The following is a 112,300-nucleotide window of genomic DNA, read 5'->3' as shown; positions in this document are numbered from 1 at the left end:
TTCTATGGAATTCTGTTATAGCAAAAGACATTTTAATTTGTTATTTTGTACAAAGAATATCTCTTACAAAGAAATGTGTTAGGTAAAAGATCCTCCAGAAATATTTTCTTCATATCATAAACTGATAGATTGTATTTCGATAAAATCGGGAACAAGAGCTCGGAAACTATAGATGACAAATTGGTACGATGAAAGAAAATATTGAACATGTATTCTTTAATTTGACCTGTATTTGATCATATTAATCTATAAATATACACTCTCCTCTAATTAATCATACCTATAAAGAATGTGCATAAAAGTAATTAACTTTTACATATCCTAAGATATCACAGGCGGAGACGAATCTGACAATCCCATGATAAAACGGAAGAAAAATAGTGTTTGACGTACATAAATCAGTCAACGGGTACAATATCGGGCCCCCTATGTGGCGAGGAAAATGACTAAAACACAAATAAGATATATCGGACTGATATCCAAATAGTTTCCTTGAGTGGCCCTTGTACCCCCAAACCAAAGACACGAGAATCGGGAATTGCAGATTAATTGGACAATGGCTATTTGCTGAGGTTATCGTGCGGAGAATGCTTGACGTTTCGTTTCCATAAAGATATCGTTACATTTCAGTTAGGAGTAATTTACGGGACACACTGCGACAACTCTTATTTTTCAATCGGTTTTGCCGCTAAATGTGGACAACTTTTAACTAATGGTTGACGTGAAAGCTGCTTTTTGTGATTTGGATTATCACAAAAACACATAGTTTTCACTGTGAGCAGTCTCTTAGAAATTGTGTGAAATTTCAATTCATGAAAATATAAATGTAGAAATAATTTTGTTTTTATACGGATAAAGTGTTTATTTTTACTAATGGGTATTCAAATTTGAACTTAAGTGTTGATAAAATTTGTCTTGCGTAAATATCGAAAGAGGCCGGTCTGCAACACGAATTGTACGTAACCTTGGTGTAGTTTTTTGCTCTGAAAAAATAACTTGCACTATTCATTTTTTTTATGTTTAAGGTCCCTTTCAAGTATTTTTCACTCAATGGAGACTCCACACTTGCCGGTGGAGGCGGCAAATTTTAAACCTAAACTCGACATTTAGGGCCATTGATCAGTTAGGGATCTTTTGTATACAAACACCTACGATAACAATCGCATCATCTCGGGTCTTTCCGTCAGAGGTCGGAAAAACAACTTTGAGGTTGCTTTTCTGCTAGTCGGAAAGGCCCGAGAAGTTGCGATTGACTACGATACAAGACCTCGGTTTATACGGTCTCATCCGAAGGACCAACTCCACGTCCGATGGAGGGATTCGAACCCGCGACGTAAGGATCAACTTCTATACTTTAACACTAAGGAATAATTTCTGTAATATAAACATAAGGCAATATAAAATTTGTAAATACGACACGGATATCTTGTAAGGTTAATTTAAATACTTGAAAAGTGGAAAAATTTTAAACAATGCGCTATATGCGCTTTTTTTTTTGTATATCCTCAAGCCTATTGGGTTACTAGTATATTTCCGATCCAGAGACTTTGGGGAGGGGATAAAACAAACGAGTTCGATAAAACTTTTTTTCTCATAACATTTACTAATCGAAATTAATTCTATCACTTTCTCCTAATTACGCTCGCTTATAACCATTTTTGCACCAGTCATTTGACTTAGTTCGCAAAAATTGCTCACGAGGCAATTGGAAGTTGGAAGCACAGACACTCGACGTTACTTATTTTTCTTTTAATAAAAAATAATATCCCCCACCTAATAATAAATTTATTTTATTATAAGGTAGGGGGTATATTTATTTATTAAAAGAAAAATAAGTCATGTCAAGTGCCTGTGGCTGGAAGGTCATTCCTTATTCCCCATTCACATGCACTTGTTTTGGAAATCAACTTAACCCATAGTACTAATAATAACACACCTTGTGTTAAATATTATTATACTAATGGGTTAAATTTTTTTTTCCTAAACAAGTGCCTGTGTCCCCATTGACTGTTCGAACGGCGAACCGCAGGCTGTCTCCCTGTACGTCCCTACTCAAATTACCGTATATGTCCAATTAATTTTTTTAACATTGAATAACGCATTAAAACATGTTAAAGAAAGAAATTAAAGAAATCATTTAAAAAAGAAGAGTGAGGACTCTAAACCAATATAGCTAGCTTGACCAAAATGATAACAATGAATATACATGTATAATACTAGCTACAGAACTGTAGCGTTATGCTTTTATATATTAATCTTTGACCATAACGCTACAGTTCTGCAGCTCGTATAATACAATTAATAAGTAAACTTTATGCCCGGGCCTGACTTACATCCCGAATCCCATAGTTAGACCTATATATTTTATATAGGGAAAATGCATAAATTCTTTGAAACCCTTCTTTTCTGTTTGTGGGCTTTAAACAAAAGGAATTGATGTTACAAGACCGGGAATCTTTTTAGCTTGCCCGGTCAAAATTGGAAAAAGAATAGGCATATATAGATTATTAGTAAAAAATGAATTATTTCTTTGAAAATTTTTTTCTATTCGCGATAAATAAAAAGTGAATAGCGTTCTAGAACGCAGTACCAATTCCAAAATTTAAACATAAGCTGGGTGGGGGTTCTGGTGTTAGGGTGGGGCTTTATTGATTATATAGTGAAAATGCATAAATTCTTTAAAACTTTTCTTTTCTGTACCTGAGTATTTAACCAATGAACTATGTAAATAGTTATGAGGAGGAAGGATGCCTCTTTGAGATTTTTGAATTTCAGGGTCCCTGGGTTAGGTCTTTTTGTGTTAGCCCTACTATGTAATTAGTCAAAATGCATGAATTCTTTGAAAATCTTTTCCTTTGTTGTTTGGTATAATGCCAATGATTTTAGTATATATTTATAATATAACCTCCTTCTAAAAAATGGTTAATTTCCTGGCCCCTTGAAGACTAGAGAGGGGGGTGGAAATAATTTAATGCTTTGAAATCTGCACTTTGGTATTAATCAACAGCATGATAAAATAATTTTTTTTTTAATTTCCAAAATTTTGAGACCTCAGGGTAGGGGTTCCTGTGGGATGTCCCCCAGCCCGATGTTTATTCGTAACACAATATAGCCCTAGGGCTAAAATTCACTAAAAGTGTAAATGCATTTTCTCTTTGTTACTCTGATCTACTTTTGGGTATTAAGTAAACAAAGTAAGCATGCTAAGTGTATAGTTATGATAAGCAATGGTGCCCCACCCAAAAAATTTCATGGCCACACAGTTTAAAACATGTTTCAATTGTTGGGAAGTTGCGATGATACTCAGGTGACCTATAAGGCAGTTCACTTTTTTTTTTTTTTGAAAAAGTGGGTGAAACTTCTAAAATCTGAACGCCAAAAGAATATAATTGTTGTTATAAGAATTAATGTGAAATATTAAAGTCATAGCCCAATCCACTCCAATGTTATGGATAGAGTAAAATTTTTGCAGACAGATTAATCTATATAAAAAAAACTATATCATCCCGAATCTTCGATTAAAAGGACATTAAAATATATATTAGTACATTGTACTTGGAGATAAGTAAAAGCTTGAATAAATATAAACGTTGGTATTCGCAGTGAAATGGATTGCAAAACATGTGTTTTACTGTATTTCTAATTTGTTTTGATTAATGAATGATATAACACTTGTCCATGCACATGATACAAAAAGTATTTCTTTCGTTTTTACATGTAGCCTGAATAACTTACTAGTAATTTTCCTCTTTTCACTATATTTGTGAAGGTTTCAAATTGTATGATAAATAAGGAATTATTTACAAAATACACGTAGTGAAAATACATGAATACACTTGTCCAGAAATTATTCTTTTTCAATTTAATTGTATGCAAAGTTATGAACAATGTCACTTCAATTAAATCTGTGTACATTTTATTTTCTGGATTTTTTTCTTATTTTCTTCTTCTTTTTCAAAACGTTTTTTATTGCTTATTGAAATTAAGAAATCAATACTGTATTTTTTTTATTTTCAAATTTTTGTTGTTTTCTTTTTGTTTATAAAAATATCCTTTAATATTTATTATGAATTAAAACAACCCCTATAACAATAATGCACAAATATGTGTTATTAATAAAATCTCCTATTTTATTCTATTCCATTAACAATTTTACAATAATGCAAGTATATTGAACTTTTCCTTCATTAAGCTTACATCATTCATAAGGAGTCATTTCAGAGAGAGTGAAAGCAGGTCTATTGAATTAAATTCAAATCCATCTTCCAGAAGAATTCTGATACCCTAAGAATTGCGTGGTCGACTTTCCATGAGGTGGCATGCTATTATAAATACGCAGGTCTTTATTTCGACAATCTGTGAAAAATGAAAATTCAGCCCGCTATCAATTTTTTTACACCCTCGTTGCCATATTTGTTGAAATAATTTGACGTTGCACAATGATGGCGCCTTTCTCTCTTGGTTTACTTAAGGATACGAGATAAAGGTCTCGTAGAGCCTTTCTGTTATTGGACTTTTGTTAAATACATGTTCATAAAACTAAATTACGTGTTCTCGAATCCGAGCCAAGCACTTTTTCTACAGTCAAAAGATTCTAGAAGATTTTTTTTTCTTGAAGAAATAGTTCTTACATTATATTTCAGACCCATTTATAAGGTTTGTTTCTTGTGCATTTTACGAGTAGCTGTTTAATATACAAAAGAAAAATAAGGTAGATAACAAAAGGGGTTTAATGTCTTCAAATCACATCAACAATTAAAAAACAAACACATTATTGGTACAAAATTGAATGTACCCCTCATCTGAAATTTTTAAGTCAATAAATAACATAGATGAAAAATTTATTACCACATAAATCCAAAAATCAACAACTGTTTGACATAATATCAGTACATGGCCCTGATACATGTAATTATTTGTTAACAAATATGATGACTGATTATAAAATACAGCTGAATACTGCTATACTAAATGTAAAAAAAATATTTAATTACGTGCATGAAATCAATGTCAAACTTAAAATACTATTGAATTTAGATAAATATAGATAAGAAAATATTTTCACACATAAGTTAGGTAAAGTCTATTTTCTAAATCTTTTTATCTCTCTTTAATTTAAACACGATGTGGAAAAAAATGTAGTCAAAACATCTGTGTGAAATGAACAAAGTAAATGACAACTGTGTGAATATACAAATTCGACTAGCATGTACACGTATTTTGAGCAAATTTGATTGATGCGTTAGAAACAAATTTCGGCAAAATGTGTAATAAACCATTGAAAACTGTCCTCTTTATAAATCTCTTATATCACATATTTTCGTGGGGTCAAATTTTCGTACATTGAGGAAAAAATGGTTTGGTTGAAATTTGATTTCGTGGTTGAAGAAATGTGAAGTAGTTTTGACTCGAATTTGGTCTTTCTCTTCATGCCTAGAAAACAACGAAAATCAAACCCCGTGATAATTAGTGATTTTACAGGCAAATGGTATTCATTATATTAGAATCAAACTGAAAACCATTCAATTCAATTTATGCTACGTAATAAATTGAGAAAATTAAGTTTAATGAAGGACTGGCCATTTGCAATGTCTTCTGTTTTATAATCCAAGTCTCTCACAGCTCTGAGAGCGTTTCGATAATGGTAAAGGCGTTGTTATTTCGTTCTGCTCTCCTGACGTCATAACTTGGTCTCCGTCCTACTTTGTTATTCTTGATCGGCCCGGAGTAGTCTTGTGCCGGAGTGTGCTTACAAAATGCAAAGTACATAATAGCAATACAGATGGACGTTATGAGCAGCGAGCTGCCTCCGACTATAGTTAGAATTATTCCAATTCTCTGTAAGTTTCCGTTCGAGTCGACAGTATTCTTCGACGAATCATCGGTTGTGGTTGACTTTGGTTCAGTGGTGGTTGTTTTTAAAGTGGTTGTCGTCGTTAGTGGCGGTGTTGTAGTGGTAGTTGTAGAAGTGGTAGTGGTTGTCGGAGTAGTGGTGGTGGTAGAAGTGGTAGATGTGGTAGTTGGAGTGGTAGTAGTGGTAGTGGTGGTGGTAGAAGTGGTGGTTGTGGTGGTAGTAATAATTTTCACCTCAATATGAACAACCACCGTGATGTCGTCACCGTGTGTGTTTGTTACCGTTAGAGTCCAGTCTCCTGTATCGCTTTCCACAGAAGCAGGAATTATAAGAGTTCCGTCCGCAAGTACTACATGAGAAGAATTCGTTGAGTTCTTAACAAGTAGTTCTTCCCCGTTTGGTTTGGTCCACATCGGGTATGGGCGCGGATCTCCACCATAAAAGCGACAGTTTACGCGAATGGGATTTGTTTCATTCACGATAACAATTTTCTTGTCACACGTAGCATTGTAAGGGGGGATGCAGGGCATTTCATTGTCTGGAATAATCATCAAGTTCCGGTTTTCGAGCTTCTTTGGTGCATTGCAAATGACTGGTTCTTTTAAATTTGTCCACTTTTTCAGAGCATTCATTTCGCAGTTGCAATGCCATGCATTTCCACCCATATAGAGACTTTTTATATGTGTCATCTGTTGATAAGTAAAAGAAGGAAGGGTAATCATGCGGTTTCCCGCCAAATCTAAGCTCCCTAAAGATGCGAGATTCTTGAAAACATCCGACTCTAGTTCTACAAGTTCGTTACCATGTAAATCCAAATGAACCAGTTTTTGAGAATAATATAGTAAATATGGCTGAATGTCGCTCAATTTCATTTCTCCAAGGAATAGCTCAAGAAGATTTGGAAGAGACTGGAAGGCATTTTCTTGTATGATGCAATTTTCATTTCCTGTTAGTTCAAGTTTTGTTAATTTTGATATTCCTCGAAATGTCGGTGCACTTACTGATTTTAGTTTGTTATGAGATAGATCCAAAGTTCTTAAATTCGTGAGACTTTCAAAAGATCCATCTTCGACTGACTCAATCCCAGAAAACGACAAAAACAGGCGTTGCAATAAGGGGAAGCCCGCCAAGTCATTCTTTGTAATGCGAGTGATAGAATTTGTCTGTGTGGCTGTTCCAGACAAATGCAAGACCTTCACGGTGGTGGGGATTCCCCGGGGGATCGATGATAATCCCCCCGAACATTGTACAACTGTATCCCCAAATGTACACAGACAGGCAGACGGGCACCCTCCAAGAACAGTTTCCAACAGAAGAAAACAGGCACAAATAATCGAGACAATATTCTTCCCCATCACCCGGAATAATGTGTGAAATAGCGACGAATTCAATCCGTGCTTAGTTTTTTCACAGCGTTAAATGTATCGTAAATTAACATCTTATATTTTATTTCGTCAGTTTGTATTCCGGTCTTGATGTGAAATTGGTATTTTGCCTAATCCCTCCCTTTCTGAAACCGGATTGACCAACAGGCACACAGTTTAGTAGAATTTTTAGCTTCTTATCGCCGTGTTTGAGAATTAGATTTATGATATAGGACCTCAACTTTTACTACAGGGGGCGGGGTCTACAGAGCATACGTAAAGCGCATTTGTAGAAATTCCTTGCAAAGCGATGTCGATTGAATTTATTGAAATACTATGATAAAATCTTAGATCTTGTGAAATAAATTTTTTTTTTAAAATTAGAGATTTCTTTTTTCAAGAAAAGTAATGGACATGAATAATTAACTACTATTCTATTCTATAAAGGATGCTCATTCAAATTTTGCGATTAAATACATCAAATCAAAGGTTGGATTGGAAAGGTTCTGTAATTCCAATATATGTTGTCCGACATAAGCATGTAATGATTGAGCAATAGTTCTTTATTCTGGCGGGTGGCTTTGATGGAACCGTTTACGGGTAAGTACAAAAGATGAAGATAAAACTTATCGGCCTTATTATTCCTGTACAGAGCAGGACAGGAATGTCAATCAAAGGTTTAATCAATCATAGCACTCATTTCAATTTGTCGGATTAAACATAAACATACAACGATAACTAGGTGTAGGGAACATGCTAAATAAATAAACAAACACTTTATGGGGATAAGAATGCGCCCTCTGGGATTCCTCCAAGGTATTATGACACTCGTGCCTTGTGTGAAAGATTTCTATGCATCATATTTTTATAACACAAGTCAAAAACAATGCAAAAGACGTCTTCGAAAATTTTAACATATAATTTTTTTTTCTCTCCCCACACCCCCCCCCCCCTCCACTCCCCTTTGTGGAGAAAATGTCATTCTTAACTTCTTTCATTTTGATTTTTTTTTTTTTTGCCCTTTCTTTTCTTATTTTAATTTTTTGGTTTACAAATATGTTCTTAAATCTTTCAACTTCTTTATTCGCTGTGCTATAGATCTTGATAAATCTTGTTTGTAAAATGAAATTTAAGGGATTTCATAAAGAGATAACTAAAAGGCATATGAAAAGTCTTTTAAAAACCATTTGTAAACTACGTCCAATTCATTGACAATATCGCATAAAAAATTTATGACACTTCGATTTGAAATGGAGACAGATTTTATCGGTAATATAGGAGAATTTGGGTCACTTAATATTGAAATATCGTCAGTGGTAATATGCTGTGATAGATTGTAGCTTTTTTCCTCAGACAGTGGTAGAGAAAATAGATAATATCAAATATAAATCAAGGGGGAGAAATAAGACTCTTCGTCAGTTGTAGCCTCCCTTTAATCCCTGGGACGTGGGAAGAGGAATTACGTGTATGGAATATTGATATTTTTTGGAGATTATTTTGATGATGTATAGTACCCATGCTACGATCAGAGTCGTAAATAACAGGACAATTTTTATAAACACACAAGATTAGGTAAATCTGGAGGAACATCACTAAATATAGTATGCCAATCTTCGACTCACTCAAAAGGGTTATCAAATTCAAAAGCACAGAGGCGAATAATGTACATTTTTAAAAAATAAAATATGATATGAATGAAATCGTTATTTAAAATGAATACTGGGGATATAGAGTAGGAATTTGCAAAAAGTAAAAAAAAAATCCTATGTAAAAGCTACTCACTGGTATAATTTTTTTTTCAAATACATGTACATATAGGTCCTTCAATTTGAAGTTTCTCCCCTGGAAAGATAATTGCACAGAATATTATGATTTTATTCTTAAAAAGAGCTCAACTTAGAGGCTCGTGAAAATCCTCTCGTAATTACAGGGCAATTATATAAATACATCAAATTCTTTTTCACGAAAATTTGAAAGCTTTATAAAATCTAGGATCATTTAATAAAGTGTCTTGGTTCTACTTTTAAGATCTTTGAACAAGGAACGATTTTTTTTTATTTGAATAAGTTATATGATGGAAATTTTTTTTTAAAAGAAAAATTGTATTGCATAATGTACCTGTTAATTAAGTGCTAATAAAAAGACTTTATTATGCGTTAAAAATGTTTTGTTTTTTTTAATTTTGCTGGAACGAATGCTATGTTAGTTAAGATTACAAAGAATATATATGTATTTTCCATACTAGTAAAGAACTATATGCGGTATATTGCATATGTTTGCCCCCACAAAAGTCAAATTTTGAAAACTTCCTGAAATGTGCTGAATTCAATAAATTGTACAGAAATATAAGTTAACAGAAAATATTATAGTTCCAGAGCAGTGTATTCACAATTTCTGTTTTTATGACGTCACAAACTAGTCCGATTTTATATCCTTTTTCAGAAAGAGGACAAAATGGACAAAATTTCAACAATTTAAGCTTTAAAATTTATAGAGCGCATGTGTGTTCAGGAACAATATTGACATATTTCATTGATATTATCATTCTACACATTATATCAAAATATTTATCCTGAACACACATGCGCTCGGTGACTTTTATTTAAAATATCGACGAAATATGTACATTTTTCTGCAAAATTCATAAAAAACTGAAATTTACGTCATATTTGTGACGTCATTACGTACAGATGACGTCATTACTTATGAAATTATTCAGTGCTTTGAAGTCAGCATATACTCCCCTGTTTAAGGACTTAATTAAATATTACTCCATCAAAGTTTGATTTTGGGGGGCAAATGTTGGTTAATACCGCATATAGTTCTTTAACAAAACAGCAACAACAACAACACCCAAATAAAATTTTAATGTAGTACCTTTTTGCAAAACATTTATTGATAATTATGCTTATCTTTCAATTTTGTCATTATTTTTCTGGAAAATAGTATTTAAAAAAATCATCGTCATCCAAAATCTTCAAAAGGTGTGACACCTATTAATTTAGTCAGTGTATACTCTGATCGCGCTGTCAAAAAATCTCTTAATACCAAAGTAAATTTCCGGTGTGTTTGGACCTCACAGTTCAACATAAAGAACCCCCCTTTAGCTTCCTGTAGATTATAAACGGGTTTCCCCTTCAAATATTAAGTCGTGTAAAAGTCACGTATAATTGTTTTCTTAAGCTTTTATAAACATAGACAATCTATTGCATAATGGTAATAACTATATTTCCTTCGTTGAATTTGAAATTCTTTTAAAGTCGTCATAGACTGGAAATATTTAGGAATTTGAAGTATATAAGGTGTGTGTTTGGAGGAGTACTGACGGACAAGTATTGGAATGTTAAAAGAAGATCCATTCGCGTTTAATATTCAAAGTATAAGTGATAGTGACGCACATATATCTGGAAAAAGTAGTTCCTTGATTTAGGTTTAATAATTGTGTCCCAATTTATCACCGAATTTCTTTTTTTTTTCTGCGCTTCAATTTTACACTAAATCTTTTCCCCAGTAAATACAGATATTGGATTTTTTTTAAAAATTATTATTAATTTCCCTGTAAAAAATATTATTTAAAGCATTTTTCCAGTACAAACAGAAAATGAATTAAAAAAAAAATTAAGTTCCCCTTTTTGAAGACCTGATGTATTAAGATTTCGTTGGTGTTTTCTGTCTCATATTCTTCGAGGGAAAAAAACGGGGGTCTTTTAATGCCAAAATATGTGAAACTTTCAGATTTGATAAAAAAAACCCTGAAATCTTAAATACTCAAATAAGATATTACCAGAATCTGTTTTACTTTAGATAATAATTATTTGCTAATATTATCATATAATCTTTATTTTCCATTTAATTATCACAGATAAAGTGCTAGCATTATTTAAATTCATTTTGGCAGTGTAAGCATTGCTGAGTTCATTCTTTTTCAAACAGCCAGGTAAAAGTACATATGATTGACTTGTGACACAAAGGTTTTGTTTTTTTTTAATATTTCAAGTGGGGCAAAGTATGTTTAATAGACGTGCACCTTACTTTGGGTGCATATTGGTTATTTCCCATATTTCAAAGGCTACCCGAACCATTACTAGGAAAACGTACTTTTAGACCACGTACGTGGTTATGTAATTTTTTCTTATCATCACTCAAGTAAAATTCCATTTTTAACCTCCGAGACCCCCAATATTACATTTTTTACTCTGGCAGGGGAAAAAAAGTTTATATAAATTTCATGATGGTCCATGTGACCTAGGATTTTTGCTACTTTGGAATGAAATCATTAATTTCGTCTAATCAGGCAGAACTGACTGGTCTTGAGAGGGAGTCTTTCAATTAAGTACTTAACGATGTGATACGGTTCTCCCCGTGACAAGACATATCTAAATACGAGTAAAATGACTATACTACAAGCTTTTAATGAAGAAAAGAAATCACAGATAAAAGATTCCGAAGGAGGGGAAACATTCCCTTTTAGTATTAAATGAATTAAAGGTTATAGCTATTTATTTGAAAATCAGACACATTTTGATAAAAAGTTGATGTGGGACAATAAAATGTTAGATGCAGGGGTCAAAGTCTTTAAATGAAAATGTAATGAGTATTTCTTGAAAACAAGGGGAAAAGCAATAGTAAATTTCGTTCAATTTTTTTTTACGATGTTAGAAATGGAACCACTGTCATTTATAATTTACTGTTGTATTTTGTGGCCTTTAATATATTTAAGGTAGATCGCGGGTTTACTGTCTGCCTGAAAACATAGGCTAAAAATTTGTCAGTTAACTCCTCTCATTTTGAATTTTTATTTCTGAAAATTTTTTGAGATTCGTCTGCGTGGTTAGATCGTAATCGTAATTCAAATGCGCTAATGCTGATGAGAACAATTGACGCTTTTTCAATGAAATATATAGTAAAATGTCCGTTTTCTGCCGGTATACGCATTTCAAAACCACAATTATAACTTTAAAACGAAGCAGACGAATTTTATATTACTCGGTACAATAAATGTGAAGTAAATTTAGAATCGATTTATTAAAAAAAAATAATATGTGTTCTCGCTCAATTTCTTGCAAAAAAACTTTAAAGTTTAACAATTTTTTAATCAGAAGTACTATATTTTCATCACGACGTTATATTACTTAGGTGCGACGTCGTTATTTTCGTATGCCTGCATGACTCGAATAAAATTAAATTGATCAACAATTCACTCAAAATAAAGCATGCAATCGGCCGTGAATTCAATTTCCCGATATTATCATTGCCATAATTTACCAACAGCGTGGCACTATTTCAATGTCATGTGATTTCTAGATTTTTTCAGGCAATACTAGTAAACGTAAGGCTAAGGGTGCAGAAATATTATGACAAATGTACATAGATATAAGATAAAAAAAATCTTACCGGATTTGAGAACATTTTCAAACATATGTACTATTGCATCATTTTTATCTATAAATAAAATTTACCCGGTTTTAAATTTTAAATATTGCAGTTGAATTAAAGTAACTTTATGATCTACATTGTATACATTAGAAACTTCATAGAATGAATTAATTTTGACTATCCCTTAATTAAATTACTTCAGTTTTCCCGTCAAGATATCGTAAAAGGCATTTCTTATCATCACTTTGCCGATATGTAGAATATTATAGAAAGCATACAGTATACTATAGAAAACAGGTATTAATACTAAGAAAACATTACTACTATATGCTCGTGTGGCCTTCAATTAAAACCCCTGATACCTCTTCCTTTTTTATGCTTGTCATGAAGTTTTGGTTGTTGATAGTACCCCGAAATGAAAGTATTAACGAGTATCTGTGCCCCTAATTGAAATTGCTTCCTACGGACCTGCAACTCTTGGACACCCCCCCCCCCAAAAAAAAAAAACCTCCCGCAGAAAACAATAATTGCAGTTGTAATTAAGCCGAATCGCAATTGATTGTCAAGAATAAAAGGGTCTGAGTTATAAATGACAATTTATGGGATGTACATATTTTATTTGGCGATATTTATTTAGTGATGTTACCAAAATCATTATCGTCTCTCCTGCTCATAATTATCTAATTTAACCCCCCCCCCCCCGCCCCAAAAGAAAGGATAAGAGGAACTCGTGCACAAATGATAGTTAATTAAGCATATTGATGTACCATATACTGTCAATTTCTTAAATCTTTGTCGTTTTAGAAATCTTATACCTGTACTTGGCTCATACAAATTTTGGCGCATACAAATACTACTAATCCGGCAATCTAGGCGTACATTATCACGAAGAAAATGGATACCTTGTATAATGAGTTAGAGATGATAAACAAATAAAAATAAAGCAGATTAACGTGTAGACTAAATTAAACAAACGAAACAAAATTCAAAAAAGTGAACAAAAAGAAATTAAACTGCAGGGCAGACACACAGGTGGTAGATGATCCGTTTTGTATTGTATTATCAATTCGGCAATAGCACGACCTTTTAGAAATGTACGTGATATCAGCGTCAAAAACTATAAAATATTAAAGACAAATTTCATCAAAACATTTATTCTCAATTAATATAAAAAAATTAAACACACCAAACAACCTTTAATATATATTTCACCTTTTGCTGCATATAGTACTGCTATTTTTCGCTTGCTAATCTGAACGCGGTAAGCTTTTTTACGTCAAATCCCATTGTGACGTCAGCAAACCCGCGATCTACCTTAAAAATAAAATGTATTGTCGATTAGAAAATACTAATGAAACAGCTATAGGGATATTATTTCATTTAAAATCTTGTATTATGAATTATTCTAAAATAATATTCCTTATTCTTAAGAAATTTATTTTTAAAAATGTAAATGTTTAATATGTCTTCTAGGGGGAGCAGGCCCTCAGAACGAACGTAAGAAGGGAGATAAAATAAGAGACTCTGAGGTCGTGAAAGACGTACATGTACCTCCCTTCTAGGTATTATAATTAAAACTATTTCAGTGTATAGCTATATTGCATACTAATACAATGTTGTAAAATAACACCGAATTTTCTTATTATTATACAGAATTTGTAAGTTTTAAAGTGTGTAATCTTTATGTCTTTGTTTGAATATATTATCATTAGAAGCATTCTGCGAAATGCTACACGTACTAGTATTTACAAAATTATTCTTGTAAAGGAGCTTAGTCAGGGCACATCCCTGGTAGCTTCCAGCTTATTAGTTCGTATAATAATTGTTAATGAGTAAGATCTGGGAAATAAAGATTTGGAAGATGAAAAAAAAGTGCAAAATTTTCTTTCTGAATATAATTTCAATTACTTCTATTGTAAATGAAATGTAAAACACGTGTCCAATGAGGGGGGCATCCAAGGAGAAGAGAAGGGTAACACCAAAAGAGCAGACACATGAGTCCAGAAGGAAGCAGGCTGAATCAGATAGGAAAGCAAAGATCAAATGGCCAACTAGCAGAAATAAGGAAGAATTGGAGAGGTTTGGCAGTGATGTAGATACAATCCTAAACGCATCACTGGCAGGAGGAAAAGACAAAAAGATAGAAGGTATGGCAACAATATCGTACAACGTAGGATTGGACAGATTTGGAAAGGTGGAAAAGCAGCCATCAAGAGGAGTAGTGAATAAGATCAGAAGACAAAGAGACGACCAATCTGAGACGAGAGCTGTGACAGCTGGTAAGACGATTTAGATTATCAAAGGAGGGAAAACGACCTGCTTTGGCTGAATTAAGGACTAACATAAGAGAAAAGTTAAAGATCTTTCTAAGGACAGAGAGAAGCAGGGGGGAAGGAAGGCGTGAGCAAGAGCACAAGTTTACAAGAACTGTCCGAGATTAACCCAACGTTTATAGAAACATCTGAAACAGTTGTTGGAGAAAGGGGCAGTTAGCTGACAGCTGGCATCAAGCTGAGGGATGCTTCATTGCAAAGGAGATAAACTCAAAGTCACTTAACAAGTTTCGTACTATTTTCTTGTTGAACATCGAAGGAAAAGTTTTCCTGGCCATTTTGATCAAGTGGATGACACAACATATATACTGTCTAACAAATACATGCACATAGACATAGCTGTGAAGAAAGGAGGATTGCCAGGAGTCTCGGAGTGTGTGGTGCATACAAATGTTCTGACAGAGATACCGGTAATATGAGAGGCTAAAGAGATTACAGGAGAACTGGCAGTAATATGGTTGGATCTAGCTAATGCTTATGGTTCCATACCTCATAAGTTAGTCCAATTTACCATACAGTGCTACTATATACCAGACAGGATACGGACGCTACTCAAGAGTTACTTTGACAGGCTTCAATTACTGTTAACTACTTAGGACTTCACAGCATCGTGGCAGCGCCTAGAAGTTGGGGTTGTCACAGGCTGCACAGTATCAGTATTTCTATTCTCTGCAGCCATGAGTTTGATAGTGAAGTCGGTGGAGAAAATGAGCAGAGGTTCATGGATGAAGGCAGGTGTGAGACAGCTCCCTGTCAGAGCGTTCATGGACAATATGAAAATAAGCACAAAGACCATAGAGACAAAATGGACCTTGAAGAAGATAGAAGATATCATCAGTTGGACCCGTATGAAGATCAAGCCAACGAAGTCTAGAAGCCTCGTATTGAAAAAAGGGGAAAATCACAGGAGAGAAGTTCAGTGCTGGAGATGAGATTATCCCATCAATCTCAGAAAAACAAATTAAGTGCCTTGGAAAGTTCTTTAATGAATCACTGAGTGATAAGCAGAATGTTAGCGACACCAATAATCAACTTGAGAAATGGATGAACACCATACACAAAAAAGCCTAACTAGGAAAATACAAGGTATGGATATACCAGCACGACGTACTTCCACGAATTCTTTGGCCTCCACTTGTGTATGATGTGCCAGTGACCGCATATGAATTGATGGAGAGACAGGTCAGTCGGTACTTTAGAAGATGGCTCGCTGTTCCCAGAAGCTTGTGAAGCATAGGTTTATACAGCACAGAACAAAACCGCAATTATCACTGACGTCAGTCATTAAGGAATTCAAGGTTACCAAAGTCAGGCAGTATCTGATGTTACGTGACAGTAATGATTCCAAGCCACGGTAGGCAGGAGTGAATACCAAGAATGGTAGAAAATGATCTGCAAAGAAGACAGTGCAAGATGCCCATTCATGAGACAAGCCGACATTGTGGGAAGTGTTGCAGTAGACAGGCAGGGAATAGGACTAATACCGGTACCATCGACAAAATGGGGTACATCGTCGGAAGCAGAGAAAAGGCAACTGATGCAGAAAGAAGTGCGCAAAATGGAAGAGCACACAAGATTGGTGAAGGCAGTTGGTGTTAAGAAGCAGGGAAGCTGGTTAACTTGGCCGACAGAAGAAGTTATCTTGGAACGAGATCTGGATAACAAAGCGCCAGAGACTGCAGTTTCAGCTTAAGTCTGTTTATGACGTGTTGCCAACCCAACCAATCTGACAATTATCAGGCATGAGGGATGATCCAAACTGCAATTTTTGTTATAGTCCAGCCAACCTTGAACATACTAGTATCATGTCTTCGTGTTCAGTAGCTTTAACAGATGGAAGATACACGTGGAGAGTCAGAGACATGACAAAGTTCTATCTCTTATTGCAGACGTGCTGGAAAAAGCAAGGAAGAAGCCTCGGAAGACCAAGGAAAGCTTGAAGTTTGTAAACTTTGTAAAGGCTGGTGAACAGAGTCGTGCTGGGGGAGTGGAAGGAGGTGAACTGTTGGACACCACCAGTGACTAGGAAATGCGAGCAGGTCTCAACAGTCGAATGCAGTTTCCACAGGAAATACCGGTAGTATCTATCAATCAGAGACCAGGTATTGTTATTTGGTCTCCGGCAGTCTGGCTTGTTATTATGCTGGAACTTACGTTGTCTTGGGAGGACAGAATCGAAGAAGCCCATGAACAGAAAATGAATAAGTACAGTGATCTGGTGGCAGATGGTCAACAACGGGCTGGAGAGTGTGGTGTCTCCCAGTGGAAGTTGGATGCCGTGGATTCGCAGGGCAATCTATGTAGATGGCGATGCGAATTGTAGGTGTAACAGGCACTGAGAGACGGCAACTCATTGGACGCCTAGGCAGAGAGGCAGAAGTGGCATCCATGTGAATATGAAGAGAGAAAACAGTGGAAAGTGCAACACTAAGACTCTACATGTATTTGTGTTTGCTTGAGAATGAACTTTTAATGTGTTGCAGCGAAGGCGGAGAGCTGAGTTATTCCGGGATGGGACTTGATCACCCCAGTCGGTGTACCTCTGTAGATTGTAGTGGACTACGCCGAAACAACCATCGAAGGAGGATCCACCTGAGGACGGGGCCATGATACATCAAATATCATCAAGATGTATAGAGGTATAGATGAAAATATAACAAAAATGATGTCCTAATCTTATTCTGTATATTTTAATACATATAGTGGCAGCTCTCTGAATCCGCTAATGCTATGACTAAACTGTTGCTTATTATCACCTCACAACAGAGTTGAATTGGATATACAATTTACATTGTAGAAACACGCTTGTGTGTTGGAGGGGGGGGGGGGGTCCATGCGTGCGTAATGAAAGTGGCGTAATTTGCCTTTGATTTATATGTAGTTATGCTGTTTTGCGAGAAGATGTTCTACTTTGCAGTGCTCTTCTTCATATTATCTCATTATTTAAACTTCAATACACTTTAAGCATTTGTTAAATAGGCTAACGTTATACATATATCTCTATCTTGTATCAGGTCAGGGTGAAATACTTTCGGAAGAAAGGTAACTAAGTATAGAAAACGAACGTGATTTTAAAAACGTTCTATCTATGTTCTAGTACAAAACATTAAAACAAAAATGAATAAAACCATTTTTAAATTAGAATTTTTATGGCTTGCAAAATGTCAAATGCAAATAATTTTACAATTCTTGTGTTGTATGAAAACTTGATTTACATGTACATGCATATTTGATCTGCCAGAGGAATGTAATTTTTCTGCAACAGCTGCGACATTTATTACCGTCTCGTACTAACAACCAAAGAAAGCATTTTATTTTTTTATGTTGGAAATTACAGAATACATTCAATATATTTCATTGGTATGTTTTACAGTGTTCTTCCGTTCAGAATCAAACTTCACAACAAGAAGGCCCACGTCATCATCAAGAGGCTGAACTTGGGAAAGCAAAGGGTGGCTCTAGAAGTTGTTAAATTTACAGAACTTATGTCAACTCAAAACGAAAAAAAATCTGAAAAAATGATGTATGTTTATTTTAATAGTTTATGACGCTGTCTGACCCGCGTAATATACGAGTATTACTTTCTTTGTTATTGTCTTTCCCTCTTTTTTCATCTTGTACGATATTTTGCATTGTATGTATGTATATAGTTTTTGCACCTCTGACCAGTTTCTATGAAATTATTATACAGTTAATAAGCAAGATTCCAGTTCCCCAAGGCCAGGACTATTTCCTGAGGCGCAGCCGAATAGGTTCATCATTTACTAGTATCATGTGGATTGACACAATATATGACATCCATTAGAAATGGTTTTTATCTTTATTTTCATAATTTTTTTCTTATACTGCAGCAGATTGATTAGAAACGGTGAAACAAATCACAGTACGACCTGGTGTTCCTCAGCGATCAAAGGGGGACTTCTGTTCCACGTATAAATTTGAAACAGTGATAAGGAAATGAAGTTATAGTATTATAATTGATAAAATTAGAAGAAAAAAAATATAAAACTCTATATGCCAAAGTTTAAGTGTCTTGCATTTTTTCATTTTAGACAAGCACCAGAAAGGACATTTCCAGAGGGATCAACTAAGACAATATCCCAGTTTTTTAATTTTGATATTGAGTGGTTGCCTGAAATCCACATTGATGGAACCAGTACCGAAGTCATACAAGAAGGATGTGGAGATAACGAACAATATTCAATCTCAAAGTCCATAAAAAAATACAAAATAGGAGCAGAGCAAACACGGGCCTCTGAAACATCAGAGGTGGGAACAGGTGCCACGGAGGAGTGAGCATCTCCTGCTGACCGGTCACACCCGCCGTGTGCTCCATGTCATGATCAGGAAATAACGGGAAAATCCGTCGTCAATTGAGTGTATAAATAATGGACTAACAATTGGTATGAAAAACGTCTGTCAGCATTTGACTCAATGATAAATTATATTTGCTGACAAGGTCATTGTATTAACCATAGAACTTACGATGAAAAGTTAACGATAGAAAAGTTAAAGTCATCACGTTTATCATATAGCTTGGTTGTTAAATTACCCTTAACGCCCTTTTCAAGTAAAATATTCAAGTATGAAACAGATGTGTCAGACTCGGTGGTATCTTTTATCTCAAGCTCACCAGGATATATCGTGTCGATGTAGGAATGGAAATTACTATTGTTAATTGACAATACGTCGTCGATATACTATGATATCAAAAAGCCTGGACTTTAATTAATCGTGGGGAATAGTTGTGTTTAAAGTTGAAAAGTCGTAAGTTTTTAAGTTGTTGATTTTGATAAAATCTTGTGATTTGTCTAAAAGTTATTTCGAATTTTTAAGCATCCACATCTGATTCATGACACTTCTTGAAAATATTGTTGTACAGTACTCTTGAAGTTTTTCCTTCACTACTATCAATCTCTTAGTGAGGAGTAACGAAAGAGGCTTGGTTGAACAATTACTGGAACCCGCAAAGCATCTTTGTTTGTAAGGATTTTTATAAATTTTGGAATCCAGTATATATAGGGTAGTTCAAAGTCATTTTGGCTCTGTGGAATATTAAAAATATTTAAAAATGACATATGGTTTTGAAGAATTTCTTCCTTACAAAGGGAAGTATGAGTATAAGTAGGATTACCATAAGTAGAATTAAATCCAAGTTCTTCTAAAATACAATTTATGGAATGAGCCTTACAAACGAAGACAATATTGTATCTGCTTTGTCGGTGGGGACCAGTACGTACTGATCATATTACTTCTGGATTATTGAACAAGGAAAGATAGATTGTTTTCATATTGCCCCTCAGTCTTTTAATACGCGACTTTAACATGGATCTGATACATTTAATATATTCTGACATATATCAATATTCTTTTTATATATATATATATATATATAATTTTTAACAGAATCCATAATATTTATGAAATTCCGAGGCCAGTTGAAGGATCTGGGTTATGGAAATAGTTCTGAGTAAATTTAATTTCATTCAATGGTTATTTCGGTTTGAACATCTTTGAAAACTATCACAGGTTGTTAGAAAATGCGTGCATTTACGTTTCGACTTATTATTCATCATCATTTATTTCCTTCCGCTTTCACTGAAAGTGGGGGATATTAATTTCTGTCTGTCTGTCTGCCCTCTATGGACCTGCCTGTCCTTCTTAAAGTGCCCCTATTAGATTCGCACATATACTCTTTTTTCCTTAAGCGGGGGACACAGATTCTCTGAATTAGCTTGTTCTCATTAATATGCTTTAGGGAAGTGTTTTTCTATATTTTATTGAGTAATATATGAGAATTAAGCGATCCAATATGTTTTTCTTCTATTTCCTCTTTTTTAGGTAAATGACATTATAAATGTTCTTGGTTTAAAACTTCTGCAAACAAACCTTATCCATCCAATAATTTTAGTCTGTATCGATTTAAAGGAATTCAGAACTCATAGAAATCAAAGAGTTATGACTATTGTATAAAGATTCCCTGTGTTTGTAAAAGCTAATCGGATGGGTGCTCAAGTTTAAGACAAGAGAAGAAAAGTCATTACATGTAAAGAAGTAATTTATGTAAGGATTATCGGATTGTATTAAAACTGCCAGTCCAAGGATCGAATGTATTCGTCTTCCTTTCCTTTTATTGCCATCCTTCACACTGATTGGTTGAATCTTACCATATATACAAATATTTCTTTAAAAAGAAGTAGTGCTAGCCAAGTCTATAAAAATGAAAAAAGGTAACAAGTAATGTTAAGTGGGACAAAGGAACAACGTTAACCTCAAAACGGGATTTGAACACTTAGTTATGGAACGTAAAATTGCAACAGAAACTTTATTTGTATTTTTCCTCTGTTGGGTATGTGTTGAATCTATTTTCCCGCCCCAATGTCAATGTTCCAATATTTCTGCTATATGTCGTCCGGGAGTAAACAGCTTCCCGCCAGGTCTTTCAACAAAAATTATCAATTTACGTCTGAGAGGTACTTTTTACTCTAAGAACAATATACCATCAATTGAACGTGCCTACTTTTCCTCTTTACCGAATTTGAAAAGACTTTATATTGCCTTTAGCAATGTGGAATCATTAGCAGATGGCTCTCTACCGTCATCTTTGATTACATTGGATCTTTCCTTTAACAAACTTGGAGAAATTTCAGAGGACACGTTTAAAGGATTGAAATTTCTTAGAACCTTGCATTTGTCTGGAAATAATGGAACTGAAATTTCTCTCTCTGCTTTCAAGGACTTGTCCAAACTATCAGATCTTATACCTCGCAATAATGGGTTTAACAAAGCTGGATAAACGTTTGCTTAATCGTTTGGTAATGTTGAGGACTTTAGATCTTCACGGAAACAATATCAAACGCCTGGACTGGAGTTTTACGAAGACCAGTAATAACCTAGCATATATAGATATATCTGGAAACTTGTTTACCGAACTATCAAATTCAAGCGTCTTAGCAGTGGACTTTTACGAGAAGCGATGACTTTTACAGTTGACGAATTATTCTCACACTAGGACAGTGTATGGAAGCTCTTTTAAGATAAAAATATTTAGTTCAACCTTTAATTCAACGAAAACAATGGACTATTTTAAAGCACAGAAAAGTTGAAGAAAACGACAATCATCCTACCCTCAAATCCAGGCCTTGACGTATAAGTGCCCCTAACACCATTACTATGACCACTAGAAAAGTTTTTTTTATCCATTATCAATTCTGTACCTCCGTAGATAACACAGGTTTAAATGTCCACGTAAACAGTCAACTTTAAATGTCAGTGCTTCTCGTAAAAGTCCATTACCCCAAATCAAGACTTTGCGTTTAGACGGAAATGAGTGGCACTGCAATTGTGCTTTAGAATGGGTAAAGGTACTTCCAAGTCCGATGCCAGAATCCGTAGTTTGTACCACACCAAAGTCTCTGCAGTATTATTCAATTGTTAATGTTCCTTCTTCACAGTTAACATGTGGACCTTCGTCAGTTGGCTGTACATCGACAACATTTACCGGTAAATATCACACTCAGCTGGAGATTTTTTGCACACTTACAAAACTGGAATATTATAACTACAATGAAACAAACTATGTAGTGTCTGAAACCGGTGTCCTCACAATAAAGTCTCTGGATGTTGTAGATAACGGAGAATGGAAACTTGAAGCCAATAACGTCAGAAAACAGAACGATGTGAGTCTGACGGTGACTGTTACAGACATCCCGACTACCACTACCACCACAACTACCACTATCACCACGCCTACCACTACCACAACTTCCAACCCTACCACCACCAGCAGTACAATGTACCACTACCACCACTCCTACCACCACAACCTCCAATCCTTCCACCCCAACAAACACTCCTACCAGCTCAACCACCACGACAACCCCGCTTCCTTCTAAGACCAGTATCACCATTGACCCAATTGTCAAGACCAGCAAACAAGTGGATATCAAAATCATTATTTACGGATTGGTTGGAGCAAGTGTGGGATGTTCTCTTATTAATCTGATAACCTGTTTCAAAATTTATTTCTGCGAAAGAAAAGAAGAAACATCTTACGAGAAACAAAGCCTTGGTGACATTGTCCAGATACGGATGACCAGATCTAGAAGAATTCACAATATTGACCATAATTAAAATGTAGGTTTGCAACTCACAGAAATTATCCAATACTGACTTTATTTTTATTTCAAACATGCAAAGATGATACATTGTTTATCAAAAATAACTCGACAATAAAACGTTCCATAAAAACATTACAATATTTTTTTAAGGATATGGCTTAGGTCATATGTTTTATACCAGAATTTTATATCGCTTTAATTATGAGAACCTAACTATAAAATTAGACCGACCCAAGATAATATTAGTACGGTATTCTACATTGTCATATTTGATTCACATTATGTCGCTGAATTAGATATATAACTACATGTAAATTTGTACACGATGAGCTCCAACTGGATCAATAAAATAATATAATTACTAGTATTTTTTAAGAAATGCATGTACGTAGAAACAAATTATTCGCATTCAGTTGAAATATGTAATATATCGGTATATTTCTAACCTGAAATCATAAGTATGTAATAATAACCATTAAAAAAAACAATAACTGATATTAATTCCAAATCAGATGACCACAAATCAAAATAAATTAAAAACAAGATGTTTTTGTGAAACACTGATGTGTCAGTATGGCAGCTTATGGCTAGGATTGAATTTTTCTCAAGTACATGTCAAATTCCAAAGGTCAAGGTCAAAAGATCAAAATTGTTGATACCCAAAGCAAGGTCTTGTCACAAGAAATCCACCTGTGAAAAATAAAAGTCCTAGTTTTAAGTGTTCAAATGTTATGGCCCAGATTATTTTTTTAAAGTGGGTCAAACGCTAAGGTCAATGGTAAAAAATATTTATACTCACATTTAATACCCATGTAAAGTATGAAAGCCCTGGCTCCAGTGTTCAAAAAGTTATGACCTAGGTTAGAATGTGATAATTTTTGTAAAATGGGTCAAACTCCAAGGTCAAGAGGTCAAATTTGGTAGTACCCAAAGAAAGGTCTTGTCACAAGGAATACACATGTGAAATATGTGTCCCGCCCACTCAAACTGTATGAGCAAGATAAAAGTTTTTTGGACAAACAGATAGATAGACAGACAGACCAGGCACAAACTATATACCCCCCAAACTTCGTTTACACAGACATAAAAAGAAATAGTACCATACACATTTCATAGCAGATACGATGAATTCTTGAACAAGTTCATCAAATTGCAATGCTTTAATTGTAGGTAAGATTATTGTCTCCATTCCAAATAAGTTGCAAATGCTCAAGGCTTTGGAAAATAGAAAATCAAGAATATAATTAAAGCTTATGAATAACTGATTCTTCTTCATTTACATGTATCTTTCTGAATGTTTCAGCTTACGTAGTAATTGTAAATTAATAGTGATATAGATAGACGAATTAAAATCATAAAAATCTTTTTGCAATTTCCAACCGACAATAACAGAGAAAATGGATTTTAAGAACTGTCTTTTTTTCTGGGTACATAGGATACCAGACAACATTGATCTACATCGTATTTATGAAGAAGTTTTTACATTTCTTTATGAATGGTGTGATAGTACATCATTTGCTCTTACTTCTAACATTTTGGTAAGAAAGTGAATTCAAGTAGTAAAACATAAATTTTTGAAATACATTTTAGTCTGATGAGCCTTAAACATTGTATCTATACATGTACTTCTTCATGGCCAAAAAGAAGTTGTTCTCTTACAGTGCCATTGACAGAGACAATAATGTGTAGCAATGTCACGAAAATTAAGCAGGATGTTGACCTAGTATGTCTTCTTCTTGATATCCCTGTGTTTACGATTTGAATAGATCTTCAAACATGCAAACACAATGTATCCACAACTATGTGACATACCATCAATACTGTAACTATTTTACTCGTGGAAACCACAGAGGAGGTACGACAAAATTGTAAAATATATTTTCTTTGGTTGTAAAAATAATACACGAGTTCTATACATAAATTTAGTTGGATTATCCAAGTTACAAGACTGAATGAAATTGTGAGACATTTCAAGCATAGGGCAAACGTAGAATCTTGATGAGCAGGAATTTATCTTAAGAATTATGGGATTCTCTTGACATTGAAAGAGCAAAGCTGAAGTATATTGCTTTATCTCTCAGTCTTCTTTTATGTGCAACTCTACCAGGTGATTGATTAAATGAACTCATTAAATTTATTTATGTACATTATTCTTTGAAAGAGAGAAAGAGGCAGCGAAGTATATAAAGCATGAGGGTTGAAATTTGGTTGAAAGTAAAACTTAACGTTCAACGAAAATTAAGCGAGAAACTGAAGGAACAGTTATGAATAGTAAAATAGTTTCGATTATTTTTTGTGTAGCTTTTGTAGAATGGGTATGTATAGAATCTATTTGCCCGTCACAATGCCAATGTTCCAATATTTCTGCCATCTGTCGTCCAGTGCTAAGCAGCTTTCCGTCTGGTCTACCATCAGAAATTATCAATTTACATCTGAGTGGTACTTTTGCCTCTAAAAACAATATACCATCAATAGAACGTGCGTACTTTTCGTCTTTACCAAATTTAAAAAGACTTTATATTGCCTTTAGCAATGTGAAATCCATTGCAGATGGCTCTCTACCATCATCTTTGATTACACTGGATCTTTCCTTTAACAAACTTGGAGAAATTTCAGAGGACACGTTTAAAGGATTGAAATTTCTTAGAACCTTGCATTTGTCTGGAAATAATGGAACTGAAATAACTCTCTCTGCTTTCAAGGATTTGACCAAACTTACAGAACTATACCTCGCAGAAATGGGTTTGACAAAGCTGGATAAACGCTTTCTTAATCCTCTGGGTATGTTGAAGACTTTGGACCTTCACGGAAACCATATCAAACGCCTGGACTGGAGTTTTACTAAAACCAGCAATAACCTAGCATACATAGATATATCTGGGAACTTGTTTACCGAGCTATCAAATTCAAGCGTCTTAACATTACCCAATATCAAGACTTTGCGTTTAGACGGAAATGAGTGGCACTGCAATTGTGCTTTAGAATGGGTAAAGATACTTCCTAGTCCGATGCCACAATCCGTAATATGTTCCTCGCCAAATTCTTTGCACTATCAATCAATCATTAATGTTCCTTCTTCACATTTCATATGTGTACCTGCGTCTGCTAACTGTACATCAACAACATTTACCGGTAAATATCACACTCAGCTGGAGATTTCATGTACACTTGGAGGGGATCCATTTCCTAATATTGTCTTTAAAAGACCCGATGGCACAAAACTGGAATATTATAACTACAATGAAGCAAACTATGTAGTGTCTGAAACCGGTGTCCTCACAATAAAGTCTCTGGATGTTGTAGATAACGGAGAATGGAAACTTGAAGCCAATAACGTTAGAAAACAGAACGATGTGAGTCTGACCGTGACTGTAACAGACATCCCGACTACCACTACCACCACAACTACCACAACCACTACCACCACTCCTACCATCACAACCACCACCACTCCTACAACCAGTACCACCATCACCACCACCACTCCTTTATTGACCACCACAACTACTATTACACTTAAAACCACTACTTCAAGCATCAGCACAACCTTGCCTACTTCTATTACAGCCACAACTACCTCACTTGCAGCAAAAAATACAAGGCAACAAAATGTCAACCAGACCAAGCCGGTGGATATGATAAACACTATTTACGGGCTGGTGGGAGCGGTCTTAGGATGTTCTGTTTTTATTCTGACAATCTGTTTCATATTGTACTGTTGCACTAAAAAGAAAGGAGCATGTAACGAGAAACAAACTCTTGTTGAAAATATCAGGTTGTGGATTTCAAGAAGGTTTCAAAGAGTACACAACATCAACCACACCGAAAATTTAAGTTTGTGATCGATTAAACAAATAGCAAGGGAACTAGACAAAGTAGCTTATATACATGTATGTATCTACATAGGAGATTGGCCTGATGACTTTTTTCTTTCAAAACTGCAAAAGTGATTGTTTATCTTGGACAAATTTGGGGGGGAAAATCCAGCATATTTTATTTATTTTTTAATGGTTGTTGTTGACAAAATGTAATGAGAATACTCTCGTATAAGGTCATTGATTAATATTTATTTTTATATGAAGGTAAAATTATTGCATTTTGTTAAGCATTTAAAAAATAATTAATAAAAAAAAATTTCAAAACAAATTATGTACATGTACGTATATCTCCTAAAAATGTCTATTATTTACAATGTTTTACTAAGAAAAAAAGGTGTTGGACCGCTGACTGTAATCACCCCCCCCCCCCCCCCATTTTCGACTTGTTCTCCGGGACCATGCACTCGATTAATTTCAACCAAACTTGTCACAAAGCATCTCTGGGTAAAAGGATCCATGTCTTTGGGACGCCAAATTTACAAAAATGAGCTAAAAATAGTTTTACAGTCGATAAACTAGGTTTATCGTTGTAAACTATAGTTTACGGACTGTAAACTATAGTTAACAACGTTAATCTATACAGTATTTTACATCTATAAACTATAGTTAACAGCCGTAAAATATTGTTTTACAAATGAAAACTATAGTTAAGGAATTGTTAACTATAGTTCACGGTTTGTAAACTATAGCTTACACTCGATAGACCTACAAATATGTAGTTTATCAACTATGAAAGTATGTTTAGCTCATTTTTGTGAATTTGGCGTGCCATACATGTCATAAAAGGACAACGCGCTAATTCAAGGAGAAAAATTAAAAAAGTGAAAAATTGGTAGCATTTCTTTAAATTTCCTCCTCTCAAAAACTACTGGGTCTAAAAAGTTGAAACTTATAGCAAACTTTTTCTACATTTAAGTCTGATCAGATGACCCCTGTAGGAAGGATGGAGTCACATTGAGGGAATAAAAGTTCTACATACAATGTTGGAATAAATAGGAATATAATATTTTTTTTTCTCAAGAACAGCAAAGCCATAATTATTATCCATACTGAAATAAAAGCATCTTCAGGAAGTATAAAGGGTGTTAAGAAAGTTCATTCCACATTTATCTTTTATTTCCGAAAAGAAATACGATAAAAACATATTTAAAATTTGTGAAATGTCATGTTTGTAGAGTCCGTTCTTGCTACTGATATGCTTTTAACTGTCTTTTGTTGAATCAAAAAGGGGAGGACAGGTATTAAAACAGAGGATGTCTGTGCAGAAAAATTCTAGAAAAATACTATACAAAAATTATCAAGTCGGTAAAAAATTTCAAAATGACAAACCTTTCTTCTGAAAAGTAATCGTTCTTATACCTACGCTCATCAGCTAGTTTTATGCAAGATAATAATGAGTGTTTTAAGATAAGCTATGAAGAATCAAAGGTAAATTAGCCTTTATTTTTTACTCAAAATGACCAGCATTTCTATCATTCGGGTGCTTTAAAGATGTTATATATATATATTCATATAGAAGAAAAATCCTATAACTCCTGCTTGAATTGGATTGCTATAAATCTGAAGCACAGCCTTGTGATTTTGTCATACTTGAAAATTAATCTCTTTAGTTCAGCACTCTTTCAAAATTTTTAGGTCACCTGAGTAAACTCAGGTGACCTATTGCTATCTGTTTTTGTCCGTCGTCGTGCGTCGTTCGTCGTGCGTTGTGCGTCGTGCGTTGTGCGTTAACATTTGAACATTTTCAGCTTCTTCTCTGCAACTACTGAACCAATTTCAACCAAATTTGGCACAAAGCATCTATGAGTGAAGGGGAACAAAAATTGTGAATTCCATGATCCCTGCCCCCCGGGGCCTGCGGGGTGGGGCCAAAACCACTAAAATTAATGCAATCTTTAAAAATCTTCTTCTTTACTCCTAGACATCAAGCAGACAAACTGTTTGCATGATTGTAATCAGCATTGAGTCCTCTACCAAAATTGTGAAATTCATGGCCCTGGGGTCAGGGGTTCTAGTGCTAGGGCGGGACTAAATAAGTATATAGTGAAAATGCATTATTTCTTTGAAAATCTTCTTCTCTGCTCCTGGTTATTAAATAAACAAACTACATACATAGTTATGATGAGCAAGAGTGCCTCTACCCAAATTGTGAATTTTATGGCCCCAGGGTCAGGGGTTCTGGTGTTAGGGCGGGGCTCTAAGATTATATATTAGGGAAAATATATAAATTCTTTAAAAATCTTCTTCTCTGCTCCTGGGGATTAAATAGATTAACTAAGTGCATAGTTATGATGAGCAAGAGTGCCTCTACCACAAATTGTGAATTTTGGGGCCCCAGGGTCAGGGGTTCTGGTGTTAGGGCGGGGCTCTATTGATTATATAGTGAAAATACATGAAAATCTTCTTCTCTGCGCCTGGGTATCAAATAGATTAAATAAGTGCATAGTTTTGATGAGCATGAGTGCCTCTACCAAAATTATGAAATTCATGGCCCTCGGGTCAGGGGTTCTTGTGTTGGGGGGGGGGGGGGCTCTATTGATTATATAGTGAAAATACATGAACTCTTTGAAAGTCTTCTTCTCTGCTCCTAGGTATTAAATAAACTAACTAAGTGCATAGTTATAATAATGAGCAAGAGTGCCTCTACTAAAATTGTGAAATTTAAAGCCCGAGGGTCAGGGGTTCTTGTTCGGGGGGGGGGTCTATTATTATATAGTGAAAATACATGAATTCTTTGAAAATCTTCTTCTCTGCTCCTAGGTATTAAATAAACTAACTAAGCACATAGTGATGATGAGCAAGAGTGCCTCTTCCAAAATTGTGAATTTTAGGGCCCCAGTGTCAGGGGTTCTAGTGTTAAGGGGGGGGGGGGTGGCTCTATTAATTATAGTGAAAATTCATGAATTCTTTGAAAATAAACTTCTCTGCTCCTGGGTCAGTTGAACTACCTATATAGTTATGAACAAGGACCCTAGTCCTCCAGAATTGTGAATTTCAAGGCCCCAGGGTCAGGGGTACTATAGAGAGGGGGGCTGTACTTATAGACTGAAAATGAATGAATTGTTTGAAATCTGCTCCTTGGTATTAATCAAATATTTTTGAAAAGCAAGGATGCCTTTTCAAAAATCGTGCAATGTGTGGATCTAGGCCGAAAGGTCAGGGGTCCATGTGTGGTAGGGGCACTACTGATTATTGCTGAATATTACTGATTAGTTGAAATGCATTTTTTGTTCCTCTGCCTTGCCTATGGGTATTAAGTAACCAACTAAGCAACTTCTAAGTGTATAGTTATGATGATCAATGATGCCTCTTTCAAAATTGTGAATGCCATAGCATCTGGCTTAAAACATGAATCAAATTCAATCACTGGAAAGTTGTTGCATAATGCTCAGGTGATCTATAAGGCCCATGGGCCTCTTGTTTAAGTATTTCATCATGGAACAAACTTCTTAACAGCCCTTATTTAAGGTTTGTTAAAAAGATGACCCCAAGGGTAGAGTGGGGCACAATGGGGGATCAAAGTTTAACATATGAATACATAGGAAAATTTTTGAAAATCTTTATAGGAACAGCAAAACCATCTTTTGTCATATATTGATATGAAAGCATCGTCAATTAGTGTAGATTCAAGTTCATTCAAATTATGACCCCTCCCCCCCCCTCCCGAGAGATGGTAGATCCTGGGGTAGTGTAGGGTTACCATGGGATAAAAGTTTTCATTTGATAAAGAGGGGGGAAGTTTCTCAAGAACAGACAAGTCTTGTTTATTAATATTGAAATAAAAGCATCCTCAGGAAGTGTTTATTCAAGTTTGTTCAAATCGGGAGGGTTGGGGGGGGGGGCAGAATGGAGATAAATTTTTACAAAGGAATATATACTGTACAAGGGGAATAAAGCCATAGGTAGTCAAAGAAATATGCAGCATCCTTAGTTAATGTAGATTCAAGTATGTTCAAATCATACCCTCTACCCTATAAGGATTGGTTGGGACCACTTTTAGGTTTAAACTTTTCAATAATGAACGGATTTCTGCTTTTTTCATAGCCACAGCTCAGGTGAGCAATGTGGCCCATGGCCCTCTTGTTAAATAATGTTGCCATGGTCACTCAAGTAATTTATTTTAGTTCCTTCAAATTCTTCCTACAGTTTTGTGCCAATTTTGGTACATTTGTAGAGTAAGATACAATAATTGGATACATAATTTTTTTTTTTTTTTTTTAACTTAAAAAAATATTTTATATGTCAACATTTTGTGCTGCAGTGGTTAAGTTATGTAAAACGAACCATTGATTAATGAAAGTTAAAGAAGTCCAACACGCATTCGTGTTTTTGGTCATATTTTGCCTTCATACAGCTTTCTCCATGATTAAATTTTCAAAAGTGGAGAACCCTGATACAAAAGGAAAAAATCTTCCAAAGAAATTTGCTCAAGGACAGTAAAGCCATTTGCAAGATTGAAATGGAAGCACCATCCTAGTTTAAGATCAAGCCCCCATCCTCCCTTGTAAACTATTCAATACCGAACTGATTTGTGTTTGTCACATTGTGCCAATGTGCTCAGGTAAGCTATATCGCCAAAAGACCTCTTGTTTTAGATGGTTCTGTTCTTTTTTCTTTAAATCTGAAATTTATCTGAATCCCTGGTTCAGTTGCTCTCATTTAATTGAAATATTTGGAATTTAAAGTGTAGCATATTTGCAATATTTTGAGATATTATGTTCTATATTCATATCTCATAACATGAAAATACACTGATATGACAATATGTGAATATGATTAATAGATATTTTGTAGTAATTAACAAAAATATTTTGTAGTAATTAACAGCAAGGTGAATACGAAATTCATTTTGCTTTCATCCGACTCATGAATATATCTAAATTTCTGTATTATTACTATTATACCATTATTGTGAAATATTAAATTTCAAATGTTACATTGTATTACTATTGGCTAACTGTTTCTGTGTAAAAAAAAAAATTAAAGAACTATAATAAATGGCTCATAACAATTTAATATTACAATAATTGTAAATAATTTTACAATGATGCTACAACTTGATGTTTAAAATTCAAAAACAATATTTAACTTTGTTAATTGATCATAATTATTGATTTATCGCCTGTCAGTTTTTCCACCCTTGCGTTTTCCTGCAAACAGATGTTTAGGTTTCATGTTCAATATGACACGGTCTCCCTCTCCCTTTTTGGCCTCACGGTTTCTAGGAACTTGAGCTTTCCTGCCAATAGTCTTCACCTTCTTGGCCATCTTTGCATCACGGACTCCGGACTGATCACGTGGTGCTTTACTCACCGATCGACTCCTAGATCTTGGTTTTTCGACATCCATGGATTCTTCCCTCTTTCGTTTCAGAGCCTTCCTGCTCTTGCTTCTTGATCGCATTTGGTTTAGGTGTGTATCTTCCTCCGAGTCCATTTCAATTCCAAGGTCTCCTAGCTCCTTGCTCATTCTCTCTGTGCTCATCTTCATTCTAGGAAGTCTGGGTTTTTCTATCCTCCTCTTTTCTCTGGATTCCAGCATGATTATCTTTCTCTTCTCTCGGATCTTCCTAGCTGTCTTCCTAATGCTCTTCATCTCCTCATCCTCTTCTTCACTCTCGTTGTCATAGTAACCAGCTTGTTCTCTCATTTCTTCCTCCTTTTCTAATTCATCCAGTTTCTTCATGATGTCAGGATCAATGAAGTCTGCCACATTGTGTCCCTGCCAGATTTCTGGGATAATATCATATTTCTCCTCTTCATTGGAAAGGTCCCAGTGTTTTCTCAAATCAACAATGAAATCATCTCCCTCTTCCAATTCAATGTCTCTCTCAAGCTTACGTTTAGGTTTCACATCAGTGTCCATGGTTTTCTTCATATTTAACACAGCTTCAGGGATGCATGGAGGTCTTTCTTTGTTGTCACGCTTAGCTGGCATTGCAACATGCAATCGGTTCATAACATCATTCACTTTTTTCCCCTTGATTTTACTGTCGATTCTGTATTGAAGTAATTTTTCACATGCTTGTATTTTGACATCCATGACTCCTTCCTCTGTCAATGTACTCATGGGTAGAATTGGTACATCATTTTCTTCAAACTCTTTGATAAGATCTGCTTTTTCTTTTGGAAGGTCATCCATGCGGACCACATCAATCTTGTTGGTACAAATGATCAGTGGTTTATTCACAAAAAGGGGCTTTATGTTATTGAAAAGTTCAATTTGCTGTTCTATGGAATATCCACACTGTTCAGAAAGATCCATGACATATAAGACAGCTGCTCTCAGGTGAGCCAAAGCTGTAATTGCCTGCATTTCAATGGTATTTCTCTCTTCCAAAGAATGATCTAGAATTCCTGGTGTATCAAGCACCTGCCACCGGAGATACTTGTAATCAGTGTGACCAACATACAATGATTTGGTAGTAAAGGCATAAGGCTGAACTTCAACATCAGCTCGAGTGATCTTGTTGATAAAACTGGACTTCCCAACATTTGGAAAACCACACACCAACAAGGTACGAGTGTTTGGATCAATCGACGGCAAGCGGGAAAGATGTTGACGCACCTGTTCCAGATATTCCAAACTTTGCTTCTGACGTTTCATAATGGTACACATTCTTCCCATGGCAGCTTTCTTAAGTTGTTTACATCTGTAAAGTGAGTCTCCATATTTGAGGAGGCGGCAGTAATCTTTAGATACATTGTCAATCAAATGCCTGGCTGTGTTGATCTGGCCCAGAGCAAGCTTATAGTGATCTTTGTCATACAGTACGTTCATTAAATCAGCATAAAAGGGATGGACATCTTCAAGTTTTGGAAAATCTGTAATGATTTGAGTCAGCTTGTCATGAAAATTTTGCTGTGTGTACTTCACTTTCCGCATGTAAAACGTCCGAATTCGGCTGATTTTGTAGTGTTTATGCACTACAGTTGGAGTTTTCCTCTGTGTCTTTGACAAGACGATGTCCACAAAATCCTTTGCAGGAGGAACAACAGTTATTTTCTTAAAATTGTAATGAGCCATTCTGTCTGATGTTCTCTCAATCACATGTGCTCACATGTGGACGTAAAAAGGAAGTGACGAAATGTTTTCATCATAGTCTTGAAAAGTTTTGTGTCAACAAAGTGAGACCTTAATTCTATAAAACGCAATCGTGACTAATACACAGTGTAAATTAAAGATAAAATACTAATAAAAAAATATTTTCAACTAATTTAATGATATTAGAGAAATGTGTTTTAATATACTCTGCAGTAACTGTAATATTTTTTCCTTGAGTCAGATTTTTTTCATGGAAAGACGCTAATTAGGGGAAAAGTTGATGACACCGCACTTTCACCAGTGGTTTTTAAAGGCTTGAATTCCTAAAATTTAGAAAATGTTTGTATAAAAAATATTTCAAAACATGGATTTACCTTTAAGACAATAATATAAGCTGTTCATTATTTTTACTATAAAAATTAAAATAACTTTCATTTTTGCTTCATTTCATGCCAATGAATATTTGTATCTGTATTACATATATACAATAAGCATTGCATCATTATATGAAACAGAAAGTACTTTTTTTGGTTTTTTATTTTTAATTAAAATTATTTTAAATATTTAAAAATCATAAAAAAACCATACGTTTTGTTATGATTTTTAAATATTTAGACCACAGAAGTGAAAACTTCATAAAAATATATCTAATGTTATTTTTTTATTGTATAGAATACCAATGGTCTAAAGATATATATCATATCTTAAACTATTATTCATGTATCTTAATCAATTTAAAATGATTAAAGCATTGTTATATCAAGGATTTGTTGCTTAAAACAGAGTATTCTTTCGTTTAGTGTAATTAGGCATCGCAATCACTGCGACGCTTATTACATCCGGGCATTTTAAGCGGTTCGTCTCGAAGATCAACAAAACAGACATGGTAAAAATCGTAATTATGCTTATATTAATTAATTTATTCAGTGGTTCCTAATTGATAACTATTGATAAAATCACAGAAAGAACAGTCAAGCGTTTAAAACATTTCAAGTAAATAACAGTTCAGATAATTAGAAAATAACTATAGAGTGCGCGTGGAAAGTGCATGTTTTCACTTGCGTTGAGGAAAATTTTCCGAAGCAAATAAAATAAAGCCAAAAGACAGATATTGCACAAGATTTATTATGGCATATCAACATTTGATTTATTATGAAATAAAAAATGGTTTAATTTTAAGATGTCAGTTAAATTTAAAATTCATTGTATACTAGGCCTAAAAAGATTGTTGAAAAAGTGTTAGAAATACTAAATTAAGCTGGATAATTTTAACTGTTGTCATGAAAGTCTGAAATCCATTGTTTACGGTGTGACCGTTGGGGTGAGCACAGAACTTTGTACTATCAAAAACACTTGAAAAATTGATCAGCCACGTCAAACATCAAGCCACACAAATACTTTGTCGGAGTAATTAATAGCTAGTGCAGTTTTGGTCAAAAACATTGCAGAGTTATTTTTTGTTTCTTTGAGAGATTTCAGGAAAGCCTTTTATGCTTTACGTTATTACTGCCCAATAACCACCCGTTGTCAGAAAATTGCAAAAAGGGGGCTTATTTTGGTGTTCTCTTTAAATATTTAATGTGATATTTTATAAAAAATGTAAGAAAATAGAAATAAATACAAGAATCATAATGATTTTAAAAGTAAAATATTACCCAAATTATGCTAAATTGTTCATTTTCACACACAAATTGGATGTTCCAAATTTCATTTTCAATTCCTAACTTTTTTTTTATATGACTTTGATTTTAGTCAGTGCAGCTAGGCATTGGAAAAGACGCCGCTAGGGGTGGTTAATAGCATTATACGGTATAATTTAGCAACGGACATTGGGTAGTAAGAAATTCTGGAATGTTTCACATAAAAATTTGCCTGACGTATGCACATTCATTCCAAATTTCCTTGTTCTTACATGCTAGCAACTCGCTTCACGAGCATCCTGCAACTATAAATGTAAGAAGTCAATCTGATTTTAATTAAAATATTAGAATATCTTGAATGTTGCTATCACACGCAAAACTTCCCAGATTTATTTTAACTTTATACAAATTTATAGCAAGCGCAGCTAGGCATTGCAAAGCGCCGCTGATAAATATTAAAGCAACGCCTGGGCGAATAGAAATGAGATTCTTTTACTTTCAGCACTGTTCAGGCTTCTTTTGGTAATGTAACTTACATACAATGTTATGTGATGTTAGAGTGTAGACACATCAAATGGCATGTGCAGTTTGACAAGTCCTATCTAAATTATAAAGAAAAAAATATCCCACACCTTCAACCTGCATAGTTAAACACTTGTTTTAAATATGCTTACTTAAAGAATATATGATTTGGACAAATAAGATTGGACTTATTTAGGGCGAGTGCAGATACTTATCCTGTTTTCATTTATATCGGGCTCGTCAAACCGCATGTGTCATTTGACATTGTAAGCATGTTGCTTTACCAAACCAAAGCCTGAACAGGACTGATTTTAATGAAGAACCGTTTTATTCACTATTTCTTTGCAATAAATTCTTTAAATCAAGGCAAGTGTATTATTCGTTTATTTGTTGTTGTTATTCTCACAAGAACATTGCTTAAGCTTTTGTGTACAAAGCGATGTATTGTGGGTCCAAATTACTGGGGAAAAATTCTATCGAATGAATGTGCAGTAGTCTGAATTTTCTCTTAGTCCAGGCATTGTCTATGGAGCTCGCCACTCTGAGTTTCTCGGATGGCTTGTACCTTGCACATAACCTCGGATGTCAACAGTGATCTTCCATCTTGCTGATTCAGTAATGTGATCTTATTTGAATTATATTCAAATGTTATACTTTTGAAATATGAGTTACTTTGTTGCATGCTGAACACTGTGTTCTCACTTTCAAAGACTACTAACATATGGTTGTAATTAATGAGGAATTATACAAATAAAGAAACCTTTTCAAAGAACATGAGGCAGAACGAAATATGAAATGAGTGACAAGGCAGTTTCCAGGGGGGAAATGTGTCGACTTGATGGGTATTACTCCATCTATCACATCCGAGGTTTGAATGGAGCGTAGTGGAGTCAGCCAAGAATTGTCGATTGGGAGCTCGCAGTGATGAGTGTTGCAGCACTCGCTGCATTTTTCAAGATACCAAAGTATATAAACTATGTAAAGTACAGAGATATTTTCAGAGTTCAAAATATAATATTTTCTTTGATATTTTTTAGGCATCATATGGAAAAAAGACAACATTAGCAGGGGGTGGGGCTAGAAAGAAGGGAGGTCCCAAACCAGAACTGACAGATGAACAAAGGCAGGAGATAAGAGAAGCTTTTGATTTGTTTGACACAGATGGATCTGGTACTATAGATGCCAAGGAGTTGAAAGTATGTAAATATCTTAAAGTTTACAGACAATTTATGTATTATTGATTCTGTGTGAGGACAATCTGCATACCAATACATGTACATGTATAGAAATATAAAAATATCACCAAAAAAATTCTTTTTTTTTGGTTGATTTTAATCTTTGGATTTAATATATATATATCAAGATAGATATGCTAAATATAAAAATTGATATGAAATACATTAAATGCAAACTTTGTGATTTTTTTAAACCCAGTTCAAAATTTTTTGATGCATATTACATGTACTTATTGTACTACCGTTGTGTGAAAATGCAAGAAAACATGTACGGTATTGATATTCAACAGATTTCAAAAATAACATTAAATAGTACTATTGTTATGCAAGTAAAATCTACAGCATAATTTTTTCTGCTGTATATATTTCCACACAATAGAGTTGATTCATTGTTTTAATTTTATAGGTAGCTATGAGGGCTCTTGGCTTTGAACCTAAGAAAGAGGAAATCAAAAAGATGATAGCTGACATTGATAAAGAAGGATCTGGTATTTGCTTTACAATTATAATTTTGTCTTTCTAGTTTTATACATAATTTTACGAATGAATTTAATAGCTATTCAATTTATACAGTTAAACTTATTTAGTACGAACACCGATATAGCGAATTCACAGATACAGCGAAGTTTTTTGGATCCCCGGCAAAATTTTTAACAAATCTTTGCAAAATTTTACGTTTATAACGAACTCTGATATAACGAATTTACGGATATAGCGAACTGATTATGAGTCCCGTTTAGGTTAAATATAATGAAATTTACATCTTTTATAACGAACTTTCAAAGAACTCAAAATTTGATAAACTGAACTGACTTTATATTGTTTTAGCATTTGAATATAAAAATTCAATTCATAATAAAACCTTACTCCAGCATGCTAGAGGTTCACGGCGAGATACTTTTGACTTGGCGCCGCGTAACCTCTAGCATCCATTGCAAAAATTCTCGCCGCTGAAACCCCAAGTGGAAATAAATTATTTTATTAAGAAATAAGGCTTTGTATATTAACGAATGGTACGAAATAATAAAATACTCAATATTTACGATAAAACTTACGCATAAAACACTGTTAACCTCTCGTATTAGCAATAAATCCATTATTTTTTGAATCGAAGCAGAAATTGAAACAAGTCATCTGTTTAAAATTCTGAAATGGAATTCAGAAATTCTGACGAAACGAAACTAGTGTAATGCAACGAAAATTTCGTTTTCTGACAAGCAATCCGCAAAATTAATGTGAAGTCAAATCGAAAGTACTTCTGGTGACAAATTGGAATAATGACAATTTTTATCAATTAACAATAATGCACACTGAATTAAATGGATTTTATTCTTTCTTGTGACTTTCATACCCCATGCAAACACGTAGGTACCTGAAAATTACTTGTTAACAGTTTATTTCACGCATAATACGTTCCGCCCAAAATCTCAGGCGGAACGAGCTCGTAAGAAAATGGCCTTCGGATGTAAGAGTCCGAGGTATATAAGGAGCGTAGGGACGTTAACCGAGGCTCTTACTTGTAGGAGTAAATAAAACCTTAGTTATCGAAAGTATGTTTTGCAGTATTTGCTTCCCTAACATATTTAGTAGAAACACTTGAAGGAAAACATGCATACTGCAAATTTGCTAAATATGGTTATACAAATTCGTTATACGGATATAACGAATTACGGATATTGCGAATAACTTTCACAGGTCCCCAGGACTTCGCTTTAACCGAGTTTTACTGTACACTGTATAACATTTGTTGGAACAGTTTAGTAATACGCTTTATAAACTGCAAAGCAGCTTATGAAAAAATGTAAACTATTCTAACCCATGTTATACCAGTGTAACTTGGGTAGCTATTAATTTCATTCCTTAAAATTTGATTTTCCATCATTCAGTGAACATAATACTATAATTTTTGCCTCAAATATGGCTTTAATTGAACATATTTTAAAAATTACATCAAGCGGTAAATGTAAACCAACTTTATTCACGTACGAGAAATTTTTGCAGTGAAGGGGTCCATAAAATCTCTGTGTCTATTAAATACAGATCCTGAAAAAGGCTTGATTGCGAAAATTAATTGTATTGGACTAGCTTGCCCCTGGTAAATTACGAAATAAAGTCATCATGAATAAAAGTTGGTTTACAATAAATATGTTTTTAATGTATTGGACTAGCTTGCCCCTGGTAAATTACGAAATAAAAGTCATCATGAATAAAAGTTGGTTTACAATAAATATGTTTTTAATGTAAGTCATTGTGACATTAACAACTTATGTTAAACAATATGAAGTAAATTTTTTTATCCAATCAAATGAGCTGTTACAAGCAAAATTAAATTATTCCTAAGTAACTATCATACAAAAATTGCAAAGTTGCATAAATGTTGTGAATAGGGATGTACACTTCTTCAATATTAGTCAAGTGTTCATTTAGGTTACCTGTGTTTTCTTTGATTTTTTAGGTACCATTGACTACAATGACTTCCAAAATATCATGACACAGAAAATGAGTGAAAAAGATTTGAAAGAAGAAATCCAGAAAGCATTCAGGCTTTTTGATGATGATGACACAGGAAAAATCTCATTTAAGAACTTAAAGAGGGTGTCAAAAGAATTGGGAGAAAACCTAACAGATGAAGAACTTCAGGTACATTATTAATTTCAATATGGAATAGAATCTCTTAAAGATATCCTCTTTTTTTAGGTCATTTACATTAGCTGATTACCCATTTTTGAGCTATTCACACAAAGTGTCCTCAGAGTTTAATAATTTTACTTGTATCTCCTAGCTGTTACAGCAGTTATTCTGGGAATTGCTCAAATCTGTCTAATGAATATGAAAGCACATTTGTCTAATCTGAAATTTAATGAGTTGAATATAAAATATTTACATAAGCTAGTATGTGTCCATCTGTCTGCATTTATCAGAGTCTTACTTATTGTAAAGTATATGTGTTCCTTTGTATTCCTGCAATAGATATGCAGTATTTGTCATTCATATTTAAACTCTGCACACACATGTATATTCTAAAAGCATTAATATAGAACTAATAAGTACAATATTTTTATCAATAGTTATTTCTCCTAAATGCTACAACACAAAAGCCTGTCTTGCTCAGAAATTCCAAGTTTAATATCTCTTTTGTTTTACAGGAAATGATTGATGAAGCAGATAGGGATGGTGATGGTGAAATCAATGAACAAGAATTCCTGAAGATCATGAAGAAAACAAGTCTTTATTAACCACCACTAGACTGTTCAAATCTCAAACATTCTTAAGCCACATTCTCATTGGTTGTCTGGGACCACAGAAAGGCGGAGCTTATTTTGATTGACAGAGAGGAATGAGTGAGACATTCTACGGTGTCTGTGTGAGTGGATGAAGATGATGTATGGTAGATAACTGTTAGATTATTTATGTCTTGTGATAAATTAAGTCATTCATGAAATTAAGACTGATAAAATTGTTTTGTTGTTCCAGTGTACCTATTTATGGAGACAATCTAGTTAAATTTATAATAATACCTCAATTCTTCCAGCCCTGTATTTTGTCTTCATTCTTATCTTTCTAATGATGAATGTTTTGTCTTCATTTCCACGGTAAAGAAATAGTTTTCAATGTAGAACTTTTGGTAAATTATGAATGTTTCTTGAATTGTTCAATATGCTGTTATGAAGTGCTTTAAGGAATACTAGCCTTTGATGTAATTATGTGTTGATGATATAGATCTGAACAAGCATTTATCCCTGTGTCCGTTCTAGTTGTTTGTTTTGTATACTCTCAGAAATATTTACAGTATCTAATATTGCCATAAAAAATAAACTACTGAATGCCTAAATCTTGTGTTGATTTTGAGACCTGAAGGGTAACTACATGTAAATTGTCTGATATTGACTGCTTTTACTTGTTTTAACTCTTCTAGTAAAATGTATAACTCATGATCATTTGAGATTTTCTGTCTCATAAGTTTACCAGTGAATATGTTTCTATCTCTACTGGAAAAATAATGAAAATGTTTGATAGACAAGTATTCCCTGTATACCTAAGGTTAAATCAGAGACAGAGTTATCTCTCTTTGATCACAATCATTTTTTGAGGAATTTAAATGGAGCAAAACTTCTTTATTATAGAAGTGTTAGAGGGTGAAGATAACCTTATATAAAAACTTTAATGCCATGACCCAGAAATTTCTTTTTATTTATAAGGTGATCTTGAAATATTGTCAAGCAGAACATAACTTGGCTTTTTCTGTCGATGAGATTTTTTCTCAACCTGATGGAAAAGGGTGACTGATGTTCTGAATGGAAATATTGTAAGATTGTACATGCTTGGGTATATAGTGTATATCCACTGTTCATATAATTCAGACAAATGGGCTTCAAAACTGCAAGCAAAAGTTTGATCTTTACTGACGCAGGAATATAATACAGTGTACATGTATCTCTACTCCCACCTTGACGTCTTAATCAACCATATTGGAGAAAATAAACTCTTTGAAAATCAGTATCTAAGTTATTTTATTTTCAAAAATCACTGAAGAAGTAATAAATATAATTGAGCACCAGTATTGTAAACATTTTTATCACAGATTTGTTGATTAAACATTAGTAAATAATAGTACAAATTAATTTAATACCGATTTATTCTTGGTTACATCATTGAAAAATATATACATTGTAAGCCACATTACAAATGCCCAATCTGAGTACACTCATCATGAGTATTAAAGCATCGTTATTATAAAACTTTTTTTAAAGACTGACCTGTCCATCAGGAATAATATCACTTGAATTAATGCTACATGACTAGATTTGCTGAAAAGTGAAAATGTATAAATACCCGTGTTTCATAAATTATAGTGATTAATTTTGAATGATAACATCTAATATTGTTAAGCCATCTTTAAAATAATGTTTGTTTGCCCCTCTCCCAACCCAGGGTAAAAAAATGAAACATACATATTGACAGGATGAGAAACTCCATGAATAAAAAGAAAACTGTTTCTTAGAGGTTAAAAAAGTTTTGAGTGGGCCATTTTTAGGCAGTCAGTCAGGAAAGGGTATACAAACAATTTTTAAAGATCACCCCATGAATGTTTTTAGTGACAAAATTGAGCATTTTTGATAGTACACAAGACAAGAAATAAAAATAACCTTGGAATACCATTCAAGATGGCAGAGGTACTTCATTATAAGTTAATTTCACATGAGGAGATTTCACTGGCAAAAACCAATACTCCTCATTGTAAAAGAAATAAAATTTGTTCTCAATGAGTATCTCTTCCAGGGCAGATATTAAATGCTCTATCAGTAGTGGGCTGGCCACGTGTGCTTGAAATTTGGAGTAGAATTTCATGACATCATTCTTGAGTGTTTTGTTAGCAAACACCACAGAGGCATTTCCAAGGTACCTTGGGGTATCTGAGAACAAATTTATGCGGGTGTAGTTCAGTTTTACACTCTGGTAAAACTTGACTCCCAGCTTCCCAAATTCTTGAAGTGCCCTTAAAACCCAACTGGCACAGTCAAATGAATCAAACCACAACTTCCCATCTGTAATAAGAAATACATACTTATTATTCATATATGAAAATCATACACTTTTCATTTCAAAAATTCATTCAAATTTTCGACTATGTACTTAGATTAAAAAAAAAAAAAGCCCCCCCCCCCAAACTGATGGACTGTGCCTTCTATCTCGTAGATTCATAGAGATAAAGTGGTAGACCACTTCACTGAAGGAGTCCAATCTTACTGAAGTTTATACATATATTTTAAAAATACCCGGTTTGTCTCTGACTGTCCAAGTCTCATAATAAAGTCCAGTTGTGTTGTCCCACAAAACCCATTCTGCAAATTGGTTGAACACATCACCTGAAAATCATGCAAAACATGTGGCTATATGCACATTTATGTATATATGATTATTTCAAGAGGATTAAAATTAATTTTACAATAAAGCACTAAAATTGGACACAAGAGGGAATAACTAGTAAACTGAAATTTTTACCGTTAGTGTTAGCTATGAGCTTTAGTGTCCCATTCTCTTTCCACAGTTTGTCTTCAATGCCATCATAAATACATGTTGCTCCCTGATTACACCACAGCAGTGACTCATTGACAATGTGAGGAAATGTGCAGTTAAAGAGCTGAAACAACTCGTACCATTCCATTGTATAATTCAGGCCTGTGTTCAGATTACGTATCCCTAAAGCATCATGTATGATGTGCTGCAAACAATAAAGTAGTCTCCTATAAATTAATATCAACATGTTTCAGACATATAAATAAAGGAAGCCCACGAATATTGAATGAAATATGCCAAGGGTCCATTGGCAACATGTTCACTAGGGACAGCTGGCATGTTCAAAGACAATGAAGTATTAGTGATCAGAAATCACAATATTTTATTTACAATGAGCATCCAATTACATTATCTTAGTTTAATATAACGTTAGGAATATTTTACTCTATTTCCAATTGCATCATTTACAACAGACTCCATTTTTTTTTATACAAAAAGGCAGACCAGTAACTGTTTAAATCTTCCACAGAATAAAAACTCTTCAGAGAGCAGTGTTTGTTTAAAACTTCCTTACATGTAAGTTTTTAAAAAATGCTACAATATCAGATAGTAACCATTTTTAAGACATGCATTAATCTGTAAGAAATCTGAGTTATCCTTTCTAAAGTAGCAGTAATTTTTTACTCACAAATTTCCCAAGCGTATTTCCAAACTTGAACTGCCATACTGGTTTTTTCATTGCAAATAGCTGGACTTTGTCATCTGGCTTAAATTTGGGCATTGAATTTGGTAGCTGTCCTGTTGGACAAAATGGAATCACTCCTGCTTTGCAGTATGTATTGGATATTGGTCTGTATTTGAAACGCCTAAAACAGATGTATGCATATTCAGGTCAATTAATTCAGGAGAATTACAGTGATGTAGAAACTTAAGATTTTCCAGATACAGTGCAATTCAGTTAACACAGGCCTGGAACAAGGATCAACAATATAATGAAGTTCTGAAGAAAAAAGATCTAATTTAATTTTTTCCCCGTTTTGTTTGCAAGCCCCTTTATCTTGTTTTGATTTTCGGTCTTTTATTGCAGATAAGGCCAAAATAAAAAATAGTCTTGTTTCCTGCTACCCGACCTACCCTATTTTTTTGCACCCGACCCTAAAGTTTTTTTTGGCTTTTGGGGAAAAAATTCAAAATTTTAGGAATTTCATGTTTCAAAAGTGAAAAAAAAATTATACTCAAGTTGTATTACATGAAATATATTTATAGAATATGAACTTACATAAAATTCCACTTGAGTTGTGCATCAAAAGACATGGAATTTCATTTATTAAAAAGATAATATCTACCTGGCAATGACATGTTTAATTTGGTTTTGTAGTAGTTCATATCCAAAAAATACCGTTGGAAAAAAAAAAATAAAATTAAAAAATAAAATAATTCTCTTACCTACCTACCCTATTTTTTTCTGGCTGGTAGCAGGAAACAAGACTATTATTTTTTTTGGCCTAACTGTGATATTTTATTAGTGACACTGGAGACTGGATTTGATTAAACCTTGAATAACATATCACTGAAGAACATTTAAATGAAAATTAAAATGCAGTGAACTACATCATTAACCGTAATTGTCAGATCAAGTGTCCAGGTAATCAGGTTATGGCTTAAAAAAAAGAAACTTTTGAATTTTTTCTGTTAAAAAAAAAACATTAAGAAAAATTCCAACCCTAGCCCTGTCATTAATTATTAACACACCGATACGGAATTGGCCACTGTCCAAATGCAGTATGACATAAACTTGCAAATAAAGCAAGCAAGAAAAAGTTTATGATCACGGAAGCTGCCATGTTAGAGTCATGTGATGCCAATGCCAAGAACCACGTGACCAATCAACGTACGTGCTATCTAATATAAACAGGGACCCATAGGTCCCTGATTATAAATGATATGGTATTGAAAAATTGTGAATTCGTTGTTCATGTTATAAAGTAAAGTTTGTTTACTTATGTTCATTCATACTAAAACCAGAATATCAACATGTACTGTATTTTGAATTTAGAAGAATATGTAGGCATTAAAAATCAGAATAAAATACGTTCGCATTAACTAATAAAAAACTTGGAAGGTAGGAAATTCGAAATTCGAAATTTGCCACCACCAAAATTAATGTTTTTTTTAACTTACATTCCTCATCATTTGCAATTTAGCGTTGACAAGTTCGCCTCTTCAAAGCTAGCAGAATTAATGATTATACTTACTATATGAAATTAAAATGCAGAAATATCAATATGAGATGAAAGCTTTCTGAGCTGTGTGGGAACTGCCTATAGGCCATTAAACTGATAGAGGCGAGAGGTAGCAAGTCAGAACATACTTATTTTTATACTAACTTACTTTTCTATTTCAGAAAGAATGCTCAGCTATGGACAGTGCTTTGACTGCTGGAAAGGTAAAGACTAAAGCATGTGTTGTGTCAAAGAGCCATAGCTGCCTTACCGACGACAAAGCCGACATTTTTTTTATATGGTCACACTAATGATATAAAATACATGGTTACTTTAACATTAGTCTATGCAAAATTGATAATATACAAATATATTTTTTGGCCAAATTTTTGTCATATTCATCATCAGTGTGATATTTGGGCGAGGGTAAAAAATAGCGTGATAGGTAGCTATTAATACCTACGTAGAGTTTCTGGACCTGTCATAGAGGCCATAGCTGCCTTACCGACGACAAAGCCGACTCATATAAAATACATGGTTACTGTCTTGAAATATAAGCGATATTTGGGCGAGGGTAAAAAAACGTGATAGACCCGAGTTTCGACCCGAGCCCAAATATTTCAAGACAGTTATCATGTATTTTGTTTATCCTGCAACATATTTTTTACATTTGAACGTCCAAAACTAGCTATTTTCGACAGATTTAGGCACGTCTTTGCAGTTGAAACTATGATGCCATGGCATGAACATTGCAATATACGTGACGTCACAGTTCTTTTAGAACATTGGAATACATGCACGGGGCTTTATTAGGGCAGTGACCGGATAAAGCTTTGGTTTATTAGGTTACCTTTATTAGGTCAATGCAAGGGGTAGTTGCAGGATAAAAGTATTTAAAAGAAAATCACCTGTTTCTATTTATAGATACATTGTACCTTTTCAATTCACACTCAAGCAATCTTACCACCGCCAGTCATTGTCATTGTAATCGGAAGGACAAATTTAAGACAGATTATTGAATCTTTAAATAATATGGGAAGAAAAATTAAATATATATTTTGAACATGAAGACCACCTTTAACCAAAATTATCTAAATGAAATGAAGTGCAGTCATATCCAAATAAAATTATGTAGCCGGTTCTTGTAGCAATTAATATGAACAAGACGGTAATAGGGTTGGATTCGTTTATTCCATGGAGATAATGACGTTGAATTATAGATGAAATAAATTAAGTTGAATAAAGTTGAAATAGTTGAAATCAACCCTAAAATAACAATAACAACGTATAAACACATAGACAACATAAAGACAAGCACATTCACTTTACAACACAAAATGATTTCAATTTAAGCACATAAAACATTCATTTAGGCCATTACTTCACATTTATGCTAAACACATTCAAAGGGCAATAACTCTTTGAAACTCAAATTGACTATAGGTTATATTTCTTTTACAGTTATCATTTATCTATTTACAATACTTTAAAAAAAATATGAGTTTAAACATACCAGTGTATGGAACTGAGTGATCTATCACTTGATCAGGATTTTGAGTCAATAAATTACATGATGACTGACCTAATGAATTAACAAATCATAAAATCAGAATAATTCAGACTCAAATCTTAATTCCAAAGATCTACATGAATTAGATTAAAACATAACTTGCTTATACTTTACAATATCAGTCTTTACTTTAATAATTCAAAACTTTCACTCTATCACATTCATACTCGTTTAGCAAGTTTAAGTTTAATATACTTTATTCATTCATTATCTTTAATTTCAGTTTATGATCATTTATTTATAGTTTAAGAAAGGGTTTACTTACAGTTTATGGGTGTTTAATTTACTCCAAAAATATCAGGTTTGAAAATAGACAAAAACAAGTCTCTGACAACACCCTTCTCAAACAGTAGCTTTGAAAAGAATAAAAACAAAGGTTTCCTGCCTGAATGGACAAACACTGACGATTCAACACCAACTGACCAATAGAAAGGATGAATATAGACTACACCCTTATTTATAAATAGACTCTTCCATAAAACTTATCTTAACCCATAGTCTTTGGGTTAAACCATTATTTAATTAGGGATGTTTATGATTTTAAACAAAATATTAGTAATGGGCAGCGCTTGTGTAAATGTATGAATGAATGAATGAATGAAATTCCTGAAATAAAATAAATATAGCATTAATTAAAATAAAATAAAACTAAGTACAACTACCACAATTATTCAGAAGTTGTTTTTCTGGTTAAGGGTGGTCATTTGCTACAGTTTGTCATTGTTTAGGGGGATACCTCAGTATTTACTATACTCTCCATAAACTGAATGATTTTTATATCTATTATATGAGGAAATGATTAATATTTGAATATTATTTTTGTGTGATTTACTTTCAGGCATGTATAAACTAACATTGTATGACAAAAGTTTGGTTCATCAATGTGTTTAAAAATCACTACTAGAGTAGGCGAAAGTGACTATCAATTGCGCTATGGCTCTTTTCCGTGGAAATTTGTCCAAGCATACTTTATATAAATACGAGGGTTGTTCGAAAAGTTCGTGGACGATGTCTATCTTCGTTATATTACTCACTGGAAATTTAAAACAAGCACATTGTAATATATAAAAATATTTGTTATGTTGATGTGTGAAGTTTCATTCCATTCGATTTAACACAAATAAATTTACTCCATTTTAAAATCAACGTTTTGTACCCGCGGAGCACACAAAACGGCAATGTAACGTCAACACATAGCATCGAGAATTCATAATAGATACTATACCTTTACATTTCACACAGAATATTCCAATGCCCATTCATTCAATTCTTTTTCTAATACTTGACATTTATTTTTTAAGAATTGATCTCAGTGTATAATTTCCTTTGTTAAGGTTTTAATTTCTTTTAGTCCTAACTCTGCTTTCACAGAATAATAAACTCTGAAGCGCCTTTGTCTTTCATTTACGTTTCAAATTTTAAAGTTTTTTTTCAGATGTTTACAGTAAAACCGTTTCTTCACAGGTCATCCTCATCCGATACAGAGTCTCCGTCACTCAAATATTGCTTGTACTATTTGTACACACATGCACAACTCGCTTGTGACATATTTTCTGAATTCCTTCAACATTTTAAGAGTTTATTCAGGATTTTTTCTGAGAAAAACACAAAATTGCTTCGGTATCTGCTGCTCCGTGACGTTCTAAAACGTCATCATTTTTGTCGTCTTCAATAAGGACTACTTATCTTCTCAAGTTTATTTCTTTTCAACAAAGCAAAATATAAAACCATTATTTGGTACAAGTATCGATGTAACAATTCTTCATTTGAATTTCTAGGTAGTTTTTCGTTTTCCCTCCATGTTACAGAGAACATGACTATCGACATTACTTATTGTATTGTCTGTAACTGACTAAAATTTGACCTGCTCCGCGATCCTATTTTTGCATTTTTAAAATCTGGATAACTTTTTAATCAATCATAATATTTTGTCAAACTTAATACATATCATTTGGATTTATTGTCAAAATATTTTTACCAAATTTGGATAACATATGACGTCAAATAAAAAAGATATGACAGTTGTCCACGAACTTTTCGAACAACCCTCGTATAAGGCCTATAGTGACAGTCTAGGAAATCCGCGTAATTTTCTACAAGTGGATTAAACAGAAATTTAGATACCATGGAATTTTGACCCCGTGGAAAAAAGTACGTCTTCGGTAGTCCCTCATAAATCTTGCTTCTTTGTAAATTTTGAGCAGATTTTTTTTATTGAATGTTTTACTAAAAATTACAGTACATTGTTGAATTTAAATATGTTATAAAAATTGCATTTAAATAAATAGTTTTGAAGTAAGAGGTTCTGCGTGAACTTTTCTAAAAAGCTGACGAGTGACGTACCCTAATACCGGGTAAACATAAATGGTAAAGAAAATTCAAGGAACGAAAATATGCCAAACCGAAAAATGCAGAAATGCACAACATCCAGATTCGACTCTAGTTTTACTGTACATGTAGTTGTTGTTCCAGAAAACATGTTGCTATGGCCCCAAAAAATTAATCAATAGTTTCTCAGGCACCGCCGCATCAGTTAAAAAACGGCCGCATTGATCAATTTTATTGACATATTGAAAAGGGAAATAACCCAATTTTCTATTTTTCCAAGTTGAAAAAGAAAATCGAGTTATTGCCCTTTTCATAAATGCTAAGATAGACGTTTTTAGTAGAAAAACAATATTTTCTTCTAAATCTACAGTATTTTATAAGTTAACTTTAAAATAAATGTTTGGAATAACATTATTTAAAGTTGAATACATATTATAACTAATTTCAGAGAAAAAAACTTAAGAATTAGTAGATATTATCATTTTATTGAACAAATGATTTAAAAAAAAAAGAGTAGACTAAATCCTGCTTCAAAAAAAAAAAAAAAAAAAAAAAAAAGCCTGCCTGCCGCATTGAATTTTTATTTTTTTGGCCTGAGAAACAATTGATTAATTTTTTTTGGCCTATACACAGAAAGGATTTAGAGTTTTAATTATGAGCTATAAAAATTTCACTCTTGGCACCATTGGCTGTGTTAGCTAGATGTACTTCCATGTATTGTTTCAGCCATCTTGTATAAAACACTTATTATGGTTATCTACAGTCAAACTTTGTTATCTCAAACTTGATTGGACCAAGAAAAAAACTTCACTATATCAGAGGATTCAAGAAATCAATGTTAAAAGAAAAAGAGAGGATGGGACTTCCTGCTTATAATCATCATATCCAAGAAATTAGTGTTTGAAATACCAAGGTTCAACTGTATTAATTATGAAATGTCATTATTTTTCTAAAAAATATGCTAGAAAAACAAAATTTTACTTTCTTGAAATTTTTATGTATACTAAATCAATTATGTTTGGGCGGTAAGATGCCATTCTTTTCACTTTTTACAACATTTTTTATACTTACTGTAATTTTAATTTGAAAGATTGAACAAATAAATGAATAATTTCTGGACTTTATAATATGTACCTAAAGACCAATATTTAGGTCTCCGTATCACGATATGTATCACTCAACAAAAAATCGTGATATACCTATATACCGATAAAATAGCACATCCCTAGATTTCACAGTATTTTTACTTTCTTGTTTCCAGCTCATTGACATGAAATGGAAGCTAGGAGTAGCAGTCAGCAGTGATGAATGTAAATCATTGAATTCACCTTATGTTACCATGACACTCAAAGTTGCAGATCCATCAGGAAAAATATCAACCCACTCCAGGGAGATGACAGTACCACAGTTTCAGGTCTGTTGTGTAATGGAGATGATCCTTTCAAACTGACTTTTTGATCAGTGTGTTTCTGTTGATTTCAATAATATTTCATATAAAAATTAATTCAAAAACAGTAGAAAATACTGAAAATAAAACTCGGTATTCAAAGCAATGTCAGTTTTATAAAAACAATATGATTTACAATCATATGTATAATAATTAATGCTGGATTACTCAGTGATTATTATGCAGCATCATTTGTATTTTGTAGAATTTTTCACAGCAAATGAAGGAAATGGCCAATAAGATGGAAATGGTTTGAGAAAAAAAAGTATAGCGGTTAGCACTCAAGGAAATGAGGATAAGCTAGTTTCAGACCTTAAAAGACTGTGTTCAATCACTCTTATGAAACGGAAAGAAACAACACTCATTTGGAATACAAGCATTAATATAAAGGAACATTAATATAAATATTTCTTTTGAAGCAAAATATGTGCAAAACAAGTTGAATTAGCCGTACAAACTAACTAAAAGGATTTATTTACTACTAAAAACTTTTGTACATATTCTAAAGACATTCAGTTTCTTAGGCATTTTATAATGAATTCCTGACTGTACCACTGTTAGATCTGAGAATTATTGGTTTCATATTGAAATAATCGTAGATCTGAAAGTCATGTAGTGCATAATGCTTTTTGTCTACTTTACTTTTATGTTTTATTATTTATTAAATTAATTCATAAATCATGATTAACAATAATTTATTGATTTTGGAGAAGACACAAGGAATGTCACTGAGTTCTGTTCCATTAATGGTTCTTAAATTGACACATGATGTGTATCAAACAAAATATTATCTTACTTAATAAAGCATCTTTTGATTCATTTTCTTAGTGAAAATAACTACATGTAGTTTACATTATTTTAGTTTCAGGTAGCTTGTCATCCCCTGCTGTAAGTTTGTGTTCTGTTCATGCACTTATGTTGTTATTTTATAATTTATATGTTCTGTTTTACTAATTATTTCAGTGAATGATTAGTTAGCATGAATAGTGCATGTTAAAAAAACATGGACCAAGTTAAAATTTTGACAAACTTACTCTTTGATTATCTCCCTTAGTCCAGAAATCACTTGGATAAAAAAACCAGATTATAAATGCTGTATTCAGTACACAATAGGTGAGAAGGGGAAATATTGTCCCCTTTATGTGAAAAAGTTAATTTTCCTTATTTTTTCCTTATAGTTAATATGATGCTTAGAGTTAAAAGGATGGAAATTATTACTGTTGGCATATCTCCAATCTGTCCAGAAATAAAGACAAAAACTAGAGATATCAATCACACTTCCAAGTGATCAACTTCAGTGTGAAAGATTTAGTTACAATGTGTGCATCTTTAATCTTGATAAAGTTGCACAGTTTGTCAATAAATATGAATTTTTTCCTGATCATGTTTCTATTGGACAGAGATATTATCATACTAAAATTTCTTTTCATTTTTGCCTTATTGCATAATTTTTGTTCCACACAAGGTGGTTCTAGTTTCCTGTTGTTTTAGATATTTGTTTCCGAGGATTAATGTGTTAGAATTGACAAGGAAATCATACCCCTCAAAAAACAGGTGGTCATGTATTAAACTCAATTTTTAAAAATATAGATTTCAGATATTAAGAATAGTTGGGTACTAGTGACATTTTCAATTTTTATTTGGAAAGTTTTGTGCATAGTAATATTATCATTCACACAACCTTCTTCATTTTTTGTGTTCTTTGTTTCCCTTTATATACAATATGTGAATTTCACTAGTATTAGTCCTTGAAATGAGATTGTATGATGTTGATCTGCAAATATGCATAACTAGGTGAAAGACATTTATAAAATAAAGTTTTAAATGTATAAATGTTAGAATTGTCAAATTTGGTAATTATGCTAACCAGTATTGGAAAAAATTCTTGCATCAGTTGTTTTGCTGTTTATTAGTATTTGAAAAGAATTCATGTTCCAAAATTGGTTGGAAATCTTTTTTTTTTCCTTGAAGGCACTGGTCTCTTTAAGTGAAGGCACCAATCAATGAGTTTTGGGAGATACAATGAAATCTGTTCAAATTCCTTGAAATCTGTACCTTAGATTTTTTTTTTTAATTTTTAACAATACCAGTATAAGAAAATCAAAACTTCTTTAGAAAACCCAGATGAAGTGAATGTGGATGAAATGTTACAAAGCTGAAAAGATTGACACAGCAATTTCACTAACTTTGACAATTTTAATGTCTTTGAAGGTACTCCACCTTGTTAAAGTGTCTGTGTCTTAATTTGTCTCTCCTTGTATAATGTCATGTTTGTTGTAAACGACAAATGTTTACAGGGTGTTTGATTTCCGTAGCAGCTGCACCTGTGCGCAGAGGAAAGTGAGGATGAAACCTAATGCCATTGTGAGGCAGATGAAACTGACATGTGACAAAGATCTGTCAATCAAGCTTTAGCAAAGTTTTCCTGTTGAGGAGGCCTTCTCATGCAAACCAGTGTATGGTAATCCTTAAAAAAAATAAAATGAAATCAGAAGAATATGTGAATTGAAGTCATTTAGTTCTGAGAAATTTACTCAGAATGTTGTTTAGGTTTTTAGTGACATTAAATTTAATTCTGGTGAAATATTTAAACATGACCATATTAAAAAGACCTATTAAAAAGTCATATTTTTAAAAAAAAAAAGTTCATTATGAGAAAATCTGTAAAAATAAATGATGTTATTATCACATGATTAATTAAAATTGAATCCTATACAGTACATTTATTAGCCTTTCCCAATATCAAGCACCTGGGGAGCCTTTGTAAAGACCAATGAAATTAGATTCTTCATTCATGTGACTTTGTTCCTGCCAATCACAATGTCAGGATCGATTTGAAAATCAGCTTCATCTGTAAGATCTGCACTATTCAAATGTCACTCATCTTACAAACTTCTCAGTTAATGAGTACATGTCACTCATAGCAACAGTTATCAAGTCTCTCCTATTTTCATTGATGTGGACAGTTTTTATGCCTGTTCATTTCAATATTCTTAGATTAATTATTGATATACTTCACTTCAAAAATAGTGCTGTGAGTAAATTGATAATTTTTGGTTCTAGCTTTAGCTAATATAGAGAATCTATTTTGGTTATTTCCTAAATCAATTTTGTTCTGTTATCATCAGTTCTTTGAATGAAATATTGTTTATCAATTTTACAATTCATTGGTCAAAATACTTTGGGTCTATTAATTAATTCTTAATGTTTATCATACCATTGAACTTTCATCACACTATTAATGCATTCATTTTAGACAAGGGGAACAAAAATTTGTACAACTTGAAAGAGTTAAGCTAGAAATGGTTATCATTTTAACTTCATTTGCAGATTAAAACATATACAGATTAGGATAAGATTGAAGTTAACCTGTGACAGACTAGGTACAGACACTTGTTTTGGATTCCCCTCAGAGGGATGGGCAAGGGGTTCACCTGTAGCAGACAAGGAACAACTTCCATGTTCTGGATTCACCTGTGATAGAACTAGATATTATAAGTCCTCTTGTGTGACAGACCTTATACAGACTCTTGTTTTATTGGAGGGATAGGGTTTTTTGTTAATTTGCATCTGTGATTGACTGTATTCAGGGCATTTGTTAAGTGTGATGGGATATAGGTTCCTGTTAAATGCAAGGACTCACCTGTTGAAAAATTGGGTATAGGCACTTGTTTGGGGTTCACATATGATAGACTGGATATTCTTGTTCAGGTTCACCTGTGACAGACTGGGTACTCTTGTTTGTGTTCACCTGTGACAGACTGGGTATTCTTGTTTGGAGTTCACCTGTGACAGACTGGGTACTCTTGTTTGTGTTCACCTGTGACAGACTGGGTACTCTTGTTTGTGTTCACCTGTGACAGACTGGGTATTCTTGTTTGTGTTCACCTGTGACAGACTGGGTATTCTTGTTTGTGTTCACCTGTGACAGACTGGGTACTCTTGTTTGTGTTCACCTGTGACAGACTGGGTACTCTTGTTTGTGTTCACCTGTGACAGACTGGGTATTCTTGTTTAGGTTCACCTGTGACAGACTGGGTACTCTTGTTTGTGTTCACCTGTGACAGACTGGGTACTCTTGTTTGTGTTCACCTGTGACAGACTGGGTACTCTTGTTTGTGTTCACCTGTGATAGACTGGGTACTCTTGTTTGGAAGTTCACCTGTGATAGACTGGGTACTCTTGTTTGGAGGTTCACCTGTGACAGACTGGGTACTCTTGTTTGTGTTCACCTGTGACAGACTGGGTATTCATGTTTAGGGTTCACCTGTGACAGACTGGTTACTCTTGCTTGGAGGTTCACCTATGACAGACTGGGTACTCTTGTTTGTGTTCACCTGTGACCGACTGGGTACTCTTGTTTGTGTTCACCTGTGACAGACTGGGTACTCTTGTTTGTGTTCACCTGTGACAGACTGGGTACTCTTGTTTGTGTTCACCTGTGACAGACTGGGTACTCTTGTTTGTGTTCACCTGTGACAGACTGGGTACTCTTGTTTGTGTTCACCTGTGACAGACTGGGTACTCATGTTTAGGGTTCACCTGTGATAGACTGGGTACTCTTGTTTGTGTTCACCTGTGACAGACTGGGTACTCTTGTTTGTGTTCACCTGTGACAGACTGGGTACTCTTGTTTGTGTTCACCTGTGACAGACTGGGTACTCTTGTTTAGCTCTTCTGAGCCAAAGGCTAAAAGAGCTAATGCTATGGCCATTTGTGTGGTGTGCGTAAACTTTTTAGTGTTCACCTGTGACAGACTGGGTACTCTTGTTTGTGTTCACCTGTGACAGACTGGGTACTCTTGTGTGTGTTCACCTGTGACAGACTAGGTACTCTTATTTGTGTTCACCTGTGACAGACTGGGTACTCTTGTTTGTGTTCACCTGTGACAGACTGGGTACTCTTGTTTAGTGTTCACCTGTGACAGACTGGGTACTCATGTTAAGGGTCATCTGTGACAGATGGGTACTCATGTTTTGGATTCACCTGTGACAGAATGGGTAATATTATTTGGGGTTCACCTGTGACATATTGGGTCTGGCTAGGATGTTAACCTATTATAAATTTGTTGTATTCAGTTTATTTGGTTTTTCTTTTTTTCTTGGAGACCTGCAGAAACAAGATGTAAGAATCAACCTTTTCAACCTTTTAACTAAGGAAATTTCAATTATTAACCTAGAAAACTTTGCATATGCTTACATAGTACTGTGTGCCTGTTATAGTGCATTTAGATGGGGGTGTAATTTAATTCATGGAATTTTCTTTGTGCATTTCAGGGTGATGACAAATCAGTGTTAGAAATTTGATATCATATTGTCATCCTCAGCACTTCCTTCACTTTCTCTCGTACGTTCCTCATCCCCCACATATGACCCCCTCCCCCAACCCAAGGTGAATTGCTGCCACTGTACAGTTACATTATTGATATCATTACAACATAACAGAGGGTAACAAAGTCATTGGTCAATTACCTCTGGTTCAATACAATAAAAAAACCAGACTTAAAGTTCAAAATCTAAATTCATTTGATCAGAGAGCGAATGACAGGTCTTGCAATATTTCCTCATAAATTCGGGATGAAATTTGAGCTAATTCAATAAAGGTGTTTTATATGGTTTTCCTGCACCCGGTTTTCTATTGTGAAAGTTTACACATCTGCATGGGAAATTGAATTTCAAAATCGGGGTGTAAGGACCATATACCATAAAAATCGTCCATCCTTGTCCAGCCTTTTTTGCGGGTATAATTGATGAGATAATGAACTTCACCATTAATGATCATTCTTGTATTTGATGGCAGTAAATTGTCTGGTAATTTAAATATATTTACATCATATGGTGTGTGTGTTAAATGTTTTTAATTTTTCATGGAATAGAATATGATATATATGTAGATAATAGTACAAGAATTTGGTCGACAAAATTAGACACTGTGTTTGTATTTAACCCTGTTTTACACTTTCTCTTCATATTTAGCAAGTTTCTTTCAAGTTGTATCTCAGTCATTTGGTTGTTGTTGTCAACGGTGTCTGTTTCTGATATTTGAAGATTTATGATGGCCATAAAAGATAGAATTTAACCTTTGTCAGTTGAGGCATAAGGGTTTCATTGAACTGTCAGTAAAACTGGTCCGGTGACCTAATTTTGATATCTTGTTATATTAATGTGTTAGATTTGGTCAAATTTTGTCAATTTAGGCATTATGGGTTTTTGAAAACTTCTGCTAATAAGGAGGTCACTGTGACCTACTTTACAAATCTAGAAGATATTTAATTTTTGTTACTTCACACAAAACCCAATGCTAAGCACTTGGTTTAAGTACCATCACGTCTCTTCTAGCTGTCTTTCTCTGAAAGGGTTGTATTTTACAAACTATTTGAATCAGATTTATTAGGGCCCCGCTTTGTCAGTTAATGTATCTTGAGTCCACAAAAAATTTCAATCAAAAGGTAGGTCACTGTGACCTATCTCTTATGGTATTTTATAATTATATTCTCTCCTTGCCCTAACTGGCTATGCTTTATCAAACTAGTAAGTGCCTTTGAGTAACCGGTGTGTAGTGACCTTGAACCATGTTTCCAGGTCAAAGGTCAAGGTCATAGCAGACTTATATGAAAAATCCTCTTGTTTGTGTTCACCTGTGACAGACTTCTCTCTCCTTAGGGTTCCCTGTGAATCTGGCTCATGCTTCAGGTTCACAGAGTGCCTTTGGGTAACTTGTGTGCAGTTCACCTTGACAGATGTTTCTAGGTCAAAGGTCAAGGTCAAAGCAGAATTATATGTGTTCATCCTGTCCAGAGCAGATCTTCTCTCTCCTTGCCCCAATCTGTGTTCATGCTATGACCCACAGGGTGCCTTTTTGGTAACCTGTGCAGTGACCTTGAACCATGTTTAGGGTTCAAAGGTGATGATCATAGCAGACTTATATAAAAAATCCTTTTCCAGACTGTCTTCTCTCTCCTTGTGTTCACCTGTGAAGACTGGCTCTTGTTTGTGTTCACCTGTGACAGAGTGCCTTTGTGTGTTCACCTGTGCAGACCTTGAACCATGTTTGTGTTCACCTGTGACAGACTGGTCAAAGCAGAATTATATGTTCATCCTTGTCAGACTGAGCACATCTTGTCTGTGTTCACCTGTGCCCTATCTGGGTACTCATAGTTCACCTGTGACAGAATGCCACTGGTCAATGGATGTGCAGTGACTTTAATGGGTAATATTATTTGGTCATGGTCACATATTAGTCTGTCTGTTTAAAATCTTTGTTTGGTGCATAATTTTTTGGTTTTCCAGTTAATTTATATAACTGATGATACAAGATAACTTCAATATATATATATCTGTAAATTTTAAATATCCGGAAATTCGTACTAAATTATTTCACTGTAGTACACAAATGTTGCCTCTTAAAATAAACCCTTTTAAGGAGGCTAATTACACCACTTTTTGATGATTTCGTACTGACACAAAAAAATAAACCTCCATTGTCATCCTCAGCACTTCCTTTGCTTTGGGGTCGAATCGTTCCTCATCCCCCAACAATATGACCCTGACCTTTAAAACGCTTTAAAAATAGATGAAACATGCGGTGTTATAAACAGTGTAAACAAAGTAACAGATTCATTTTACATACACCAGGAAGGATTACTTTTTAGCAGAAACAAAAGAAAACAACAGCCAAATCTTCGCCAAACAAGTAATGTGCAATTTCTGACATGTCGAAGCAGTGAGCACTATCAATCAACGCGTTTGTATGGAGGAAATTCGAGTTTAAATATACAACCTTGTTGAAATTAAAAATGTTATTTACTTGCACAATTTACTGTGTTGGTGTTAATTTATACATTTGCTTTATTGATTTAAATATATTTTATGGAAGTTGAAAGCTTTATTTTGAAATTTATGAGATAATGTTCACCATTAATGTTCATTCCGTATTTGATGGCAGTAAATTGTCTGGATAATTTAAATATATTTTTATCATATATTGTGTTAAATTGGAATTTTAATTTTTCATGGAAAACATTATATATGTAATAATGTCACAAGCAATTCATTGAAATACATTCCTGTGTTCTTATTTAACCCTTTTTTAAAATATTATATTTAGCAAGTTTCTTTCAAGATAATCTCATTTATTTGGTTTTTGTTGTCAACTACTTTTTCTAATAAAATTAATATTAGGTATTATGATGGTATAAAATTGTGTGTATTTAACCATAATAAGATGTCCATCATTTGACACTGAAAGTTCTGAAATTCCTGGAAATGATAAACTTGTTAATAAAACATTTCATTTGGTGCAATAAAAATGAAAGTTAAAAAAACTTCTGCTAAAAAATATTTAGGTATCAATATTTTTATTTGGATATTTGGAATCTGCATTGAAAAGTTTTGCTGTCACACAAACCCAATGCTAAACTTGGTTTAAGTACCATCTTACTCTCTTACATTTTCATGTTCTTTGAAAGGGTTGTATTTTACAAAATATTTGAATCAGATTTATTAGTTTTGCAAATTGTGTTGATTGTGCATTTAAATGTGTCTTGCATGTAGCAAAATTTAAAATTTGACTGCGTAATGTCACAATGAATTGATTTTAACTATTGTTATAGGTCATTTTGAGAATTAAGAATGCCCCTTCTGGAATGAGTTAAAGTGACAATAAGTTTTTATATGCAGAACAGTTTGTAAACCAGATCAGGCAGGAAATGGATTTTAAAATAGTATAAAGGATATGATTTTCCAAGGATTAGACTGTTTTATTTGTCATGGATGGCTATAGGGAACTGGACATTTGGTCTTTAAGTAAAGCAGATAATTTGATATTAGAAAGTCCACAGTCTCTAAGCATAGTTCATTTAGCTAGGCTAATTGAATGCAGATCTAAAGACCTTGGAGCATTAACGGATGTAGAAAACTATTCCAAAGACACAATTACAAGTTTTATCTCTATTTTAATAAAGGTTTTCTTTATCCTTTGGGGTATTTTATTGATTTTTATTTTAGAATTATTAGATATCTTAGTTTGTGCCCCCTAAGCTGTGTCACAAACCTTGAAACAAAGTCCTTTCTAATGCCATACATTGTAAAAATAATGCATTTATGTTTTTAAAATTTCTTGGGCTTATTTCTGCTGCATAATTTTGCTGATTTCTGAGTCAAAGCAAAATGTTAATGCACCTGTAAGCAGGAGGAGGGAACAAGAATAAAAACCGAGCTCTCTGTATTAAAATGGTCAATTTAATGGAAAAAAATCACACTTGTTTGACCAAACTACTTGAAATAATGATATGCAGATTATTAAATTTGCTGGGTTTTGTATGGGTCTTTTCACAGATGAGCAGATTCCAGTAGAAATGCTTTGTGACTTAAGGATAAAGATCATCTGGCATCGGTTTATTCATGCACTGGACTGAAGCCACTCAGAACCAAAGACCAGACCTTGGCTTTTGTCTGGTACACAGGGGCTCAGTTTGACATTTTCTCTCCTGTTTTAATTAACAGTTTTGCTTTCTTAAGGAGATCAAGCTTTGCAGTGAATTTGAAAATTTTGGCAGGATCCAGGATTGGTGAACTGTTTAGTATTTTCTGAACTTCTTTCATTCTGTATAATGAGGTTTAACAATCTATGGTCAGGTGTCAAAAAATTAATATTCTGTTGGTCTTGGATTGTAGATTTCCAGCTGAATTTATAGCCTTTGAATTTCTCAAAATTGTCAACATTCACCATGCAAAAGTGTAGCTTAAAACTTCAATCTAAAGTGTTGATTAAAACTTCAAATTAAAGCATTGCTTGAAACTTTTTATCCCTGTCATGTCCATTTTGACAAAGACAAATGCCATGAATTAATAACAGTATTGTCAAAATAATAGGATTTCTCCATTACAGTGAAAAGAAACAGATTATGTTGATATTAAATTGTCAAGTAAATGTTACTGAAGAAAAATGGTACAATTTTACTTAATGGATGAAAAGCATTTAACCTTTTTTTAAGACAAAGAAATTAACATATTTAATTCAGAACATGACTGAAACTCTTAAAACATGACATCTTGACAGAGGAGAGATTTGCCTTGTTAGCAGGGAGTTCTTAATATTCATTACTCTACCTTTGGGGAAATTATATTTAATCAGATATTCCCATTCTTAAGTGCTTGAAATGTTTAAATGCAAATAAATAAATTAAGATGAAAAGACTGTGACACAAAGTTAGATTTTTTTGATTGATAGGAACTTTTGAATTTGTTTTTTTGTCGGTGTTTGATAGATCTGTCAATTTTGGAGGTAAAGTTAAAAGGTTACGTTTGCCCTTAAACCTAGAATTACCCGATGTTTAACAGTATCAGTGAAAGTTGTAAAAGATATATTGAAATTAAAGATAAAATTCATCCTGTTGATGAAATTAAAAGTGATATGGTATGATATCAGTTATATGCTTAGTCAAACATATCTATGGGCAATTAAAGTTATCTAGTATGGAATTCGGAGGTGAAGAGTGCATGAAATCACCTTTACTTTCTGACATAAAAAACAATAAGTGCATGACTGTAATTTTATATATTGTTAATAAAAGAAGAATAGCATCATAAAATTTTGGTGGCAATAACAAAATATGAACTGAGTACACCCGGGCCAGTGTCTGTGCCTCTAGGACCAGATTAATGTAAGGTGTGTATCGTTTGTCTCATAAAAACATAACAAGAAACAAAATATATAAATCTAAAAGCACAAAAAATATTAAACAATACACAAATAATGTTTTAACATTGGGCAGGGTTCCAGGTTATTTAGCATAATGTATTTTCTATCAGGATTTGGCCAGGGCAGAAATATGTAAGATAAAGAAACAAAGCTTTGTTGCCATCCCATAATAACATGGCTGCAAGGTCCAAATGCCCCTAGTACCATCTTTTGTAGATTCTGATAGCCATCTGTTGAATATATTCATGGCTTTTACCTTTTCATAATATACAGAGAAATGAGGTTAATATTCATCCTCAGACTTTAAAAAAAAAGTTATGTTGCTAATTTCAATTTTGTGTTTCATAAAGCTGACATTTTTACAGGAGAAAATATTAACTTTTTTCCCCTTCATATATTGCTTTACACGAAGAACATCTAGGTAGAATTGTTTGAACAAAAATTGATCTAGAATTAAAGAAGTGTAAAACAGGAAAAACACTGTTATTATCGTGAAGAGAATTGATATTTTCCCTCAATTTAAATTTCAGGTCCTGCTTTTCCCGGACCAAGTCTAAAAGCTGTCTTGGAGGGCGTTCGTGTGAAGATGACATTACCTAATTATCTATTCATTGTCATCCATCGAGATTCATGGGTGTTAAAAGAGGAAGAAAAGGTAACTTTCAAAGATGAAACATCAAAAAAGAGCAAATCACACATGCAAGTCAATGAAATGGAGATAAAGGCAGAGCAGACACAAGGCTGAGGCTTCTAATGCATTTTATTTAAAATATAATCAAGAATATTCAAGTTAAAATGTGTTTCAATGAGAAATGATGTCTTTAGAGGTAATTACCCCACTGTGGTCCCCTTTGATCAAATGTCTGGTCCTAAAGATAAGTTACCTTTGGTGAAACGTTAAGTACCCCTACCCCTGTTGGGAGGGCCCTCCCTCTTTTGGCTTGGGTCAGTTCACACGGGGACCTCAATTATAGGCTTTCATTCTGTGGAGGCAGTGATTCCTATTACTGAAGTCAGGGATGAGACCCTTACCGGTGCTAGGAGGTGTTTAAAACACCGGGGGTCTGGATTGGGGAGATTGACAGTGGGGTGTTAAATTGGAACTATGTGTTTTTCTGTCTCCAATTTTCATAAATCAGTTTCCTTATCGGAAATGTTTAGTCTTCCTGTTAAAAAAAATCAGGGTGTTGTTTGCTCTAGAATTATTATAAAGTAGGCAGAACTTGTTCGTTTGGTCAGATGTTATTCATTTTACAGTATATTAGTTTACTCATGTACTTTTAGTGAACATTGAAATAAAATATTGATGTTGTGAAGGTTTTGAATACAGATTTATTGATTTGAAGTGTGCTTGTTAATTTAAAAATCTGCAGGAGAACAGGATATTGAGTTAGAATTATATTGTATTATTAAAGAATCATTGAGTAGATCAGTGTCAAAGTCACAACTAGGGAGTATTATGTAAAACTCATGCCCTGTTTATGAAATCCGTCCAGTGATATTAAATGCTTATCTCTTAATAAACTGCACTAGAGCTGTCTTTTCAGGTAATTCTCGGCATGTCTTAAGACCAATTTCAAGAAGTTGACATGCATGTGTGGCATGTTTCTTTCTTTTGATTTCAAGGTGGCCCTCCATGAGATACAAAGATTATTATCTTTTTGAAAGGTTTGGACTTAATCACCAGTCTTTGCCAGGCCTTCTGCTCTGTAAGGCTACTCTTGGACTGAATGGCTACCTCTCGCTTTGTTCACATCAGTATTGAACAGTTGTCTACTGGTTCTTCTTTCTTCAAAATTTCAATTACATTAAATATCTCTTATCTGAAGTTCACAACGCCAATGGAAGGATAATTGATATGTCAAAGTCAATTTTGGTTTTAAAAGAATTTTTTTTGAATTTGTAACAAAAACTGCCACCTTTTAGGAACACGGTAGTAATTTTCCTCAAGGTGCACAAGTTAGGTGACATTTGAAAAGTTAGTTGTCAGCAGAAGAGATGTGGGCTTCTGAATAATTTTGTCATATGTCATAAATCTTGGTGAAACAAAGGTTAAGGAAAAATGCATATAATAAATTATAGACTGTTTTAATGCTGTAACATTTCGTTCATTGTTAAAGTTAAAAGGGTGACGATTTTGTCACTTATTTTATAAAGGTCAAGAAGTTGCTTGATTGATAATTTTTATATTGTATTTTTGGAAGATTCTGATTTAAAATTCAACAAACACTTTTTAAAAAAAAATTACTTTCCATGAATTACTTGATCATTGGTTTACCCATCTCCATATCATTTTATAGTGTCATTTCCAAGTTATTATGTAGCAAAACAAATGTAAATGAATGTGTGTTGGTTCTCAAATCATGAAAACTGACATGACAAAAAGTTGTTAAAATATCAGAAATATGGGACATAGATAAATAAGATCAGAAATCTTTAGGTTGTATGGCTGTGTGGGAACTTCTGGCTGACTTTGCTGGGTACAGTCTCTGTTTACAGATAATGTTGGTGTTGCATGCCGAGGGCAATGAAGAGAAGCCCTGGCACATTGTCACATTGGCCCACCCCAGATTGTATATGCAGATACCATCATCACATTACAAACTAGCTTTAAAAGTCTCCAGAAAATTAAAAGAACTTTAAACAAGATGTGTTACACAGTTTGTTTTTAAAAATGTTCTAACTTAAGGATGTTCAAATTTATTGCCAAAAAGTTACCATAAATTCTATGCCTTTTGATATGCATTTTCTTTTGATCTTTTGATAGTGTTTTTGAAATGGTTAATTTTAGAATTATTAATGTCTTTTTTGTGATATGTGTTTCAAAGACATCTTTGTTTCCTATATTTTTTATAGGTCAAGCTTTTGCAGTAGAAGTTTAACTTTGTTATCTTGCACACTAATATCTTGAACCAGGGGTATGTTTAAGTGAGTTAGCAATCCCAACTACATATTCTTTAGGCTAATATTTTTTACCCTGATTATCTTGAATCAGTGGATATTTTGAAGGTCTATCTTGGTCCATCGAGTTTGAAATAACACAATTTGACTGTAATATTTTTTATTGATGAGGGGAAAAAAATAAGAAGGTAGTGTTTTCTCTGCAGAGCCATCACATTCAGGTATATCCAACGACCAAAGACTCAACTTAGAGTAACCCTTTTTAGCTCACCTGAGCTGAAGGCTCAAGTGAGCTTTTCTGATTAAAATTTGTCCGTCGTCTGTCGTTGTTGTTGTCGTCGTCGTTGTTGTCGTAAACTTTTCACATTTTCATCTTCTTCTCAAGAACCACTGGGCCAATTTCAACCAAACTTGCTACAAAGTATCCTGGGCTTAAGGGGATTCAAGTTTTTCAAATGAAGGGCCACGCCCTTTTCCAAGGGGAGATAATTATGAATTAATAGAAAAAATAATGGCATTTTTAAAAATCTTCTTCTCAAGAACCACTGGGCCAGGAAAGATGAAACTCATGTGGAATCATCCTCAGGTAGTGGAGATTCAAGTTTGTTCAAATCATGACCCCCGGGGATAGAAAATGGCAGATCAAAGTTTTACATAGGAATATATAGGAAAAATCTTTAAAAATCTTCTTCTCAAGAACCACTGGGCCAGGAAAGATGAAACTCATGTGGAATCATAGGTAGTATAAATTCAAGTTTGCTCAAATCATAACCCCTGGGGGTAGGGTTTTCTCCTGTGGAATCATCCCCAGGTTGTGTAGATTCAAATTTGTTCAAATCATGACCCCCTGGGGGTATTCATAAAAGTTTTACATAGGAATATATTGGGAAACCTTTTAAAATCTTCTTTTCAAGTACTTCAAAGCCATGCTTAGTGATATTTATAGGGAATCACCCTCAGGTAGTGTAGATTCTAGTGTGTCCAAATCATGACTCCCTGGGGGGTTTTAATTCAACCCCCCCCCCCCCCCCCCCCCCCCCCCCCAGTAAACTTTCAGTTCTGATCTGATATGTGCTTTTTCTTTTTTGTGGCCCCTGGGCCTCTTGTTTGTATAATTATGATATTCTTTAATTTTTCATAATGCCAACAGATAAGAAGTACTTGAAATAAAACAAAGCATTGACAGCCAAAATCATATACACAATCTTTCATTTTTCTTTCTGATTAGTAAAAATTCATGGGAGATTTGACACAAACAATCATATAAGATTAGTTCCATCAGAGAAAGCTAACAATATTAGTGGTCAGTTTTGACAAATGATGAATCTAAAATCAATGTTTCTAACGTTTGCCATTGCTCCAACAGATTTGATTGCTAATGAAGTGTGCAGGAACTAAGCTGCCAGTATAGAACTTTTTAAGACAGGATTGAATAAATCTCTGGCTTGTTTTGTAGGGAAGCAGGTGCCCTGCACAGGAAGCTGCTCAGTCAAGAGGCTACACAGGAAACCATGGAACAGATGCATTGTTGGAAAATTTGTTCCTATTCTATGCAGTTTGTATTTGAATAAATAGAATGGTTGCTCATATGAAAATTTCAATATTTTATGAAGAATCAATTAACAATCTCAGTCAATTAAATGATTTGATACAATGATTAAGTATTTTTCTTTGTTGGATCTGTTTCGTCTTTTTTGTAAAAAATTAATGCACTAAATTGTTATATCTGAGTGAAGACCTGGTGCATTAGAAATGAATGTCTACTCAGTTTGTGTAATTATATAGAACTTAAGGAAGACTTTGGCATATTATGAGCGCACATTTCACGATTAAAGGCAATTAAATGCATGAAAAATGGCACACATTTAAGTGAGCATTTGAGTAGTATGCCATCCATTGCATCCACTTTACAGATGTATTTTAGAAAAAAAGAAAACTCAGATTGAAGCTTAACTTAAAATCTGTTAACTGTAATTGTGATGAAATTTCATCCTCCAATAGCTTTTTCCTTTATGCTACAAAATGTTTCAGCCCTTGTGTTGAAGAATTTAATACACAAGTAATTTGTTAGTAAGCTGGCAATGCTAAATCTTTCTTGTCTCTGCCCTACAATTAAACTGACCAAAATTGTGATTTAGAAAGTTAATTGAGTGGTTTGATCTGCATTTCTGGTTTAATTTTAGGTGCGGGAGAAGTGGACCATACTTGGCCTAAACATGCAAAGACAGCAACAATAAACAGGAGATATAGCAACACAGAAATAGATATTCCTGGTATGTTGAATAGTATTTGATGCTTTTTTTTGACTTTCAGGTTTGAAATATCTTTCATTGTCAAAACTTGCATTGATTTTAATGTTCAGTGCATTAGAACACTTGTACCTGCTTCAGTTTTGGGAAGAACAATTTCATCATATCGTGGCTAATGCTCGGTGCAGATGTCGGCAAAGTTATTGTGATTCCCTGGGTTTTGTATTAATTGCTGGCACAATTTCTAAGTTTAAGTTTCAGTAAGTATGAGACTTCTGTGATGTGACAAAAGAATTCAGGGAATAACTTCACTGGGATATTGGTTAATATCAATTTCATTAAATTATGTTTTATCTGTACAGGAGATGTTGGCCTCGAGAATTACATATGAACATTGTATTTTGCAAATGAGGGAAGAGTTTGTGCTGCAAAACTTTTTTTCTGGCCAATGGACAATCAAAAATTGTAAAACTTCACTGCTTTGCTTTTTCTGAAGCTTGTTTTTGTTGTTCCTGAGGGTAATAAGTATTTACTGAAATATAAGGTTCTTTGAATTAAAAGTATTTTTTACTCTCTCATTATGTCAGTATGCCCAATTTTAAAGAATTTTTCAAGCAGGTTGATTTTTCTAGGTAACTACAGAGACTTCCAAAAAAAAGTCTTTGAGATATCTAAGGATTCAAGATACAGAGGTTAAAATGCATAAAAAAAGTGAATTGGGGCTTCAGAAATTTCATTTCTGATATTTTTGTGATTCCTTATGATTATATAGAGCAATAACCACAATTCATGAAAATTTTGCAGATGCTGTAATGCTTTCTGAATGTTTTTTGAGTGAAAAGTAGATTTTTTTTGAAAAAGGTCAAGGTCAGACAATTTTTTGTGCTTCCAAAGTCTGATGGATATCATACTCTGTCTTTTTTACCTGAGTGTCATCCTCCAAGATTACTGTCTGAGCAGGTCTCCATGTAATGATGACACAATATTTTTTGACTTCCCAGAATTTGAGACAAGGAATTCACTGTGTGATAGATGGGAAATTTAAATGCAGATGCTGTAATTTTTGTGACTTTTTTTTGTTGTCATTTGAATATATTTAGGAATCACTTTTTTTAAAAAGGTGAGAGACAATTTTTTGTAAGATTCAGTCTGATGGTATCATACTTTATTTTTGTTCCTGAGTGTATATCTTTTGCTGTCTGGGAAGGTCCTATGTTTGATACACAATAAAAGTCACACATACACAACAGAGTTTGAACTTTAGTGGTTTCTTCATCGCTGTGTGATAGATGGGAATTAAAATAGCAAGTCTCCAATACTTTTAATGTGACTTATATGGTTCTTTGTTGTCAAATTTGGTTTTACTTAAAAATCATTGTGAATTTATTGATCAGAGATTTTTATGTATTTTTCTGTAAAAATTCAGTTTCTTTATATTTGTGTCCTTCATTTCTTTTTTGTTCATGTTATGGTGCTATTTTCAAATATAGCAAAAATTTGGAAAATATATCAAGGTAAGGAATAAAAGTAACACTTAATTAAAGTAAAGATCAAAAAATGCCTAGTGGATAAAGAGTTGTTGACAAAATATGTTTTGACCGCTGTGTGTACATTTTACTTTGTTTTGCTTGCTGTTTCTGCTTCAATGATTTATTCAATCTTAGAGAATTCTATAAGGAATAAATAAAGTATTCTTTGAAATGAAGGTATGTTTCAATCTGTGTAAACATAGTAAAGAAACCTGATATTTTAATTACCCAATCATCCTTGTTTCATAAACTTCCATACTGTTTTGGAGTACTTTGCCATATTTCTCTTCAGTGCAAAAGATGTCACAGAAACCCAGTTTTCCCTTTAGTCTTTACTTGTAGTTAAGTCTGTGTCTTAAACTGACCACCTGTTTGATTTTATGGACAAGAGGCCAGTCTCCCTGGTTTATGTGGGTTTTATAGCTGGTTAATATTACACATGGAGGCCTTGGCAAGTGTGACCTCCATTATTGTTCATGGCCATATATGACAGTCATATTATTCCTGGCTTCCTTTCCTCGCTTTAGATGTTTCTTCTACCTTCAAATTATTCTTAAATTTAAAATTTTTTAATTTGGGTGGCTCTGTCATTTAATCAGATTGACAAATCGTCAAATCAATGGGAGCAGACGATAAAGATCTAATATCTTCTGCTAGATTAGTCAGGCAGACTTCTGATTTGGGTGCAGAAGGCTATTTTCATGCTCAATTGAGTTTTGGCAAACAGAAGAGTCTTGGGGATATTCAAAAAAAAAAATTGGAAGTAAATTTCAACTGATTGAATTTGACATTTACTGTCAACTTTTTAGTGGTGTTAATTCAGAAATAGATTCTAGAAATGTTATTAAAAAAATTATTATTTGGATATATATTTAATGGTTTGTGAAATGCAGGAGAAAATCATTTCAATTAATGTCTCCGTAATGAGATTCTGCTTGTGTAATTTCCTGATAGATAACTTTGTTATTGAACATTTAAGACATTAGTAAGACATGATTTATTAATATAGCCACATCTGAAAGCTATGTGTGTGTGTTTTAAACTTTGATGTCAGTTTGACAGTAGGGGATATTTTTTTCATAATTGAATTTGTGTTTTATTTTGTTCCCCTTGAAGATAAGATCATCTGGGACAAGTCTTTATAAGCTCTGCACATCAAATTTCAAGGTGTTTGAAAGTCTTTATAGATACCATGTCTAGGGACATAATGTATGATGCTAACTGTTTACTTTATTGTTGACTGTGAGAAACTTCGTTTTAGGGATATAAACATGTAAATTTGCAATCTCATCTACAGATAATAAATTGATAATGATAATGTGGTTTTTAATTTAAATATGAATTGATTTTTATTTTATAAAAAAAATTCCTGTCTTTCTAAGTTTAGTGGTTCCAAAATATCAAAGAAACCATTGGCAAATGATAACATAATGGGGTTAAAGCTTTGACTCTTCTTTTGGATTTTTTGGAAGTTGTTGGATCTTTGAAAACCATACATCTTTGCCACAGGAAAATTTCACATTCATGAATGGTCGGTTCATTTATTCACTTTATTGGTCATAATTTAATTAAAAAAAATAAAAGCAATGCACACAAAGTTCTTATCTTTGCTACAGTTTTTGCAAAGAAATATAGAATAGTGATAAATGCTGGAAAGAAAAAAAAAAATTTTCTCAGAACTTTACAAGGTACATTCCAATTGCATGGCTATTTACCATAATTTTTGACCTCAGTAAAATGTGTTCCAGTTGTATATGTACCGGTATATCTCTTGTTATATGATTAGCAAGGTCCTCTCTGATTACCTTATTTTTTGGGACATGTACATATCAGAGGTTTTCCACTTTTGTTTTACTGTCCTAACATCCAATTTTACTAGACATGACTTATTAACAGCTGGAAAATTAAAAGCCCATTTATGAATAGCATAACAACATAAAAAGTTCTGACACCCAAGTGGCCATCAGACACCATGTGGTACGTACAACTGTATCCAGCCTGCTAGAACTTTGTCCTACCAGCAACCTGTGTTTGTCAGTTCATAGTAAATCACAGCCTTGTTAAATTGCAGGCTTTATAAGCTGATTAACGTAGGACATATTTGGACAGTTTTTGCTAAAGTCATTGTGGTGAAATTTTATCCATATGTGATGTATATCTTGACAAGAGACAAAATATTTGGTGTGTTGGTGTTGCTGATTTATTGAGATGTAAATCCCGTGGAGGTTTTGTCAGCCTTTGTGTTCTAAGTCCTACCCCGTTCTTCTGATCTAGAGTTACATTTGATCATACTTACATGTCCATAGCAAAAAAAGATTTCAAAACAAAATATCATTTAGCCCCCATTATTTGAAGAGAAAAAAAAACACTCCATGAATAATTCAGTTCCTGGGTACAGAGGCTTCGTATGATTGAGTAATGGAAAATGTCACAGCGAGAATGGCTTTTACTGGGTCCTCTGTATTCTAACCTTGCAAAAGAAAGGAAAGGCTATCTTGATAAATAGACATCATTAAATAGATATTAAGGTGTTAAATCCTTTATTTTGAGGATCCGTAATAATGGTGACCAGAACTATGTCTCATAGAGGTGTTACTTCTTTTCGTGATTCAGATGATCAACTTACAAACCAAAACCATTTTATTGGAATTAATTTTCATAATTAACACATATTTAATCAATGATGCACTGAGGAATTTCTTTGAAATGGGGTAGAGAAAATGTGTTTGCATTTAATTTTGAAAAAGATATCAAATTTTTGACAATATTAATTAAATATTTCTACCAAATGGGGAAAAACAATATTGTTTGGCCATTAGAACTTCTAAGAAATAAACTAAATTTTTCTAATTTTGTTGGGTAAATTGAACCATCAGGGAATATTGTGGCTTTTTGATGATGTAGAAAACAAATTAAGCATTTTATTTTCCTCTGAAACAGTTCTAAATTCCCCTTTTATTGACAAGAAAATTGAATATATTGGTCCCTGTTGTAGGTTTTGAGAGAGTTGTGTCCCCTCACAAATTTTCATAATCTCTTTCCAGTTTAATTTAATCTCATAATACAGATATGATATTGATTTCTGAAAGCATAATTTGTTAAGAATTAATGTATGTATTGAAGTGTGACCGCTTGTCGCTACAATGTAACGTGATGAGTGAAAGATAGGAGGTCCCCAGGGATATTAAGCATGATTTTCCATTGGTTCAGTTTAACAGCACAAGATTCGCGTTTAAAGGGAGTTGTATTTTGTTTAATATTGCTGGTAAGCTTTTACTTCTGTATTAAGTTGTAGCTTTTTGTTGTACTCTTTTAACTTATGTTTAGATGACATTTGTCTGTAGGTTGGCCTGCCTTAGTCTTTGAGCAGTGGAATAATCATCCATTTCTTTTTAGAATTTATATACAGAAGACATGGTTAATTATTTTTCCAATCCAAAAATTTTTATTTTTCTGTAATGAATTTTTTTTCAGCTGTTGTTTACCTGGCATTATGAATCTTTTTTCACATAAAAGAAGTTAATGTTTGTTTCTCACAGTTTTATCAAAAAAGGACAAATAGAAGTACATATAGAACAATTAAATTTAGCAAACATTATTTGCTTCTCTCACACACAAAAAAGAAAAAGTGAGGGTTTACCCACTTAACTTTTAAAATTTGAATTCAAATACCAGTGAGATTATTTCCAAAGTAAACTTTGTACAAGATCAAGTTGCTGTTTGCTCATTAGTATTCTATGAAACTGAAAGTAAACTTTTTTTTTTTTTTTAAACACAAAATGTACATCCCATCTGAAGGTAAATGTAAACATGCTGGAAATTCAACATTATTTTTCATCAATCATATCATTTGATATTTTTTTTAAAATGTGACATAAGTTAAGTTTTAAAAAAAAGTTGATGTCCAAAACAATACATTAACTCATTCAAAGGAACACAGTGTAGGAAATAAAGTATGTGTTGTATTATTTTATGAATCATGGTGATGATTGCAGAACAGTTTGGTGGTCGTTAGAGATGAAGTCAAGGTGATAAAAAGAGGACAGTGTTCACCGAGATATCGTCTTAAAACCTAATGGGGTATTGGTCATTTCAGCCACAGGATATGGCACCTTGGCAAAGTTCGTCAGGTTTTTTTTTTTTTCAACAAAATTCAATTTAGGTATTTGTCAAGGGTGCAAAGGGAAAAAAATAAAATTCCATTGAAGAAAATGTCATTTAAAATTTACAGACAAATTATTGGTATAATGGTGCAATCATTTTTGTTGATAAATATCATTGGAGTATTTTGTCGCCACACTTTTTCAATGGTTGACCAAACACATGATTGAGTTGACACTTTTCAAAGCTTAGTAGTTAAATTTAGTGAACTTTAAAAAGATTACAGGGATAAAAAGTCAATTAACTTGTGATCTTTTGAAAAATTATGATCATAAATGTTCACTTTCAATTGAATTGTTGCAGATATTCTGTGCTGCCTAGTTTTCTTTTTTAGAGTCTGATGCGGTTATAACTTGGTCCACATTTTCAGTGTTTGATATTCATACTGTATCATTTTATTTTCTAGTTTAAACTTTATTTTTGCTTCAAAGTTATTTTGCTACTTGAATGGAGAGTAATTAAACTAAGTTTAAAATAAAAATTGGTAAAGTAATAATAAATGACCCAGACTGGCCTACACATTAATCCAATGCTACAAAATATCGATGTCATTAATGACATGTCCTATTGGTTTGGATTTCAATGCAAAATTTTGTTGCAGTGGCATTTTTATGATGATGTATGTTACTTGTATGGATCTGCTGCTGGAACAACTTCTATGTATGCATTAAAAATCTGTTCTCACCGTTTTTCTCTGCTTAAATCATTGAATTATTTGTGTGAAATCTCTTTCATTTTGATCTTTTATGAGTGTCCGAGCAGATTATATGGAAAATCTTACTTGAATACATTATATTGCATTTGTTTTGCTGTTTGTGTAAGCACTTTTAGTTCTTTAGAATGAGAATTTGTGGTAGCTAGAGAAAGAAAGAAAGTTTCATACATGGTATGTATAGTGCAAAATTGGCTTGTTTTTTATCCTTCCTTTTTTTTATTGAATGAGGAAGTCTTTGTCAATTCTTTCTATTGATTTTTTGACAGATTCACCTAAAATTATTTTGTAAAATATTTTGCAAAATTATGCAAAAAAAAATATTACAAGAGATTGTTTACTCATCTTTTGTTTGAAAAACAAAAAAAAAATGTTCATTTAAGTTTTGGTTTGACATGTAACCACAACAGAAAGACAAGCTGAGACAAGGATTTTTTCCCCTAAATTTGCATAATTTTAACAAAAAGAAAAATGTGTAAACACAAAGAAACCAAACTGATTAAATCCGTGTCAAGAAAAATACATTTAGCAGTGTCAGTCTGGAATCTCCAACCCCAAACCCAGGCAGAGGGGCTTATGATTCATGACTTCATTTACATGCTCGTAAAAAAAACACACCTTTTGTTGGCTACGGAAGAAGTCTTATTTGCCTTTTTGTCTTTGATAATTTCTGATTGATTACGTAGACAAGACAATATTTCAGAAATATTGGTTTGATCTGTATGTAAATTTTATGACAATCTTTTGGTAGAAGATATTGATTGAGTGATCCATATAATTAGGAATTTGTTATTAAAAAAACTTCTGGTTATTTTGGAGAGACAGGATTCATTATTAATTTTACAAAGTTTTAGTGGAATTTGGTTGATAAGGCAAGAAAATTATGGACCATTTTATAATTTAATCTTTAGACAGCACATGGTTATAATGGTAAAAGTATTATTAAATATGAAAAGTATGCTTTATCTGTACGGTAATTTAATCGTATATGTATGATTTTATCTGCTATTAATCTTAATATGTGTATTAATTATACTTTGATGTTGATAATTTTTCATACTCTTCTTAAAGTGCAGCCAGCCATACTCTAATAGGGCAAAACAAGATTTCATAAGTGATAATATTTTAATATAATGATTTCAGCTGAAAAAGTTATGTATTTGATTATCTCTGTCATTATGCAGTAACTGAGATGCTTATCACAAAACTGAATTTGCAATGTAAATGAAATCAGACACCAGGTTATGTTTATCAATCATATTGATGGATGAGAGTTCAATCCAGAATGGTACATTTACTAAATTTTTCAGAATTTTTTTCTTTTATGTGCTTCATATTTTTGATTTAAAGATGGCACTGGGATCCTATCAATCAACATCAATGTAGCCAAGAAAACTTTATAACAGTTTCATAGGAGCCAAAAAAATAATTCAAAAGGAAAAAAATGTAGAGCTTCAACATGACTTCATTTAAACCAGGATGCATTATGCTTCTTATTTTCCCAAAGCATAGAATTTATACCCTGCAGTCAAATTTCCTTTCCTATGGTAGAACAAAGTGAAAATACATGTATATATATTTCCATAAGCCTTTCGTTTACCATAGGAGGAAATTTTGTTGTGTTTATATAATTATGTTAAAATAGATATTTAATAATGCTATGATGGCAACATTGTAAAAGGGTAATAATGTTTAATGAAATTTTGACACTTCCCAGTTGTATTAATTGACTATTATTGCCACCTAAGCAATGGATGACAGTTTGATGGTCTAAGATAAAGAGAAGTATCATTCCACTGGAATCTGGGTTATTTTCATCAGGGTCACTTATTTAAGATTCTTATTTCATAATCTAATTTTACTGTTTGAAATTTCCATTTTCTCACATAATTACAGTATATGCACTAGGTATATTCAAACCATAGCCAGCATGTGTCATTGCGGTTTTTTGGGAGTATTAATGTCGGGTAAGAATAAGAAATGGTGTACAATGTTGTGTGGTAGTCACGGCATGATAGTGGTGTTCGGAGGGATGCACGCCACTCTGTAAACTATATCTGTCTTATGGGAGATTTCTGTAGCAATTTACAGTCGACTGCACTGACATCCAGAGTCATTGCATTATTACAGGGTTACCCATAGTCCCAGCCCAGGCTTTGTTCACTGTGGGGGAAGGTCAAACAATTTTACACATATCTTTTGTCACACTAAATATTTACTATTATCAGGAAATCAGATCCACTAACTGGTCTTCAACAATTCTACAATGGAGAAAGTTATTCAACGCAGAGGTATGGTAATTGAATGAAGGAGGTATTTTTGTCTTTCTGTTTGACTGGTCACTTCTGAATTATAAATATTTCTTGTTTTTTATTATTGCATTGCTTGCTTTAATGTTGGGAAATAAAAGAATATTCAAGGGGAGATAATTGGGAATTAATGAAAATTTGGTGGTATGTTTTAAAAATCTTCTTCTCAAGAACCACTGTGCCAGGAAAGATAATACTTAAAGAAATCATAGACCCCCGGGGGTAGGGCGGGGTCACAATGATCAAATTTTTGTATATAGGTTCTGAAAAATTTTCATGAATGAAAGCAGATATTTGTACATAGAGAGACTGTCAGAGACATGATGAGTTGTAAATTTGTTAGGTATATATTGTATATTTGTTAGGTATGTTAGTATCACCCAAAACATGCCTAAGTACATAAAGTATTAGAAAACTTTTCACATTTGTGCATGAATAGAAACTGTTGGTCATTATAAAACAATTAAGAAATGTAATTTTTTAATTAGATTGTGTATAATTTTTGTTAATGGACAAGTCAAACACCCAGTCCTTGAGGTTGACACTTCCCAGTGTCTGATATTTAAATTTATGTGCAGACTAATGACAGGGCCTTGTTTTTACTGATTGCTGATGGGCAATAGTCTGTCGACCATAAGCTGTTCTGTTTGACAATGAAACCTGTTGTCATTGACAACTCAGCTGTTTTTATCACCCAAAACATGCATTGTACGAAGCAGTTGGGATGTAGTTTTTCCTGTGAAATTGAATAATTACCTTTATTAGGTGGTTGGAAGTAAAACGATTTGACCTTTGCTTGTCATGACAAGACAAATACGGTGTCAGCTGCAATTCCGTTAACGATATCTCTAAGTGTGTTACCAATCAGAACATCACTAATTTATCAAGGCCAATTAGATTTCATCAAGCATTGCCCATTTTCCTATTCAAAATAACAATTATTGATTTTGAAATTTTAAAACTTGGGAATCTTTTGATCTGTTTTTGAAGGACAATATACATTACATCTGAACAAAGGGTTTGCCTTGCACAACATACATAAAAGAGAGAGTTTGATTATCTTGTGCAAACACTTGTTACCCAAGGACAAGGGGAGAAGAATTGTTCCTCCCATTGATCATGGCTTCTGCTTTGTCACACTTGGTCCTTCATCCCTCATCTGTAGAAATCAGAAGAAACTGAAAGAGAAGACCAGACAAGGTCTTTTCAGTCAGACACGCTCAGTGAATCATTTCTATGTTGGTCCAGCTTTGAGAGAACTGAATTCCTCCTTGATGCAGGGTCTCACTGTATTAATCTGCAGAAGTCAAAAGCTGGCATTGTGAGGCACTCAGGTGTAGGGCCAATATCCCCTCAATCTGATCTTATAAGGTCTGAAGGATATGATATTCCATGAAATTTATCTGATTCATTATTCAGATGCATTTTCAATGAAAGTGTTTATATAAAATCCCTTTTTCTTTTCATGGGACTTCTTCATTCAATTATTTTTATTTTCATGTAAATTTGGACTTGTTTGGAACAAGCTTTCCCCCCTTTTGAGCAGCTTAAAATTAGCATCAAATTGTGTGAGGATTTTGATAAGATATCCATCTATCATAACTAATAATGGAGAGAGTGATGAACTGTCGCTTTGATCTATTCATTTAAAGGTGTTCTTGACAAATGAAAATGGCCAGCTTGCTGAAGTTTACATTTATTTACCAACATAAAACCAACATTTTGGGCGTAACACATGGCACATTACTTGTCTTTTACTTTCTCTTCTTTTACAATTTTTTTTTTGGTATTTGATGGGTTATGTCTATGGTTTAATGTGTGTCTGTTTTTCAACATTCCCAAGTGTCTTTTGTGTTTCAGTTGGTTGAAAAATTTCTGCAGTTTGGCTTTATAAGAATATATGATTTTTTTGCTGCATTAATGTATTCTTGTCAAAGTCATTGCACATACATTAACCTGAAATAGGAAATCAATTAAAGAGAAAATTGATTGTAAGAGGCATTAAAAAGATGATTTATTTTCAATTTCCGATCTTTGCTGGTACATGCATTTCCCTTACAATGTACAAATGTAATGTGAATTTGAGGACAGCCATGTGATATTGTATTGGTTACTGTGTCCTGTGTCTAAATACTGACCCATTGTTCAGGGATGAGATATTGATACATAAACAAAGACATCAATCTCACTATAATAGCTGTTACCTGGCCTTCCCAGCCTCCCAGCTCACTGACCAGGGGTCACTCGGGCTTCAGGTGAAGAAAAACGATCAATTTACCTATTAAGCACCTCCACTAGCAATTTCATAATTTGTTAGGAGGCAACAAAAAAGTCACATTGTATTATAAGATATATTTGCAAAAAGAAACATATTTTACAATGAATCTAATGAGTCTCCAAATATTAGTCACTTTTGTGCCAGTATTAACTAGCCATGTTAACCAGTTTTATGCTCTGAAATCTTAAACCTGATAAATGTAATATGTCAGATATAAACCTGTGACATTTTTCCCTTTTGTTGGTCTGGTAACTGGTCTAACCAGCTGATGCCTCCAAATTGAGCTTCCATCCTCCACTGCTATCTAGGAGAAATGCTCTGAACACCTACTGTGCATATTATTTCTGTCATATACTTTATCAGTTCATTCTGGTGCAAGAGTTGGTTAAAGCTGGTTACCTGGTGTTTCAATCTCCATACATTTCCTGGGAGTCTTTGACGGGCCAAAGAAACTCCCGCTGAGGAAATGTGGATTAAGACAGGTTAATAATAGAATTGTGTTAGAATCATGCTTTTCAAGGTAAATAATGCAGAATGTGAATTAGTAAATGAAGCAACTGAACTATTCAGCTGTAGGAGATGACAGGTATTAAGGCATTACAGAGCTGCTTTGAGGGGTTTATGTCGAAGGGACATCATAGGATGCAATAAAACAGCAGGATCAAATGCATAAAGAAAAAATTGTCAAGAGCAAAATCAACACTGATTCTGACTGTTCTTAGGTTATCTTTGATGACACCTTTATATTTTGATGAGATTCATTTGTAGGCATACTGGTTTCTTGTTTGTTTCTTCCTTAAAGTTTATATAAATTCATATACATAATTATACTGTTTATTGTTGAAATTCAAATCAATTAGATGGGTGCATTTTTATAATTTTTAGGTCACCTGAGTCACTCAGGTGACCTATTGCTATCTGTTTTTGTCCGTCGTCGTCCGTCGTTCGTCGTACGTCGTTCGTCGTTCGTCGTCAATCGGTCGTAAACTTTTGAACATTTTCAGCTTCTTCTCTGCAACCACTGAACCAATTTCAACCAAATTTGGCACAAAGCATCTATGGGTGAAGGGGAACAAAAATTGTGAATTTCAATATAACCCCCCTGGGCACCACAAAAATAATGCAATCTTCAAAAATCTTCTCCTTTACTCCTGGACATCAAGCAGTCAAACTGTTTGCATGATTGTAATCAGCATTGAGTCCTTTACCAAAATTGTGAAATTCATGGCCCTGGGGTCAGGGGTTCTTGTACTAGGGCGGGGCTAAATAAGTACATAGTGAAAATGCATTATTTCTTTGAAAATCTTCTTTTCTGCTCCTGGGTATTAAATAAACTAACTAATACATAGTTATGATGCACACAGAGTGCCTCTACCAAAATTGTAAATTTTATGGCCCCAGGGTCAGGGGTTCTGGTGTCAGGGCGGGGCTCTATTGATTATATAGAGGAAATACATTAATTCTTTGAAAATCTTCTTCTTTACTCCTGGGTATTATATAAACTAACTTAGTATATAGTAATGATAAGCAAGAGTGCCTCTATCAAAATTGTGAAATTCATGGCCCCAGGGTCAGGGGTTCTGGTGTTAGGGCGGGGCTAAATAAGTATTTTGTAGTGAAAATACATGAATTCTTTGAAAATCTTCTTCTCTGCTCCTAGATTTTATATAATTTAACTAAGTACATAGTTATGATGAGCAAGAGTGCCTCTACCAAAATTGTAAATTTTATGGCCCCAGGGTCAGGGGTTCTGGTTTTAGGGCAGGGCTCTATTGATTATATAGAGGAAATACATGAATTCATTGAAAATCTTCTTCTTTACTCCTGGGTATTAAATAAACTAACTAAGTACATAGTTATGATGAACAAGAGTGCCTCTGCCAAAATTGTGAATTTTATGGCTCCAGGGTCAGGGATTCTGGTGTTAGGGCAGGGCTGTATTGATTCTGATTATACATGTATAGTGAAAAAACATTAAATCTTTGAATATTTTCTTCTTTGCTCCTAGGTTTTAAGCAGATGAATTACCTATATAGTTATGGCATGCAATCCCTAATCTTCAAGAATTGTAAATTTCAAGGCCCCAGGGTCAGTTGTACCATAGTGGGGGGGGGGGGGGGGGGGCTGTAAAAATAAGTATGTACTGGAAATGAATGAATTGTTTGAAATGTGCTCCTTATTATTAATCAAATATTTTTGAAAAGCAAGTATGCCTTTCCAAAAATGGTGCAATGTGTGGATCTAGGCCTAAGAGTCAAGGGTTCATGTGTGGTAGCGGCACTATTGATTATTGCTGAATATTACTGATTAGTTGAAATGCATTTTTTGTTCCCCTACCCTGCCTATCGGTATAAAGTATCCAAACTAAGGAACTGCTAAGTGTATAGTTATGATGATCAGATTGTAAATGCTATAGCATCTGGCTTAAAACATGGATCAAATTCAGTCACTGGGAAGTTGTTGAATAATGCTCAGGTGACCTATAAGGCCCAGGGGCCTCTTGTTTGTATCCAAGATCTGAGGTTCAATCATATTGAAGTTCCACATCAACTTTTATGAACCAGTACAAAATATGTTTATCTATTTTTATTAAAAAGATTTACTTTTTATGGTGATTGTAAATGACCCCTTGGTTATTGCTGTCACCATTTGTAAGGTTTAGCTTACCTCTTGGTTCACTGTGTTTATGGTTGCCATGACATTCATGACTTTGTCCATATGACCATGTGGTAGATGGAATTTTGACCAAGGGGCTTCATTTTTAGATTCTGATTTTCATCTGATAAAGAGTTGTGGTTCATGGGAACACTACTTGGACTTGCTGTTTATGTCCATTTTGAATTTACTTCTGATGATTAAACTAAGAATGTTTTCTGTTACCTTGTTGTCTTTGAGAGGTGCATATTAATGGTACATAGACAGTGTGCAAACTTTTATTTCAAAGTGATGTCAGAATACAAAGGATTTTTTTCCCAGTGATAAAAAAAATAATTACCATTTGATTCTTAGACACAATGTATTTTTAATTACATCACCTTGATAAATTTGCTGTGTAATTAAATATGACTTGCTAGGCAGCAGACCGTACCTTTGTAATCTTGTCATCAGTGAGGGTTACATTGTACCACAGATCCCTGCCCTCGGGAAACAGCTGCTGTGCCTCACGCAGGGGGCAGATGCTGCATCCACCAGCCTAAAGGGGCTTATAATGAATATATATGCTATTCCCCTCAAAAGGTTACATATGACAATATTATTTAATTAACTTATGGTAGGTTTTGTGGATTTTAGATATAATTTTGCAATAAAATAATAAAAGAATTGGAACATTTCTTAATTATATTGGTCCAGGAATAAATTATTGGTTATGTGATTTGATGTCATTGATAATTAATGCTGGTTTTCTGTCAATAATTATGTTGCATTTAATAATCTGCAATATTTCTTTGAATCAAGTACAAACAGGGTTGGATGTAGACGCTATAAAGTTCCTAGTATGTAAGAATTAACATGATTCACCACAACTTTTTGTATAATTTGATCAATTTTGTTTCAAAGTAAAATCCATAATGATTCGTATTGTTATGAATTGTAATGATGTGTTTTAAAGCTCAAATTAAAGGTGAGTTGCTTTAGGGGGTGTTTGAAGTGCTTACTTTATAGCTTTCAGAAGATTGTCATATCAAAGTCAAAATCAAGGAGGTGTCCATTAGTCAGTTTGACCTTCTGATGAAGTAACACAAGCATCTGTATATATATTCTCTTTTATGGATGTGCTCTTCGCTGTGTGAATGATGAGTATTTATTGGGTTTGTGGGTGTCACAAGTTAAGCACTGAATGGCTCTATATTATAGGTTTTATTTCTAACTCTACAAAGTCATTAGCAGCCTGTATAGTTCAGTATGTACCTGTATATTCTTCCAGCTCTGCCTCGGTCAAACTTGACCAGCCTCAGGGTAGTGATTTTTATCAGCTGGACACTGGTCACTGGTGAAATACATAGATAAATTGATCTACAGGACACTTACACTGGTCCACTGTCTTATGACATTGTTAGGTTCATTAATTTAAATCTTGTTGTATACCCTTGTTAGGTTAATTAATGAAGCTGGGTGTTTACTACAGTGGTTAGAGTGAGAGGAACATATTATTGTGTCTTGTTTCACATTAATTTTCAATTTCTGTCTGTTACACAACAATTGGTGTCAATTCAAACCCAGTGTCACATATTTTAAATCCTTGTAGGATGAAATTCAGTTTTGGAGGTGAAAAATTAATATTTTAAAGTGAATTTTAAAGGTATCTATAGCTGCCTCAAATCATCTTTCCATTCCATCAAAAAACAAAATCAGAGTGTCATTTCTGACTTGATATTGAAACATTTGTACTCTTTCATGTAAAACTTGTTAAAATAATAATTATTTTGTAAACAACATTGTTCTATGTGGAATTTTCCTTGATAACAAGATAATCGTTTTTTGATTTTGGAAATGTAACTCTTTAATTGTTGACATAGTGTCACCGTGCTGAAAACAGTGCTATCTAACTAAGATCAGCTTCACGTATTTGTAACAAATAAAAGCCAGCTTTGCCAGAGGTTGTAAAGTCCCTTAGAGGTGTACTGAACAATTTTACAATGGCCCATCACTGCTTGACAAGAGGAAGTGTTCAAGGAACTTAATCTCTACTCTGAGGCAGGTGGGGTGGTTTTTAGTTGCAATAATCTTACAATTATTGAACAAAATTCAAGATTTTATGATTTGGATTTTTATTTTACCAATGAACAGGATTTTATTTTCTTGAATGGGATGGAATGAAGGTTATAAGAATTTGGTAGGTGAAAATTTATTTTATTAATAAGATTTTATGTATAAGCTACTTTTAAGACTTTTTGTTTAATAGCTAATTCAGACTGTATTTTATACTTTCTATATTGTTTCAATTGATACAACTCTGTAATTGCAACACTTCAATACATTTTACCTGCATAACCTTTCTAATTTGACACTTTAAGATAAATATTATTGTCTTTTACGTTATTCTGTGTAACTTTATATTTTCTGTCTATGCTATTTTTATGCTGCTGTATTGTTTTATTGGCTATAGTAACATCTGCCTCAACACTCTTTTCAGTTTTGGATGATATATGGTACATGTATTGTACAAGTCCTAAACAAATAGTACAGTATGATATTGAACATTTTTAAACTGGGTAGATAAAGTTAGACTTAAAAAAAAAGAATTTATAAAAGTGAAAAATGCTAAAATTTTACACATGTAAAGTAATTTCTGAGTACTTCATTCCTCTGTCAATATTTATAGTTATTTTTTTTAGAGTAAAAGTGCAGAGTAGCACCACACATATAAGCACCTAACACAAGACTTAGCTGTGAATGGACTATTTAGCAGTCCTGTCTAGTGTGACTAATGTCGATATGTCTATTTGTCTACCAGAGACTAAATGTCCTTAGTTGCTGTGTCAAACACATTACCCTGATTGCATATTGACATTATGATCAGCTGGTCTTGGTTCTACATTACAATAACTAGGGATATCTCTATTTTCTTGATGGCCATTACTAGGGGCGATTCTGAATGATAGCTGTTGGACAGTTAGAAGTATGGCTCCATAGGGAGATACCTGGATTCTGTATTAATTGGTTGTATGGTTACATTAATATATTGATGGACAAAATGGTAAAAGTAACAGAGCAATGAATGGTTTATATTGCCTGATTTTAAAGAATTTCGACTAGAAAATATTAAGCCATGTGAGATAGAAACTACCCTCACATTAAGAAAATATGAATGACATGCAAATGATGCAAAATTTTCATTGAATAACTTTATATCATTAGAAAAAAAAATCATGGAAACGAAAAATAAAAGAACATTTGATAGCAGGATTATCCTGTGTTTTCCATTCCTTTCATAACCGAAGAAAACTTTGAACAGTTTGATTGGGGAAAATTCAAATTAAACCTGACTTGGTTCTAATTAGTTGTCATTCTTCATTACTTTAATTTAAATTTCTCCCAATTAAAAATACACTGTAAAGATGTGTCATAGTTTGAAAATGAAAGAGAAGTGGTATCCACTGAGGTGCAAGTATCTTGTGTCGACACTCCATAATAAAATGAACCAGGTTACCTTGGGTAGAGCATTTGTGGAAGTCTCTCTCCAGCTAGTTTTTGGGGAATATTGTTCTTTTATTTGCAGATATTTTTACAGAAACTCCCCCTTTCTTTGTATTGTTAAACATTTGCTCATTTAGCTTGATTTTGTCAGACTATATGTACTGAGTTGTGAAATTGAAATATGAAATGGTATTTAAAGGAAGCTCACTTAAAATTCATTATGCCTGCTTTTTTCAGCCCTTTTAATTCTTTTTACTGGTTTCAACTAGAAGGTCTTTAGATTAAGAAATACTTAAACGATGGTGTAAAAAATGTGTTAGTGAGAAATTGATTTCATTAGACATTGTTAAAAATGTAATATTGAGGGAAACTGAGGCTAAGCTGAGGTCTGCATATCATGCAATGTCTTGATTGCCCCACCTGGTTTTATACCACACATTACCTGCACATAAAAAGGCCTCATTCAGACGACATTATTTGCCCAGTTCTCAATTTGTGAGCATGTTAAGGCACAACTCAGCTTCAGTTTGCTTGTAACCATTCAGAAACCAATAACACCAGCAGGAAAAGCCTGTGTTTCATGTCTCATTACTGTAATATTGCATGAAAAGACTAAGAATTGATCAAAATCAATCATTTTGTCTGAGAAGTGTTTTAATGTAGCCTTGGTTTCTCTGGGTTGATTTGTCTTTATAAGTTCTAGTCCTTACTTATCTTTCATTGAATAGGCCTTTCCTTTTACAGACTTGTAGATGGTTATCTACCCTTGTCCAAGGGAAATAATTCTACCCTTAGCATGTTCTTCTTTTCATCTTTGGATTTTGTCGGGTTCATAAAATTTTAAATGTCCCCTGATCAATAAAATTTTTACTGTGGATGTAAGTAAAGAAGATCTTTTATCAGAATCATTACATAATTTAAGACTTTTTAATGTGTTCTACAAAGAAGATGTTTATTGTTGACATATTGTAGCAGCAGGTCATTTTAAATGCCATTGTTTTGATTGTATAACTGGGTGTACATAATCATGTAATTTTTTTCTTTCATGTTAAAAGTTTTATCACTGATAAAAATTTGAGAAATGTCAGATTATCTAGGAAAATCTCTCACTTAAAGAGGTGTAACAAAATCAGAGACACTCTATCAATTGCAATTAATTCAAAAATTTATTTCTATATATTCTTTATTTTTTTTCTATCCTTTATTAATTTTTGGCAAGCAAATCTTTTCTTTTCCTACGAAATATAAAGATCGAAATATGCATATATAGGTACATGCTTCTCAAGGGACATCTGTACTTTCTGAGTTATACATGTATCATTTTAATTTTGACTGCACCAGTTAATAGCCTTTTTGGAGCCTGTATGATCTAGGAGTAATATGTCTTGATTTCATGGGGAAATAACAAATTTGTTGATTTATGTAAGAAGAGGGGAAATGTTGATAATCTGTTTCTATAAAATAGTGATATTTATGAGGCAACATTTAAGAACATAATCTGATATATTTTAATACCCACCAATTACACAGCTGACTGACTGGTTAAATAGCTTCTTTGGTGACAAGATGGATTTTTCTGTGCATGAGTCTGTAAGATAGAGGGGGGATGCCACTTGTTTGCATGCATGTACATGTAGCTACACTGTATTTGTAAATTCATCTAAAAAAAATTGTCCACTTTTACGATGTTTGATGAAAATAGTGTTTTATATAGCTAAAGAGATAAAATGTTTACTGATATTTTTATCATAATGCTGGATACTTTTAAACAAAGATCCTGACTGACTTGTATTCTAGCTGTAAAATATTGAAGACTTCATCTGAATGTTGATGGTCATCTAGAATTTCTGAGTCCCAAACATTCATCATGGCATTTCAAGTAAGAGGACATTAAATTCTGTATTTTTCTAGTTGAAGAAGCGACTTTAGAATGTCGGAAAGGCAAATTAAAACCCTGACTCCAATAAAAAGAAGGCTTATAACGGACGTTTGATGCCACACAATCTAGATTGGTCTTGTTAACAAAAATCCTATTAGATTGGAGGATTAGGAATTTGACAGGACAAGAATGATACTATTATTGCTCTCTGTCATCCTAGGGTTTCATTCCACGACTCAGTGAATGTCTCTATTACCGCTTGACCTGTACGTTGCATGTGATCCCAAGGGATAGCCTCGATGTCTGTTGGTCAGTGGATGTGTTTCTGCCCCCTGGTGACTTGGAAGTTTTTTTTTTAAAGGTGGACTCTTGATAGTGTAGTGCTGAATGTAAGGGGAAAAGCTCACCGCGGCCTTAGGCGGGAAACAAGTGATGTGTATCAAGGGGGCGGAGCCTATTCCACTCTGATGACAATTCAAATGTCGGAGAGAGAGTAAATTGTAATTCCTATTACTATCATGTATTGTTGTCAGTGTGGAAAGAACGTAAACATTTTACAGGGAAATGAATTATACTTGCTCATTAATTGATGAAAAGTGTGTTAAAACAGTGTATTGCTGAGTTAAATTAACTAAGTTGACATACATGTACCTGCAGCTGTGAAGTACAGGATTGGACAAATATTATTAATACAGCATCTACAGATATATTGCAATTTGACTTTGCACTTGAGTATTATCTGAAATTTGGATTTTCATTTTCTCCATTGAATTACTTGGAATATTCTGTATTGCCAGAAGGTAAGGTAAATAGAAAAATTACTGAAAACATGTCAATAAAAAAAGCCAACTGATTTGATTTTATCAAACTCTTATCGCAGTTTCTTATTTTGATTTGCGTGTGTTGACAGTTTTTGTGGATCACTGATGTATTGAAATGTTTAGAAGGCTATACCTTTAACTTCATAAAGTAAGTTTTGTCCACTGCACTGATGTGAAGTTTGATATCCACAATATCAAATGGAAAATTACCCTATAATTAGGCCTATTGCAAAACTTAACTCTTTTTTAAATGTCTGAATGTTTGACAGACGTTGACATCATTTTTCCGATTTGAAATTGATTTTTCCTTATGATAAGCTGGCATAGAAATGGAAGTCCTAGTTTTATTCCAACACGATTTGCATTTTTTACGAAGACAGTTTTATTAGGAATCGTATAAACGGGGTGGTGAGTCAACACTTTGATATTTTTTTGATATGGAATATTTGTTATTAAATATTTTATATAGTTACTATAACAATGATTTATCACTGGACTATTGGTGAATTTATCACCTTCTGTCATAAATTTTACAATCAAATTTGATAAACAATTTATTCTTCATTTTAGATTAATATTTGACCTTTTTCATTAGTCACTGGGAAAATTAAAGGTTGGATTTTTTAAAAAGTATATTTTTTCCGATATTTTCTATCTATGAATACAAAAAAAAAGTTACCATTTCTCAAGGAGTGTGCTAATAAATTTAATTGCGGAGTTGTTTCATTAAGTTAACAATATCATTTTACTTACTGCCTTAGGGAATCTTTTCATTATCATCATTTGAAATATATAAGTATACATTTGATCAATATATAAAAGGCCATCTACCTTAAAGATACATGTATATAGAATACAAAACTGTATGTTTACTTCATCATTAGACAAAATTGCCACCTGCTTGTTTGTCAGACATGAATTCTATTATTTGAAAAGCACTCATTATATTTTCATTTGAATTAAGGTCTGAGAAAAATCCACATGCATTTAACTAAACGTTTAGTTTACAGTGGTCATTTAGAATTTAGGGTCTAAATAAACTGAACTTTGTCAACACTGTCCCATTGATTTCGTTCTTTGTTTATTGTTGTTCATTTCAGGCAAGGATTGTGTAAATATTCAGAACTGTGACACAATAGGCCTCAAAAAATGCCTTCTTCATCAATATTTGTGCTTGCTAAACATCGAACAAAATGTATCCAGAAAGGTGGACGCCGTATAATTAACTGGACGAAGTTCATAGAACTAAACTCAATGCACCTGTCATAAGCTCTTTTCATTGGATCAGAAGTCTTTCACTTTAAAAATCAATGGCGAGATGAGTTGAGATATGAAATTGATCATTTCTGATGAGAAATAAGCCTGAGATAATAAACTTTGGTCTATACCTTCGTTCCTCTATCTCTCCGCTCTACAAGTATTCCATGTCATGTTTTCTGCTGCCTTATTTGTTAAATGTCAAAAATTGTATTTAAATGGATTGTCGGATTACAATAATTTCATCTTGTGGTTTTTAATTTAAGGGGTAAGTCATCTTATTTCGCTTGATAAAAGAAATAAATTTTGTGTCAGAAAAATTGATAATGTCTTTTAGATCTCAGAGGTTTTAAGAGAATGAGTATATATTTGCTGCTCAGTGTGAAATATTACAGAATTTTTTGTTCTGGATATTTAATTGTTATGTCATTTGGTGGAGTCTGAGATTTTTGTTGGATCGCACTTTTCTGTTTACCATGTAAGAAGTCCGCTATAATGAAGTTTTTATGTCCTTTTAATTAAATTTTTAATTAGTTTGCCCTCCTAAGCCAAAAAGGATATTATAAACTACTAGGATGTCTTTTCTTATTCAAGAGAGGGAAAAATGAAGTGAATAATAGCAGTAACATTGGCTCTTCAAGGTTCAATGAGGGTTTTTTTTTCTGTAGAGTGAGCGAGATCATTGCACAATTAGAAGGGAGTTGTACGGATTCATTTTCTGAAGAAGGCCTGCGTGTTTACTTGTATTCTCTGGATATTTGGTTTACTCATCATTTTCATTTTGACATGTCTTCATTGAAATGTGAAACAAGACTTTTTCTTCTTCTTCAACAACCCAGGTGCAATATTTTAAGGATTATATCAACACTTCAGATTGGAATTTTACAGAAAAGAATTAGTTTGGGTTTTCATTAACGGGGATATGATGAACCAAATACAATGTCTCCATTCATGTGTCTCTTCATTTGACATTGCAAGATACTTCAATTATTGTCCAGGATTTCTATAGTTTCATAACTGCGAGATACTGGGTATTAGATTAGGCAAACATTCTTGAAACATATATGGATATTTCTAACTTTTGATCTTTGGTGGTTTTCAGAAGAAAACTAATCAGCTCAACTTCAGACTGGTCTATTTGATGATGAATGAAGGTCTTTTATGAAATTAATGAAAAATATTAAAATCAATTTACAGTGATTATTTAACAACAAGGCAAGGAATTATCTTCTATTAATCTAAGTTCTTTTTCTAAGGTGGTGTATTGAGATGATGCCACTTGATTTCAGTGATTTACTCAGGTAGGACTAGTGGATTTAATCAAAAATCTTTTCAAAAAATATTTGAATACCCAAGTTAATTTGTTGTTTGACTTATAGAATTCTTCACTCATCATGAGTTAAATATTTTGACAAAGTAAAACCTGTTATCTAGTCGCAATTGAGTCCGGTGGCTAGCCATGTATTACATGAGTATATGTAATGCCACAAAAACAGACCACAGATTTAAACCCATAAAACACTTATCCTCAGTAGTTTCTCAAGAACTTATAGGGGTTATCTGATAACTCAAGGACTGTAGAAGGATTTGGAAAGATATTTTTTTTTAATTCTTTAAAAGGGAAAATGGAAAAAAGAAAATGATTCTGTTAAAACATATAGAGAAAAAATATATGAAATTTACTGTCAAATTTTTTTAATGAAATTTGTCGAAGGATACATAATAAATAGCTATTAAAATACAGTGATAAAGATTTCATTACAAGTAATTTTTTTTGAATCAGTAAAAGGGAATTTTCAACTACAAACTTGTAGTTTAAAGATCAAGACCAATAAAGAAAGAAAAAAAAATATCAAAGGATGGTGGATGTCTTAATTAAGATACCTATCAGTGTTTTGACAGTGTGTCAATAGGAGAAATGGGTAGATTTGTAGAAGCTATTTACCGTTTCTGTTAACTTTTATGTTTGCTGAATGACCAAAAACTTCGCTTCATGGGAAGTCCATTCAGTCAAATCATAATTGTGTTTTAGCACTGTACCACGTACCCATTTGGCAGATTTTTAAAAGAAATATATTCATGTGCTTTTAACATGAGGAAAGGTTAAAATTTAGTATAATTATTTGTATTTGATTACAGTTTCATCAGTTTGAGAAAAAAATTAATAAATTTTTTATCTTTTTAAGATAGAGATGAATTTTTGGGGTGGTATAAACATCAGTGGACGAGTCCTTGACATCAATAACTGTATGTTTCTGTGTAATTTTCGCTGGTGGAAACGTGTAAAATGGCCTGTTTTTATCTGATTTTAATCTCGTTGACTTTGTTCTGTGGTGTTTTCTGGACACCTACCCATTACATTACACCACTGGCCCTCACATCTCCCCGACCACAATACAAATGTTGTAATTATAGTTATCTCCCCTGCAGTGGGGCTCTCACTGACCAGGAACAATAAATAGACCATTACCACCATGTCATCCTATCCTCTTATTTGTCCCTGAGCATCAGGACAGTTTTTTGGCCTTTCTTCAAACCCTTTCTTGAAAAATTACCTTATTTTGTACTATTTTGGAGAAAATTGAATTACCTGTAAATAAGTGATTCTGACAGTTTCTTTGAAACAATTACTGCATTGTGTAGAATGAACAATGAAGTCCAGTTCTGAGTGGCCAGCAAAAGTTGACCTTAGGGCTGTCTCAAATGACCGCTAAGTTTGTGTAAAACAAATGAGTAGTCAAATATGTTGGTGATAGTTAAGGCAGGGTGAACTCAGGCCTAGGTAAGATCAAAAGGTGTTCCTAATGTCACCAGCGAATGATGTTGGGTCAAGTCCCACTATGTTTCAAGGGCTATATGACAAGGAATTTACGAGCTTCCATGGTTGTATATTACAAATAATGTGGAAGTGTTAAACTAATGGGATTTTATGTTGCTTTCTTTTTTTAGTAAGTACAATATGTACCTTTGGAAGTTTTAAATAAGAGTTTCCTGTGGCTTTTGACTTCTGGTGGATTGTGTATTTTTTCATGACAATTAAATGATTGAATATTTAACAATTAAATATTGAAATGAAAAAAATATTACATATAAATCGATTTGTTTGTGGAGTTTCTTAAATTCAATAACTTCATCGTACTTATAATTCTAAAGTAAGGAAATGCATGAACAGTGCTACAAGTGTAGCTTGTTAGTTAAAATTTTAGTTTGAGATTAATGAATGGTGTAAATAATGCTGTTGATTCCTTATTTTATTTCAGTAACAGGCCCTGGCTATAAAACTAAGTATTTTTATACACACTGGACATTAATAAATCCCATTTCATTCATTTGTATTAAAATGTCAGCTCATATTTTTACTATTTTGTCCTTAGTTAGGAAATAATAAATATATAAAAAGATAAGTAAAACTGATAAATAAATCTGGTACATTAAGTATGTCTATTCAAAGGGTTGTAAAAACTTGGATATATCCTTTAGAAAAGTATTGAATTAGATTAACTTTGTACAAGAAAGGTTTAAAACAATATTATGTCGAGAGACCATTACACTTCTAAAAGAAGAAGCTTTAAAAGGTTTATATTGCGGAAATGTTGGGAACTTGATTTTAGCTAATTTACATTAAAAAAATTAAGACCATGAACAACTCATGTGCAAAAGACATGACAGTTTCCCATGTTTTCATTTTTATTGCTTCCATCGTTAATAATATGTGTCAGATTTTTCCTGTCCTTAATTTTCGTAGCATGAGTGGGTATGGGTTAAAATGAGGCTGTCTCCATTTTTCAGGTAGCCACACATGTGCCACATCTACTGACAGACCCTGACACACAACAGGACAAGATTGATTCCTCCTGACAAAATTAGCTGCATGCAAGAAAAATTGTCAGCACTCATTTCTACTCCTTGTCAGGTTTGTAAATTATTTTAAGGCTTCCATTTTGTTACAGAGAAATATGAAATTATGAGTGACAATTTATCATGAGTTTAAAGTGTATACACATTGCATTTTTTAGATATTTTCTATCTTAAATTTGGACACGCTAAATACCCAGATAATGAATTATATCTTTGGATAAGCTTTTATCTTTTTTTTCTCATCTTAGATGAAGTGGTTAATTGACCAGTTTTAATTTAATTTTCCCATTTCTAACCAGTGAAAATGGTCATTAAAATCCTTGATGTAGGGTGTAAAAATCTCAAAGTAAATTTCTCATGATTCAAAAATAAACAATCCTTTGAGAGAGAGACAAATGCTGTGTTTGATAGGAAGAAAGTCACTCAGCTTCTCAAATTTGTCTTAAGATTTAAAGGAAGAACTGCAAACAGAACCATCAAAGACTTAACGTTACTGTGTAAAAAAAAATTGCAACAATTCTTTGTAATCTCCTTCTATACTCCCAGATTTTAGCTGGTGTTTGTAACCCTGGTGCCCGACCCTTTGGTGTTGCGGGTGGCTTTAGAACTCTTCGTTAAGGTGATGGGGACACTGTTTATACTGGTACCCTGTTGTATGTTTGTTGATTAGTAGACCGAGGCTTGTTGGATTTCTTACTCACCTTCAGGCCAAAACCCAAAGTTGTTATAATGTAGGCAAATAGAAGAGAAAGCTTGTGTCAACATTTCTTTGTACTGATTCTACAAATATTTACCAGGACTGCGTAACCTAGCCATTGTTTAGATGTGGTCCTTTGGATCACAAACAACATGACCTGATCTCTAATCTTGACCATCATTACTCAATTAAGATTATTCACAAAGGTTGGCTACTTAGATATTCAGCTACCAGATCATTAATTGCATAGGTAATTTTGAAAGTTAGTTATTATGGAATGACCAAGCACATGGATAGATTGCAGAGTGGAGATCAAAGGTTGATAATGAATGGATTAAATTTGGAATAGAAAACAAACAAACATGGGGGAGCTCTATTGCAGTGATCATCAATAGGAACTGTTACACAGCACAGCATGGCCTACAACAGCTTGTAAGGGAAGCTTCCACCTTAAATTCAAGGGGGATAATTCCTAGGGTGATATTCAGAAAGTAATTCACAAGGCACAGGGTTATCCTTATATATTATGGCTCTAGGGGTATAGACATTCACTGTAGGAATTTTCAAGATCTAAAAGTCAGGTTAGTTAAATTAATTGGCTTAATTTGCATCAAATTGCAAGCAAGGCATTTTTTTTAATAAAAAAAAAAGAAAGTAGGGAAAGAACGATTTGTAATATGCCATGGTTATTTAATTGTTTTATTAGAATTCAAAAAAGAAAATATTTGTCAGCATTGATACATTTATCATTTTGCTTTTTCTTTTCATTATAAAATATAAAAATAGTATATGCTGACTAAAAATGGTTTTCTTAGCATTTTTTTTTTTTGGTTTGTTTGTTTTTTAATTTCAGAAAATTTTATTTATTTAACCTTTACAAAAGATAATTGCTCATCTGCCAAATATTTCAGTTTTAATTATGTACATATGACTGACTATTTAATTGGGTAGATGACATTTTCAAGTCATTGTTTTTTAATTTTTAATTGTCTCAATCATAACACCTTGCTAGAGAAAGTAGTGGCAACAGACACCTGTCCAAATTAAGGGCAGACAAGGTATAAATTTTCAACAATTTTCTGGTAGCTTTCTTTTTTCTCAGTTGGTTTAACTTTTAAAAAGAAGTTAAAGTTGTGGAAACATAAGCCTATAATTATGGGAACAGCAATTATATATTGTCACAATGTTAATGGGTAATGGATTATGAAATTTAGGATGCACAATAATTTGGAAATTTGTAAATGCTTGTTTTGAGGATTAAAAGGACTTATAATCAGGTATATTCTTTTTTTAATATCTTTTAGAAATTAGTTATTTTAATCTCTTAATTTGTTTGAATATCATTAATAAATGTGAATGAGGCATCAAGTTTTGACAGATTTTAGTTTTTATTAAAAAGAAATATCTTCAAAAGTAATTATATTTTTTCCTCATCAGTAACTCATTTAAAAAAAAAAAAAAATAAATAAATAAAATTTGTATATATTGGTAGAGATCAACTTTAATGTCTGTCAATCATTTTTGTTTATATTTTCTCATATCGATCAAACCTTTTAAAATGTTATCTAAACTCCCAAAATTACATTTGCACAGTTACCGATATACTAATTTTCTATGAATACTTCACAAACTGGGCGGTCTCAAAGACCCATCATGTTAATACACCACAAAGCCCCTCAACAAACACGCAAATCACCCCGATTTTGATGGGAACTTTTCTTAACTGAGATTAAGTGAAAGTAGATTAAGTATTACCTAACAGCTGATTAGGTACCATTGAAATAATGACTGGTAGCTGATAGTGTTTTCATTTATAAAAATTTGACTGGCAACTGTCACTGGATCATTGTTGAACTTACACATTCATCTTGCAACATGTGGAAACATTGAGGCCTGTTAATTTATGTGGCAACTTAGCTAATTACCTACACATGTACTTATCAATTAGCATAATGGAATTTCTAAGGCAAGGTACGTACTAAGCCCTAGGTTTAAATTAGGTCAATATACATAGGTACACTTCATATTTTTAATTAATTTTTATGCTTTATTTATAATTTATCCAGAGATAACCACTTTTTGTCAGACACTGTAATTGTGAAACAGTAGCTATGCTGGAAGCCTGTAAATGTCTTATCACTAGTAGCTGTAGTTTATGGGGACTAAATACCCTTATTCATTGTGAGGACTTTATACCAGACAGTTTTATACCTCACTCTTCGGTAGTTAGCATGTCTGAATCTATTTTAAATTTATACCCCATCCTTATCCAACTATATAATACCTGGCTGGTAAGTAAACTACATGCATTTAGTTTATATAGCAAACCATATGCATTTACTTACCCTGTCGTAACTACTTTTTTAGAAAATTAATCTGAATGATTTGGAAAAAGAGAATTTCTGGAGATGATTTTCTCATGAATATAGTGGAATTTTGTGCTATATTTGGGTCATCTGTTTGGTCATGTGATACCTGGGTAGGTACACTGGGAGATTTAGAGATCAAGATGCCACAGTGGTACAATAGATAATGGGCTTCATATCCAATTCTCTGTATAACTTGGAATCTTAGGAGTTCCATTCTGAACTTGAAGGAACTGGTCAAAGTGGGTTTCTTGTAGAACTTTCAGAGAGAAATTTGAGCTTAATAGATCTTATAAAAGTCAGTGATGTGTAAAAGCTAGACAAAAACCTTGTACTATTTGATGAAGTTGGTGACGCAGGGATCAATAATTCTTGTCAACATCAGGAATAATACAGTCATGCAGTTGCTTTGCAGAGGTTTTTTTTCCCATCATAGATGGTAATCTTTATCTTTCACACCATATGGGAAATGGGAGGGGTTAATAAATGATTCATGGCACTTTGAATATGTTGAATATGTAAAATAGTTGAGATGCTGATTATATAAATAATTTCAACCAATCAACATTCACCCCGAATTCTTGTTTTACTATTAATTAGTTTTTATATGCAATAAACTGCACTATACCTGAAAACCAATATTTTCTCTGTAAATGTTATGTTGTGTTTGTAATTTGATTTTCTAGCAGAAAATCAATTTAGCAATGTGGAAAAAAACTTTTTATCTAGACAGAATATCATTTGTTTAGTACGTCTTTGTTTATTTATTGAGGCCTGGTGCAGTATGGTGCCATGGCTGGGACACTTGAGAAGTCCCATTCAGAGAGTGGTGCCCTCTTCTGTCATATTGTATTTCTAACAGTTGTAATATGAGCTTCATTATTGTAAAGTTCAATTTTTTATCAGGATAATAGGTTTTATATATGCCTATAAATTCTCGCAATTTAAAGTTTAAAAAAAAAAAAGACATTTAGAAAATTATTATAAAATTAATTTTCTTTTGCCTAAAAATGGAATAATAGATTTTACAAAATCCTAAATTATTTGTTTTGTTTTTTTTAAAATAAATTTAGGAGATAAAATATGTTTATTCAAATAATTTTTTGTAAATTCATTTTAAGGAGTAAATCACAAATTAAGCAGTTGTTTTATTATAAATTTCACTCATTGTCCTGGGCTTGTCACATGGAAGTGTTGACATCTACTGTATATAAATATATAATCTTCCTGACATATTTCTAATCTGTCCTTAATTGACAGTTAACTAGCACTTAGTTTTAATACTTTCACTCGGACGAGGAATAAAAACACAAATCTCTTTCGGTAGTAAGAATAAAAATTTCTCACCCCCATAGAAAACTCTCAAAGTATAAGTCCAGTTACATAGATAATCTTCTTCACTAAGAAATTAGTTTTGTTCCACTTAAGTAATGGGATTAATGAAAAAGATAGATTAAGGGTTTTAGAGAGTTTAACAGTATAATCTAAATCTTGTTTGAAATCAGTTGTTTTGTTGGCAACATTGCATTGTTTCTGCCATTAAACCAATGTAAAAGTTAAATTTCAAAAACAGGATTTATTTTTTAAAGTATTGCTCGTGCAGCTATATTACTTTTTTTCTTCTCTGTGATTGGAGACAGATTTCCATGCATTTGATTACTAATTAGTAATAGGAGGTATTTTAAGATCGGGACCATATTAATAAACCAGATGTATTTAAGAGGATAAAGAGAAAAACATTAACTCTCCTGAGAAAATTCTTTTTTTTTATGAACTGTGCAAAACACGTTTTGATCAATGTCTGAACTCAGTGTCCAGTAAAAAGTTACTGACTCGTTAAAACATAATGTCATCTTCATGCATGGGTCATTGGAGGATTTGAAAGGAAATGGTTTTTCCCCCCAAAGCATGACAATCTAAGACTTAGGTTTAAGCAGTGATGAAGCCAGGAAATAAAAGGAGTGACAGGATTATAACGTATAATTTGGATAATTTAAATCAGGCATGAGGAAAAATTGTCTGTAACATTAGAACGACCATACCCATTTATGGATGAGCTATAATGGTCATGTCAAAAAGTTAAACGGGTGCTGTCCAGCAAAATTAAGAAATCAACAAGTAGGTGTCACATGTTGCTTTTCTGTATTAAGTATTCTTTTTTTTCTTCATTTATTAATATATATTTTTTTCAAACGCATGAATTGGTGCTGTGGGTCATGATCGTAAAATGTTCTGAATGCATCAACATTGAGTGCCAGTATTTTTATGGCCAGAATGAGCAAATTGACAATTTTTTTTAATAGACTGTTAGTACAAAATCATTAATTTGTTTAACACTAGAAATGACTTCCAAGGGCTGTGTAATTGTTTTGGTCTGAGGTGTAATTCTTAAAAATAAATAATACGTAAGCAAGCTGCTGCCTTTTTTGTTGTCTTTGGTCGGAGTCATGTTAACACCTTGTCGAGCCTTCAGCACTTCTTTGTTCTGAGTCATTTGATTTTTGTGATAGACTCAAAAGATGCATGTGTCCTCTTTGCTTCTTTTCAGCAAGTTAAAAAATTGTAATAATGTAACACTCTTCTAAACAAAAGAAATGTTGGTATCTGTACTACCTCTTTTGAAATGCTTGTCGCCACATTATAGAAACATGATATATTATTGGTGAAGATTTTCAAAACTGATAAACATTGACTATCATATCTTATTCTTTATATTTTGAGAAAAACAATAAATGCAGTTTTCTTTGTTCTATAGAGGAGTTTTAAGGGATGTTAAAAACTATATTTAAGAAAATCTTTCAAATATTGCAAGTCCTCTTCTAGAAGTACTACGACAAAATTTTGATTCAGTGTCAGGAAAATATAATTTTCATTATGACATATTTCTATGCTTTCCAGTATTTTAAAAAGAAGCTAAAAAAAGGTTATGGAAATTTAAAATCCTAAGGGAGCCCCAATTACAAACTTGTTTTTCCCCAGTATCAGTGCTTTAGAAATGCTACACTGTCTGCTGTGCATTTGATAATCTTACTATATGGGGTGGACAGAGCAGAACTGTTACAGGTCAGAAACTACTAAAACGGCCCAGGAGGACTAAATGGGGGATGGGTCAAATCGTCATCAGATAGTGGGGCTTTTGTTCTAGTTTATCTAAGGATGGCATAGAAAAGTGTTAACTGATTACGGCTAGGATAACATCAGTGGGCATCCTAGCACAAAAGTCATTCTTCGCGACCGAGACAACTTAAGTGGTCCAAAATTCTCCTGGATCTTAACTTGACTAAGAGGTAGGCTTATCTTATAATTCAGGGAGATAAATTATTTAAATTATTCAATTTTCTTAACACAATAATTTTTTTAGTTTTATTTATTTCTTTTTACACCTATTAATGTATGAAATCATTTTAATAAATTGTTTCTATTTTTATACTGGAGAAATTACTTGTACCATCATGTAACATTTAATATGAAATCAGGTTTCATAATTATTCAACTGTTCAAAATAGCAATTTAAATTATAAGTTTGTTTTTTTTATCTATGTGTTTTATTTTTTTTAATTTTTGTTTATTAATTAATAATTATTTCTCTTCTTGACTTAATAAGCTTTTGAAAGAACAAGAAGAAAAATATAAATATAAAAAATCAAAATGTTCAATAGCCTTAAGATAATTTTTCTAGAAAGTTTTGATAGCAATATGGGCTATGACTTTGTAGAAACTTCTTCACTTGGTGTACATAAAGGCTAGAAGTTGTCACATTTGACAGATTTAGTATACAGTCTTGACAAATATTGATTTTGATTTCAAAACAGGGGGGTCTGAGAGTTTCAAGTACTCTCTATGAGTGTGCTGATTTTTGAATTAATATGTGTATGTCTCCAATTTCAAAATAGTTCTTGCCCTGGTTTCAGTAGAGCGCAGCGATTGTGATCTGTCAGGGAAAGTCGTCCTGCGTCGTTTTCTGTCATTTTACGCTACATTATTTTTTCTGAATTAAATATGGCTTTTGCTTTATAAGTTTAAACACAACATTTTGTTTAAAAAGTTGCGTATGACCAGAAGTATTTAAGCAAAGCTTTTTTTAAAATAAATATTGTTCTTGAAAAAGAACCTGTAATTCAAATTTTTATTCTCAGAAGTTTTAAAGAAATACGCATTATACAAAATTAAAGGGACCAAAAAAGAAGTTTTTTTTTATTTGCAATGAAACATAAAAATTCATTAGCTTGAAGAAGACCTGTTCCTTGACGACAAAGAATTGCACAGATATCTATTGATTCTTTGTTTTGTTTCCACATTAATTTCTTATCATTTCTTTTCCAATGAAGCATTGAAATACGGGGAAATAGTGGAGGCTCAGTATACTGGGTTTGTCTGATTGGTCTTCAAGTGCTAGTTCGTGTTCCTATCCCAGTACAAAATTTACACAATTCAAGTATCGACGACAAGTTTGTTTAACTTTTAACTGTTAAGAGGAAGTTTTATTTTATAATTTATTCAATGAAAATAAATGTGCAGAAAAAATGAAAAGGGGGCATGTAATTTATTTTTTTTAAATAGGATGATCATCTTTATGTATAAAAATTTTTTAGGGTCATTGTAAATGATTTTTTTTTCAACAAACTTAAAAACATACCCAAAAAAAGAGCAAAAACAAAAAAAACTTTTTGATATTTAGAAGAGGAATAAATCGTTAAAAATAATTTTTACATGATTATTTTCAATCAAAAAAACGTGATAAAAATTTATATTTTTGAAATACATGTACAGGGTAATACAATAAATATTTAATAAAAAAAAAATTCATATATGAATTAAAAATAGATTTAAAAAGAAAAAAAAATGTTTACAACATTTGAGTGAACATTTAAAGAGCTATCAACAATTCTTTGTAGTGTACTTTGTCTCTTGTTTGTGATCATTAGGGATGAATGCACTGTTAATTTTTTATCAGAGGTGTCATGCTCTCCTTTAATTCATGGCCAGCCTAGCGATGAGTAGCACTACATTTAACTTAACATAGACCCCCAGTAAATAGTCCACCACTGCCAAAACATGGCAGAATACAGCAAGGAAAGCAGTGTCTTCAATCTTAAAACTAATTTCATAATGGAACTGTTTTTGGAGTCAAATATCATTGATACTTGTAAGTGTTTTTTCTCATTTTTGATCTGACATGTTGTTTTGATGAAGTTGATTATAATGTGATGAATCAAGATTCATTTTTATCATAACATGTATAATTATATCTCAGTTGCGTACCATAAGCATTTTTATATATTTTAGAACAATATAATTTTATATATACAATTAAAAACATGCTCAGTTAATGAAGACAGGCTTTCATATTTATTCATTAAGCATATATAGCCATTGATGAAGTGGGATAGTTTTATTTGCTGTTGATGACTCGGGTGGGTTTTAATTATTTTTGGTTGTTGACAGAGGGCCAACTTGAATCATCCATTTTCTGTTCGGTTACTTTTTTGTTAATATTTCCACTTATGAAAATTCACATCTATTTGCTTTTCTCAATGTCATATTAAAGGATCAAAACTCTGCCGAGTCCAATTTTTTTCTAATGATTTGTTTGCTTTCTTTACGCAAACAGGAACAAACCTCTTCAGCACTTATGTAGCAAAAAATTGTAATACATTCTGGGGATAGAGGATTTTGTGTAATGAGACAGTTTTTCTGCTTCACTTTGAATTGTTCTGGTGAAGTGGGTATTTCAAGTCAGTTAAATGGATATCAGTGAATCCGGTCTGAAAACCGGAAAGTGTGTAATAGTTTGGTAGGCAGGACTGGTTGTATTTCACTCCCTTCCCAGGTGGTTAGAAAGTCGATACACAAGTGTACCTCCTAAAGAGGCAAAAAGACAAATTTTTGACAGGAACGTGTGGAAGATTTAATATCCATGCTGTGTAATGTTTCTCTGGTTCGGTGAGAGGTAATCCCCCTTCGTAGATGAGTTTGTTGACAAGCCTCGTTCAATATAACTTGTCACCTGGTAGATACCTAGTTATAAACGGGCCTGGTTTTTATCAGAAGCACTTGACCAACTGTTAGATTTAACATCTTCTGTATAGATAAACATGATATTCACAATCCTCGGCAGAAAATCTGTTTTGAATTGGTAAAGCAGACCTGTAATCTGTTGCTATCATTTAGAGATGAAAAGACAGAATTTATCAGATTTTGTTGTAACTCTTCCTTTTTCTTTGCAGGTATAACCTTCATAACTTTCGGATGCTGAATTGGGTCGACCTGTCTTCAGAAATGAGGAAAAAAGAAATTTTGAGATTTTCATAAAATCACATAATTTCTCAAGTTCAGCATTTATATTTCATACCTCAGAAGAAAAATGGAGGGCATCATATTTTCATTGCTTACATTGACATGCATCTGTACATTCATTTCCACCCAGGATTTGGATGTAACCTTCCATCTGATGGAAGATCAACCAAATAACACTCTGATAGGGAGCCTGGAAGAGGAAACTGGCCTCTCCAAGAAAATAAATGAATCACTCGCCAATCTCAAATTCAACCTCAAGAAAAAAGAAGAACCAATAGTTTCTTTATTTCGCCTTGCTGAATCTAGTCAACTCTTCACGAATCAAGTGATTGATAGAGAAAACGTAAAAGTGTGTCAGTATAAAATTCAGTGCGTGTTCGACTTTGATGTTATTGTGACTAGTTCAGCTTCCAGTTACTTTGGTACAATCAGTGTTCATGTCAACGTTACCGATGTAAATGATCATAGTCCCACATTTGAACCAAATCGTGTCCAACTCAATTTAGCAGAGTCTACCCCTGCTAACAGGAGTGTTTATAGAGTTGAGCCAGCACAAGATCTGGACAAGGGTGGCAATAACTCAGTGCAATCTTACCAGTTCATCCAAGTTGTACCAGCATCTTCCATATCTATGGATTTCAGAATGGAGGAAATCATCTCACCCACAGAGGGTTTGTCCCGTAACATCTTTACAAACATTACTTTGGACTACGAGCGACAGCAATCTTATGTTTATCACATCCTGGCTAGAGATGGTGGAAATCCACAAAGGACAGGAACTTTTACTCTGGAAATAAACGTGGTTGATGAAAATGATAATTCTCCTATTTTCGAAAAATCTCGAGCAGAAGTTACCCTTGAGGAAAATACCTCTATTAGCACACCATTTTATGTTTTCCGTGCAAGTGATAAGGATTCTGGCAAAAACGGTCAAATTGAATTTCGATTCAAAAAGTTTCAAGAGCAGTTCCAGGAAATTGCATCCTTGTTTTCCATTGAAAATGATACAGGTACTGTTAGAGTCATTGGTAACTTGAAATATGAACATGGAAAAGTTTACCACATAGTTGTGGAAGCCACAGACAAAGGGGATATTCCTAGGTATGCCACAGCACAACTTGATGTAACTGTAAAGGATTCTGGGAACAATGCCCCAAAAATAAATATCAACTTCTTGTCTTCTGATCTTGGCAACAATACAGTGAGCGTTTCGGAGGAGGCCATCTTGGAGCAGGCGATTGCCATCATCAATGTAGAAGATACTGACACTGGACCTAATGGAGAAGTGACTTGTCGTACCTACAACACATTTTTTGGTTTACAGAGTTTAAATGATGGATACAAAGTTATTGTGCAGCATTATTTAGACAGAGAAACTCAGAGCACACATAACATTAGGATCACTTGTGCAGACAAGGGAACTCCAGTGCTGGAGAGTGTGGTACAGTTTACCGTGATTGTTTTAGATGCCAATGATAATCCACCCAAGTTCTCCGAATTCTACTACAATGCCAAAGTGGATGAAAACAATAACAGAGGGAAGCAGATCATTCAAGTTCAGGCCACTGATAAAGATATTGGAGAGAATGGACAGATTTCTTACTTCATTGATCCTCCATCAGACAACAGGTTCTCCATTGGTCGGGATACAGGGATAGTAACGGCCAATGTGGACTTTGATAGAGAACAATCTGTGCACATCACATTCACTGTACGGGCTACAGATCACGGAACTCCACCTCAAAATACAACAGCTAACATTTGGTTGGATATTGAGGATGTTAACGACAATCCTCCTAATTTTCTGAAGGCTAACTTTGTCTTTTCTGTGAATGAAAATCTACCAGCAGATTCATTTGTAGGAGCTGTTCAAGCAGTGGACAAAGACGAGGGCAAAAATGGAGAATTCATCTTTGCCATTTCGGAGGACTATGCCAACAAGTCCGCCATTCCTTTCAATGTGTCGTCTTCAGGGGAGATAAAAACCTACCAGCCTCTTGACAGAGAGTTGCTGAACCGCTATGACTTCCAAGTTATCGCTGTGGATAAAGGAGACCCTTCTCTAACGGGAACCGCTCATGTTACAGTCAACATCAATGACAAGAATGACAATGCTCCAATTTTCATTTTCCCCAGCACTGACAACCACACCATTATCATTCCCAACACAACCCCACTTGAATCCATTATAGCTTCTATTCAGGCCTATGATTTGGATGAGGATTCTAATGGTTATGGGAATGGGAAGGTTCTGTTTTACATTGATGGTGGGAATGAAGGAGACGTGTTTTACCTGAATCATGATACTGGAAGTCTTCACTATAGAAAGCCTGTTGGTGTGGCTGAGGACTACACCTTTCACCTGAAGATCCGGGCTCGAGATAACGGCAACGAGGCTCTGGAAGCCAGGCGAGATCTCGACATTATTGTCAAGTACATGAATGCCACCGCTGGTCTCAAACCTAACCAGGATGACTCAGACAAAAATATTCTGATTGTTGTCATCGTGGTGTGTGTCACCATTGTGGTGTCTGTGGCACTCATTGCTGTCATCTGCATGCTCCGACGTAAGAACGAGGACAAAATGAAGGAAAACGCACCTCCGTTCCTGGCGTCCCGTTCTCCTACCTCCACCCTCTACGACAGACCCCCAGCCTACCAAGTGAATGTGACCCAGGGGGACAAGCCCAGACCACGGGTCAGTTTCTCCAAGGACAGCGATAATACATTCACCAAACAGCAACTGATGGAGAAGATGACAGGACATCCGGTAAGCTTATTACAGATAAGTGTCAGGAGCACCTGCTTTTAAGTTATGACTTATATGTAACATTATAGGACTATTTATACAGACATGAATACTAGCAATAAAATTTGTTTGTATGGGAAAGATGGTTTCAGCTATTGCCGAAAAAAAATTACAAGTTACCCACTCGGATTATGCATTTTTTTTTTTTACAAACATTGCAATGCCTATTTCCATACTAAGAAGCAAACAGAGCATTTTATAGTTTGAATTATTTACATATTGTAACAGGAAAACTAATAATAATTTTGAAGAGATACTTTTGAAATAAACATATTAGGATGCAAAACAATATCACTTTAAATCCTTGATTAGATATTTTTAATGTCAATATTAAATAAGAAAAAGGTACAAGTTTTTAACCATTTTATTTTTGAAATCACACCAGTTATCCTGTTAAGAGATCACAACGTGTGAATCAGTGTCCCATTTACTTTAAGATCCCTCCAAAGATTGCAGTGAAATGGGGGACAAAGGAGCATTTGACCCCCACAGCCTATCTCTTTATGTAATCTTGGTCTTTGTGTTTGGTCACAACTGTCTGATATTGTAGTTTTCTAAAGTTTCCACTTCTGCTGACATTCAGTTTTGTTTAAATTTAAATTTTCAAACACTCAGACAGAAACAAAGCTTGGTTTTTAAAAGCGAGACTTTATTAAGAGAATGGTGTTCCAATCGGTAGATCAACACAAAGGCCTAGTAAAACTAGGGGGGTTCTTGCTTTTTTTTTTTTTTTTTTTACAAAATTTCTTTTTTATAGGGACAAGGTTTTATTTTATTGGGGTAACTAACCTTGTAATTTGTAGGCAAATGAAAAAGCTGTCCTATAAGAATGTTGAAATAAAAAAAAAAAATAAATATGTTAATTTTAATAGTAAGAAAATATAATGCTTAAATTTTTGTACAAGTAAACAAGAAGTTAATAATCTTAAAAATACATAAAACACTTGTTGCAAAAATCTTTGTTCATAAAAGGGGGTTTCTTTCCCAAGCCACATTGCATGGAAGGAGACAAAAATTATCATCTAAAATCTTGAAAAATTGAAACAAAGAAGTTTATCATTTAACTGTCAGGTTTACCACAGTCAAAAAACAAAGTTACTCAAGATTTTGAAAAGAAATTATCACTTGACAAAACAGTTTTCTGCTTATCTTATCAGAAAATCATCGCCTCGTCTTTTACCTGAAATTTGATACTGATTTCTTTGAAAACAATTCCTTTTAATTTTTTAAGAGAAACAAAAACTTTATTGACGGCATTGTGTTTTTGGTAGTTTTCTGTTTAAACTGAAATGCATCCCTTTTTACTCACTGATAATGCAGTAGATAAAATTTACATGGTTTTTAGTTTTTTTTCTTTTTTATAAAATATAGCAGTTACGAAAAGAAAAGATAGCTTTAAATTTATCTGATAAATTGTTGCATTGTAAATTTGTTTATTTTAAGTACCTAACCGAAAAGATACTTTTTTTTTTTTTTTTTGATATTGCCATATCACTGGAAGGTGAAATAATGAGACCATCATTTTGTTTACTGAGTAAAAGTTAAGTGGGTATAGATAAATATAATTTTTGAAAAATTAAACACCTGTACATGAAATATTACAGTTTCTATTTGTACACTTGATTCACGAACAGACAGATAAAACTTCACAGTCAGAAAACCATCACATTTAGACAGATGTCACAAAATTAATGACATAAAATACCGATTTTACCAACAACAACAACAAGTAACGCTATAATGACGAGGACTGTGGTTGATGGGTAGAAAGTCTCCGTTGTCTTAGATGCTTGCTTAATTAGATAGGTAGGCTTTCTGTACCAGCGGCTCAGTGATAAACAATAGGTGTGGAGTGAGGAAAGTGTTTGCTTAGTTAGGAATCTTTGGAGAAGCTGGAATGACAGTTCACAGAAATAAATGTTGTCTTTTCTAATGTTCTCTGAAGTTCATTTTGATGATTAAAAATTTACCTATAAAGTATATGCATTGAAATAAGTTTAGTTCAAATTACTAAAATTATTTTACCAGATAAAATTAGTTGGTAGTAGACTGGAAATATACCGGTATTAAATACATGTATAGCAATCTTTTTAAAAGTTCTTTTTCTCCTAAAATTTAAATTTGTATTATTAAATATTTTGAAAATTTATGACAATGAAATAAAATATATTTTAGTATACCAGTTATAATGAAGTTGTTTTTATTAATTTCTTTTATTTCAGAATGGAAGAATAGAATCAGGAAAATATATGCATCACAATCAGCAGGTACGTCTTTTGATATTATATTATCTAAATTCAAATATTTTTTATCAAAGCCTGAGATAAAAAAATATTAACCAGATGTTTAGAAAGGGAAGTACATGTATTGATTTCATAGAGGATCCCACAAAAAAAAAAAAAAAAAAAAAAAAAAAAAAAAAAAATGAGAAGATTCAGTGGTTTTCAATGGTGGTATCACATGCTTGGGTAGATGTGAAAATACAGGCCATTTTCTTGAATTTCAAAAAAGGGAAGGTTTATTGTTGTCTTAGCAGGTGCTACCCCTAAAAAATATCCTTTAGAGTAAAAGTGAAAGTCATTCTAGCAATCTCTCATCCTTTTGACAAGTTTGAATAAAAAATACAGGTATATAAAAAGACATGGTATAAGCATTTGATGGCTTCTTTTCTGATTTATGAAATATTGGTCCTAAAAATGAAAAATCATTTATCCATCAAGCATTTTTTTATTTATTATTTTGATCTCTTTAGAAAATCATAGAGGCATTCCAAGAAAATTGGATAACATGACTTGAAATTCAATAACCAAATCAAAAAAATTCAATTTGAGAGCCATTAATATTTCAGACTGTTTTGTCCTGTAACATCTAACTGGCTCCAGTATCAGTGACTGGAACAAGATGATAAGTTCAAACTCCATATGTAATCCGACCTTAATTTAACACCATTTTATGAGAGATAATGCTAACACGGACTGCTGCCTTATATCAAACATTAAAAAATATTATATAAAAACCCTGTGGAAAAATTGAAAACCTATAGACTTGATAAGGTAGAACTAAAAATATAGAAAATTGATAGAAATCAAAAATTTCACAGGCAGAGATAATGATATTTGAATGTCTAAATTTTACATGAGGCAACCCTTAAAAATACTCACTATGAAACTAGAAGGTGTGGGGAGGTTTTTATTATCAGTAATTAAAATTTCATGCTTTTTTGGTTTATTTAAAAACCAAAATTATAAATATTTTGTTTGATGATGCTAAAAAGGATTAATTGTATAATTTTACATTGAAAATGCCAATTTTTATTTTCAAAGGGAGTGGAACATGTATATTAAAAGTGCATTTCAAAATAAAAAAGGAGAGACACACACATACAATGAAACAATTTTAATAAAGAACTTAAGAATTGATAATTTATTACCGTATATATATTTATTTATTTCTCTTCAGAATCCAAAGCCACACACAGAGGAGAGCCCGAGTGAAACCTCAGGGGAGACAATCCCGTCAGATAGTGGTCACGGAGGATCGGAGGAAGACTTCACTAGTCATAACCACAATAACAATATTGGTTAGTAGGCTCCCTTTATCCTGCTATCTTAGGGGAAAATCGAAAATTATAATTGTAAAAAATGAAAACAAATGTATATGATTAATGAGTTTTGATTCCTTGTTAATGCAGGAATAGAAATTTATCATATTCATTGTAAAGTTTTATATATATATATATATATTTAAGGACATGTATATATAAAATTCTTTTTTAAAATTTTTCAAAAATATCTTCAAAATTTTTCTTGAAAATTAATAAAATGAATATTTTATATTTTCTTTACAGATAAAAGATTGCCCCTGCAACCTACGTTCTTAAAAAATGGAGTCTTGTTGATGCAAGAGCCTCACAGCAGTCAAACAAACACACTCCCGAATGAGAGACGCTTAAATTCAGTGTCGTCTAATTTACCTGTGTCTAAATACATGGATGATAGTTTATTAACTTCTAGCATTAATTCACTGTGGTCAGATAATAACCACACAATTAACAGACAAAATAGTAACAATGTGCAAAAGTTACCCACAATTCCTGCTTGGACGGGATATCATACGAGTGATAGAATGAATGACAGTTTGTTATTTTATTCCAAAGACACAACACTGGGAAGTCATAGTGCACACAGTCGGGATGATGATGAGTGTACGACAACTAGTGGAAGTTACACAATTAATGACGATATTGATGATAGCTTCGATAACAGACCCAGAGATATGTTTGTTTAGTGCGATGGCATTGAATATCAAAATTTATTTATCGCAAACTTTATTTATAATTGTGTAACCAAAGAATTTTTTTCATTATGGTGAACAATATACTAATGAAACAAAAGTGCTTATAACTTTATGTGGACGATATACATAAACAGTTAATGAAAGAAAAAAGACTGTAAGACCAATCCAATGGATAGTGGTGACAGTTAGCCAGCCAGGGTTGTGTCGCACCATTCTATAAAACCTCTGGAGACTGGGACATTACTAATAGAGGTGAGTTTATTCTTAACATCATGAATTTTGCAATGGCAATTAGTTTATGGAGAGATGGAAAAAAAATCAAACACTTGTATATCTGTTATAAAAATCTTTTCTTCTTTTACAGGGTGGAAGAATGGAGTAAAGGAGTTCTATTACAAGCACAGTGTCTGCCACAATATATAACTTCCAGACATCTAATATGCCAGTATTAAACATTTTTAAATGTAAGAAAAAAATGCATAAGTTTGTGAAAACAAAAATTGTGTTCATTGTATTAATATCAATTGTATATATAAAGGAATGAAAAATAACCCCAGTAATAATGAACTTGTATGTCAGATCTCATAAACATTGTATAGCAAATGTGTCCTATTGCAATATTCCTAACTTCAGCAATATACCTTGTTCCTGCTGAACCTTGGCTTAATCTCTTGTTGTTGTTATTGTTTCTATGGAGATGAGCCGAGATTGTGAAATCCTGTTATTTTATTGAAAAACGTATGCATAATGTTAATAGTAATGGCAGCGTTTGAATGTTATTAAAAGGATCAAAATAATAAATAAAACAGAAAAATTACCAATGTGTTTGGGCTTTTATTATACATGTACCACTGAAAATTACTGGAGAAAAAATGCATAAACTTATTAGACAATATCTAGTTCTTAATTTTGAAATGGAAAATATATACTTTAAATTTGAAGTTTTGAGAAACTGCAAGAAATTGAAAGTTGGGTGAGAAAATATTAGCAAAATTACAAGCATAAAAAGATGTGTTTGTGAAAAACTGATGCCCCAATTTGATGCTTAAGCACTAGCCATTCAAAAATTGTTGCCAGGATCAATTTAAAAAAATATATATCAAAATCCAAGGCCAAAAGGTTAAAACTTCTAGAATCCAAAGAAAGGTTATGTCCCAAGGAATACATGTGTAAAATATAAAAGCCCTAGTACTTACTGTTAAAGTTATGGCTAAGGTTGAAGTTCTTGAAAAGTAGGTCAAACTCTAAATTCAGTGTCAAAAGGTCAGGAGGTTGACCCACAATTCAAAAACTATAACCCTGACCTTAACTATTGAACCTTTAGTATTAGGGCTCTCATACTTCAAAGGTATATTCCATGTGACAAAACATTCCTTTGGAACCGAATTTTTGATAGCTGTTTCAATATCTTTCTCTGCGATCTAACAGCTTTAATATAACTTTAAAATGTTTTTCAAAACATTTTTTAAATGTATAAACTATAAAACAATATGTAATACTTGGAGACATAGTGTTCATACTTTAATATCTGTGAAGTTTATAAAACTCGGAATGAAATATGATGATGTAGATATCTAATTTTTAAAAAGGAATGGAAGCATGGCTCTCTTTCACTTAATATAATGTTTAATATTATTAGACAAGAGGCCCATGGGTCACATCCCTCACCTGAGCACTGTGGCTAGGAAAAAGTACAAACTGGTTTATTATTGAAAAGTTGAAATCCAAAAGTAGTCCCATGACCAATCATGGCTTTACTATTCTTTAGAAGAAGATTTTTAAAGAATTTTCCTATATATGTCTATGTAAAACTTTGATTGGCCATTGTGGCTCCGCCCTACACCCGGGGGTCATGATTTGAACAAATTTGAATCTACACTACCTGAGGATGCTTCCATATAAATATGAATAATTATGGCTTTGCTATTCTTGAAAAGAAGATTTTTAAAGAATTTTCTTATATATTTCTATATAAAAATTTGGTCATCCATTGTGGCCCCGCCCTACCCCTGGGGGTTTTGATTTGAACAAACTTGAATCTACACTACTTGAGGATGCTTCCATATTAATAATAATAATTAATAATAAATATGATCAATTATGGCTTTGTTATTCTTGAGAAGAGATTTTTAAAGAATTTTCCTATATATTTCTATGTAAAACTTTGGTCGGCCATTGTGGCCCCTCCATACCCCCGGGGGTCATGGTTTGAAAAAACTTGAATCTACAATATCTGAGGATGCTTCCATATAAATATGATCAATTATGGCTTTGCTATTTTTGAGAAGATTTTTAAAAAGTTTTCCTATATATTTCTATGTAAAACTTCGGTCGACCCTTGTGGCCCCGCCCTACCCCCGGGGGTCATGAATTGAACAAACTTGAATCTACACTACCAGAGGATGCTTCCATATTAATATGATCAATTATTGCTTTGTTATTCTTGAGAAGAAGATTTTTTAAAGAATTTTCTCATATATTTCTATGTAAAACTTTGGTCGGCCATTGTTGCCCCGCCCTACCCCCGGGGGTCATGAATTGAACAAACTTGAATCTACACTACCTGAGGATGCTTCCATATTAATATGATCAATTATGGCTTTGTTATTCTTGAGAAAAAGATTTTCAAAGAATTATCCTATATATTTCTGTGTAAAACTTTGGTCGGCCATTGTGGCCCCGCCCTACCCCCAGGGGTCATTATTTGAACAAACTTGAATCTACACTACCTGGGGATGTGTCCAAATAAGTTTCATCTTTCCTGGCACAGTGGTTCTAGAGAAGAAGATTTTTATAACATGCCACCAAATTTTCATTAATTCCCAATTATCTCCCCTTGAATGAGGGTGTGGCCCTTCATTTGAACAAACTTGGACCCCCTTCACCCAAGGATGCTTTGTGGCAAGTTTGGTTGAAATTGGCCCAGCGGTTCTTGAGAAGAAGTCGAAAAAGTGAAAAGTTTACAGACAGACAGACGGACAGACGGACGCCGGACAAAATGTGATCAGAAAAGCTCACATGAGCCTTCGGCTCAGGTAAGCTATAAACCGTCTTAACCCCCAGGAGTTCATTTGCTAAAAATACAAATAATATAAAACTGTTAAAAAAGTTCTTGCCAAGGAGAATATATTATTTAATGTTTTATATTTATACCCCCGTTATATCCTTGGCTTGAAAAGCGGGAGGGTATATAGTGATCGGGATGTCTGTCCGTTTGTTACGCTTTGGGGTACCCATCTCTTATCCGCAACTCCTCCCATACCACTGAATGAAATTTAATGAAACTTTCACAGAATCTGTTACAAAATGATTGTGCACCTCTTTTTTTTTTATTGGACACATATTTCGGATTTCCTTCAGCAAAACACTGACACTGCCATTATTTCTATAATATTAAAGGGTACCATCTCTCATGCGCAACTCCTCCTATACCACTGAATAAAATTTAATGATACATTCATAGATTCGTTTTTTACATAATGTCATTGTGTATCTCCTATTTTACTTTCAGATCTGACACTTTTTGCGTGCCTCCCAGAGCAAATTATGGCTCACCTCACCTCATTTATCATCTTCGTGCCCATTGGAACATAAGGCCCCAATACACTGCCTCCACCTGCCTCTGTCCTTGGCTGCTACCCTCGCTGACGTCCAGCTATTCCATCCCAGTTATAGCCTTTCTTGCTTCATAATCCTTCTCCAAGTTCTTTTGTCGGATCATTTTCCTCTTTCCTTCTTGATGTTATGTAAATGCGGTGGTACATATCCTGGTGTTATCCATCCTCAGTTTTTGGCCAATCCAATAGGACTTCCTGAGAGTTATTATCTCACTTGCTCTAGCTGTCTTTATGGGGTTCTTCATTTGACATTTTACTCTTAGAATCTTTCAAAGGCATTTATTCTGGAAGGTATCAATTTTCCTTTTGTCTCGCTTCGTTATTTTCTATGTTCCACTACCATACATTAGAACGACAGGACCAAGCTAATACATAACCTTACTTTTGTTTGGATGGAAAATTTTGATGAGCTCCAGATTTTTCTAAGCCTTCTAAATTGAGCTTTAGATTTTCCCAGTCTGCTAGTAATGTCCT

General features: G+C 33.3%; 7 protein-coding genes and 1 pseudogene across 10 annotated transcripts; 5 read left to right on the top strand and 3 right to left on the bottom strand.

Annotated features, from left to right (window-relative positions):
• Positions 1 to 5,616: 5,616 nt before the first annotated feature.
• Positions 5,617 to 7,319, bottom strand: LOC134242543 (leucine-rich repeat-containing protein 4-like). The gene has a single exon (XM_062724650.1). The coding sequence runs from the start codon at positions 7,207 to 7,209 to the stop codon at positions 5,617 to 5,619; it is 1,593 nt and encodes a 530-aa protein (XP_062580634.1). The 5' UTR covers positions 7,210 to 7,319.
• Positions 7,320 to 21,225: 13,906 nt separating this feature from the next.
• LOC134242542 (leucine-rich repeat and fibronectin type-III domain-containing protein 5-like) lies at positions 21,226 to 23,060 on the top strand (annotated as a pseudogene).
• Positions 23,061 to 24,823: 1,763 nt separating this feature from the next.
• On the top strand, positions 24,824 to 26,944 carry LOC134242541 (leucine-rich repeat-containing protein 24-like). Its single transcript, XM_062724649.1, has 2 exons — positions 24,824 to 24,902; positions 25,349 to 26,944. The coding sequence occupies exons 1-2, from the start codon at positions 24,824 to 24,826 to the stop codon at positions 26,887 to 26,889; spliced, it is 1,620 nt and encodes a 539-aa protein (XP_062580633.1). The 3' UTR covers positions 26,890 to 26,944.
• Positions 26,945 to 31,921: 4,977 nt separating this feature from the next.
• On the bottom strand, positions 31,922 to 33,997 carry LOC134242517 (GTP-binding protein 4-like). The gene has a single exon (XM_062724619.1). The coding sequence runs from the start codon at positions 33,949 to 33,951 to the stop codon at positions 32,041 to 32,043; it is 1,911 nt and encodes a 636-aa protein (XP_062580603.1). The 5' UTR covers positions 33,952 to 33,997; the 3' UTR covers positions 31,922 to 32,040.
• A 721-nt stretch (positions 33,998 to 34,718) lies between these two features.
• LOC134242524 (uncharacterized) lies at positions 34,719 to 41,198 on the top strand. The gene is made up of 5 exons (XM_062724626.1): positions 34,719 to 34,855; positions 37,169 to 37,327; positions 37,773 to 37,854; positions 39,822 to 40,006; positions 40,513 to 41,198. Exons 1-5 carry the CDS (start codon positions 34,853 to 34,855, stop codon positions 40,600 to 40,602), a joined length of 519 nt encoding a protein of 172 aa, XP_062580610.1. The 5' UTR covers positions 34,719 to 34,852; the 3' UTR covers positions 40,603 to 41,198.
• A 703-nt stretch (positions 41,199 to 41,901) lies between these two features.
• LOC134242520 (ceroid-lipofuscinosis neuronal protein 5-like) lies at positions 41,902 to 45,248 on the bottom strand. The gene is made up of 5 exons (XM_062724621.1): positions 45,137 to 45,248; positions 44,073 to 44,250; positions 43,370 to 43,589; positions 43,144 to 43,233; positions 41,902 to 42,912 (listed from the first exon to the last, which is right to left on the bottom strand). The coding sequence occupies exons 1-5, from the start codon at positions 45,226 to 45,228 to the stop codon at positions 42,527 to 42,529; spliced, it is 966 nt and encodes a 321-aa protein (XP_062580605.1). The 5' UTR covers positions 45,229 to 45,248; the 3' UTR covers positions 41,902 to 42,526.
• A 523-nt stretch (positions 45,249 to 45,771) lies between these two features.
• Positions 45,772 to 52,833, top strand: LOC134242526 (COMM domain-containing protein 6-like). The gene is made up of 3 exons (XM_062724630.1): positions 45,772 to 45,830; positions 50,766 to 50,918; positions 51,157 to 52,833. Exons 1-3 carry the CDS (start codon positions 45,804 to 45,806, stop codon positions 51,205 to 51,207), a joined length of 231 nt encoding a protein of 76 aa, XP_062580614.1. The 5' UTR covers positions 45,772 to 45,803; the 3' UTR covers positions 51,208 to 52,833.
• A 13,733-nt stretch (positions 52,834 to 66,566) lies between these two features.
• Positions 66,567 to 109,026, top strand: LOC134242511 (protocadherin alpha-1-like). Of its 4 annotated transcripts, none has more exons than XM_062724602.1 (7): positions 66,567 to 66,826; positions 91,676 to 91,799; positions 101,035 to 103,874; positions 106,136 to 106,180; positions 107,373 to 107,493; positions 107,761 to 108,461; positions 108,574 to 109,026. In XM_062724602.1, the coding sequence occupies exons 3-6, from the start codon at positions 101,172 to 101,174 to the stop codon at positions 108,198 to 108,200; spliced, it is 3,309 nt and encodes a 1,102-aa protein (XP_062580586.1). In that variant the 5' UTR covers positions 66,567 to 66,826; positions 91,676 to 91,799; positions 101,035 to 101,171; the 3' UTR covers positions 108,201 to 108,461; positions 108,574 to 109,026. The 4 variants fall into 4 exon arrangements, with proteins under 4 accessions (XP_062580586.1, XP_062580585.1, XP_062580587.1 ...); XM_062724601.1 differs by lacking the exon at positions 66,567 to 66,826 and adding an exon at positions 86,331 to 86,608; XM_062724603.1 differs by lacking the exon at positions 66,567 to 66,826 and adding an exon at positions 88,521 to 88,725.
• Positions 109,027 to 112,300: the final 3,274 nt, after the last annotated feature.

This window comes from Saccostrea cucullata, unplaced genomic scaffold (genome assembly GCF_032062105.1).
Source record: "Saccostrea cucullata isolate Sc308-1 unplaced genomic scaffold, CSIRO_AGI_Scuc_v1 ctg266, whole genome shotgun sequence".
Taxonomy (NCBI): Eukaryota; Metazoa; Mollusca; class Bivalvia; order Ostreida; family Ostreidae; genus Saccostrea; species Saccostrea cuccullata.
Note: the sequence above shows the minus strand (reverse complement) of the source record. Positions and strands in the feature narration are given on the sequence as shown.

Bases quoted from the DNA above. Each gene is read 5' to 3' on its own strand.
- LOC134242543 (XM_062724650.1), bottom strand. From the start codon at position 7,209: ATGGGGAAGAATATTGTCTCGATTATTTGTGCCTGTTTTCTTCTGTTG.
- LOC134242541 (XM_062724649.1), top strand. From the start codon at position 24,824: ATGCAAACACAATGTATCCACAACTATGTGACATACCATCAATACTGT. The intron at 24,903-25,348 runs GTACGACAAAAT...TTTTTTGTGTAG, and splicing joins TCGTGGAAACCACAGAGGAG to CTTTTGTAGAATGGGTATGT.
- LOC134242517 (XM_062724619.1), bottom strand. From the start codon at position 33,951: ATGGCTCATTACAATTTTAAGAAAATAACTGTTGTTCCTCCTGCAAAG.
- LOC134242524 (XM_062724626.1), top strand. The intron at 37,328-37,772 runs GTATGTAAATAT...TTAATTTTATAG, and splicing joins TAGATGCCAAGGAGTTGAAA to GTAGCTATGAGGGCTCTTGG. The intron at 37,855-39,821 runs GTATTTGCTTTA...TTGATTTTTTAG, and splicing joins CATTGATAAAGAAGGATCTG to GTACCATTGACTACAATGAC.
- LOC134242520 (XM_062724621.1), bottom strand. From the start codon at position 45,228: ATGGCAGCTTCCGTGATCATAAACTTTTTCTTGCTTGCTTTATTTGCA. The intron at 44,251-45,136 runs GTGTGTTAATAA...CATCTGTTTTAG, and splicing joins CAGTGGCCAATTCCGTATCG to GCGTTTCAAATACAGACCAA. The intron at 43,590-44,072 runs GTGAGTAAAAAA...TATTGTTTGCAG, and splicing joins GAAATACGCTTGGGAAATTT to CACATCATACATGATGCTTT.
- LOC134242526 (XM_062724630.1), top strand. From the start codon at position 45,804: ATGGACAGTGCTTTGACTGCTGGAAAG. The intron at 45,831-50,765 runs GTAAAGACTAAA...TCTTGTTTCCAG, and splicing joins GTGCTTTGACTGCTGGAAAG to CTCATTGACATGAAATGGAA. The intron at 50,919-51,156 runs GTCTGTTGTGTA...TGTATTTTGTAG, and splicing joins TGACAGTACCACAGTTTCAG to AATTTTTCACAGCAAATGAA.
- LOC134242511 (XM_062724602.1), top strand. From the start codon at position 101,172: ATGGAGGGCATCATATTTTCATTGCTTACATTGACATGCATCTGTACA. The intron at 103,875-106,135 runs GTAAGCTTATTA...CTTTTATTTCAG, and splicing joins AGAAGATGACAGGACATCCG to AATGGAAGAATAGAATCAGG. The intron at 107,494-107,760 runs GTTAGTAGGCTC...TTTTCTTTACAG, and splicing joins TAACCACAATAACAATATTG to ATAAAAGATTGCCCCTGCAA.